At 43.8% G+C, this 144,179-nt stretch overlaps 1 protein-coding gene across 1 annotated transcript; it reads right to left on the reverse strand.

Moving 5' to 3' along the window:
• Positions 1-35,231: 35,231 nt before the first annotated feature.
• Positions 35,232-94,165, reverse strand: ZNF516 (zinc finger protein 516; the record flags this gene model as incomplete). Its single annotated transcript, XM_084280485.1, has 5 exons — positions 35,232-35,405; positions 42,009-42,076; positions 42,987-43,091; positions 48,383-49,864; positions 92,263-94,165. 5 exons carry the CDS (start codon positions 94,163-94,165, stop codon positions 35,346-35,348), a joined length of 3,618 nt encoding a protein of 1,205 aa, XP_084136611.1. The 3' UTR covers positions 35,232-35,345.
• Between the last annotated feature and the right edge of the window lie 50,014 nt (positions 94,166-144,179).

Genomic DNA, 144,179 nt, shown 5'->3' on the forward strand with positions numbered 1-144,179 from the left:
CAGAAGAGTGCCTCATCACAGATTTGTGTATCAAACCCACTTTTTTGGGTTGTTTGATTGGTTTTCCTGTGAGTTGGGAGAACTCTCAAGCAGCACCCACCCCTCTCCAGTGGAGACGTGTCAGCACAGCAACGTCACGGCGCAAGTCAACGCTCGGCGCTGTTTCTGTTCAGAAGAGACTCTCTGTGGTGGTGCTGTACCAGCTGGAGTGTACGCTGTTCTGCTGAGGGATTGATGATGATAAATAAGTAATTACAGTTGGGCAAGCATGTGGCTAGAGATGGAAAATTCGGTAAAGTGATACTATGGTGGTTCACTGTGATGGGCAGCTACATTTGCTTCTCTCACATCATGGGATAGAGACTTCATACTTCAGTGGATGAAGCTCAGCTGTGGCTAGCACAAGGCAGAGAAACTTTGTGACTGCAGTGAGAATGCTTATTACTGTCTACCAAAAAAACCCCAAAACCCAAACCCCCTAAATACGTTCTCCCTACATTTCCGAGTGAAAGAAATCTCTTTCACCAACATCTTATAATTAAACACTACTCACACTGTGTCAGTACCTTTTCTTAAACCTCCACCTGCTAGGATGTCTGGCAGTCACATTATTTTTTGAATGTAAATTTCTAATTGCTATGAGTGCAAGCTAAAGATTGAAAATGTGAACACTGAAGATTAAGGTGCCACTAGATAAGTAAAATAAACCCAAATCTTTTCAGGTTTTGAATAGTTTCTGTAATCTTTGCATGTCTTCCTCCTTATCACCTTCATCCAAATAATTCTTTTTAAAATATTCTTCTCAAACACACACCTACACAGCACGTGATTTTTTTTGTTCTTCTTCAGAAGCACCAGAGTTTGATAGTCAAAAAAAAAAAAAAAAAAAAAGAAAGTAGTAGGCTAGAAGGTAGATATTTCTGATTAAATTAGCCAAGTGCTTGGTGAATATTTCCCTTACGTACAGAAGTTTAAACCACAGGGGTCAGTAAAGGTGATTCTGTGAAATTTACGAAAAAAATCCTATTTAGTAGTTTTATTTTCTAGACATTTGGTGTGAGTGATTTATTTTGCCTCTTTAATCCATGCTTTGTAACAGAGAAGAAAAATCTGAAGCACAATTCCATACTACCTGTCACACCATCCCATACTTCCTCGTGCACTAAGCTGCCCAGGGTTGGTTCATGCCATGCTCAGCAAGGAGAAGAAAGTGGCTTAGAGAAAGAGCAGCTAGGTTTTGGTGCTACGCAAACTTCTGAGATACTCTTCAGGGCTATACTAACGTTGCAGGGGTAGGACAACTGTGGAGAAGACAGGGGCAGAAGAAAAGGCAGAGCATGGCAAATTGCTGGATTAGGGAGAATCACAGTTGTTGCCCATGGTTCCGCAGTTGTTACCCATGGTTCCACTCTGGTTACCTAGATTTAAGACGCAGAAACAGTTATGGCTGCCTCTATCTTGAGGTATTTCCTAGTATCCTAATTAAATAAACCTTGTGGCAGATAAAGGGCCTTTCTGTAGTGGTATGAGATTCTCAGCCCAAAGCAACGCACCTGCCTCCTCTTGAGATCAGTGAGGGTTGTTCTTAAGTTTGGGATGTGGGTTGTTTTTTTTTCAGTAGGCAGTAATAGGGACCTCATTAAACTCTAACCAAAGTTCATTGAAATTTAGATGGACTTTGGGTAAACCCTTCAGAGACAAAATGAAATACAGATAGGTAGACGGACAGATATAGACAAAGCATCAACGTTTTTGGCTGGGATTTGAACTTTCAGTACGGATAGTTACTTCTAGGTTAAACACATAAGCAAATGTTTCCCTCCCCCCTCCCTCCTCCTTCTGCACAGCCCTGTGGGAGAGGGCATAGCCTAACCTTACTCCAGTTTCTCTGTTTTCAACTGCTGAGGGATAGTGAACAGATCAGGAAGCCTGTTATTCCAAATCTGAAATTCCAAGTGCATTACTTGTTCAAATTAAGCCATGTGATACTGTTTTAGTTCATTGATTTGACAACTGTGACATTTAAAACAATGTTTCTGATACAGAAACTGCTGGAAAAGCAAATGAAAAATGTCCCAAAAGCAAACCATTGTGGAAAGTAAGCACAGCTGGACCCTAATTCTTTAATAAATTGCAATGAATATTCCCAGAACAGATTTTCAGTATTTAGCTGTGTTTTTAAATTGCCAGACTTCTGAACTTGCATGACTCCTGGAAAACATACCATCCTCACTCTCTGCCCAAACTGAGTATTTCAATAACTTTTCCTGTCTGTATGAAAGAAAAGCTTGTAAGTTCAAGCAGGATTTTCCCTATTTTTAGAGCATAAAGTTTAAACCCGTAATACCCAGAACTCTGAAATAATTTAGGCATCTAAATTTTAAGTATCTAAGTATTTGTTTACTGAGACTTTCAAGACTACCAAAACAGCTTAAAATGCCCCCATGGTGGCGTTTAAAATGTTCTTGACTACCTGCCTTTCCATCTCCTGCCTTCTCTTGTCCCACTGTCTCCGTTTCCAGCCTGTCTTCCTTTACTTTTTCCCCCAGATGCCAGACTAAACCCCATTTCTCCTTTCCCCATCTGTATCACAGCACGTTGCCCGTACCTTTGCCTGGATTATCCAAGACCCTTAAAATACACACAAAACAGTCGGTGAGAAATAATACTGTACGGCTTGATCATACAAGTAATAATGGTCTAGCGTACCTGTAAGATGCAAAGGCACCCTGAAAATAGAGAGAGAGAAAGAATTAACAACTGTGGTGTTTTCATTCTTCCTAGGTGAAGGAAAAACTTGGCATGGAGTCCCAGCTTTCACACTCTCTTCCTGCCCGATTTGTTGGCCAGTCTGCTCTTCCTTCCCCACTCATCCGCGAGGAGTTGAAAAGGGCAGAGACCAAGCAGCACGGAATGGGAGTGAGACTTGTAAAGACAATGAAGCAAAAATGAATAGACATAGGTAAAGCAATCCTAAACCACTGACAGTTCTCTTTATTGTAAAAACTGAGATGATAAAACGGATAGTAAAACTTTTAATCGCCTCTTTACCGCACTGTGCAAGGCTGCCAGGGGCCTGCAGTCAAGCCATGGTCAGGCTGAGCAGGTTTTCTCATTTTTTTTTTTAGAGTTTCATTCTTCATCTGCAGTTTTCAGGAAGGAAAGGATTGTTCCTAGGAGAGGAAGTTAAAATTTAAATTGCCCAATTTCTTCCTAGGGCTGGCATAAAGCAAAAGCATCAGTTGCGTTAGGCTGGTTGGAAAGAGTTGAAAATCTGGTGGGTAATCTTTAGAAGAAAATGTGTTTCTGTTGTACATGACTGCAGAATTATTTTTGGTTGCCTCCACTATAAGACCTTAGGAAGGGAAGAGAAAATGAAAATTTCAAAGTACTGTGTAAGGTCACGTGATGTCTTTTTGGAGCACAGTCAGTCATCTAAAATAAGGTCCTCCGAGGCTGCACAGGACTCCAGCTTTAAAGGAATCCCAGTACTGTGGCCAGAAGCCCAGAGTCCCACCAGCTGACCAGGAAAAAAGGGTGAACTTCCATCACAAACCTGTCAGACCAGAAGCGTTTCCATGAAGCATTTCAGGTGAAACTAATTGTCCATTTTTGAGTTTTGTCCTGGGTCTCTACTCAGCTGGTGTGTAACGGTGCCAGCAGATTTCTGTAAGTAAAGAATGGGAAAGCCTAAATCAACACCTTCCAATTTTGGATACAGATGATCCACGAAGCCCTGTCAGAGTCTGGCCTGAGGGGGGTTCCAGGTCTTCATTTGCCATTTGCAATCTTTTCCTCTACATTTATTTCAAAACCACAATCCTTCTCCTCTTTTAGTCCTGGATACATTTCATGAACCGAATGCTGGCTGCCACTCCTGCTGACTGACTGACGAAGCTTGCACCTATTTCTAAATTAAAGCTGAGAGTAGACTACAGCATGTCTGAGCCAGGCTGGGATGAGGGGGATGTTTGAGGTAGAGAAAGGACAAGCCAGAGATTTAGACTCTGTGCTTGTTCTTGGGCTGGTGATTTGGGTCTGACTGCTCTGCCCTTTACCAATAAAAGAGGAACAAAAGTACTCCTCTCCCTGCTGCGCTGCTGCTTCATGACACAAGAACGGGGTGAAGGAAAAGAAGGTATTTGTTTGGAGCATCCATCCACCCTACAGATGCTGAAGCCCCCACCCCACAGCATTGTGCCCAGGCCACGCTGCTACATCCCAGCAGGAGCTCTCCTGGGAGCACAGGGAGCTTGCTCCAGGCTGCTGCTGTGTGTCTGACAGAGCTGGTAGGCAAACCAAGATGGATTTGAAACTTCTCCTCCAAACACAGGAGGAAAAAAGATTAAAACAAATGGGCAACAGGATGGCTAATAGCACGGGTACAATCACTGGCAATAGCAACTGTAATAGAGTCAACCTTGGAGCAAGCTGCGGGGTGGTGATGTTACTTTATTCTTAGTAATGATCAGTGTTAACTAATATTCGTCTGCTGGATGCCTACAGGTCCTTGTCAAGAATCAGGCCCCCGCCATGGCAGGTTCTGAATGCAACCTAATAAAAAGTCGCCGTCCTCCACAGCTTGAAATTGAAGCACAAGTCAAAAGACAATAAGTGAATTCTGCAAAGAAACAGGTGGGCCTCCGGGGTAAGAATGAGACAAATGTGTGATGACATGGCCTGAAAGTGGCCAAACAGTTACACGCAAGAGGATGAGAAATGCGGCTATTTCTGTTAATTTGAAGAGTCCCTTGGACAGTCTATCCAAGTTAAAGTTGCCAGGTCTTTTGATGCTTTTTCAGAGTTGAAGTCGTCCCCCTCCTCCTGGTAAGGAGCTGTCAGGGAGGCAGGGAAGAGGTAGCCTCTCTTTCGAGGTGACATGAAGTGAACGTGGGAGCAGCAATGTTGATACCCAAGGCTAACTCTCTGCACATAGTCCATTTGAACTGCATCTTCCAGAAGCCAAACCAGGCTTTCCAGGCAGCTAATATAAGGGATTTGTCTTCCGTACAAACTGGCTGCTGCCAAATGGCCACTGCGGACTGACTGAGCAAGCGGCCCTTCCGCAGGCTCATGCTCTCCAGAAAATAAGGATGGCTCTGCTGTGTCTGCTGACCAGCTCTGTGCCGAAATGGGAAAGGCTGCATACATGTAATAGGAGCTCAGAGACCATGGTAATGAGTACGGTATAAAAAATGATAGATAGGTGAATGGATAGATATCTCTTTATCATTTCTCCGAGCCATCCAATTTCCCCAGGCACGGAGTACACCCTGGAGGTTTGGGTTTAAGGCAGAGAAAGCTTTACACGATGGATTGAGTGTTGTGTAAATATGTAAATAAAGAATAGCTCTTTAATTTTTTATGAGGAGTGCATTTTAAAGCCCTGCTTTGGCCTCCTCACTCAGGCAAAATTGCCACCTAACAAAATGGCAGTCATACCTGAACAAACATAACTATGATCTGCACATAAAGCATCTATATTAAAAATTAACTAATGAAAAAATATTTGGATAATATTAAGAAAAGGGGAAAACTTTTGCTGAACATCAGGCAAAAGATTCCCGGGGTATGAAGTGCACTGGGCTACGGAAGATTCTTTTCATAGGCCACATAATGCATGGTCACATGCTTGAACCCCAATTAAAGAGGCTTTGCACAAGGAAGCTATGGGGTTCAGGGGCAAGAGGAGTGTCAGAGCCACCCTATCACCATGCATGACACGTCTCAACACAGTCCGTGCCCAGCAGCGTGTCATGGTGGCACCATATAGGGATGAGCTTCTCAGCAGCAAGAATGGGACCGGAGCATCCCGAAGACACTGGCCCCTCCATATGCCCACCAGGCAGGACTATCAAGAACATCTGAAATGGGGGTTGTGCACACAGTCTCCCCAACTGGAAGCTGCCATCCCCCTCTGGCAGAGGGAAGTTGCAGGGGGGCGGGGGGGGGGGGGGGGGGGGGGGCTGTGTAATTGCCCTGCCCCAGCCCTGCCTGAGCTGGCCATAGGGTGCTGACTTACAGATGGGCATATCCACACCACGTGTCACCAACAGCCTGTGGTATGCTGCCCCTGGGATCTCTGATGTGGCTCAGGTTTTGTGGTTAAGTGTATCCCACACAACTGGTTTCCTCGGCTATGACAGTGTCCCCACACAATCCCTCTGCCAGCATTGTGGTGAGGGGACCTGCACGGCTCAGCTCCCAGCTGCACAGAGGAGACTGCATCCTCCTGCCTGCCCATCTCCCTGCATCCCGGTCTGCCCTTACACACTGAAACTGGGAAAGGGGAAGGGAGCCCAGCAGAGTAATAAAAGACACATAGCGAGTGATTTACATGAAGGGGGGTAAGGCAAAGCAATATATGTGACTGGGAACAATCCTGAGCTGGTAGGAACACAGGAAAGATCATCTGCTCATAGTTGCTCTATACCCCCTCCAGGATCTCCAGCAAGATGTGAAAAGTTTCAACTGATGGATCGATCACCATCATTCAAAGGAAAACCATAATCCTCTTTTTAAAAAAACACTATTTTTCCCAGAGCTCTGGTTCTGGTTGCATTTAAAACTAAAATCTCAGAGCTGTTTCCCTGCAAAAAGTCCAAGTGTAAATACCATCCACGAGGAGAGACTCCCTGCCATTAAAAACATCCTTGTTTTGTTCATACCACCAAAGACACAGTGTTCTGCCTAACTAAAGGTCACAAAACAGCAGAAATTTGAATGCTTCTACCAGCAATCCAAGAGATTTCACATAAAGCCTGTAGCCCATCCACCAAACATACGTGCATACATACACATACATATGTTGACATACACACACATAGACGTGATGAAGGAGGAAATGTTTCCTTTTGGAACATGACCTTGTTGTGTGGTAGCGCTGTTTAAGAGAGGGGTTATTAATGAAGTCAGCAGAGGAGACACCGGTGTTCGTTAAGGCAGCAAAAACACCCTTTCCTCCTTTTTTCAGCCGAACTGAAACCCTCCACGTTCTCTCTGCACTGTTTAGGTGTAAATAACACCCGGTGTGTACAAAGCTCCCCCTTTCATATTCATTACTGTCATAGCTTTGAAAGGAAAAAAGCAGAGGTCATTTATTAGAGGTTACTTTTCATGCAAAACACCCTGTGGTTGCTGTCATTCAGAACTACTTAGTCTACGCCCTCAGTCATCTATTAGCAGGGCTTCAGGTCATAACCTTTAGTGGCATTTGGAATCCCAGAACCTCTGATTAGTGCAGGATTTACATATCCTTCAGTAAAAAATGCTCTGCTATAGAAATGCATGAAGTGTTGTAAATTTGTTTGGCCTTTTGTCTGGAATACATATGAACTCTGCATTCAAAGTAGGGTGCATTAAACTATATTTGTTTGTCGTGTTATAGCTCCTTTATTAGCGTGGCATCAGTTAACCCATTAAAGACAAACTGCCCTTTCAAAATGGACTCATAATTGAGCACGAAGAAGAGGTGGAGGCTGATGCAATTAACAGGTTCACACTACACAAGCAACTCCTAGAGCTTCTTTAGGCCTGGCATATTTTTCTCAGAGAAGTAGCCATGCCTGTACCAAGTTTGACTTAATGGTCTGTGCTGGGATCCATACCATGAAGTTTTAGTGGAAGGTGTGAGAATGCTTCTGAGTCAGTGCCTCAGCAGATGGTAGCAAGGTGTAACCACTCAGGCACCTTCTGAGTTTCAGTAGCACAAAAACATCATTCATTTGCCATACAGGATCGACACAGGCTATTTTTTTTTTTTTTTTGGTTGCTGGAATTTGGAAATAAAGCCAAATTACACCGTTCATCTAACAGAAATGTCATTAACAAACATTAGCATGACTAATTGGTTGATTTAGCTCGGCAGGGAGGATTTGTCAAACAGTACTAAGCTGCTTTCCCAGATACTCAAGTACTTGGGGTGCTCTTCTACATTCTCATGAATTTCAAGGAAAACATTTTTAAAGGGTAAAACATTCACTGTAGATGACTGGAATCAGTCGTGTGTGCATTTGAGAGGACCTCAAGTGAACTGAGGCTCTTTAAGAAGTCATAGCTGTGAGAGATCATCTATGCTTTATTCAGGTTGGTTATGACTCTCTTACTTGGATGTGAATTCGAATAGTGGTAACAAAAGTGTTAGTCTGGTGTGGTGGCAGCTCCTCTGTACCATCACAGAGCTTCACCAGGATGTCCCGACCTTTGAGTCAAATGAAATTCCAGCTGGAAGATCATTTAGCCTGTGGTCTTCCTGCTGAGGTAGTTAATTCGGATGTCAGCGAGTGCCAGTGAGCACACAGCAACCAGAATTCTTGACAAGGGTATTTTCCACACACACATTTTGACTTTGGGTGATCATATGTCCCCTCTAGCTGAAGCCTGAGACATTTTCACCCTGTATTTTTCAAAGTAAATATTTAGGGTTCACTCCCTTACACTAAATGAGTACATGAGCATGAATATAAGCTGGTGGACAACATCTTTGGGACCCAGTTCCTTTCAGTTTACAATCCAAACAAGAGGTGACACGTTAAACTAATTAAAAACAGTGAGTGGAGATAAGGAGTCAAGAGACAGGCAAGCCAGACACACAGAAAACAGTGCTTAAAGGTTCTAAGTGGGATTTGCACCCAGACGTCAGCCTCAAAATCCTCTGTTCAAAGAGTGACCTCAGCCACCTCGCTGCAAAGTCCAGCATCATTTCTGGATGTTTCATAAACACAGATGTGAGAGGAACTCCTAGGTGTCCTGCAAATATTAGTGAGAGACGCAGTCTGGGGTGATACTCCCTGCGTGGACGGAGCTTCAGTAGACCAATTTCTGGGCAGCAAAGAGGACTTCATTTCTGGATCTCTGTGACATGTTTTAACATACAAACAATTGTCTAGTTCTGCAGGCACTCTCTCACCTGCCTGCAACAAGTTGAGCATGTCTGAACGGCCTGGCCTTCTCTTAGTTTAAAGTTGACTTTTGATGTCACAGCTGCGCATTGTTTCATCTGGGGGCTGCAGTTCCAGAGGAAAGAGGTCAAGCATTTAAATGTATCTCCTAGTCTAAATTAAACTCAGTCATAAAGGGCAGAGAGATCAAATCATTTGGGTGATTTGCTGCAATGGCTTGAAACCCACCTGCCCTGCAGGGGAGCAGGAGGACACAATCTCACCTTTAAATTGGCAGTGATGGGGAAAGGCTGCCAACACACCAACAGTATCTCAAGCGATAGTAAACTTGACTTCTTCAATTCCAGAAAGTATTTCAAGGAATTAGGGGCTGAAATTGAGAGCACAGATCTAGTCATACCCCAAGAAGGAAACCTGACCCTTTGGCTCTACCTTGCCACAGAGGAGCAATACCCTTTCAATCATCAGGCACATCAAAAAGCTTTTCTGTAGCAGGCAGAAGGCTGAAATACCTACCTAGAAAATGTCACTTTGCTGCAACATCAGGTCTGGCATGGGTATCTTCATTGATAAGCCCCCAGGGTTACCAAACTCAGCTGGTGGGATGGGATGGGGCTCCGTCTTATTTTACCTTTCACATATCCGAGTGCACGGCAGAAACAGAGGAAAGGCAGCCAGCAATTTTCTGTTCTGCAGGATCTCAAAAGGGTATGACACAGAGCCAACAATCACATCAGCTCAGGAGCAGAGCTGAGGACGTTTCCTGTGGGAATCTGAGGTGGAGAATGATCAACCACAGGACATACTGAAAATAGCATCAAGCATCTAGCCATGTCTTCCACGTGTTTTGAAAGCCTGAAATGCTACCACTTCTCCAGCATTGTACTCAGAAGTTGCTGGAGGTGCAAGGTGAACTTGGTATCTGGTGCACCTGACTCTCACAGGGAGAGCCTAAAATGCGCAAGGAAGGATCTCTGTTGTTCTCATGCAGATGTGGCACTGCCTCCACGCACATTAATACCTAGAGTAACCAGCACGCAAAAAACTTCATTGGTGGGTGGTAAGGTTGCTCTGCAGGGACGCAGATGAGAGCTGTTCTTCTGAACTTTCATAGGATTTCAGAAAAATAAAACCTCGTCAGTTATTCCCTGATGACAAAAGAAGCTTCATGCATGGGACAGCGCTCACCACCTGCAGAATAAGAGCCCTGGGGGACATATCAAGGGTAAGGAAGGATTAATAATGGAAACCAATGAAAAGTAATAGAGAATAGAAAGTAAGAAGCAGTAAAAGACATGGAGGAATGGGATCAGAGCAATAAAACTCCTTTGAAAGCAAACTTTCTCACATGGTTGGCTGAAAAGAACAGATGGCACACGGACGCCCCTTGACTGTTTGTCAGTGCTAGTAAGAAGGCTAGTCTACAGATACCTCTGAGCCTGACAACTTCTGGCTGCCCGTGGGATGCACATTTATTCAATGTCCAAATAGACAAAGGGAGCAGCACTCCAAAACAGAGATTTTTTTTTTTTTTTTGGTAGCATGAAGAAAGAGAACTGGACTGACACCACGAGCTAGTTCTACATGGGCCAGTAATGGAAAAGGTGGCTAGCTCCAACAATTTGTGAGAGAATTTGCTTTATTCCACTAGTTAAGCAGTTAATCCTCTTTCATCAAAGCTTTGGAGTGTTGGAAACCAATAGGTCTCCAGCCCACCTTTAGTTAAGCTGGAACACAAATGTTTTGCTAAAACAGGGAACAGTCTGTTTACAAAGAAGTCAGGAAATGCTTTGTCACTGGCTTCAGCAAAAGAAGACTGAGTCCCAGTTACAAATTTTAATAAAAATATTAATTTAATTTAGAAAAAAATTATTAATATATATACCACATTTGTTACCTCTTCTTTGAGTAAATCCTCTACTTTTAACTGTTTTCCTTGAAACCTAGTTATATAAAACTTCAATATCCAGGAGAATATTTGATATATTGTTCTTATTTAAACTGAAGATGATAAATATATTCAAGCACTGATTGGTTGAATGGAACAGAACAGGAGGAACCACTGTTGTGGTTCAAACCGAGAAGAGTCACCACCAGATCCCTACTGTCTCACCAGTTGCTACTGTCTCATGCAGTTCTGATGTACCAGACACCCTCTGTGATTCAGGCAGATGAGATGGTTTTAGCTTCTGTTGGAACTAGAACGTTAATCTGTGTTGGGTCTGGCTGGGATGGAGTTAATTTCCCCCACAGCAGCCCTCACAGCGCTGTGCTGTGTATTGGTAGCTCACAAGGTGCTGTGGACACACCAGTGTTTTGGCTGCTGCTGAGCAGTGCTGGCACAGCACCAGGGCTGTCTCTCTCCAGCATTGCCCCTCACCTGTAGGCTGGGGGTGGGCAGCATCTTGGGAGGGGACACAGCCAGGACAGCTCACCCAAATTAACCAAAGGGATATTTCAAACCATGTGATGTTGCTCAGCAATAAAAGAGAAAGGAGGTGGAAGGGGAGGGCCTATGTTATTTATAACACTTGTTTTCTGGAGGAACTACTACATGTACTGAAGCCCTGCTTCCCCAGAAGTGTCCGGACATCGCCTGCTGATGGGAAGTAGAGAATGCATTTTTTTTCTCCACTTTGCACCCCCACACAGCCTTTTGTTTTATTAAACTGCCTTTATCTTAACCCACAAGGTTTTTTCATATTCTCTCCCCTCCCCATCCAGCTGAGGACTGATAGACTGGCTTGGTGGGCACCTGGCATCCAGCCAAGGTCAACCCACCGCAGAAGCACGTATTCTCAACTAAATAAGGAACCAAAATTAAATACAGCTTTGGTCAACTTTCTACCTTAAGTGAAAGCTTTTTGTTTGTATATGCAGGCATATGCATATATCTCCATATATGCATCTGGGTTTTAGTGGATTATTCTGGTTGCCTCACAGCTGCAGTGCATTCACTGTGTTTAAGAACACTGCAACCTTCCCCTGTATAGGAGGCTGTGACTGCAAGAGCAGAAGACACATCCATATGTTCTCCCCTGCTGCAGTACTCCCCCACATCCTGACACTTGCTCAGACAAGAAGGACTGATATTTCTCCCACTTCACAGGTTAACTCAGTTTATTACACCACCATTCTTCAAAATTTGCCACCCCTGTCCATGTTCGCAGCGCCTGTGCACTGCAGCGCCTTCAAATATAGCTCTCTTCTGTCTTAGGTGCTTGTGCATTGACCTTATCAACTTCCCTTGGAATGATAATTATAAACAGCACTTTAAACACCAGATTTATTTAAAAATGAAGTGATCAAGTGAGCACAGCATGACCAGGGAGCCTGGTTGTTGTTTTTTTTATCCCTGGCTCTCCTGATGCCCGGCCATTAAGACTCTAGGCAAGTTACTGAGTTTCTCTGTGGTTATGTTTGGTGCTCAGACACATCCCTCTTGAAACTTCAGAGTCTCACAGACAACGACTGACTTTTACTCCAGATTTGTAAAATGAGGGGCACAGTAAGGCCTTGTTGGTAGCTGAGATCTGTAGCTATTATGGCAACACTGCAAACGCTGTTAACATTTTATAATTAAATACTGTACTGCAAATGTATTTAGCACCTGACAGCCAACGTAATAGGTCCCTGCCACATAATCAAGGTTAGATTTCACTTAAAACAATAACACTAAAGCAGGCATTTGAGTGTGGAAACTGGAGCAGACTGGAGATACAGCCTCTGGGATATTTTCCTGGCTTACACAAGCATTTTCTGCCTTCGCTCTGAGTTGCCATCACTTAACTTAGAGCAAAGAGGCCTTCTAGCAGCCTTCCAGCCCCTGAAGGCACCTACAGAAAAGCTGGAGAAGCACTATTCTATCTGGGACTGTTTAAATTGAAGGAGGGCAGATTTAGATTAGATATCAGGAAGAAATTCTTCCCTGTGAGGGTGGTGAGGCCCTGGCACAGGCTGCCCAGAGAAGCTGTGGCTGCCCCCTCCTTTGCAGTGTTCAAGGCCAGGTTGGATGGGGCTTTGCACAGCCCGGCCTAGTGAAGGGTGTCCCTGACCATGGCAGGAGTTTGGAACGAGGCAGAGGTCCCTTCCAACCCAAACAGTTCTTGTGGTTCAATGAGTTGCTTGCCCTCCCAACAGTCCAGCACACACATGGGTTTGTCAGACCAAGCAGCAGCTAACATGCCTTCCAGGGTAACAGGCTCATGGCAGCCACAGGACATCTGACAAGCCCGGAGCCTGGGCAGCATGGGTGCTTCTGCCTGAAAAAGGTGTTGTACTCAGCAGGCGGCTAAGAGTTGAAGCTGCTCAACAGAGCAGGCTCTAGCAAAGGTGAATGAATGGAGATAGGGGAGGGGAAATCACTGTCTCCTAGAGTACCTTCAGTACCTTGTCCAGCCAGGACTCTGTTGTCCCCTCCTGAAAAGAGCAGGTTGCAGTAGCTATGGAAACACCTACTGATGATACAATAAGTGACAAACACCAAAGGCATGATTCCTCAGATGTATCTATAATCTGTAGGTATGCCCATATATGGTAGTGCAGACCCAGGATCTAAACAATTTGTGTACATTGGTTTTTCCTCTTCACTCAAGCTGTTCAGCTCACCTCCGACCTATCTTAGGAGAACTTTTTTTAAACTATCAATGTGACACAAGGTGAAAAATCCCTGTTGAGCTGTCTCTTATCACGAGTGCCTCCACCTCTCTGAACTTGGCCAGGAAAACACCTATGAGGAACACAATAACAGTGCTTTTTGGTCATTGTCTCATTTTCCAGCTATTGATAGCGGACTCCCTGTGCCTTAGCTTGTAAGGATAAAACTGAAATCATGGTCTCTGTTTATAGGTCTTTGTCTTTCCAAGTGATGACATCTATCTCAAAGTAGGTCTTTTTGGCTACAGCTGGAAAAAATACAGCAATAAGATGTTTAGCAGAAATGTATTTTACCTCAAAGAGGTGAGAAATATTATTTTTTTAAAATCCCCTAAAAAGAATGGTCTCTTTTATGATTTTTAAATACTAAAGAAGCATTTGATTTATAAAGAAAAAAAAATTCTATACTGTGTTTGGTCTTTCTGTATCATAAAGCAAAAATTCCTTAAGTCTACTTTAGCTGTAGGTGCTGCTCAGTGAAATATCTTTTGAAGGGGGTTGTTTGGAGTTTATTTTTGGGCAGAAACAGATGAACCCCATAAATCCAGCCAGAACAACATATTTACATACTGTGTATGAGCCAGTCAGTGCTACTGGGACAGAGAGTCGATGGACTCCAGCAGCATGTAGCTGATGGGAGAACCCCTCAGGCTAGTGGGTTGCACGTGTGACCTGAATTATACCAGCAATGAACTCTCTCTCAGTGACCTAAGATTTGGGAGACCTTGAAAGATACAATGAAGTTGGTTTTGTTGTCCCACCCCCACCACCCCAAGCTGCATGCTGAATGGTCCTTTGGCCAGAAGTCCCCGATTAACCAGAGTCATTTTGAAGTCGTTTTGTTATCATCCCGTAAACACCATGCTATGTTTATGCCTCCATGTTTCACTACCCAGGAGAGCAAGCGCAAAGAAAAGCTTCCAACTCTTATTCAAAGGCAAACAATGATAATACCCAGGAATTACCCCTTTCATTTTCCCATTATTACACCCATCACAGTCTGGATGACCGGGAGGTAGGGATGGGAGAAGAGCAAGCAACAGATGTTTCCAAACCTCCCGGCCAAGCTGTCTGGAAGATGTTTCACATCTGGGAGGGAAACCATTCATGTATGAACTGCAGCAGTCACTTAATCCCTACACCCACAGAAAACTGGAGAAGAGCATAAAGGCTGAGGCACTTCTGTTTGTTCCCATTGAAAGCCCCTGTTTTGGCAAGGCAGCGCTGGTCCAAGTCTGGGGCGTACCCTTTCCTTCTGACCTTGCACCTCTCTCCACTCCCTCACCTCCAATTTAAACTGGATACCAGTCAAATGTTGTTCTTAGGCCTGGAAGTCTAATTCTTGGTAGGTTTAGGTTGTTGGGTTGGTTGGTTTTTTCAGATGAAAATGCCTGGCTACATGTAACATATGGATTTTATAAAGGTGGCTGTGTATTAAAGGTAAAACAGAAAAAGAAAGAATGAAGTTTATTATTTTACACAGTGGAGTGGACACCCTATACAACTAATTCTTGAGTGAAATGAGTTTTCCAAGAAAATGTTTAGTCTTTCATTGTACAATTATTTTAAATACTTTGCCACCAAGAAAGTAAGGTGGTGTAAGTTTTATGAACGTATGTTTTTTTCCTTTCACGGAAACATTTGCTTGACTGATCCCTTATAGTTCCAGAAACACATACGAGTACATTTGCTTAAAATAACAAAACCACACACAATACTTAACTCATTAGGATGATTTAGCAGTGGTTCAGTATTTCTTTTGGCTGACTGCTCTGGACGAAATCCCACGTATACAGTCTTGTATTTTACACCAATACTTTTCCTTCAGCTTATACAGTAATCTCTGTCAGATGCCGTGCCCCAAGTACAGCATAAAAAGATCTCTGCTGGTGGAATGTCCCTGCCAAAAGGGCTTGTGCAAAATGGGTTTTAAAAATTAAACTTGTTTAATGCGTTACACTTTATGGGTGTTAGAGCAGAGAATTAACTGAGATAGCAAACCCATACTCCCCACCGCTTAAAAGATAAACACAGTCACTGAGCAAAGGATATATTCGAAACTGTGAGGAAAAAAAATTCTAGAAAAATTCTCTCAGACTGTCCTCTTTCCTCTTCATGCCTAACACACGTAGAAATAAAATCTGTTAAACTGCAAATTTAATTAAAAGAAACCTCATAAAATATATTAATGCAATCTCTATGATTACTCCTTTGTACCGAACTTTTATTCGCTTCCCTTCTTATGTGCCAGAATAATCCTTTGTGAAATTTCTCCTTAAATATCTGTAATTTATCTCTCTCTGGCTGGTGACACTCACACCTAGCGTCCTTGCAGTAGGGGCTTTAGCCTCAGCGCTGTGTATCGAGAGTCGCAGCACAAGCTTTTCCCACTGAAGCTCGCTGAGTGCCCTGCTGCTACCCCACGCCCCACTGCCTGCTGCTCCTCACCATTTGGGTACCACAGCGCTACTTTGCCTGAGGAAGGGTGACAGCATCCTGCCCTAAAGAGGAGCATCTATTTACAGGTCCCATTCTGCCATTCTTCCACATATAGGTCTCCTACTCTCTTAATTAGAGCTGCAGGGAAGCTTCTAATTTTTCTGGTCACACTTTATTATCCTCTGATTACTAGTCATTTGTCTTCATCTTTCCATTGTTTTTTTGTTGGGTCTTTTGGTTGTTTGGGGTTTTTTTTTTTATTATTTTAAAAAATAACATTCAAAACCCGGCCAGGGCCTAGATATATGCTGAAAATCAATTTCTCCTTTTGTCAAAGTAATCCCTAGCCAGGGATGATAATTGCTTTGTTCGGAGCAGATACAGAACTGTTGTCTTGGCCTTCTAAATTGGTACGCTGTACCCCATGCTGTCTGCAAGTATCAGTATGGAGCCGTGCACGGTAGATGCTGAATATACTATGTAACGGAGGTGTCCCTGTCTAACAAAAACTAACTCCTTTTTTTTTTCCTTTTTTTTTTTTTTTTCCTAAATGGAAGAGAAATAATGAGACAACCGCACAGCATTTTAGCCCACGTTTCTCTATTTCCTTCCCATAAAAGGTCTCAAAGAAATGCAAAGCGCCATTGAAGAGTTCAAAGACATACCTCAGAATGTGACTGCACATTCAAGGCACACTGACATATTCAAGACTGGATAGCTCTATTGGAGGGGGGGAAAAAGAAAAAAAAAAAAAAGAAAGAAAAAGAGAGAGAGAAAAGAAAGAAAAAGGCTCCACATACAAAATACAATACACAATATCTACTTCTACTGTGTGAAACTCGCTGCATTCATTTTGCTCACTGAGCAAACTAGGTCCCGGAGTATTAACACATACAATAAATCTAGCCACTTTTTTCCATAGGAGCTGATTTCTAGAGAAGCTAAAAATTACTTGCTGTAAATGATGCAGAGGCTGATGCAGCTGAATTTATAAATTGGGTTGAAAAGTTTGACATGCTGAATTAGATTATACCGTATAATGCATCACTAAGTAATTGATATGTACATTACGTGCAAAGAAAGCCCCGCTAACTCAAGTGTAACTTTTTTCTTTTGCATTATTGTGCAACTTGGCCATCAGCTCATTGTCAGCTGAACAGATTTTCAAAAGGAGATTTAGTCCTTTATGAGCTGAATAAAAATACAATTTTTATTTTTTTTTTTACATTCCGATATCCTAAAAATAAAATACAGGATAAAGATATGTTTTAAAAAGTAGAAAATAAGTAGAAAGACATCAGAGCATTTAAAGCCCTTTTGGAGGGGGTCTATTTTAATTTTTAGGGAGGTTTTCTTTACATTTATTTGAGAAACGCCAAGGTCCAGATGAAAGATGCGCCATACCAGCACCAACTGGAGAGGTGATGGAGAATATACATTTTCTCCAGCTAAAAGTGAACACCATAACACAGATTTTTGTGTTTTGGGAGCAGAATAGAAACTTTAAAAATATCCTACCAGAAAGAAATCTCCGTTTCATACTAGCTGTTCAGTATATTTCCAGTCTTCCACTGATGATCTGCATTTATTTCAAGGAGACGAGAGCATTTCCCTCCACAATTACCAGCATATCTGCCCTGATCCAATGCTGATTACAGCACAGGGTCTTAAATCTCTGTAATCTGTCTGAAATGTTATTAAATATTAGATTTCAGAGTGATTTGTTTTCTTATCACTTTACTTGTAACTTTACTGCCATTCACCGCCAAGAGACCTTGAACCGGAGGCTGCGGCTTTAATCTCAATTTGTTACACTAAAATGCAAAATTAAAGAAAAAAAATGAAGAAAGTTGACTATTACCAAGGAATGTGATTGATAACATTGTGTCATTTTTGAGTTTTAATATTATAAACTGAATTTTATGATACTCTACCCTAATAGTGACATATTTAACATTTTAAGACCGGATATAATAATTTTATGGGACAAAATGGGTATTGTTAGAAGATTATACAGTAGTACTTTGTCAAATCCTTGTATATTAAATACCAAAACACTATGATAAAATAATGGCAAGAGTCTCACTTCTTCTCGGGGAAGAAAATCTGTTCATAAGGTCTCCTCTCTGGTTCAAGCCCTCCTGGAGGTCCCTGGTCAGTGAGAAGCGCAGCACGTGGCACCACACCTCTGTGCACGGGGGGGTAGTGGACAGCTGGCATTTACAGCCTACTGGCACTTTTAGTTTGAAAATGCAAAATAGGGGCTTTTTTCTTTTTTGTATCCCAGCAGCTTCTGCCTCACTTCCAGGCAATTCCAGTTTGGTAGATTCCCAAGGGAGGTCTACCGAAGGGAACAGGCACAAGGATGCTTCGAAACAGTACAGGAGCAGCCAGAAATGGATCACTTGAGTTTTTCTCCCATGTTTGACCATTTCCCCCAACCCCTCACCCCCTCCCCCCCAAAAAAAGAGATCCTCTCTTCCATATCACTGTCCAGGCTCAGACTTTCTTACATCCAAATCCCTTTAACGTGCTTCTGGCATGCTGCTGCTAATGTTGATTTGCATTGCATTTTCCTTCCAGTGTTCTCTTTCCCTGACCTCTATCTACCTCCCTCTCAGCTCATCCACAGACTGTGGAGAACTTGGGATACTGAGGAATTAAAACCTTGTAGAAATCTAAATGTTGAGGGAGTGTGGTGGGACATCACCAGTGACTATAATGTTGGTACACGTGTGTCGTGGTAAAGGATGATGACCTTCTGGACTGAGAAAATGGAGTCATTCCCTGCTGTCAGGAGTCTGGAACTCAGACAGCATCCAGACCCAAAAGAAACCCAGTGAAAAATAAAATATTGATAGCAACATTGGAAGTCATAACTGCAGTATGCAATACACAAATGGCAGCAACTCTGCAGATGAGACAGAATCAGATGTGCAGGGTACCGATGTGCAGAGGGGGAGGGTGGCACAGGACTTGCAGCTGTGGAAATCTGCAGCTGGGGACAGGAACCCAGCAATTCCAATCGTGCTTTGCCTGGATCGCTATTCACCACCACCCAAGCAATGTTCCTCCTTAACAGTCTAATCTTAAAGTGCATATAACAAAATGAGGCCACTGAGACTTGTACACGTCTCTCTCTCTCCACGGATTTTAATTCACTAAGTAGGAACGCTGCACAAGGTCAGTGTAAGTGGAGAAACAGGTATGAGCAGAGGCCCATGTTGACCCTCCTTTCAGGAGGAACTGATGGGATTTCAAATTGCATTTTCGGTACAGGTGAGTAGGGTCCTGCAATGAGAAAGGTGTCTACGGAAAAGAATGGCGACCGAGATTTTTATATGGATATATATATAAAGGCTTTGAATAGCTGTGCCATGGTTTTGTTAGGTATATAGGTCTCTCTGGGGATTTATAAAGACTGTGGATTCACAAAAAAAATAAACGTCAGAGCTGTCAAATGAAAAGTGTCAAATAAATGAGGTCTGGGGGAGTTTTCAAGTCCATTTTATCTGGGGGAAAGGAAAGAAAGAAAGAAAGAAAAGAAAGAAAAGAAAGAAAGAAAAGAAAGAAAAGAAAGAAAAGAAAGAAAGAAAGAAAGAAAGAAAGAAAGAAAGAAAGAAAGAAAGAAAGAAAGAAAGAAAGAAAGAAAGAAAGAAAGAAAGAAAGAAAGAAAGAAAGAAAGAAAGAAAGAAAGAAAGAAAGAAAGAAAGAAGGAAAGAAGGAAAGAAGGAAAGAAGGAAAGAAGGAAAGAAGGAAAGAAGGAAAGAAGGAAAGAAGGAAAGAAAGAAAGAAGGAAAGAAGGAAAGAAGGAAAGAAGGAAAGAAGGAAAGAAGGAAAGAAAGAAAGAAAGAAAGAAAGAAAGAAAGAAAGAAAGAAAGAAAGAAAGAAAGAAAGAAAGAAAGAAAGAAAGAAAGAAAGAAAGAAAGAAAGAAAGAAAGAAAGAAAGAAAGAAAGAAAGAAAGAAAGAAAGAAGGAAAGAAGGAAAGAAAGAAAGAAGGAAAGAAGGAAAGAAGGAAAGAAAGAAAGAAAGAAAGAAAGAAAGAAAGAAAGAAAGAAAGAAAGAAAGAAAGAAAGAAAGAAAGAAAGAAAGAAAGAAAGAAAGAAAGAAAGAAAGAAAGAAAGAAAGAAAGAAAGAAAGAAAGAAAGAAAGAAAGAAAGGGTGAAAAAAAGGAAGAAAAAATAAAAGCCTTCTACTTTGTATTAAAAAAAAGGTAATCTAGCTCCACTTGATGTTCACAGAGGGGTTAATATTGGAGTTGACTGCTCTAGAAAGTTCTGTCCAGCAAGCTCTGGTGCCCCAATGCAGAGTCCCAAGCTTGATATTTTATTGCTTAACTTTGTCATCTTTTACTGGTGAGATTTGGGGACAGAATTATTTCCTGAAACCCTCCCCACCAAACACAGGTCAACAAAGGTCTTACTAGCTGGTGCATTTTCCTGGCTTACTTTCAGATCCACATCCCAGATGAATACCCTAACACCTCCAGTCTTTGCCCTGTTCCCTCCCTGTTTTATGTGCACTTACAGACGAAGTGAAACACTCTTCATTTCAGTCTGCCAAGGATACAGATTATTTTTAATTGTAATTTTTTAATTCTAGACTGTCCTGGGATAGGAAACCTTTAGAGTAAAATTTAGGAAAGCCGATCCATAGCAATGGAAATAAACTAGAGATTACTACTTCTGTCATATTCAGCTTAAACCTACTAGAAACCTTCACAAATCTTAAGGACAAACTTAATCCAAACTAGAAGCCAAACACATTCTCCCTCCATCTGTAGACAGTGCTGGAAAGAAAGGTCATGATAGTCTTCCAAGGGGGAGACGATCACAAAATAATTTCTGAGAGGTCGGTTTCAAGTAAACTTCAATTACCCTGTCTGCAGTATTATCCCAGGGCTCAGTACAGAAGAGGAACGTTTATTTAAACATGCCAGCTTTGTTCAAAGTGAGGTAGAACTCCCCTAAAAATACATTCAAGCCAGAAATGAACATCAATTAAAAAATAAAAATCAGCCCACATTTATGGAACGAGAAGAGAAATAAAGCCTGTCTGATCACGCTGGAGAAGCATGTGCACACGTTGTAGTACAAAGCCAGGATGCAAGGCTGCCGAATTTTCCCTGAGTTTGGGGGTTTCCTCTTCTTCTCAAAAAACACAGACAGACACACACAGAAAAGGGGAAGAAACGAAACCAAGGGGTGGAAACGTGAAGGGGAAAGGAAACACTCACTCGCAAAAAGACTCCTCCTGATTCCACCTTTGGAGATGTCAGCAAGCATACAGAGCTGCACTGGCAGCCAGACAGATCATTGTAAATACGAGGAGCTGCGTATTTTGCATCAGGCTGAAGTCGCAGGGGAGACATAACGCCTACTGGGGAGCAGCACCACCAAGGCTTCACTGCCCTGGACCGGGAGGGCAGCTTGGGAAGGGGCCGGGGACGGCACCGGGCTGGGTTGGACACCTCAGTGTAGGGCTGCAGCAGGAGGACGAGCAGTCTCTGTGCTTGCAGGCTGCTGGGCGCTGCTCTAAAGGTGCCTCTTCCTGAGACACGATTGCTGTGACTTGGCTCGCTGCTCTATTGGAGTATAAAGAACCAGGAACCCAAACCCAGTCTTTGAGAAAAATTCTGGTCACATTCAACCTGGAGATGTAGAAGCCCAAGCCCCTAAGAGGTCCACCCCAGAGCCGCAGTACCCTGGCAATAATTAAAGGGAACATTTTGATATTATGGCACAAGACAGTGTTGGTGTTTGGACGTGTGGAAACAAACAAACCATATTCAGTGAAATCTGTGGCACAAAAGAGCTGAAAAAATTATGGGGTAGAGGCAAACATGGCCACACCATCAGCATTCAAGACCTGAAGAAAAGAGTGGAAACTTTCAGGGTCTGAATGCCGGAGTGGAAAAGCTAATTGAGCACAAATGAAAGGATCTATTACGGCTGAAAGAATAAGTGAGAGTACAGGCAGGACAATACTCTCATTTATGATTCAAATATCCATGGATAGTGGAGTACAGCTCTAAATACAATTTACAGCCTTGATTACAAATGACTATGTGCATCAACTTGGAAGGAATGCGGAGCCTGTGAGCGAGAGAAAGAGCCTGCCTTGTCAGAAAGGCGGGAGAAGGGGGTAAGTGAAGGCAGAGCTGGGCTGGACACTCAGAAGCAATCGGAATGCGCAGAATTATGAAATACCGCTTTTAAAAACCTGAAGATGAACTGATTAGTGGGCAAGAAGGCTCACATTTAAAATAACCGAATTGCCCAGTGATAAGATTATGAAGGGAGATTTATGCTAGATAATCACAGCGAGATCAGGGGGGGGAAGGGGAGTATCATTCTGTCCCTGTGTCTTCCAAAAGCAAAATATAAAAATATGAATGTGGTAAAAATAGTAAGTACTGGAAATGAAGAGCGAGGACAGGCTCCTACTTTTATGGAAAGCAGCAGCAGCATTTTTTCCTCAGCCTACAGGAGACCCAAAACTGGTGTGAAACTGCCCAAGTTATGAGTTATTTTCTACCCAGAAACTCTTTGTATCATAGCTGCTCTTTTTTTTTTTTGTCTTTCCCCCTCAAGCTGTGCTATGCTTTATAGACCAAACATTGTTTCAGTTAACCTGACAAATAGATTCTCCAAGAGTTTGAAAATTCTAAAAACCTTAAAAATATCTTAACCCAATTCAAGGCTGTGTAGCCAGAAAATTGTCACCAGCCTCATGGATGGACACCGGTACCAAAGCCAGTGCACAGGCTGTACCTTCTCACACTTTCCATCCCACCTCCATTCCCACCTCCTGAGCACATTACATACCATGGCAGCTAGCAATCATCAGCAAAAAGCCACAGCTCACAATTTCCCAGTTCTCCCAGAGCTGCCACGAAACCAGAAACTCACTGAAAAAGCAACTGGTGGGAGCTGCACCTCAGCAATGAGGAGACAGGCAGAAGCAGCAGCAAACATCTGGATGAAGTTGGGACCTTCAGAGCTTCAGGATGTCAGTACCTGAGAGCTACACTGTTTACTGGTTCTGGCTATACCATAAGGGTAAGGATGCATCTAACTCTTTCCCTAGACATTGTTTCTCCCAAGTGGAAATTGCTTACTCAAAGTGAGCTGTGTATCCATGACTGTCAGGCTTCATTCATTACTGGCAGTGCACCATGTGCTCAGGAGTGGAACCCAAATTTAAGAAGCCTCCCCATGCCTACCTCAATACAAGGCAGTCTATCAACTGAATAAAATCACTGTGACACCATCCTAAGCAAACGCTCCTCAGAATCGGTTTCCAAAATCTGCAGGCAGTCAGAACGCTCAAACGTCAGGCATTACCTCCCATCTCATAACCAAGAGCCCCAGTCTTCATGATAGTGGGTGTGGGAGCCTGTAACAGTGTAACAGGGAGGAAGTAATCAAGAGACTTCTTGAGGACTAATTCAAGATGATGGAGATCTCCTCTATGAGACCAAAAAGTACCATCATAAAGGACAAACCCAAAATCTCCTGTTTTCCTCATCGTGACCATCCATTGCAGAGCACAATAATGCTGAGGCAAGGGTGTGTATTTTTACTCCTTTTGTAAGGATTTTACTGGTCCCTTTCTTAAGCAGGGCAGTCAGCATAAGTAGCCCAACATAGTACCATTTCCCCACAACTATTCCTTTTTTAAAGACATCGTTTTGGAAAGGAAAAGAAACTGTGTGTGCTCCCAGTTTCAGACTGGGTGCGGAAGAAAATAATGGCCACACACTGCTGCACCATTAGGTCTGTCTTGGAAAGGAATTATACTGATGTTTTTCTAAGCAATGCCAGGTGGTTTATTCACCAAATAATGAGACACTAAATGGATCTAAAGGTTCTTGGCAACTGGTGAATGCTTACCTTGGACTCCCTAGGCCTGTCTTCAAGAAATGGTTTGCTTTACCCAAGAGTTTTCTTAAGCAGCTCCTCAGCTGTGATTAAAAGCAAATGACAGTGGACTGAAGGTTGGTTAACTTGCACTTGTTTAATGACACAGCTCAGGGAACTGTGAGTGCACCTCAGGTGTCTCTCATCGATTTAGTAAACAGCTTCAGCCATCAAAAAACCTTGCATGAGGCCATCATTCTCTTTTGAAAACAAAACCAAACAAACCAACCAGCCCAAACCCCAAAATGTGTTGTGGTTAACTTTGCTGTACCTGAGCTCTGCCCAGAATCCTATTAAGAAAAAAAAAAGTTACATTTTAGCTACATTTTTAGCAAGAGCAACAAACTCCAGACAGTGATTCCTTCCCAGATCCCCATGGCAGCAGAACACTCCTGGCCGTGCCTGTGCCCATGGGCAGCGGGTGCTGCTGGTGGCCACAGCCCAGCACAGAGGCTCCAGACTGCCTCCAAAGCCGAGGAAGAAAGGGAAAGGCTGTGTCTCAACAGGCTTATAGCAGCCTGCCTTCTCCACATCTACCAAGAAGCGTATCCGCTCCATGAGGCCCGCACAGGCCGGGGCGGACAAGGCCTCGTGGGCTGGGGTGGACGCCAAGATCGGGAGAAGCAGCAGCACCCGGCAGGTCACAGCGGCTGGATGCCACCTGGGAAAGGCTTTGCAGAAGGGTGCCGTTTCCTGGCTATCTGCAGATAGCAAATCCATCAGCTGATGGATTTCGCTCCCCTTGGCAATTTAGGGAGCAAAGCACAATATATATATATATATATATATATATGTATATATATAAAAGTTTTAAAATAATGCCAGTGACTAATTCTCTGCTTATGGTTTCTCCTCCAAATACTGGGTGTTTAGAATTAGTATCACTTCAGCTGTCTCTGTCCAAAGATTGCTCCCATTTCAAGACAGGACTATTCAGAGACAGCGACTGAAAATTTCATTTCTGTGACTACAGAGTGGTATCTATGTAAAATCCTACATCTCAAGTACATCTGCTTAAGAGTCCTTTTCTGGAATATTCCACAAAACTCTAAACATACCAAACATTGCAACGCTTACCAAGAAAAAACTAATTACAATGCCCAAATTAATATTTGAAGAAAATTTCGAAGCAATGGCTCTGTTCTCATTTGAATATGTGACTACTGTCTTTATAATGTGCAAAGCATTATAACCATTTATGTATGTTCCAAGTGATATATTACTGAGTTGAACCTAGTTTCCCCTTCTTTTGTTCTGGGTTCATAACCTTGCTGTATTATCTTCCATAACTCTATAGCTTGCTAATGCATAATTCAAGCCTCTCTTATTGACAAAAGGCGGCAGAAAGAAAGAATATTTCAATGCCACTTTCCCACGTAGATAGTATTGCTTTCACTTCAACTGGTATCATTTCCATACTAAAGCCAAATCTTTTAAAGTATATTAAGTATCATTTTCATTGCTTCTTTGCAGCTGATTCACTGGGACAACTACATCTGTTTACCTCCATCTTCTGAGACTACTTTATTGCAAGCTTTTTGTTGTTTTTTATTTAAAAAAAAGGGGGGGGGGGGAAGAGAAAGAAAGAAAAAAAAAAAAAGGAGGTGTTTCTTGCCAGAAGAAGAAACTTCAGTTAAAACATTATGAGCTAATGCTTCATATTAATCTCTTGATTTAACTAGAGCTTGGCCTTAGGACTGGTGCCACAGATTCCCCAGATGTGCGTGGGGACCAGGACCACTTTGGGATCATCCTGCAATCCCTGTTCTAATCCCTTCCTTTCACAAAATAACTATACAAATAGGCATATATCGAGTTTCCATCCATTACTGACTGGAGGTCAAATTCGTCCTCAGCCAGCCAGGCAACTATGCAGAAATCCCACTGATGTTAATGCCACTGCTTCAAATACAGGCAGTTGGGGAGGAGAAGAGAGTTTGCCTCTTGTGCACGTTGAAGGATGGGGAGAGCTCTAAAGGCTTCTCAGAAACAGCTTGCATCCTTCCAACAGTACAAAAGCGACATAGACTCACGATGGACAGAATAATTAAAACCAGGTAAAGGCTTTACAGGAACAGCAAAATATCAGGCTTTTCACATCATTAACTGGGCATTGAATCACAGAATACCCTGAGCTACAAGAGGCTCATAAGAACCATCAAGTTCAACTCCTGGCTCCACACAGGCCAGCCAAGTCAGAGCATGGGATTGAGTGCAGCATCCAGGTGCTTCTTGAACTCAGTCAGGCTCAGAGCTGTGACCATTTCCCTGGGGAGCCTGTTCCAGTGCCCAACCACCCTCTCAGTAAAGAACCTCTTCCTAATATCCAGCCTAAACCTCCTCTGTTGCAGCTTCATGCCATTCCCTTGGGTTCTATCGCTGGTCACCAAGAAGAGGAGATCAGTGCCTGTCCGTTTGCTCCCCCTCATCAGGAAGCCATAGACTGCAGACTCCTCCAGGCTGAACAAACCAAGGGAGGGCAGGTTAACACTGTCAAGTTCTTGTGCCTCTACAGACCCTCAGCTCAACATCCTCCAGTTAAAGCATCTTTTGGAAGCATAAAAAAGGGCACATCTCTCTTTACAGCTGGCTGTAAAGAGACCAAGCAGCTACTCTTCCTTTGTATAGGCCCAATGGAGATTGTGACCACCTCCCCTTCCATGTTCCCTGCCCTCCATGGCTCAATACTACACAAGAGGCTATGGGGTGAGGCTCCTCCATCACCTTCCTACATGTGTGAGCGTTTACTGGAGCTGTGACATCCCACTCTCTCACATCCGACTTGCCCTCACAGGCAGCCTGGGCTCAGTCTGAAGCCAGACCACCTACGAATCCTACCTGCCTCATGCCAAGCAGTGTCCACTGCCCAGCCAGCCTTATTTGTTTCACATCTTGGTTGCAGTAAGAGCAGAACTTCAGGGCATGTGGACTGAAACCAAGAGTGCCAGAACCCATTCCCATGGCAGGTAATGCCTTTTGGAGTGCTGTGGGTGTCCCCTGCGTATTGCACCTCGCTTCTCAAGGTGACAACCAGTTTGCATCACAGGCAGCTTAAAGGCACTCAGGCAGGTAAGTGAGATGGGCAGGGGGTGAATTTGCCTCCAAGCCCAGCTCAGGGTCACCTCTGCACGGGGACCCACACATGGCTTTCACGTCAGGAAACATCTCTTGCCACACAGCGCCCAGCACAGACAGACACCCACCTAAGAGGACCTTCAGATAATAAAGGGAACATCAGTCTTATAAAGAGAATGTTTCTGCCAAAAGCAGTGTGACAGATGATAGAGGAGGCCCTACAAGGCACCGGTCCTCCCTGGAGTCATATTTACCAAACCAGACAGTAATGACCCGTGTGAGTCAGTATCTAGCTAGGTTTGCAGCCTTGGTGCGTCTTCCCGTGCCACCTCAGTGCTCACCTGTTCCTTGCAAGTTCCAATGCCTGAAGCACTCCGGTTCTGGCTACCACCAAAATAACATCTCTAAACTCAGGAGCTTGTTTCACTTTCTCTAAAAGCTCAGGAGGTCTTTATTAAGCCTCATTTTCTGCAAAATATTCAAAAACACAACCCAAGAGGCAAAATTCAGGTGGGTTTAATGGTGCCTCCACTTGTGCCTCATTTTAAAATCACTGGGGTTTTTTTAAACTAAATGGACGCAAAGGAGAACTAACTGTTACCAAAATTTAATGTCATGCTCTGAAAAAGCAGTGGTTTAGGACAGCAGCCCTGCTGCAGCTTGGACTCTTTCCCTTCTACTTACCTCACCCTACAAGCCATGTAATTTCTCACATCTTGTGTTGTTGGAGGAGGCAAAATAGAAGTGACTTAAATAACTTTGCAGGGAATTCCTTGGATGTTTCTAACCCTGAAAGCACTAAAAATTCCAGGGGCAGTGTAGGAAATTGAGTAGCCCATAAACAGCGTCCTGTGAAGTAAATCATGAGCCTCTCCAGTAGCAAGTGAAAAGCCTATGTCATTTTTGACACTTGCTCACTACCTGTCCTTCCCCCTACCCTCAGTTCTGTAACAGGCAAATTGCTTTGTCAAACATCACACACAACGTTGAGCAAAGAACCAGATCTATAAAATCACCCATCAGATTATCTTCAGCAATAACAAATGGTGAATTCCCTAGAATTTCCCTTGGGTCTGCTTGGATTTAACCCTAGTGCTGCAGGCAGCCGAGCTAAGGAGGTTCCTGCAGGCTTCTCACAGGTCACTTCTGTCCATAAATGGCCTCTGGCCAAATGCCAGGGAGCCTTTACTCGTGAAGGGTGAACAGAGAGTTGCAATGAGCCTTCCCAGAAATCATCCCCCAGAGCCTCAGAGGCACTCATCATGTGCAGGGTCCTCCCCAGCTGCCAGCTCCTGGGCTACTCCCACTGCAAAGCAAACCCCAAAATACAGCTGTGCCCATGCAGAGGTGTCCAGGCTCAGGCTAGTCCAGATTCCCTTCCAGGGATGGAGGCTCATGGGACGGAGCTTCCCCCCAGCTTGCTGGCTGTAAGCTGGGGAAGGTAGCCCAAGGAAGCACCACACACGTGTCACCGCTGGGCAAGTGTGTGTCCCAGTCACTACACCAGGACCAGTGGCAGCAAGCAGCCTTGTCCCCTGGTGAGCAACCAGGGATGGAGCACCTGAGCAAATTCCCTCACAATTCCACCTTCTGGTTAGTGGATTTCCACAGATCCACCACTGCAAGGAGCTCCTGGAGTCTGCCAGTAGACTTACCACTCCTGCAGCTACTAAATACACTTAATACCGCATCTGCACCAGGCTTCCCCAGCCTGGCTTCCTACCAACGCGGTGCCAGGATGCTCCCTAGTCTGTCCATGTTTGAAAAGATCAAAAAACCAGCTTGGAAAAAGCCATTGTTCTCATTTCCACAGCAAGGTTTTGCATGTTATTGTGAGTGCAGCCACCCACCATTAGAGGTCTGGGAGCAGGCAACCCTGGCAGAGGAGACAGGACCTTCAGCAATCCCCAAGAATGAATCGCCTGCAAACAGGAACTTTTCCCAGCTGCCTGTTCCCACCATTTCTCTGCAGATGTCACCTCCTCCACAGCACAATCTACCACCTCTATCTATGCTGAGGCAGGAGAGGAATACATGGAAGGAGAAAAGTTTGGGAAGGCAGCAGCCAGCAGACCAGTTACCAGTTAAGTCCATGGTCCTGTGTGGGTGAGCTGACCGCTGTGACCTCCTGCCATTGGCTCCCATCTGGAAGAACAGACCCCAGGGTCCCTGCAGCACCAGCACGACACTTGTGAAAACTTGTGGTAAATACGAGATGCTGTTCAGTTCGTGACTGACCTACACCAGTGTCTGTACTGGAGCACTCCTCAGTGACAAGCCCCATATCTCAGAAGCCACCAGTGGCTCAATAATTATCCCAGCAAGGCACACCACCGCCCTATCCCAGGGAAGTTGAGTTCTAGGAGGAAGATGAACTGGAGGGTCAGTGTCTCTTTTATTTTATGTCATCCCAGAATGAAGAATATTTAGAAGATAAAAAAAAAAAAAATCCCTTTGCTTAGAAAAATCTTCTAAGATTCCTGTGGTGGTTGAGTTGATGATGATGAAATACGACATGCAGAGGTTTTCACTTACAGAGAGGGAACGTGGGTACCTCACATTTTCTAAACTCTTGACAAGTAACTCACCTTTGTAGATAACACTGATGACACTGGAAGAAAACAAATCAAGCCATCTGTACCCATCTTACATGAACCACAACTTCCATTTAAGATACAAAGGATTTCACAAAGGAGACAGCCAAGGATCTGAAGCCATTTTAATATCGGGTATTTTTTCTTAACAGCTTTGAGCATCCCCAGCTCTTTCATCCAACATAGTATGAGGCATCTTAAAATATTCTGTTAGAGTGCTATCTGGATGTACCCTCTAGCATCCTCAAAGGATTGCTCCAGTTCAGCATCTGCTTAAAACACTATGCCTTCTTGCCTGCCTTAGTTTTTTTTTCATTCCTCTCCTGCTTGGGGCTGATCAGTCTACTTGTTTTTCGAAAAGAGCAATATGCTTTTCAAAACCCCTTGGGTATTGGAGAGACCCTTCAGTCCAGCCTCAACCACAGATAATTATGGTCCTACATCTAGTTCACCCATCAGTCAAGAGAATCAAGATCCAACAAGGCATTCCCCTACTTTCTGTCAGAACATCATTCAGGCTCATGCCACAAAGGAACATTTTTGCAGAGTAAGATGATTCACTGAGTTTAAATTATGATCTTCTCAAGCTTCCAATCTGTCTCCCCCAGAAGGTGCCTTCACAACCCTCCTCCCTCTCATCCCAATGGACGTCCTTTGCAGTGGGGTCTGCCACGGGCACAGACCTCCTCTTGTTAGGTTTTAGAGCTTCTGCTCCACCTCCAAATCCCTTTGCTCTCTGCTGACTTTGCCCTTTTAATCAACTTTTCCAGCCTTTGGTGATTCTGCTACAAACCTCTCACTCCACTCCTGGCTTCACAGAGTCCTGCCCTCAGCTTTAGCCATTCTCATACATTGTCTTCCATCTACGTACTTGAATTTCAGAGGGTCACAACTTAATCCCTTACTGATCCTTCACCTTTTCTCGGTCTCTTTTCCTTATGACTCTGTGGGCAACATCCATCTCAGTACTGAAACCCTTAAGAGCTAGGACACATCAGTGCTCTTGATCCCTTTATTGAAGCCACAACCATACAACCCTATTCTGTGCCCAGGCAACATCCTTTTCTCTCTTTCCATAGCAAATGTCCCTCATTTCCACTAAGAGGTGATCAATTTGGAAAGAACACTTGTTTATATCCAGCACACTTGGGATCTTTTTCTCATCCGTGCTTTTTCCACCAGCTTTGAATGACAGGAAACTTTTTCTGGGGTTTAGGGTTGTGTTGTGTTCATTGGTTTATTCTCCTCAAAGCAGTATTAATGAGTCTGAAGAAAAAATAATATTAGCATCGCTAGAAATAAATTTGTAATAGCTACCATCTACCTTGTGACAACAAAGGATGCCACCAGTTACAGTGCTTCTCATGAATGCCAGCGTGGACACAGCCCCACAGAACACAAGTGTGGAGTACATCTATGCTCCCACTGGTCCTCGATTGTTGGACTCCCCTAGCTGAAACAATTGCTTCCTGATTCATAATGAAAACCTGCAATAGAAGGAATTATTATATGCCTTAATGTAACTCGTTTCATTTCCTCTCCAAATATTGGGAATGCCCATGCACAACTTGCACTATAAGCTTCCAGTGAATCCACACAAGCTTTGCCTCCAACCACTGGACTGCCCTCAAGTAGGGGTTGTCAAACACAGCAGGAAAGGCAGAGAGCACGAGGGAGGAGGACTCTGACCAACTCAGTCCTTTGTAGGTTACTGCTGGCTTGCAGGATGCATGGGAAATGCAACATAAAATGCAATCTTTCCTACCTTTTACCCATCACATTTTATGTAGCAGGGACCTAATGAAGAAGTTACCTCTTGCTTCCTGCCAGGTCTTCTCACCACACATTGGTTCTCCAAGGAGAAATCCCTAAATGTGCCAAGGAGCCCTAGCAACCCCACTGGAGCTGCCCAGATCTGCTTCAAGTAGCTCAGCAGAGGAATACAGCAGGGAAGGAGAATCAAACCAAGCACAGGGCTGCTCACGGACCCTTGGAGCATGAAAATGAGCAAATGGGAGGACGCACTCCCTCTGGAATGATGTGGTATCGTGACACGATTGCAAACGCCACGCGCGGCCTGACATGTCGAGCGTGGCTAACGTAGGCCTGCGCCCCGCAAAGCACAGCACCGCCCTGCACTGGGTGGCCACATGTTTACAGGGATCGCACCGTGTCGATGTCAAAATCCCTCCGGTGACAGACAAAATTTTAACTGACAGCCAGGCAATAGCAGGAGGCTTGTTTTGCACCAACAGAAAACGCTGTTTTTAAAAAGCATCATTTCCTGAACTAGCTGCTTTCCCGCAAGCAGCGTCTTCCATGGGACGGGGCGGGCCGCAGTTTACAGAAAGGCTTTCCGCTAAGGACTTCAAGTGGGTTGGAAATACACGACTAAAAACTGTTTTGGCTTTCTAATTTACTTCTCCTCTTGCAGTAGGGACTGATTTATTCATAGTGTTCCTGACAGAAGGAATTTTGAGAATGCAAACGGCACGATGGCAGAGCGGTAGCTGGTGAGCTCTGAGCAGAAAGTTCCTCCAAGTTCGGCTTTCGGTCAGCGCACAACGTCCAGGATACAAAAACACTCTGGCAAGGAAGGGCTGTCTTTAACTATAATAATAATAATAATAAAGATCTTCTACACTTGAGCTATAACAAACTGCACAGAAACCAGAGAGAGGGAGAGAAAGAGAAGAGAGAGAGATGGCAGATACACCCAGAACCTGCAGCGTAGATAATCAAACCCTTTATTGTCTAAGTTACATTAGACTTGCAACACCATAAAAACCTGTTAAGAAGAAGAAACAGTAGATTGGTAGAGGTAGTAGAAAGTCCCTGTAACAGTCATAAAGGGGCTTTACAGGAGTGTGTCATGCCAAAAAAAAAAAAAAAGAAGTTACCACGTTGCTTAAAAGAGCTGATCAAAGCCCACTGACTAAATAAATAAAGAGCACGACTCATTTTAAATACTATGGGCTAACTAAAGTAACAAATCAATACAACACAATGATAAAGAAGAAAATAGAAATCGTGGAATTTGCTTCCGAAAACAGATGGTTTTTAAGGTTGGTTTTCCCCCACCCACTCTTATTTCTTGTTTAATTAAGTGAAAATCTCATTTCTGTGCTATACACAGCATATAATTATTTAAACTGATTTCCCCTACTGTTGTTCTTCATGGAGCTAAATTATGATTGTAAACTTTGCTGATTAGTACCCTGGTAATGGCAGTGACAGCACTAGCTTCTCTGTCAGAGATTCTGGAAGAAAAGCTCCAGAAAGAAGCTTTTGGCTGTAAATATTAACTCAGATTTTCTAGATTGCTTGCCAAAAAAAATTTTAAAAAAAAAGAGAAGTTACAAATGTACACTACACTTTCATGCCATTTTGGGTACAAAAGAGTTTTTAATAGCTAAAACACAAACAAATAGGCTAAGCAACTAGATTTTGTGCATTCCTGAACTGTCACCGTTACTTTCACTCATGGAAAATATGACTCAGAAAAGCAACAAAACAAAAGCAAACAAACAAACAAACAAAAAATACCCCAAAAGGAAACAAACCGAGAAAGCTAGTGCAAACCCAAAATGATAATCATTAAGCAACACAGCAAAATATTCTTTTTTTTTTCTTTTCTCCTCTTTTTTTTTTTTTTGGGGGGGGTGTACAGTGGAATGTGTCTATGCAACCTCCCTCAAAATAACTTCACAGAACGGTTAATTACAGTCACTTATAAGTATCTGCACAGACATTCCTAACTACACCGAGACTTACAGAGAATTCTGGTATACATCTGGTGTAATAGCATAAGGAAAAACTAGGTTGTTTTTTTTAAAAAAAAAAAAATTACATAAGAAAGTCAATTTGCATTGTTGCAACTGTTGCGAAGTAATAAAAATTGTCAAGTAATTTAAAATAAGTAACAAGTAGTATCCAGAATTAATTACTGACTAGATTTTTTTTTAAAACATAAAAGCAACAACCCCCCACCCACCACAATTGTTAGAACAGAAAGATCACGCTTTAAGGTTTTTCCTTTTTGTTGTTTTTTTCTTTTTTTTTTAAAGAAATCTTTGTGTCAGAAGCCGGTTTCTACAAAAACAGCACTATTCCATTATTGTATTAAGTAAACTGTTGCTCTCACCTGTATTAAAGGTTAGCATCATTTCTGTACATGTAAAATTATTGCTTTTTTGAAAAATATATTTAGCATGCTAGGGTTTTTTTTTTTTTTATCCATTTCCTGCCTTTACAAAATGTTACAATTTTAAAAAAAAACTAGTAAAGCTTTTGCAAAAATTTTCACAGAACATTTTCTTTCAAGGCAGCAGTAACTTTTGATAATGCATAAAATTATATGTGCAAAATCTGAAACTCTCAGAAATATTACCATCACACATAGTGTCACAGCAATAAGAAAAGAAAATATTTATATCTGTGGAATACATTTTTAATTGCTTACACTGCATGGTTTAACAACCTGTTATGTGCCACAACCCCACCTTGAAAACTTGCAGTTAAAGAGTTACTGTAGAAGAGGTATATAAAGCTTTTTTTTTTTTTCTTTTTTTTTCCTAACACCACCAGTGATCACCAAGTACAAACATGACACATTTATATGAACATTAACCTGCCACCACAAAAGAAGTTCCTCGTCTTTCCAAAGCGTCATGGGGCCCAAGGAGGAGTGGTAGCTGGCCTGCTGAACTGAAAACGCAGGAGCAGAGTACCTCACCGGCCCAGGGCTGCCTGAACTTGTTCAGTGACACCTTTTCTCTTCTAATGGTACAGATCAGTGGCGTTAGACAGCTGAGTGTTTTATTTTATTCTTTTTTTTTTTTAAAACGTGAAGACTTCCTTTGTGATCAGGTCGAAGAAAGTAGCCCTGTTACAAAAAAAAAAAAGGTCCTGAGAGTAAAACACAGAAGCCTGGGGGTTTTTTTGTTGTTTTTCTTTTTCCTCTTAGTGTTCGACTACCTTTTCTTTTCCAAAGCAGAACAGAAGCTTTTTCTCTGGAAGTGTTTCAATTTCCATATTCACATACTATTAATGGTGCGCAGTCAAGAGCAAGAGCACTAGAAATGCAAGTGGTCCCCAAACTGTAATGAAACAAACCATTGCAGAATGACGGTCTTTCTCTTTAGTCCCTTTAATCCTTCATCAAGCATTGCTTTCTCAGCACCGAATGCCACCTTTTCCCCGCACCCCTCCTTCTTCCTCTCTCTCTCTCTTTTTTTTTTGTTTCTTAATTTGCTTTTCAGCATGACAGGCAGTGGCAGTTTCATTAATTAATACTTCTCCAGCCCTCGAATCCACTGCTGTTTTTCAAATGTATCAAATAGTCATTGTGAGCATCAGGGAGGTTTTTGTTACAGTGCTTAACTTCTTCATGCTGTCCAAATCACATAAAGTTTAATTTTTCCAGTGTCTCAAACTTCTCTTGATTAATATAGATGCCTTGTGCTGCCACAGTGCTTGCCAACTCCACTGTTTATTATAAAGGAAATAAGGAACCATGGGACTGATTAGTACGTCAATTTATATATATCTTGTGTAGCATCTTCATTTATTTTAAAATGATTAACAGCGCAGAGGCACCCCCCTTCCTCACAGAGCGCTGGTTTCAGTCTCGCACAGCGGCTCCCGGCGAGGCGATGGCTGGCAGGGAGGCTGCTCTGCAGCAGGGTTGCGGGGGGGCTGCCGGCACTGCCCCTCGGGCTGGGGGCCGCTGGCATGGGGGGGCTCCTCCGCCGGGGCTCTAGGTTCCCTTCCGGAGAGGCAGCATGTGGGCCACCTCCACACCGCCGTGGTCTCTCCCCTGCAAGAAGGAAGAGACAGGGAAAGAAAAGCTCATTCTCGCCTCCGCTCCCACGCGCAACCCTCCAGCAAGCCCTGCTGGCGTTCCTTACCCTTCATTAGCATCACGCACATTCGGTTTTGGGTTTTGGCCCACCACATCAGAAGGGGGGGTTGGGTTGGGTTGGGGTTTATTTTAAATCATCTCCAGCATGACAAAGTGTGTCAAGCCCGTAATAAAGTCCCTGACGGACCACAAGAGCAAGTTAACAGCATCTGACGAACAGCATCAGCGAAGGCTGAGGACAAGAAGGGGAAGGAGAGGCCTCCGAAGTGCAGGATTTTGAGCTAGCCAAAAAGGGGTTCGTAACTGGATCACTGTTTTAAAAAGGCTGAAGTTTCAGGTCACAGAGACAGCTAAAAGAAGAAAAACTGAATTCTTGGCAGGTCTGTCAAATGCTAAGGCAGCTTTTTTTTCTCCCCCCACCCTTGTCATCTTCCTTTTATTTTTTTAGCCAATTTTCATGAATAATTACTGTGTTGAAAAAACTAGCAGGGATATTCTAAAATCAAGTGAAATTAAAGATAACATCATGAATAAGTGGGAGCCTGCAGCTCCCAAGGAAAGCTTTAAAATGACATTTAGAACATCACTGTCGGAACAATGCAGTTTACAATCCTGATCCTAAAACAACATGGCAAGATTAATCTTACATAAATGCATTATCCTTAAGCTAAAGTCTTGATGAAGTGAAACAGACCATTTTAAATTAATGCAACATAAAATACGGCACCCATGTAAAATCCAAGCAAGTTTCAAGCTGTGCCTATGGCAGCCCTCGAAATAGCTAAAGAAAGCCCAGCTCTGGTTGACATAATGTATTAAGTGCATCTCTTTTGTTAATAGATTTAGAAAATTCCTAATTAAACCTGGCCCGAGATTCATGACATTTACCAGTCAAAGTTTGGTTTAAGTCGGAAAGATTTGCAACAAAATTAAAGAAAAAAAAAGCTGCTGTACAGACGGCAGTATATTTGAAATGTAGGAAACAGTAACTGAATGAGAGATGTGATAAAACTTCCTTAGTTGGATGCTGAATTTCCTGCAGTAAACCAAGAAAGATGCTTTACATTTTTGCGCGGCTGCATCATGCCTGAGAGACAGAGCCACAATTCCAGGAGGAGGCATTCATCATTAAAACATCTCCTATCGAACTGCCTCTACGGACACAGGGGAGGGCAGCAGGGTTTCGCCAAGCCAGGGGGAGGAGGGAAGGAGAGAGGGGAGGGGATGGCAGGCGCCTTGTCCCACTTTCCCGGAGTCAGAACCGAATAAAGGGGGTGTGATTAAGGGTGCTTTTTGGGGACAGATAGCTTGTGGGGTGCTGGGTCTGGGCACCTCTCACCCATGGACCATGCAGCACTGGGGACCAGTGTACAGGCTAGTCTGCCCTCCTCCTGCCTGGCAGGGAGGCGGAGGGGGCCAGGGCAGTGGGAGGGTGGCTGGACCTCTCTGATGCATGGCTGTGCTCCCACTTTCACCAGGATGCAGCACCCCAGCTTCACATCCACCAAAGCCCATCCAGTGGCTCAGCCCCTTGCACTCCCACTGGCCCCAGGGGACAGTTACATTTTGAACCAGCTGATACCAAGTTGGGCTGAATTCTTCTTGAAGTGAAACGGTTACTGTTTTTAAAAAGTAGGCTTCCTTCCCTTTCAGCACGGGAAAGGGGAAAACCAGCAGACTGAAGAGAAACCCACAGCTCCCACGCCAAAAGCTGCTTTTGTAGAAACTTCTAGGGCTTTTCACTCCGGTTTGCTGTCAAGGAGAAAGTGCTGGGGCAAGAACTACAGCTGCTGATCCCGTCTAAAAATGCTCACAAACTAACGGACATACAGCACACGCACATTACTCAGATGCCGGTGCCGCAGCCTCCATGATTCCTTGATTGTTTGCATTATAATCTCCATATGTATGAACGAGACAAATTAGGTTGCCATTTATTTGTTCATTATCTATTATTTTGATTAATGGAATTCTTGTTCTCAGAATAACTATTTAAAAATAACATTTGCAATAATGAGGACTGAACTATTAATCATGATCTTTAGAAGAAACTCTGTGAGGAACTGGGGCAAGACATTTCATACGAACAAATGTCATAAACAGGACTTCTAACAGACAGTGCTAAAATTTCAAATACAAAAAAAACCAACCCCAAACCAACCAGAAAACAATGGTTTAAATAACTTTTAAATTTGTTTGGTTTCTTTTTTTCTCCTTCCCTTCTCTCCCAAGTTGCTTTAGGACAAGCAGGGCTCTAGTGTTGCTGGGCTGTAAAAGCATTAGAGGGAACAGATGCCCACAGCCTTTTCCCAAGCTCCTTTGCAATATGCACTCTCCACATATACATACATATTTTTATATATATATTTTTCCTTGATAGTTCTTTCCAATCTATCCCCCCAATTCTGACTACTCACAGTTATGCCGTCTCAAGCATTCAACACCACAAGAAATATTTTTGATTCCTTACAGTGGAGAATATTAAGGCTTACAGACTACAGTTCATGAAGGTGGTTTACCCCTATGACCTACTAATGATTCAGTGATGTAACCTGAGGCAATTAATCCCCTCTTTTCAGGTAACGAGGCCCAAGGACTGCGGTGGCCACAGCTCTTGCACAGAAAAGGACTACCACTGCCTTCTGGCATGGGGAAGCCTTCAGCCAGAGATACCCGTAACACGAAGAGGCCGGTTCATTTCTGGGCTGTAGCTTTTAACTGATTTTTCTCTGAATAAACCCCTGTGAATCTTGCCACACAAAACTACAAGAAAGGGTGCTTTTCTGGAGAGGGCTAAAGTTGGGAGTTCTGGGGGTTTTGCTGGTTTCACTCATGCAACAGGCACAGAGCTTCATGTCCCTAGCTCCAGCACTGCCAATATCCTTCACGTACACATACTCTCCATCAGACAGGACTCTTCCTTGTCCCCATCCAGTAAACCACACCTTTTAAACACCCAATTACCACTCCCTTGCAATTTTTTAGAGCATAATGTTTGATGCAGCATAGATAGAGGATAAAGTATATTTTTAAAGAGCATGAATTTTATCAATTTTTTTTAAGAACACAGCAGCAGAGGTTAGACACGAGGTGTGTGCATTAGAAACTGTCACCACTAGAGACTGACTCCTGTGCTACTGAACACACTTGGGATTTGGGCTTCGGGCTGCAATGCTGCAGCGTCAGGCAGCGTCTCTGAAATGACCCCCTTGCTTCAGGAGAGCTTTGCTTTGAGAGCTGCAGCAGCTTCAAGATTCACATGGACCCTTCAGAAGTGGAGCCAGCTTTTGTCTTGCCATCTATAAGCAATTGGGAGTATGCTCCCCGAACTCCTGCCTACTAAATCAGGTCTTTGGATGCTGCTTAGTGTATTGCAAATTAAGATACATATTCATTGTGGATAAGCAAGCTTAATTATGGATATATTGGGATATTAAGCATTTATAAAAATATTCAGAATATTCAGTATGTTGAATATGGCACCATTTCAAGTGAATCTACACGACTTTTCACAGATTGTATTGACTTGGGGTTCATAATGAGCATTTTTTGTCCTTTAGACAAAGAAGAGTAGGAAATATTCCAGAGCTGATAGAAATTCATTTGAAAGAAAATTGGGGGAGGGTTGTGTTTGGGGGTTTTTTTTGTTTGTTTGTTTTCTGTGTTTGTTTTTTGGGTTTTTTTTAAAGCATTCATGTAGAAGTACTAAAAGACAGAAAATAAAGTTATGAAGGAGATGAGTAATTTATTTCCTAGCTTTTGGTTACATTTCATTGGTGCCAATGACAAAGCATGAAACACAGCCCAATGATAATGTTATCCAAACTGGGTGTGTATGGTCATTCTTCTTTACACACCCCAATAGGTGACCTACTTTTCAGTGATGCTGAACACCTGCATCTCCGGTTGGTGGTTCATTACCCTGAAGTAGGTTCTTATTTAAAGACCTAAATATAGATTTAGCTGGCTCATTTTTAAAAAAGGCTGGCTTTAGACCCTGTTTCTAACATGTGGAATTAAAATTACTCTGTGAGAAAACTGCTATATAATGTAGCAGTGCGGTGAGCTATTATGCTGGGGGATTTTAAAAGCCATATCTAACGTTCCTTCATAAAGGAAACCTTTAGAGATGATCTTCTGGTTGACTACTGAAGGGAATGGGAGAACTGTGAAATACTAATGTTAATATTTTTACTCTTTAGCAGACTACTCAGGGGAAGATATTTTACCTGTAAGGAGGAAACATTATGTAAAGTAAGTAATTTTCACTTAACATTAAAAAAAAAAACCCCTCAAACAAACCACCTTTCATTCTCAAGCTAACCTGAAGTGTGGTAACTATTGTTTCTTGCTTGGAACATGTGCATGGCACTTCTGTAACTTGAACTGACTTTACACAGTAAACTGTAATGAACAGCTCTGTCCCCAATTAAGAAATGAAATGAAGACACGGAGTGACAATGCTTAAAGTGGGATATCACAATGTTTCCAATAATGCTGCAGGCATCGTTCTCGGTGCAAGCTCGTTCCTGTGCTTTTAAAAGGCCCCTCCAGCTGCAGGTAGAAATGAGCACATTCCCTCCCTAATGCCCAGGGACTGCGCAGGTGGAGTCTTCTGGGGAAGCTCACAGCCTGCTCACCACGCCAGCCAGCAAAGCGCCAGACAACTGAGTAATCCTAACCGACACAGATGCTGACAAACTGAGACAAAGGCTGATGCTGAGGAGGAAACAAGACAAAAGAAAGGGAACTATCTCCTGGAGAAGTGATTGTACTGCAGCTACTGTGGAAAAAATACTGACTGGCAAGAGACGAAGTGACTCATGCAGCTCACCCCTACCCAGTATTCTGCTGCATGAAGAGATGCTGTAATTTGATCAAACACTTTGAAGACAGATCGACACGGACTGACACTGCAAGAGCAAACTACATTTGCTGGGGAAGAAGTTAGTCAATAAATTCTGGCATGGCAGTAGTTTACAAAGACAAGATTATGAGTAAATTTATTGTGCAGTAATATAACCCGAATTACAAAGAGTCCAGATGTGGACTGAGCTGCCACATCTCTGTTTGGATAGATATGGCCATTTCAGAATTTTTTGTCAGTGTACTTCCAACGTTAACCTTAGATTGCCTTTCAGAGGAAAAAAGGCCCAGACTCCTTCAGAATCCAATCTCAACTACACATGACATGAAACCGTAGGCATGGAATAAGTAAAGAGCATTTTAATAGGTTTACTAAATCAACATTACTAAACCAACGAGAACCAAAGACTAGTTGAGCTAGCTTGTGGAGCTGCAGTGATTCACTCTGTTACATCCTTCTACTGGAGGGATGTCCTTGAATCATTTTATTAGGTAAGCATCACAAGGAAAGAACTTTCATCCAGTTCTCCAACTACAGCATAACTTTGCTGCTATTGCCCCACAAAGGAAAAGCAAACGCTGCCCACAACACTAACTACTCATGTGCTATGCCATCTTGGAAACATTACAAGGAGAACTGTTGGCCACTCCTACAGCCTGATGGCAACTCGAGATACTCCAGTGGCAGTGGCTGGGTTCCCCACGTAGCTTTTCAGCCAGAAAGACTCAAGTGCAACAGAGAAGGTGCTAAGAGTTTCCATGAAGGGTGCAGCATATAGACTACGTGATAGGGTGGTGCCTGGTGAGGATGTTTATTGAGCAAGTATAAACCAAATCCTAATGTTAACCAAGGCAAAACTAGGATGGAGATGCATTCTCTAAGCAAGGCCCAAACCATCTCGAAACTGTTCAGTGAGAGACTATAGCACTTTTCCTTTCCTCCTGGCAAAATTAAACTAAAAGTGTGGGTGAAAGGAAGACTGAGTGACACTGGAGGCAGTTCCACAACGAAAGAAAACTGCCCATGAGAAGGTGTGCCCTGAAACCCACCTGCCAAGCTGAAAGATGGAGTGGGAAGGTCCAGGCTATGACACTGGTTGCCAAAGACATAAGATACATGAAACAAACTCAGTTTAATCGTTTTCAGTGTAAAAACTTTGTCACGTGTAATTCAGAGCGCTGAGAAGTGTTTGTCAAGACAGCAAATGCTGTATACTAGAAATGGGAAAGCATGCCACTAGACAGAGTCCACAGAAACTGTGAGAACAGAGCCTTTCAAAGGCCAGGCCCTGGGTACAAATACTCTTCAGAAAAATACAGACTATGCGCTAATTGCACTGTTGCAGCAGAAAATGTGTCAGTTGTAAAAGCAAATTATTTCTAGTAATTCTTTATGTACTACCTCACTGTTACATATCATTGCACATTACAGAGTTACCTATCCCACCCACTCCCCAGTAAGCTGGTAACATGTTTATTTAAACACCAACTACCTGCTCTACAATTAAGTGACTCTCTGTGTAACAGAATTTGATAAAACGCTTAAAAAATTTAAGAGCTAAAAATCAAGCAACACCGTTATTATTTATACATGTTATAAAATACTCAGCGCTTTAGTGATGAGTATCACTGCACAACTTTTTCCCAGCTACCACATTAAAAACCAAACATCCAATTAATTGTAAAACATACTTGTTTTGGGGCATCTGCGGAGGTGGTGTGAACTTCAGTACCTCGGAGTCCATTAGACTCAAATACCACTGTGGGAACAAGGGGGCTTGTTAACAGATGAACATTCAAGCTTCGTTAGTGTGTGTACATTATTTGAGACCATTACAGATTAACCACGTTCAAAAAAAGACACCAGCTAGTAGCCTGTGGCCGGAAAATACCAATTTACCGTAACACTTACTGTAAGAGAGTGTGCTAATGGCAGCCTAGGGCCACTGCCCTTTTTAATTCAGACTTCGGCGCTGAAGAAAGCAATCACTGACAACATTAATTATCAGTATATGTGTAAAGGGACCCTCTTCTTGCATTACTTACCATTTGGCCTCTGTCATTTTGCATCAGACTGGCTTATGTATGCATCATTCACACTTTTCAGAAGGAGCCCGCTAGTCTCACTGTCTCCTGCAATGCTCAGGAGGTCTCCTGACACCGGTGGCTTTAGTATCCCTACAGCCCCAAACCGCAGCCTGTGCCAGGTTAAAGAACGGCTGGCAGGGCCTTCCCACTGTAGGGCTGGACCGGTCTGCGGGAAAAGCTCCTTTTCCCGCAAAAAACGCTCCTGTCAACAGCAACGCTGAGGCAAAACAAAGCCTTATGTTGTGCTGAAAGGGGTACTTTGATTTCAATTTGTGCTGGTGGCAACAGAATTCATTAGCATATTCATTTCTGAGTAGCCTATTCTCTAATTAAAATAAAACATTTGCAAACAGGCTTATCTTAAATGCATTGCGATTTTATGGAGTTCGGGCGGGGATCAGGTAAGCAATATCCGTAGAACAAGAGCCATAGTCATAAACCCCCCCCTGTCTATTAGATTTAGGTACCAGAATTACTCAGGTTAACACGGTATGTGAAACACAATTCCTGGCATTTTGTTAGCTGGATGCAAAAGCAGGCAGGCGGGAAAGGGACAAAGCAAGAGCGAGCGTGAAAAGGTACCTGCGTGGGACCTCTGGTGAGTCCTGAGGTGACTGGGTTGGGTAAAGCATTTTCCACATTCTCTGCAGACACAGTCTCCTTGGCGTGTTTGCGTCCTGAGCATCCCTGTAGTCAGGAGGGAGGGAGGGAGAGGAGAGGGTAGGGGGGGAGAGGAGAGAGGAAAGTTGAGAAGAAAACATTATGCCAGAAGAAAACATCATTAGTATGTCTAATGTGTCATTATGTGAGGCTACCTTCAGGCCCTGGATGACAACTGTCAGCCTTCATCTAGGCACTGGCTGACAGGCCAGGCACACACAGGACTGCAAGAATGCATAAATTACATTGAATTAAAAAATGCTCCCCATGATGTGCCCGCACCAGGACTGGCATGTCAGGTGTGCGCTTTTCAGAGCAGCTGGATCCACTTCTCAGCCATCACCCAGCTTTGTCAAGCAGTACATCAGGCAAATCAAAGTGACTCCAGCGTGGCGGAGACAAGTCACATGGATAATAGGAAGTGAGTAGGACCAGAGCCCGACTGTCCCCCCCGGGCGGCAATACCTCAGAGACAAATGCAGAGCGAGCGGAGCCATCACAGACTGATCAAACCTTTCGCCCCTGCCTACCTGCCTGCCGGTGCTGCTTTGACCCCAGACCTCTGAGGCACAGACGAAAGACATCTGTGAATGAAAGTGTCATTCCGGACATTTTGAGCTGGTAGCAGCACAGCAGCCTTCCCCCAGCCCTGGGTAAACATGTTTTCTAGGCCATTAGCATTTGTGGAAAACCGCTCAAACCTCTCCTTTTTCTCCAAAGGTCAGTTTACAGCATCTGACTTAAAGGGCTGGTCTTTGTCTTTTTGCTGCTGATCAAAAAAGACACATTTGACTTTTATTGGGCTTTTTTATTATTAAATAAAAAAAAATATGTTTGAACATCATCTTTTCTATTTTGGTAGAACACCCTCCTCGCAAAGGAAGAGTTGATTTTTCCATTTGCCACTGGAATACTCTGGCTTTTACAAAAATTCAGGGGTTTGTCAGCGGAGGCAAACTTTCTGCTTTTCTTTCACACACACATACACACACACCCTGCCCCGTTACAGCATTTAAAAAGAATAAAATTATGAATAAAAAAGTAGCAACAGCCCCCCACCCGACTGAAAAATCAACTGCAGGATACCCGAGGGCTCAGGTGAAATACAGATACAGTCCTCAGAACTGAATGGGAAAGACGACAGGCTGCCGCTTACTCTGCTAGCACAGCACCAGGGGTACCGCGATGGCTTTTACCACAGCACAGACCGGAGAGCCGTGTCTGGCTAAGAAGAAGAAACGGGGGAACAGCCGACCCTGCTCCCAGGCTGCATCCCCAACAGCACCTGCTGCAGATGGCGGCACAGCCTGCGCAACGCCGCCCCTGCTGCGCGCCCGCTCCCAGCAGTCACACGCCAGACCGCAGTTCAGGGGCAAACCCCCATCACAGATACCCACGCACTCAAAAGGAGAAGACAAAACAAAAAGGGGAGGGGCGGGGAGAGAGATATCACATAGATTCCAATCAGAGCTTCACCATACTACAATGAGGTGGCAGCTGGAATTAACACAGGTCTTTTGGTCCGTTGCTAGCATTTCCCCTCTCACCGGCGGGAGCTGGAGCTGCAAGCTTGAAAGCAAAGCTGAGGGAAGTGTGTGGAGGGACCAGACGTGGCCCTTGCCGGACTGCTATACCAGGTGCAGGACAGGCCAAGGACAGGCAAAGCAGGGCTCTCTGCTACTGGCAGAGCGGCTCCCGCGGAGCCCAGGCGAACTGGGCTACCCAAGTGGTTTTCTGCCACCCCTGGGAAAACATTTAATCTCTCCATAGCCCATGTCTCCTGAGAAAAGTGAACAGGCCTGTCTCAGCAGTCATTGGGGGCCCAGGGTGACAGCCTTCCTGGCAGCACTTCTCCCAACTGAGCTATGCATGAGAGAAGGCTGAGGGCGCTGTTGTAAACCGACCCACCCTGTACAAACACTGAGGGTAGGCAGGTTAGGACTTTCATCTAACCCCTCCCTGGCACTCACTCTTTGGTGGCTATTTAAAAAGCAGGTGGAAAAAATGGTTTGCTTCCAGGTACATTTGCCATTGTTGCATTTCCCAAGGAGCACCATAAGGCTTTTGATAGTTCAGAGCTTTGAGTGATGGATGGGCATCATCTCCACAAGGCCATGTCCCTGTGAGTCATCACCCAGGTTATCCTTTATGTGAACAAAAGAGGGTGGATTGGCTACAGGTGTTAGCAAATTCAGGTAAACAAAAGTGACTATCTGAATGGGAGCTCCTGCAAACCGATGCGGGGAAGCTCAGCCCCAGGGAAAGAGTGCATCTGCTGCCACAACCTATCCTTTCCTAATATGGAGACTTATGTAAATACCATGAAGGAAATAAATAAACACTACTAAACATAACAATCGGATTCTCTCTGTAAGTGTTTGGGAGAATTGGGCAGTGTGAAACAAACCTTGCCTACCTCCAGGAAGCTTTGTGTTTGCAGCTGTATCACAACAGTAGGTATAACTCTTTCCCAAGGACACACTGGAATAAACACAAATGTAAAAGAAAGGAGCCCAGAAATAAATCCAGACACTCTAAAGGAACTTGAACATTGCACTACCACACACTAAAATATGCTACTGTGATCCAAGATTAAGGCCATATACCAAACACCCAAGTAAAGTCTACTGGGAATATTCAATTGGGGGGGGGGAGGGAGGAAGTGTCAAACAGAACACCTAAGTGGGGTTTTTTAGTTGCCCTTTATGTCATGATTGCCATATTCACATTGCCATATTAGGACTAAATGATATGATGCACACTGACTCAGAGGGCTCAGTCTACGGCCATGCGTTATTTCAGACAAGGTTCATTTACTCTCCTCGCAGTTCGTAGGATCTCGTTCCTTTTGCCTGCAGCAGCTTTTTACTTCAGTGCTATGAAAAACAGCCATCGTGCCAATTGGTTTGGAGAACCATCAACAACCTGGAAGTTGTATATAAAATGAAGACAAGCGACATAAAATAAAAGGTTTCGAATTCTGAAAACCTGATTGCTGTAAAACACTTGGAATGAAAGAAGAGATTTCAAAACAGAGATGGGCACTAAATAACTTCCAGTTAAAGTGTCTCTGGAAATCACTGCCCAGCAAAACCATTTTGGCAGTAAAATCCCTCTTTTAAAAAAGAAGTAAACAGAGACCTCCTTGGAAACCCTGCCCCTATTTCACTTTGCCCCAACAGTCCTCGTGGTTTTTTTCTGGTGCCTGCATTCACTAAGCCAGCTTCTTGTTACTGGCATTTAGTGTTTCTCCCAATCTTTCTCACCATGGATGGGAGCTCAAAGGATCAGTAAGATTTCTCCAAGCAGGCTTGCCACAATCAAGACAGCACCCACCTGAAGGAGCCCCAAGTTGATGGTGGAACAATTACCTGGTATTTAGAGCAGAAAGCAGGCAGGGAGAAGCTTTAGATTACATTCCTAGGCATTGGGATGGCAAAATCAGAGTCAACTGACAAAGTAACACTGACCCTGCAGTTTTAGAAACTGAGCACGTCATTCTCTACTTCCTTAGCAAAATCTAGGAGCCAGATATTAATTACAATCGGCCATGCTACCTCTAACCACCTGTGAAACCACCTAACTCAACGGCAATAAGTAACCGTTGGCTCCTATGCAGCATTACTTCTCAAATGATAGAGCAAACCTGACAACAGAGTGACTGAAAGGTGTATCTCATGGACTATTTTAGATAGATCTTTGCCTTCCTGTCTTCCTCCACATGACCTGACCAAACACTATGGCTCCTTCCTTGCCTCACAGCTGTGAAGCAGGCAACATGATAACTATTAGTTGGTCAAAAACTTCGCAAAGGATGTGCAAAGTTCTGCCTAAAGGACTACAATGTTATCTCAGAGAAGGGAGTGATGAAGAGGGAAAAAGAAGAACAGGAGGGGCCTCAAGTCAGCAGAACCAGCTATGTGCCTCTGTTAGCAAGACAAAAGCCAAAGCTCTCCAAAAGGGCGTGTAATGAAGAGGAGTAAATGAAGGACCATGAAATATCTTTGAAACCCACTGTAATGTGCATGTGGGAATGGGTGCTAATGGGTTCTCATGCTGGCAAAACCTAACCATTTCTTGGAAACACTATGAATATGCATATGTCTTGTATAAAAGCTGTGTAACTGACCCTTCACAGATTAGGAGGAGCAATCCCCTATGCCACCCAGAGCTGCAATAAAGAATGCCTGTATAATAGTCACCAAGGCTATTAAATTTTGAGTTCTGCTTTTCACGGCATCAGCTGCCAGAGCAGTGAACTTGCACACACCTTCCCCGCGCTAGACCAGTTGTCCTTAGGCTACCAGCTTCCAAATGTCCTGGGTTTCATCCCACTTGTAAAATGGGCTCACAAGCTCCACTTTACACAAAAAGAGAGAGCATTATTTAAGGTGAGGACGTCACAAGACCAGTCTGGAAAATGTACTCCCTTCCATGAGAGGTGCACAAATAGTGACAGCTGTGACTCTAGCTCCCCTCTATATACACCCCTCCATCTCAAAAGTAAAAAATATCCAGAGATGAAGTAATTCTGGCAGATCATCGGCAGAGTATGGTATTCAAATGCAAATACAAGGCTTACTCTTTTTTTCACCTTTTTACGTGGCAGTTAAATGGCAAGAGACAGAAGCAGTGCTCTGATTCTTTGTCCCTGAACTTTTAAACTGGCTATTTGCACAACTGCCCTTCCTGCTTACCTCAATTAACAGGCACATATTCAGCCCTACCTCTTTTTAATTATAAACAGAGTAACAGATCAAAAGAATCATTTGAAATATAGCACAGCAATCTTTGATACGGACAAGGAAGATCTTAAGACTTTAGTCAAGAAAGACAAAGGACACTGACAAGTGATTATGTCTCTCTGTTGTTGGAAGACTTGTTTGCAGACAAAACGGAACAAAACCTCCCAAATAACATCACAGATAAGCCCCAGAGAATGTTTATTTTGCCCGAAGCAAAAAGATGATGATGAGTGCTAGCTAGCACCAGCATATCAGGGGGATCTTCTGTGTGACAGCACATCTGCGTAACTTTAGCCTGCTTGAAGCGAGGGGACAAAGGAACAATAATACTCCAGGTGGAACCAGATACATTTAACCTGCAACAGAAATGTCACACGGTGCAAAAGGAGGGGGGGATGCTGCAATGTTAGAGATCGGTAAACAGACCTGGCCAAGCCTCTCCAGAAATGGTAAAAACAATGAACTTGTAACCTGAACTGTTGGAGGGAGAGCAGGAAGGAACTGTGGAACAGCGTGCTGCGGGAACAAGGCAAGCCACGTTCTGAGCTATGGGAGGGCTCGTGAACATCTTACCTGCGTGATCCAGGACAGGGCTGTTGGCACCGCAGGTTTGGTACAACGTAGCAAGGTCCTTTGGAATGTATGTTTTAAAGATATTTAAAACGTCCAAACGTTTCTCATGCCCGTCAGATCCCAGGTCCTGTTTGCTAGAGTGTAAAGCTGGAGAAGCTCCCGCGGCGCTAAGCTGGGGCTGCAGCAGTGGACTCGCTCGTGCTACCGCTGTGCAGTTTGCCAATGTCCTCATCTCGTTCCCAGCCTTCATGTGAGGCTCCCTCTGAGGCACGGACGGCTCTTCGTGTTTAGTGTACTGCTCGCTTTTACACAGAGGATGATACTGTGGCGGTGGTGGGTTGAATTTGGGCTTCATGGAGTCGGACACACAGTGCTTACCTGTAGGGGCAAAACTAGAACTTCCTTGGGGAACCATGTACTTCTCCACTTGCTTACTGTTGGTGGGCTGTGTGCTAGGCCTGGATATGACCGTCTGAGTAGGCGTTACGCTTCTGCTGTAGGCTCCCATTTGCAAAAGTTTGGAATTTGCTTCATATTTACTTTTTTGCTGTGCTGCTGTGCTGTATTGCTCCTGGGAATGGTTTAACTTGGGCTGCCTGTACCCATCCAGACCTGATAAGCGCGGCCCACAGTGGCCAAAGGCATGACCGTCTTTCGACTGATGCACACTCCCAGACTTTGCAGTCATCCCAGCGGAGAGAGAGCTGCTTTTGGACCCTGGCAATGCACTTGGCACTTGAGTGCGCGTAAATCTGGCAACAGGCAAAGGCTGACACTCCTTACCCCCAAGGACAGGAGGGGGGCCAGTACGCCCACTCCTCGCCAGAAAGACCAGGTTGTTCTTAACACTCTTGAATCCGTTCTGTTGAACCCAAGGGGGGAGCATCGAGTTACAGCTGATTTTGTGCAAAATTCTTTTGTGCATCCACAGGACTTCAGGGTAGTAGGTCTTGTGACTGCAGAAAGGACACGGGTAGACAATTAAAGCAGCCTGCACTGATGGATGCAGATTTTTATTGCATGAATTATCCCTTGTTGATTTTTCACTCAAATCGAGTGGAGCTACCTCTTGAACTTCAGCACCTTTTTCGAGGGCAGGATGCTCCCTGTTTAAGTCTAGCAAGTCTTCTCTAGCGTGACTAGCGGGCACTTCAAGTGATGTTTTCAAGTCCATGACCATGTTTGTAGATGTCTGGGCCACACCTGAAGCAAAGCTAGAGACACGACTGGAGCAAGGAAGCCCTTGGCTGTGGTGAAATGCTGGCATCTTCATGTCTACAGAACCTTTTAGATCTTGGTATTTTGAAAAGGGCTCCTTGATGACACTCTCCAGTGCTGACACCAGAACAGGAATCTCTGGTTTCGATTCCCTGGTCTCATTTTCTCTGGTGCTGCGACTTCCCAGCTTTGGAAGTTCATCCAACTGAGATGCTACCATCGGGATTTTCTCTTCAGAGAAGTTGCAGTGGTATGGCTTTTCATCTGAATGGGACAAACAAAAGAACATTGCTGTCATTTTATGCAGAAAGAAGCCCAAAAGACAGAGCAAAATTCAAGATTAGAGTAAGACAGCAGGACAAAAAGCAAATTTCTGTATTAGCATCGTGATGATATGCTACAGACTAAATCTACTGTACAAGCAAGACAATCTTGAAATAAGACACAATAGCTCCATTTACTTTCAAAGATCACTGCCAAGTCTGGCTAAACTCTCTAATGTTGCATGTTTGTGACATTTGGAAGCTAAACCAGATCAACAATACACCCATGTTAAAATTTTGGGGCTGTGAGAAAAATAAACAAATAAAGCACCCATTTAATGCTCTAACAAAAGCCAAGATAGTGGAGCCAGATAAGACTGACCTAGTTAAAGGTCTGTCAGCGCTTCCATTTACAAACCCCTATTTCCAAAGGGTTTATAACTCGGCAATAAAAATTGGCTCCAGGTGGAGACGGAGCGTATAAGCAGGTACAGCACACAGAATAAATTGCTCGCTTAAGAGGGACTTCTGCAGTGGCCAAGTATAAAAGATGAGTTACGGAGGATGTAAATTCTGAATTTTCCATCCGCTAGTTCAAAGCAGATCTATTTTTAACATACTTTTACATTTGAGTCAAACTTTCGGAAAATTTTATGACTCCTTGATCCACTGAGAGATATGGAATTCAACATTTTCAGCCATTTAGATTACAGAATCCAAACGAGGCTTTTGATTCTTCCCCTTTTCTTCTCAGGTCTCCAGAGTAAATTTATCTACCTAACACATGTCCTGGAAAGGGAACATACTGGCCAGTAATTAAAGCCATTTAGGGGGAAAGAGAAGAAGAGTAGGGTTTGCTTCACTGGGAGCATGGCTACCTCTGCCCACTCTCCTGATGCCGATCTCTCAAGAGCCACTGATGAAGCCATTGAATCCCTCCAAATCAGTTCACAAATCAATTCCGCAGAGATTTTCATCACAGCAGTAATGCTTACTGCACTGAATCCACTTAACATGTAACTCAATTGAATCATCTGACAAACTTTCAGTTTCAATTAACATGCAGTTAATTAGCCACTGCCAGGCAAAGTGTAAGGAGACCACGCTCCATCTAAAATGTCACTAGACCAAAGCGATCGCTGCATCCGTAGGAGGGGTGAGAAACAGGAAAGGAGCGCGCTGCTCTGGAGCTGCATATCCTCTCGCATCAACTCATAAAAGCCAGCGCCTCAGACAACCGAGCGCTGTTCGTTAGCGCGGCGCGATGCCACGGGCGTTATTCGGCACGGCGCAAGGGAAGGAGCATGGCTTCGGCTGGGGTTTCACTGCAAATGAAATCTCCTTCAGCCTCGCCTGCAATTCAAGCAAAAAAATTCTTAAAGCTTCTGTCTAATTCGAGGTAATTAGGTTAAAAATAACCCACAGATCTGCAGCCTTGCAGGGCTGAGCGCCCACTGCTAGGATCATTCTCCTTTCAAACACTCTAAGCAGGTAAATTCAGGGGGGAAACCCCCCCAAATCCAGAAACTTGTTTTTCCTGTGTTGCTGGGAGCAAGGCTTTGGGAAAACACATGCCCAGCACTACTCTCCAAATTTACAGTTTGAAACAAAGACACTGCATGCAGCGGTGAAATCTGACACTGCACATCTGTGTTATTTTCAAAGCACATCTGTCAAAGCCCAAAATGTTTGTGCTCTTAAATAAGATTTTAAAGCTTCTCTTTACGATCACAAGGAGTGGCTCCTTTGATCATCGCAGTAAATAATAAAGCAAAGCAAAACCAAATCATTCAGTCGCTGCAGTACTCAGCAGAGACTGAAGCTGCTAGGCTGTGCAGAGGGAGACCCCCATCAGCCCTGCTCTGCTCTCGCTCTAGGGGCACACTGAGCACACAGAGGCTCCAGCCACTCCTTGGTCCACCTGCGCAGCCGTGATGAAGGAGCACATTGGCAGATGTCCTGAGTCCCAAGTTGCTCTGTGTCCCTCAAACACTCCTTTGATGCTGTCTGACTTGGTCGAAATCTACCTACTGTGCTGTTTCAGCAAAGAGCACAAAGTCAAACAGACTGTGAGGTGGCACGGTCCTGGTTTTACGCCTGGACTGTTCAGGTTAGATCTGTATTTGGGATGGGGGAGAGGAGGAGGAAGCATAGACACAGACCACATTCCTGTGCACCCCAATAACCACAGGTATAAAGCCTGGGACTGCAAACTGAGAGCTGGATACAGACTTCTTAGCTCCATTGCTTTAGTGCAGCCATCAAATAAGAAGGTATTTTCCAGGTGGAAAACACAGCACAGAGTAGGAGAACGATGAAGGTGTTCCTGAGGTGTACCCAGGCCTGCAACTGCCACAGTGCTGAAGGCATATGCTGTCAGTACAATGTATGAAAATTTGTAAGGTTATTACAAAACACTGCTTCTAACAGCATTTCATAGCATCTTGCTGGGCTCGATTCCTCTCATGTCTCACACAAACAGTACTGAACATGCTGGGAATAATTTAGTATCGCAGATCAGGAACCTCAATAGCAGTATTTGCATTAATTGCTCAAGCCGCACTTCTGCCCCCCCAAAAAACCCCAAAACAAAGAACCCCAACTAAAATCACACCTTTAAGCCCCCTTTCCCAAGACTCGGACGGACATGCTTTTCACCTGCAGGACAACTCACACTTCTTCACCGGCACAAACCACGGCCTAAGCTTTTACCCAGCCCCATGCTGCTCTCCACCATGGACCTGACACTCCAGAGACCAACACCCCGGCTGAAACACTGCCAGCTGCCATCTTCCCCATCATGGGTGGTGGTCCATGCTGGGCTGCGAGCAGGCATCAAAAGCCAGGGGAAGAAGGAAGGATGCAGGTAAGAGCAAGAAGATACAGTATGTGACCCAATATTATAGACAGAGCCTTTTTAGAAAAGTAGATTAAATTTATTTCTGCCTGCTCCCAGCCGCTTGCCCCAGCTGAAAATGGGTACTAACAATCCTTTTAAATCACTGGTATAAAATACTGCTCTAACCAGCGCAGTGCAGGCATTACTGTCACCAGAAACTTTCGAGATTTTATTATGGCCAGGTCAAAGCAAAAAGCCATGAATGGGATGCCTTCTGCATGGTCTCTAGGGACTATAACTCATATTCCCCATTGAAAGAGTTCTGAGCTAAGCATGCTCTCACTTTTTATCCTCCAGACCCTGTCATCTCCTCATTTTTGTCTCAGTTCCTTTGTTTCTTACCCAAAACAACTGTTTACTGGTTGCACTTAGGAGTGAGAAAGGTCCTTTTAGGACTTTCACTGAAGCATCAGGGATGTTCAACCAGCAGTTGAAGCAGGCAAATTTTACAAGGTGCCCAGCTAGAGGATGCTTCCTGATGTCATCTTGAGCGTTCAGTTTGGCCACAGCTTCTATCATCGATGGCATCACAAACAACAGGAGAACAGAGCAGGCCAGCGTGGCACAGAGCAGCTGGGCGCGGCACACCCCACTACATGGGAAGCTGCGGTCTAGAAACACAGGGAGGTTCAGGGATCTGGCCAGTTCTGCAGAAATACAGCTAATTGCCATGGCTTGGTTGTACATCTTACACAGGCAGACCGAAGTGACTCCCCTTCTCCCCACAGTCCCTCTTCTCTCTTTCTGACCCTCGCGTGCATAAACTCCTCTTGTTTCCTCCCCAGCTCTGTTCCTCCACAAAAAACGAATCTCAGAATGGGCCGCCCAGCTGTTTTAACTCCTGACGCCTCCTATAAAGTGGAAACCAGGCTACAAGCCTGAGGACAATGAAACCCTGATTTCTGTTCAGAAGACCAGGACTGGCTGGAGCTTGGCCCCTTCTCTGGCTAGCGTTACAGCACCAGGAGTCAAAGGAAAAAGAGCAGACGTGAATTGTTTGATTTTTAGTAAACATTTGATAGTGATTTGCACTTTGAGATGAATGCTGTGGCTCAATGTGAAAACTGGCTGCAAATAAATCACGCTACAAGCAAAGGGCAACATTGGAAGAAGGTGCAACATTGCAAAGATCTGCATTAGGTCCTATTTCATTTGGTATTTTCTTTAATGATCCAGAGGAGACTCTAGACGGCATGCTAACTTAAATCTCCAGGAAATATCGTATTCGGAGGAGCTGCAAAAATAACAGGGACAAGGAAATAATGCACAGGGACTTAGAGAGAATAAAAATGCAGTCTGAAAAAAATCAAATTATATTCATTCCTGAAAAAAAACAGGCTAAGACAAGTCAATGGAAACAATCCAAAAACCCCCATGCAGTGGGAGAGTGAAATCTGGGAAGCAGCAATGTCGAAAATAACAGATGTTAAAATAGACGGCAAGTTAAATATGTGTACCAGGTAAGGTTCTCCAGCTTAGCTTTCACAAAGAAAAGCACACATTATAAAAATGAAACTTCTCCTCTAAAGAAGACATGATGGCCATGCTGGTCACATTATTTTATACACACAGACACACACACACGTGTGTGTGTATATATAACAATATATATATATATACACTATAGCAATGGGCAATATGTAAAATTTTGCCCATAGTAAGCACAATACAATGGGACATGGCAAGGGAAAAGATAAAAAACAGATATGCAGCAGAAAAGCAAGGTCTTTTATCCTGCAAGAGGGAGGTCCAACAAAAATACTCCATGCCTCCAGAATATCTGTGCAGATCTGCAAATGCAGACAAGTCAGAAGGAGTTCAGAGAACTGCAACAGAGAGCAGCCAGCCAGAAAATAAAGATGAAGAGTTAAGTGTCCCTCACATGGCTGAAGGAAGATGGGAGTGTGACAGGCCAAAGCCTGCAGCCTCCCCAGGAGCACCAAGCTCCAAAAGAGAATTATGTCATCCTGAGCACTGGAGTCTATCACAATCATCAGATAATTTCATGCAGGAAAACTCAGGACGAACAGGAAAAAAAAATCCCAATTATGTGTATTTGCAGCTTGCAGAATAAATGTCAGGGGAAGAGGTGGAACACTGTTTGGACTGTACAAGTTAGACAGACAAAACACAGATTATCAACAAATGGCCTTCTACACCGGGGTTGCAGTGTTGGTGGATAAGGGAAGAGCAACTGATGTATTCTACCTGGACTGGCACAAAGCATCTGACACTGTCCCACAGAACACCCTTGCCTCTAAATTGGACATGGATTTGAGGGATGGACCACTTGGTGGAAAAGGAACTGGCTGCACTCAAAAGGCTGCAGTCAACAGCTCAGTGTCCAAATGGAGACCAGCAATGAGTGGCATTCCTCAGGGGTTGGTACTGGGTCCGACGCTGTTTAACACCTTTGTTGGTGACACTGACAGGGGGACTCACTGCTGTCTCAGCAAGTTTGCTGACAACACCAAGCTGCGTAGTGCAGTCACCAGACTGGAGGGAAGGGATGCTGTCGACAGGGACCTCTGCAGGCTTGAAAGGTGCGCCTATACAAACTTCATGAAGTTCAGTAAGGCCAAGTGCAACATCCTGAACCTGAGTCGGCACAATCCCAAGCACAACTACAAGCTGGGCAGAGAATGGATTGAGAGCTGCCCTGAGGCAAAGGTCTTTAGGGGTGCTGGTGTATGAGAAGCTCAACATGAGCCAGCAATGTGTGTGCATTTGTGGCTCAGAAAGCCAACCGCATCTTAGGCTGCAACAAAAGAAGCATGACCAGCACGTCAAGGGAGGTGATTCTGCCTCTCTGCTCTTGCAAGATCCCACCTGGAGTACTACATCCAGCTTCAGAGTCTCCAATATTGGGGGACATGGACCTGCTTGAGCATGGACCTGCTTGAGTGAGTCCAGAAGAGGGCAACAAAGATGATCAGAGGGCTGGAGCACCTCTCCTGTGAAGCCAAGTTGAGAGTTGGAGGTCTTTCAGACTGAAAAAGGGAAGGCCCTTGCGGAGAGGGACTTTTTACAGAGGCATCTCGTGATAGGACAAGGGGCAATGACTTTAAACTGAAGGAGGGCAGATTTAGATTAGATATTAGGAAGAAATTCTTCCCTGTGAGGGTGGTGAGGCCCTGACACAGGCTGCCCAGAGAAGCTGTGGCTGCCCCCTCCCTGGCAGTGTTCAAGGCCAGGTTGGATGGGGCTTTGGGCAACCTGGTCTAGTGGAGGTGTCCCTGCCCATGGCAGGGGTTTAGAACTACATGGTCTTTGAGGTCCCTTCCAACTCAAGCCATTAAGTGATTCTATGATAAACACCCATCTTTCCTTAGAGGAAGGCAGAAAGCATGACTTACTCCTTCCCTTTGGTCTACCACACAGCAAACCAAAACCCCTCATAAGCTAATATCCACACACTACAACTGCATTGTAGACGTGTCAAAACCAACTTTCCTTTCATACTAATTCCCTATATGGCTATGTAAGCAAAGAACTCCTATAGAGCATTCAACAGCGAGTCCATGACACCCCTCAGCAGCAAGTTTATCTCTGAGCGTAGGTCAGGCTGTTCAAAGACACCCGGTATCTGTTTTGCATGTCTTACACCAGCCATGCCCCCTGTTCTAGCTGCTTGCACGTCTAGCTTTTATACTCCACAAGCTATCTGCCACCTCCTCTGCTTTCTGCTCTGTGTCACTGAGGAGATCGCCAATGTGGTTGCAAAGAAGATGCAAAGTGAGAGACAACTACTACAAACCTTCTTAGGTTTTCTCACAGCACGAAGCCACATGCTGCAATGATGTACTGGAAAGAAAATGTTACTCTGTTCTGATAAGAGATCCAGCTCTGCAAAGCTCATCTTGCTTTATGTGTTGTTAGACAGTTTAGATGCAACCACAGTAGCTCCCCAGTAATTCAGAAAGATGACCAAAGATTAGGCTGGAGCATTCAGCACTGTGGGACAGGGCAGACTAGTCAGAAAGAGGGTGATGCTGAAGGGTAGAAAGCACAGGATCAAATAATATCCCTGCTTCCTCTCAGACTAGAATTGATGGTGAGTGGTTTTGGCTGAGGTTTGAGTTTTTTAACAGGTCAGGAATCCAACACAGTTCTTGTGATTGAGATGCGGGCTCATACAGAGAGTTTATCAGTCACCCAGCTCCCCCCACCCCACAGTGGTTTCACTGTGGCTGTGGAAGGTGGAAAGGGGAGTTGCGCTGTCCTGTGCCAGAGCTTTGGAGCGCCAGGAAAAGGAGCCCCCAGGTGCCCTAAGAAGTCCTGCCTTCATCTGATCATGAGCAAGGTGTTTCTCATTTATATAGCACTGCTTTTCCTTAGTATTTTTCAACAATAATTTTTGTTCTTTCCCCCCATCTTTTTTGTGGCTACGTGTTGGGGACTTATCTTTTCACTTCCAGATCATCAGCTGTACGTTTCTAACACCACTGTACTTCCATCCTTAGCAAAGAGATCACGGTTTCCCCATCAGAACTAGCAGCCCTTTGGTATTCCTGGCCTCCATTCTCCTTTTCTACATCTAAACCTTACAGACCCTAAAATGCCTTCTTGTTTGCTTTCTGATCTCACAGCCAACAATTTCAGGACACGGCTGCATGATTGCCCACTGCCAAACTGCAACCTAGTATTTCTTGGGAAAGGATGCCAACTACAGGAAAGCATCTCAAAGTAGAGAGGCAACTGCAGTTCTGTATCCCTGGGTTTTGGGAGTGGGCCTGGGGACAAGAAATTATTACCCAGCCAAAGCAACTTTAAGGTTTTTTAGGACCCTCAGAGTAATGAAATTTAGCTTTTTGCCTTCCACTCTTTTCTTTCCTAACAGTACTAACACTGTTGCCATGATGATTAAATGACTAACACTTGGAGCCCTAAATTCAACTTTTATTATGACCATGCTACTTCTCAGGCTTCCCTCTGTTCCCAGAACTACAACATATGGATTTATTCCCAAGTCCTGTTTGCGTCACTTCACTAACTTCACCCTCCACAATTCCCAACTTTACCCGCACATTACTTTTCACCCTCACTGTCAAACGCTTAAAACATGGCACCACCACGTCCCCAACAGCTGAAGGGTCCCACTACAGTGTTTGTCTCCTTCACTCCAGAGACGTGGGGGATACTGCAAGGGATAAAAGCAGGACAGCCCAGCCGAGCCCACTCCTCCTAATGCTCCCGGGTCCCCATTACTAATCTCTCCAGCACTGTTTAGGAGGGCACCTGCTGCTTATGGAAACAAAACCCACTGAGCCCTTACAATCCAGGCAGCAAGAAACAGGAATAGGCAATCATCAAACTAATCCAATAAAGTTTGTTCAAGTTCTGGACTGCACATGTTGAGGTTTCTGAATTATTTTAGATTGTTATCGTTATTATCATCAGAGATACTGACTGCATTTGTTTTGTGTTTTGGAAAGAATCTGGAAGGTCACTATAAGGGATCAGAAAAAAAACCCACAAAAATTTAGTTGAAACTTGAAATTTAACCTCTTGAATAAAACCTGAGTCTGTGAACAGTTATGGTATAGCACACAGAAGACCCCTTTCTAACAAGGTACTCCCCAGTTCAGTAAAATTATAAATTCCTTTCTTTGCAGAGCAGAAATGCTGTAGAGTTCTCTCACACTTCAAGGATCACTTAAAAAAAAAGAAAGAAAAAGTCTGAAACCATCCTACTTCCACAGAGCCACAGATGCAAAGGCCAGGAGGGTTATTGGAATTTCAAGCACAATCAGTGAATAGGCACCAATAAAGTTATTGATGAACTAGGTGGCGAACGGTATCCGGTCCAAAATCTTTCAGGCTCAAGCACATGCTGTTAATTAGCAGATGCATGATGAAAAACAAGCCTGAAAGCTCACAGTAAACTTTTTCTTTCAAACCAGCTATATAACTTTTCCTTAAAGAATATCTGGCTTTGTTGTTATCTAGGGTATTGATGCTATGAGCATCCCCAAGGTCAACTGGCTGCCAGTGCAGCTCCATGTGCAAATTACTCCACTCTCTCCTCACGTAGTACCTTTTCATCACCCTCAGCTTCGCACAGGTGCACGTCAAGTGCGAAAGGCTTTGTGCTGAAGCCCAAACACAAACTCTCTTCTAGTGCTAGGTGCTTTGGGATCTGTCTCTCAGGTATCAGCCCTTCCAGAGTCAACACAGGCTTTATTTGAAGACAAGGGAAGGAGAGCATCTGCAGCAGAGCATGGAGTGAAGTGAAAGTGCATGTGTAGGTAAAATGGCTGCTGCTGGCAGGGTGCCACAGACAGATTTCCAGTGTTCATCAGGTCTCTCTCAACCTCCTCAGTGGGATCTTTTTGTAAGTCATCACATACAAGGTGCACAGGAATCCTGGGCAGCGGCAGAGCTAACGGTGACTTACCAATCCTTTCACGTCCGTATTTCTCACCGAGGTCCGTGAGGGTAATCTCTGCCCAGCAGCAGGGAAAAAGCCCCAGATAATAACGTGTATTTATCTGCAGGCAAAGCTGTAGCTCCTGTTACTAGAGTATTTCCAAGTACCTTTTTCACCCTTCATCCACACTAGCCTGACCCAGGAGCAGGTAAGGCTTCAGTGGGGTTTTGACAGCTAAGAATCAGGCTTGTCCTAAATAAAGAACTGAGGAGAGGTGACACTGGCTGCAACTAACAGTGCAAGGCTGCAACTAATGAATCCAATCCCCATGCTGTTGCCACATCCTGCTCGCCTTCCCAGCACAGCCCCTTCTGGGACCAGGGACTGGACTTCCCAGTCGTGCCCCGCAGCCCCTCCTTTGCCCTGTAGGCTTCAAGAGCATCCTGACGAATTCCCATCTCAGCAGGGCTGCTGCAGGTGAAGCACAGCACCAAGAAACCAAAGCGAGTTGCCCACATTATGTGTGGCTTTTGGGAGCCTGTCCCCAGCTCACAGGAGTTCCAACCTGCTTTTCTTGCTTTAGGAAACGTAGTGCCAGAGCTCGTACGTGGACGCAGGAGAAAGGGCCCATCATTCCCACTCACCCACTGATGCAAAGGCACTACTACATCGGCTTAAGACACAGGCACCTTCACAGTCCCACATCACTGTCTGGCTCCTGGGGAGTGGTGAGGGAACAGTAAATACTTATCTGTAAACCACGGGTGGAACACAGGGAGAGATTAATACGTACGCAGGACCAATGCAAAAACACTTGCAGGGACTGCTTGCCAAAATGAAAACTCTACGATTTGGCATTGCCTTAAATGCTGCTGCTCATAATATACTTAAAGAAAATTATGGGATATAAAACCCCTGGAATGCTCTGCCAAATTAGGAAGTGATTAGGCCAGATGATACCAATTTGACTCTAACACAGTTTTGTCGTAATTCCAGAGTTAATAGCAAGACAGTATGAACTGGTCCAAAACCTAAGCAGCGTACTTCCAGTTCGTTCTGTAGCCTCCAGGCACTTCTGCATGTGTGGCCCTGCCTGGGAAGTTTGGTGCAGGTAGAAGGAGCAAAAAGAAAAAGCCTAAGACCATTAACACAGCAGGATAGATAATTAAATCTGAAAGGGTTGGATATGGGTAGGGACTGTCATGTTTTTTGGGTTTGGGTTTTTTTTTTTAAAGTTTAAGGCACAGAAAGAGAAGTGCAACTGGTTTTGATGTGTCAAAACTACTTGCAGAGGAAATGGAAATCTATGACTCAGATTATTTTTTTTTTAAGCAAGTGGCAGCCTGCCTGCACAGTCACTCCAAATACAGACTCACATAATTGTAAATCTTCCTGGAGATTTCCCCTTTTGTTCCAAGAGTTAGACTTGCCACAACGTCTGCTCCAGAGCACCTTCTTGACCACTACCTGTTCTCCTTCCTTCAACTGCATAAATGAGAAAGACTTTCCAGGCCAGGACTGTGGACTGGCAGCCACCCCATACAGCTTAATATTCCTCATCCAATATTTCTTTTCTCCTCTCATGTCTTAAGTATGGGTAGTGCACTGCCATACATCATAAAGGCTTCTACTGGAGCTGCTCTGTCTAAAAAGAGGATACAGCTGTGCTGTAGGCTAGCGTTCTGCAGAAATACCTTAAGCTACAGCCAGCAAGCCCAGCATGGTAACAGAAGTAGCACAGTTACAGAAATAAGGAGCTCTACATGACCTAATTTACCTTGCGCCTCCTGCCGAAGGCCATGCTACCATGGCTGGTGGCTCTGTTCACAGACTTCAGGCAGTCAAGGATCTCTACTGTGCATGCCAGTCACATCAAATACAGTGGCACATCACTGCAAGGTGAACTCAGATTTTAACTATTGCAAGTATTTAAATATGTGCTAGTTATACAGGACTCAAAAAGAAAATCTGCTTCCTTGTGTTACATTTTTCTCCAGGCTATCAGAGGAAAGACGACTTTGGAAAAAGAATGGAAGAAAATAAGGCTGCAATAGGAAAACAAGCAAGTTAGACCAAACCCAAGACACAGGCTAGACAGACTTAACTGTCATCACTGGATACTGGACACCCTCGGTGAGGGGTGGTGCTGCCAGGATGCAGCAGGACAGGTGAGGGACTGGTGCCCAAGAGGGGGTGCCAGAGGACTGGAGCCCAGAGGCAAAGGCCTCAAGAAAAGAGGCTCGAGGTCCTGCCTGCCATTCCCAGCTCCCTTCCACCCAGCCCCTGGATCACCATCACCTGCGTTGGCTCCTACTGACAATGCAGGGCAGTGGCACTGGCAGGCTGGCTCACTGCTAGGTAAGTAGCCCTTCCTCTCCCCCTCCCTTTCTTTCCAGAGTCCTCCCTGCCTCTTTGTGAAGGAACAGAGGAAACGGTAACAATAACTGTGGGAGGCACTTCCAGCAAAGTAAATGGCCTTTCAGACCTGGCTTGACACAACTCTGTGACAGCCTTACACAGATCACTAAAGACATCAGCCATTTACTGGCAACTTCCATAATCCCCTTGAAAAGCTAATAGACAAAGCAGGCTGGAACCTACCGCCACCAGCACGGCAGCAGAAAGGGCAGCTGCCTGCAGGCGAAACTGCGCTCCAAAAGGGATTTGGAGTTTTAGCATTTTTCCTGACACTTCTCCTTTCATACCAGAAGGTAAATTTGAGAGCTCACAAGAGCACCAAAGTTCTGGGATCGCTTGAATTCTTCCTTTTTAAAATCTTATTAATCTGGAAAACGAGTAAGGGGCGAAAACCCCCTAATATTTAGTATGTAAGTTAAAAGATAAATAACTTCCAGCATCTATTCATCTCTGCTGTATAGGCTTCCCATTTCAAAAAAGAGGAAGCCTTCTGTTTGGGAAGTCAGTCAGATGAGAATCATCCCACGGTGCATGATGTAGCTCAGAAAGGTCAGGAGACAAGGGAATGTCTCAAGTAAGTATCAAAAAAGAGAACCAGATGTAAATGCAGTTTAACGAATCTTTCGAATAATAGAAACATTTGTTATGCTAAAGGAGGGTGGGAGGGAAAAGTCAAATCTATCTGGAAAAAATGGCAACAGCACCACATCACTTAAAATAAGCTCCATAGACAACAAAATAGTAGTTCTGCACCTCTGAGTCATGATTATTTATATCAGACACATTTTAATAAGTAAAGAGCTGTGTTAAAATGCAAAACCGTTATTAAATACTGAGGCTAACGACTGCGTACAGCACAGCGGAATCTTCCCAACTTTTCCAATTAGCACCAAGGCTTAAGCTTTCAATGCATCAGAAGCAAAAGAAACGCTGAAAAACACTGCCACAGGCTGGCTTAATTTGGAATTTCTTCTTTTCAAAGGACTTTAAAAAAAAAAAGAAAAAAACCCGAGCCACACATCTAGAAGAGCTGGAAAGTACTTCAGATTCTTTTTCCCCAGCCCTTATTCTGTTGTGTACCTTACAAGCAAGTAAGAAAGTATGTTTAACGACAGCTTACAAATGTGGCTTTGACAGAAAAGCACTTCTGCATGCGGACCTGCAGCTGCCTGGAAACACCATCTTGGGCAAGAGGCTCAGCTAACTTCACTGACGTCTCTTGCCTCCATATTGCGAGCAAACCCCCCCTAGAACGCAGCATGAAGAATCCCTGCGCCTGCAGCGGGATTAACAAAGCAAGATGGTAAAACATCCACAATCAGATAGCGATCCCTATGAGATGCCCTTAAACAGAAAGGTGTCTGACACTCCGGCACAAAGCTTTTCTCATCAGACATGGAAACCTGGCAGGATGCTGCATCAGCTCTTGGGAGAGGGCTGTGGCCTGTGTTTTTGCAAGAAGCAGTACTGACACCTCTCCTACTGAGCAGCTTAAGTGTTAATTATTCCCAGAAGTCAGTTCTTATGGGGACCTGATTTTTTTGAATATCAGGAAGGCCATCTGCTTTCCCAGCAGCACACAATGAGTCTGGTCAGAGCTACTCCAGGAGGGTTAAACAACGCTCTGGGAAGGGACAAGGGGAACTGAGGTAACCAAACTACCTCCTCATCCCACCATCTAAGGCCTGTATCAGTTGCAGGCTCTGTTGTTATTCACATAAAACTCCACCAAAATAAAATAAAAGAAAAAAAATAAAAATTGAAGATTAAGTTACCAATAAAAACAAGAGTTGCTCAGACCACCTACACCCCCTGCTTGCCATTTATCCGTGCCCTCCTGTTACAAAAGGCAGGACAACCCCCATCCCAACCACAGCTGCCTCCTTCAGACTGCTTCCAGAGAAGGGAAACTTGCCTAAGTAAGAACGGGCTTGAGAAATCAATCTGGTTAATTCAGATCATACAGAAACACGTATGTTTGCCCAGATACTTCCAAAAAGAGAGAGGTAAATGAGTGCATGGCACGTGTGTGGGGGTTCCCAGTAGCATCACACAAAGAAGTACTTTGGCAAGGATACAGATTAGGCACATGTCAGGAAAACAGAGTGTTTTGAAAATCCTCCTCGAAGTCAGAATCATTTAAAATCTATTCACTAAGACACATTTAATCCACGACTTAATCCACCCGCACACCGGACTACACACAAGGCCCGGGTGACAACTGGCCTAACGGCACAGACATTGTATCCGGCCCGTTCGGTTCTAGGTGTCGAATCAGAAGAAACACACCGCTCCTGAAGTGACCCACAGCAGTTGGGAGAGAGGCTGTGGATGAATTAAGTAATACCCTCTCCGCACAACTACGCTCTGGTTCACCTCGGCACCCTCACCTGTGACCAGGTGATGCGCCCACTTATAACCCCACCCGCTACAGACGCCTGGCCAGTGCTGCTCGCCTGACCTCTCCCGCGTCCCAACCAGCGCGGCTAAACCGGTATTTACAGCGCGCTGCCCACAAGACAACACCGCTATCTTCACTGTCACTAAAGGCGCTGTTACTCGCCCTGCACGACGCCGTCAGCCCCGGGCTCAGCAGCACGCAGGCAGCGGGGCAGCTGCGGATGGCAGCGCTGGCGAGCAGGCCGGCAGCGGGAGGAGGAGCGGGGGGAAAGGACGCGGAGCCGGACGCCGCTCCGCTCCGTTCCGCCAGGTGGCGCCGCCGCCCAGCGGATGAGCCCCCGCCCCGCCGCCCGCGTACCCCTGTGCAGCCGCTGCTGCGGGGGCCGGGCCGGCGCGGCATGGAGCCGGTTTCCACCGCCACCGCCATCCCTTGCACTACTGCCTCGTCGTCCGGGTGGCTCCCTGAGCCTCCTGCTCCAAAACCCACTGCGCAAAGGACTCCCCAGAGAAACAAAAGCCCAACCCAACGAAAGCCCAACCAGGTGACAGTGCTCCCCACCAGCCCTAAGCACGGCTGAGGCAGCACGGGCAGAACCCTCCCCTCCCTGTGCACACACCCCTCCGGTCCCCAGCAGCGCCCATGGCATCAGCTGGGTCCTCTGCGCCGGGGGAATGCCAACACGTTGATGGGGGAAACAAAATAAACCGAAATGTAAAAACAACAGCAATGATTTAAAAAATACAAAGCAAAAAGCCACCGAACAAGCCAACCCAAAAACAGGGGGCTTACCCTGCAGAAGCATCCCCTGGAGAGAGCAGTGCCACACAGGACAGGCCTCCCAGGAGAGGCAGTCCTCAGTGGGACTCCTCCTGCCTCACCACAGCTCCAGGCAGCCCCATACCTGCACTGATTACACGGATCAAGCTGGTCAAGTCACTGGGGTCATGTGTGAGCACCTACCACCGCCCTTGTCAAGGACAGGCACACCTTCCAGAGCCACAGCAGAACTAGCTGCACGGCCAAGGTAGGGGCAACCACCACCCCACAGACCCCCCCCCGTCACACCTTGCACCAGCTGTGAACTTGGGGGAAACCTGGTCCCCAACTCTGGGCAAGTCTCTGAGCTGCCACCCATAACCAAAACCACATGCACCGTTATGCCTCTGTGGTACAGGGACTCAAGTTGTACGGTGACCAAAGCGTGGGGTGCTTGCCCAAGCTGTGGGATGGAGGGGGTGATCCATCCTCTCAAATGACACTTTCCCACAGGAGTGAGGTGTGCCAATGTGTTTGATGACAACAAGCAACTCACCCTAGGTCAGTGTTAGCGACCACCAAGAAAATAAAAGAGTATAAAAGTCTTTTCACAGCTGAAGCTGTGTCTGGTTCAGTGATTTGGGGTGTAATTACAGAAACAACAGGAACAGAGACAGAAAGTAGAGTATTTTTATGAGGTCTTCTACATAATGTGATATATTATGCCTTTTTTTTCTTTTCTTTTTTTTCAACCCAAAACTCACTTGAAATATATAGCCCCCAACAGGCTAATAGAGGTTACTTTACAGGAAGCACCATGTTCGCAGATGGTAGAAAAGCATCCATTTTAGGAGAAACAAAACCTCCGACACAGAAGTTTTGACTTTTATTCACTGCTCCTGCTATGTAGAAAGATCTCCATCAAAACAGGCTAGACTCTGGGCAGTCAGCAGTAGGATGAGGCAATGCCAACCTCTATCTTTTCAGAGAGTCCTTGAGGCACTGCCATCAGTTAAGCCCACACGCAGGAACGGATCCCCTTGAACCACCGGGGAAAAATACAGAAACGTGGGAGAAGGAAATACAAAGACCTCACAAATTACAAAAAAGCCTTTGCCTGCCGAGTGCTAATTGAGAGAACATTTTTGGAAGATTAAAAAAGCGCTGCAGGAGTGGGAGAAGCTTCACATACATACAAACAAATGGGAAAGTAAACCTAAGAGCAGTAATGTGCGTGAGGAAACAGGTGTCTTTGGACATGGTATCCAACATTTGCAACCAAGTCAGTTTTAAACTACTCTGGACTGCTGGTTTACGATCAGAGAAGGACAAACTAAGATGCTGGAGCAACACAGTATTAAATTTAAAATATCTGGAAAGGGTGCATGAATAAAAAACTTCAGATTTTACCAAATGTAGTGAGGGAAAGAAGAAAGTATGTTTTTATGTTCTGAATTCAACTTCACGCCCAAGACCTGAAGCAGGATAAATGGAGGCAATTCTATTCTCAGCATTAAAAAAGAAAGAAAATCCAGGATTTAGGGGGAGGAGTCTCTAATACAAAGGCCTCAGCTTGATAAAACAATAACAGAATTTAAGTACTCCTGGTTTTTTAGCATTAAAACATACTTCAAAGGCTTTCCTTTGTAGGGCATACCTTTCAGAAGACAAGTCTATTTCATCATGTTCTGAAAAACGTGGAATCGCTACCTGTCACTTGGTAATTTCATTGGCATCTATTTTCCATTTCAGCCTATGGAGGAAGGACAGCAAACCATGGACTCCCTCCCATTCCACTCTCCCATTTGACTAATTGGGAACAAAGAACAACAGTATAGCAAAGTCAGCGCACGCAGGTTAAGGATGTTTTCGGAATGTTCACCGGGAGGCCCTACTTTCAAAGTAAATTATAAAAAAACCCTGCCCTGTTTAAAGATTTTGTTTTAATTGACATAATAATTCTTTCATTATTTCAGAATGGAAGTTCCCTGCAAAAAATCAGGTCTTAAATGAACAGAGCTTACCAGGGACTTTCCAAGGCTCTGTCTTAATTTTGTATGTTTGTTGATGAAATACTGTCTTTCCCAAGCTCACTGCTGACAATTTCCCCCCCCCCCCCCTTTTTTTTTGAGTCTTTAGAGTTTCCTTTTGTCTACAATTAAGATATTCTACATTATGAGGTACCTCTTCTCATCTTGTTTGGGGTTTACAAGCAGGCTTCCCATGAGCAGGGAATCCTTAGCACGGTTTCTAGTATTTAAGGTCACAGGTGTGAAAGCCACCCTCCACTGCATCAGCAGCCAGTGCCTTCCGCCAGCTACGAAGCCCAGCCAACATTTCGATCTCCACAGAATGCCCACAAAAGGACTTTACCCTAACGCCTTACTCCTTTGCCCTTCCTGTTTGCATCTTCCCATCTATCTCTGTATACACAGACTGTTGGAAAAGCTCATTACACCTAGTTTTGCCTTAAGTCAAAACCATGAAGATGTGTTCTTTCCCCCACACCCTCCCACTGTCTGGAGAACTCATCCTTCTTGCTACTCACCAGTACTCCTTTTCTCTGTCCCTTTGTCTTGCTTTGTTCTCTGCTTTCACTAGAAACTCATGTATCTCAGAGAGCGAGTGGATGGTTTTGTAGTTAAAGAAATCCAAAGACATTCCAAGTTACAGTTTTCAGTTTTACCACATACTTTGGTCCCATAAACGACCATGAGAAAGTTATCCAATCCCTCAGAGATTAAAGAAGTCTCTTCTCTGGAAGAAGAGCACTGTTACTCAGTACTGAGTGTGCCTCTCAGCTCCAACTATCTGGGAAGATTTATCCTCTACCCAACTTAACTCTCCATGTAAAAGCCACTGTCTTAAGCTCAGTTGTGGTGCCTTCACCACTTGCCCTGGCCAGGACAGGGAACTTAATAAAATGGTGCATCATCTGTTTTTTGAAGATACAATGCACTGAGAACAGCCATACCATCTTTAACTCTTTGCCACATCCAATCATTGTGTCACTTACTACAACTGTCTATTCACATCAGTCTATAGCCTGGTTATTCCTTCTTTACACTCAAGTTAACTAGCTGCAGTGAACGTCTAAGTAATTAAGTAAAGGAAAGAATCTCAGTTGTTATGAAGAAAACAATGTACTTTTAAAATAAACAGCACTTTACATTCACTTCGCCCTTTTCCTTCCCCCAACATCTCTGCACCTTTGAGTGCATTTTATTAGTGCTTATGGAAAGTAAAAAAAAGTCCTTTAGGCAGTACCTCTTGCCCAAGAAATTCACACTCCCTCAAACTAAACAAAAAGTTCAGACTTCAATTAAACTACGAGGAATTTCATACAGCTGAGTATTACTGGCACTTGCATTGTGCTACATGTTTCTTGCTGTTTAGTGTTGGATTTCAAAGTGAAGTAGAGGTTTACTCTGGAAATCTTTTTAACAGAAACAAAACATTTCAAACTATGGAGCACTTTCAATATGAATTAAAATACATTCCTTGTTTTCAAACAAATAAGTGCAAGTATCATAGCAGCTCTTATAAAAATCTCTTCACACTGTTTACCTAAAAAAAATAAATAAATGCACTGTTACTGCAGTGTTGTACTCCTGTATTTACAATTAGAAGTGCCTTTAAAATGGAGCTCAAATTTTTATGTATACCCTGTTTTGGTTCAAAATTGATCCACTACTACTGGTAGCAAATTTATGTTGTAATGTTAAGAATAAAACAAAAAAAAATTAGTAGACATTTTTTTCTATGTAACCTAATTATCCAGGTTACTATCTGAGTCATCTCATTACTAGACTGGAAAAGAACAAAGCAATACTTTGTCTAACAACATTACTGAATCACAAGAAATTAATTATTTTCTGTGGAAAGCAGTGATTTAAACATTGTAATATCACCCTGCTACAAACAGTACTTTCAAAACATGTGTACTTGGATTTTAGACTCATTTTAAGTAGCTTTCATGAGTTTTTTTCTAGCCTTCATTTTACAATCAAGCATAAGAAATTTAATGTGTCAGCTATAAGCTCAGTTATAAGGTTGCTTCCAAATTCCAGGCCGACGGTTTTATAATCCAAGTAGAAAGGTGCCAGGAGGGGCCGTGAAGAGCGTCTCTACCCCTCTGCCAGTCTTCTCAACCCCAAATACTTGCCCACAGAGTGTTCTCCAACCTACAGACTCTCTCTGCAAGAGATGGCTGCACTCTCAAAATGGAGATCCACCACTGCACAAGTCTCATATCTCTGAAAGAGCCTCTGAGGCTTTCCAGTCCCCCAGATCCAGAAACGCACTACCTACAGCCCCTTTTACTGTGTCTGTCGTGTTGAAGGTGCACGCCAACCCACCTCTTCCACCAGGCTCCTTCCTGCACCTAAGAGGATCTAAGAAATCCCTTATTTGGTGTGGCCTGTCCTCTAAGGCATGAAGACTCAGGGCGATAATGGGTCAATACACTCTAAAGACAGATCAGCCTGCCCTAACAGCTTAATAGCTTGTTGCAGGGAGCTGTACCGCGTAATAAGGCAAAGAACAAGTACTCAGCTCTTGTGAGGTGCTCCTCCCAACTCCTGGGAGTGGCACTTCCCAGAGTGGCCAAAAAATACATTTTACTACTCATCACTAAGTCAGTGTCAGAGTTGATGACACTACCTTCACATCCTGGGTGCAAAGTCCATGTCTACTCGGTGATGCTGGCTAAAGATCGAATGGATAAATCACCTCTGCCTGCTCACTCACGCAACTGGTACCAGGAAAATTGCTGGAAATGGATGCCATCTCTACCACATTTCCTGATCATCAGTTTTTGGACTAGCAGTTCTTCTCCTTTCCCATGCTGAACTCCAGCACTGGAACACCAGTTTGGCAGACGGTTACAGGTCTTCACCCAGTCTTAACCTACATGTCTGTCAAGCATTGCCAAGGAAGAGCCCTGACGCCACACTGCACCCTGGGGATACACAGTTTGGAAGAATGCAGAAGCTCAACCTTCTTAATTAGTTAATTCCCCAGAAGGAGTTCATTCCATGAACATCTGCTCTTCCAGGGAATGTCAAAGTTTTGTCGGAAGGAGCAAAACCAGTAACAAATCCACAGTATCCACAGGACCAACATTTTAAAATAAAACTTGCATGACAGATACAGTAAGGGCCTGTTTCTTTAAGCGACTTTGTCACAGCCTGTCAGCATGAGGCCCCAGAGGCGGCCTACCTCTCCCATTCAAGGTTGCTAAATCGGCAGGATTGATTTGAAAAATCTGCAGGATTGTATTTTCAGGGAAAAAGTGGTAAAGGACAGGTTATTGCAGGCATATCTTAAAAAGGCCCAACCAAGCAAACAAAACAGAAAGAAAAATGGTAGCATGCTACATCAGTGCAGAGCTTGGGTTCCAGATTCTTTCTACATTAAAAAATACAACGGTGTTTTGGACCTGATAGGAAATCACCAAAAACTACAGCACTTCCCCTGTGAGCAAAAGAAGTCAGGAATAGAAATGTAAGAGCCACTGCCCCAAGTGCTCCAGTGGTACTTTGAGGCGCATCAGACTGTGCCGAGCAGCGAAGCGTCCCTGAAGCGCCGTAACTTCAGAAGGAACTTGTAATTCAGAAATGTCCCAGTGACCCCATTACCAGCGTAGCATAGAGAAAACAGAGCTGGTCTCGGCATATGAAGGCAATGACTATTCAGGGAGCTTTAATCAGAAGGAATTTAACTGAACAAACAGCCGTGGCTCCCAGAGAAGGGCCGAGTACTTTCAAAAATTGAAAGTAGCTGACCGTATGCTTTAGAACAATAAGATAAAATTATTATACTAAACCCCTTTAATTAATGCATGCGACAGAAGCTGTGATTTTTAAACCCTAATCTCCCTGTCATTTCAGTTTTTAAGAAATAGTAAGAAGCACCCATCTGCTCAAGCTGCCGCATGAGGCCCAAAGTTCTGTTCTCACACCAGTTTTATGCCGGATGTCTTAATAAATTTACTGCTTATTTACATCAGCCAAAATGGAGAAGAAAGCTGCTGATCTCTTAAGTTTGCCTTCCTGCAAAAAACGGCCAAAATACATTTTGCTGTTACACACACCGCTCTTCCCTCTAAGAGCAGGGGCTTGTTCCCCCTACCCACCCCCCACCCCCGAAAGAAAACCATAGGGCATTGTGAAACACTGACAGATGTTTAATTACAGAGGCACTAGCAGGCATTATTTTGAGAAGGTCAAACACAGAACGACTGTAGCTAACGACCAAATGGCTAAAGTGTCTGCTGTACCATTAGCAAAGCAAAAACTTTGCTAATCCACATATTGCTAATTCAAACACCTAATAATTCACATGCAAGCAAAAAGCTGCTGGTAGTGCAACACGTCTGAATAACCATTTAATAGCAGGAATCTGCGGTGTGATCTCATGTTACTAGGGGTGTATTATGAAATACAGCAAACAGCAGTCAGTGCTATGTTATGAAATATCAAACCAAACTCTTACTCTCAACATCTAAGAACAAAGTACCTTTTGTAATGTAGGTTTCTTCCCCTCCTCCCCCCCCCCCCCCACCTTATTAATTCATGAAGTTCATTCATTTAAACAGGTCCTTTAGTCAGTGATGTAAATGAACAGGGATCTACAGTATGTCTGTGGGCTGTGTGGCAGGAAGAGAATAGAGATGGCACTGCCTTCTCCACTGTTAAATCCAGCTGTTTCTTACAAACTTCTCACTGATGCCCTGGGAAGGTCTCACACTAGGTCAACTAAAAAACTTTCTTTTATTCAGAAAATTGGAAAATCCTATTCTGACCTGTTAAAATAACCCCCAAAACAACCAAGACCTAAAAATACAGACACTGGGACCTGTGATGAAAATTCCTTGTATGTGCCTCTGAATGGAGCGGGACCTGCCCCTTCTTTGCTCAGCAGCCATTAGTCTTCATCCCTTACCCACCCTCACTGCGCACAGTGCTGTTGCACTGTGCACTGAGCATGCACCAACAGGAAATACTGTCCTAACAGATTTAAGCATGCCTGAAAGCACATTGTTCTGACAGCGCCTGGGTCTCCATCATCAGTCGCCTAACTATCAATGATTCTGGTTAATTTTACAATCACAAGAGGTACGAGCCTCCATCTGGTTAGTCTACATATTACTGCAGAGTTGGAACCACACTGATCAACAAAATATGTTGGCCAGTAACGCTCTGTTAAGGTGGACTGGTAAGTGGGGAACAGCCCGATTTTCAGCTGCAGGAAAGACCCACTTGAACACAAGGGAACACAGCATGAGGACTGGCGATCCCTGGGGCGCGGCGCCTGGCGCTCCAGGGCTGCCAAGGGGAGGCAGAGATCGGGATTCAGGTGTGCCCCCAGGACTGATTGGTAACCGAACACATCCCTTCAATCTCCTGCAGCACATACAGCAAAAGCTTGCCACAGCTCTTTACCTGGAGCGGAGCTGAAGAGAAGCGGTTTCCTGGCTGAATGCCTGGGACTGAAGCACAGGTGAGCACAGGCGGCAGGGTTTCCAAACACTTTTTGTTCCCTGCTTGCACAAATGCCACACAGAATAGCACTCTTGTCCACAGGGGAGTAGTGACATAGCTGTTACTACAGCGTGAGCCATCACCATGCCATCCCCATCATCCCACCCCAAGAAGCCCTACATCACAGGTCTGATGGGGAGAGCAGCCGTGGTATTACTGCAAGGATCCTCACGCCAGAAGTCCCTCAGATACATCTGTGCCAGGAGCCAAAACAGGACACCCACAGGACTGTCAGCTTGGATGCAGATACCCCAGCAAGGCTGCTCTCTGTGCTGTTACCACCAAAATCCCCTTTCCCTACACAAAACCCAGTTAAAAGTGCCACCTGGCTGACATCATTGCATCTGCACTAGGGGTCCCCTCCACCAGACCCGCACCGTCTGGTTCTGGTGGTGACATCACCGTAAAGCCTAACACGGGCAATTCTGCTGGCACAGACTGCAACGCAGAGTGCACATAGGTCTCCTGAAAAAGAGGTGTTTCTTGCTCATCTTCTGATTGTGGGTTACTTTTGGCTATTGTCAGGGACTAGGCCTCCCTAGTTCTTTCTGTCTTCCAGTACAGCAGCCAGCGCTGATTTCTCACAAGTCTGGCTAAATCTTCTTCTGATCTTCTAAATATGTGAACCCCTGGTAAGCAGTATATTCAAATGCACAAGTCTGTAGATCTCTACCTACAGCACATTCTCAAACAAGTCAGAACCGCCCCCCCACAAATTACTGTGCTTATAAGCAATGTACTCTGTAAGCAGAACAAGTGCAAAATTAAAGAGCCTTTTCTGATTTTGGACTTTAGAAAACACCAAGTAAATAGATTCAAATGCTCTTCAGCTTATTCCAAAATGCTAAATTTGCAGCTAAGGGTCTTGGTGACACAGTATACATAAGGTATGATCATACAATGCAACTCCCTCACACATAGAGGTAGGAAGTCCAACGCCTCAACGCTCATGTTGTTTCAATCTGTTTCTCTGTATTAACCTTCCACACAAACAGAAGGCCATGAGCAAAGGGCAAACATCCCTTCTTTTCTCTGCTTCTGTTGAAGAAATCCTGTAACTCTACTTGCTTCTACTCACTGTAAGGCACAATACACAATCCCCATACCACGTTTTATTTTATACACCTATTATTATTCTAAATACGTACAAGCCTGTTATAATCCCACTGAAGTCACTGATGATACAACTATTAACCTCAAGGGAAGAACTGGTCCAAAGAATAGAAACAGATAATAAACAGTAAATTCAGAGCCTCTCCCAGCTCTGGACAGCTGGAGTTTTAAAAACCCACTGACTGCATGGCATAAGCAATGAAAAACAGGTTACAGAACTCAGCAACAGGAATTAATAAAAATGACCAAAGGTCACCTGTAGTCTATCAATCATTATATCGTTTACAGTTTGTATTACAGTAGAAAGGTATGAATGTTGTCAGTGTTGAGCACTGGCTACTCCAAGATCTATCATGAATAATTGATAGAGGTTATCCATTTGAGTCCCAGCCTATTATTCAAAACTCTAAACCTGCTGTTCACCAACAGCAAAGAGCACTGCAGATGAAGGATGGAAAGGCACTATAGGGAACTATTTTCAATGATGCAAGCAGTGATAACAGAATGCAGATTATCTGAAAACAAAAGCTGATTTTTTCTGAGACCAAAGGCACTATCCTTTGTGAAGCAGCAAAACAGCATTTCATATCTACCTATTTTGCACAACTTACTGTCAAGAATAAAATACACCAGTGAAATCTGAACTTGAGGTTTTAGCCTTAAATCTCCTAAAAGCTTGGTTGTTGGAAGCTGAAGGCTGAGAGAAGTGCATTTGCCTCACATTCCCTTACATACTTTGCATTGAGCATCTAGTATGTGTCTTCCTGATAAAGTGACTTTGACTTGCAATCAAAGAATAAAGAGCCTTACCATTACAGACTAAGGTTTTGACATTACTTTTACAATAAATAAATGATAAGCCAGGAAGAGCTATATTTACAAACTACCCTGGGCACCTGAGGAACTAAGATTTGCAACACGACCTACGCTGCATTAATCCCAACATAGCTGTTACCCAAGTAACACTCCTCTGACAGCATTAAGAGCCACAGCAGCAAATGCCAGCACACCTTTGAAACACAGAGCAAGACCAGTAAAGCAAGTTAAGAATCTGTTAACTACTAACAGTCCTACTAACTACTGCCGTGCTAAACTAGGGCAATTTACCTACAGTTCACTATGCATGAGGAGTTGCCATCAGTGCAAAACAAATCATAATTTCATCTTAGATTTAAGAAGGTCAAGCTCACTGAGCCTTCTTTGTATGGTTTATAGTGCCAGAATAATCCTTTACTACAATGACAGCCTGAGACATTGAATGGGATTGTCTAAGAACAGCAGCCCCACTGTTTACTCCTTACAGCAGCAGCTCATCAGCAGCATTCGAAGCAGCCACGATACAGCACAACCTTTGACGTGCAACCCTTGAAACACCTTCCTCATCTTCACACATCCCAGGACACAACAGACCTAACTTTTCTTATAATTATTATTATTAAACAGGAGAGACGGGTGGTAGAAAGAAAGATCTATCTGCAAATTTAGGGACATCAGAGACTGGATTTAATTCTCATTGCTGAAACACAAGGCCCTGTCTAGACATCAGCCTCAGGGCGCTCGCTCTCTTTGCATATAAGGCAGGCCAGGGTATACTGGAAGGAAGGATTGTCAAAAAACCTGTTTGGGCTTTGGCAAATGAGTATTATATATTCTGTAGAGAGCACAATTCTTAGGCTTATGTCTGACAAAAGCAAAAATTGCTACAGTCTCTTTGGTAAACTCAATCCTTCCTTGCCAAAAGCTGCCCTGTCTCCACCTCAGCCAGTTAGGAAACCGGCCTGCAGAAGGCTTTGTTCAAACCTCCACTTTTTCCCCAACAGGAGATAAATTTTGTTTATTTTGACTGTGCTTTGGAGCCTGCATACTTTGGTCTTGTAGACTCAAAGATCGGTAATACTGGTTTTGTACTTGACTTCTTAGAACTTCCCACTCATCATTTCACCAACTCTGTGGTGCCACTTCATGACCAGAAAGTAATTAACATCCTGCCCGAACAGAACGGCAGCACCCCTTCTCTCACGTGTCCTGTAAATAGCAAAACCTGATCCTGCTCCCATCTTGACTTTCAGATACTTTTCTCACACCAGGCTCTTTTATGGAGGGCTTGCATGTAGCATTCTGGCTGTAGACACCATAACGCAATTACAGCTGGTGGCTGCTTTTGATGATGGGGTAGATTCTCCAGGTATGCCGCTCCTGTGGCTTACGGGTTCAGACTTCCAAGCAAGTGGATGAACCCAGACTGAAACCCCATTTTTGTGACAGGATATTTGAAGAAACTGAACAGTTTTCACTAAGAAAGTTACAGCTGAATTGGCTGAACCCTTGGTAGGGTGCAGGGTGAGGAGAAGGAAAGACAGAAAGGAAAAAAGATTTGGTTGCATACAAATAATTTATCACTAACTTAACTTTGTTGCTTCCACACAATTCCCCAGCTAGTTACAAAGTCAAAAGGCTCGTTCAGTATTTGACACTGATAGGCAAATACAAACAGCAGCATATAGTAAATCAACTACGAAGATCAGTTTTGCCTTACATCATCCGAGCAAAATACAAGATCCAAAGCCCAAATTAACTTCACAGTGTAGGAAAAAAATAACTGAACTTTAAAGAAAGACTAGTAAAATTACTGCATAACCCGAAGTCAGCCATTTATTAATATGTGATGATCATATATTTCTGTTCTTTTTAGTTAGGCTTAGATCTGAAACATGAGCCTCATATGGAAAGCAGCTTTGATGACAGTCATTTATTTGGGAAAGCTTTTCCAGCCTTTTTGTTTCACACAACTGATTTGAATGTTTAAAGCATTTAAACAACTTCATATCTAAGAATTAATAAAAAGATGTTGTCTTTTCCATCTTTTATATTTTTATTAAGCTTTTAGCAAAAATGCAGCTGCTTACTTGTAAGTAATTCAAAATAATATATATATATATAAGCAGGCACCAATTTTCACAGTCTGGCAAGTAACACATTTCCATAAATAACAAAGAATAAGGGGTCATGATATCAGCTGTTCAGAAATTTAAAAAAAAAAACAACACACAATGCCTCTAATTTTGCAGTAACCATTTGCTGGATCGTTTGTGTTTATGGCTCAAAACTGAATTTAGAAATGCCTCCCCTGAAAACTTTAAACACCATGCTCCCAACTGACTGGCTGTCTCTTTGCTGTTCTCTCTCACCAGACTGCCACGTTTCTGTGCCCACAAGCTGGGCTTGCAAAGGTCTGTGAACACCTGAATCTGCTCCTTGTGTGTTTGCATACATGCACTGCACACACACTGTGTTATTTGTTCTCATCTATGGTCAGCCGCCCTGCTACCTGGCTCCTATGATGCGTAACTTTAATTGCATTGTACAGCAGCTTTCGGTAATTAGGCACAGATGTACATTTGAAAATAGTACCACGCAGTGGGAAATCCTGCTGGAAGATTTTGGTCATAAACACTTCCATAGTTCTCAGATATCTCATTATCTAATCCTTAACTCTCTGTTTTGATCCCTGTTTAAAGTTTTCTTTTATTTTTCCCTTGGGGACTTTGTGAAGCATTCCATTTGGAAAATGATTCTGCGACACTGTCACTCAGCTTCTTTCTAATAGAAAAAATAATATATAATTCTGTGAAAATTCAAACTGTTTCCTTAAAAAACAAAAAAAAAAAATCAACAAAAAAGGAAAAAAAATGGTATTTTTAACCAACAGAGCTCACAGACAAGATGGGGTTGTTGATTTAGTTTTTTTTTTTTTAAATGTCACGTGAAATAATTCATTTCACATATTTCTCACCGTCCAAAAGAAAAAGCTGACCAGTTTCCCAAATAGAGACAGGAAGCTCCACTTCTGGGAAAAAAACAACAACAAACAAAACCAACATCCCCCCCCACCCCCTCCCGGTTGTCTCAGATCTGCTCCATTAATCTCCTTCCACAAATATAAGCTACAAACCATGTTAGTTTAGAAGCTGATTTATACAAATCCCAACACCCCGTGATTCAGGTGACTTAAAAAAAAATAATTACATATTGCTTTTGTTCATAAAAATTATGAGTCTGTGCTTGTTATTTTTCATCTGGAAATACGAATAAGTCTTCCATGATTCTAAGTCACGTCTCAGACATCTTGGAAGAATGGCCTGTTTCATTTTGGTACACTGGAGGGGGTGTTTATAAAATAAAGGGGAAAGACTTGCAACTGTGAAAGCAAGAGAAGTGGACGGCCAGAAAGGCACACCTAGAAATAAATACATCAACATAAAAATAAATGTGCTTATCCAATCTGCGTGCATATCTGGCACGCTGGAACACTACTAGTTAACCCCCAAAATCAGAGCAGAGAATATCCCTTTCAATTTTGATACACAGCTAAGAATTTTTTTTTACTTCCCTCCCCCCCCGCCTTCCCCCTTCCTTTCTTCTAACTGCCACTAACTGTATTTCTCTTCTTCTGCTTCAAGTGAACACCAAGCTAGTAGGGGATTTCCTCAGTGGGATTACCCATGTTTCTTCAGTTCCTGCTAGCTGCTTACAGTTGCACCTGTGACAATTTAACCGAACTGCCTGTCAACCATCAGCAGCCAAACGTGAGGAAATAGCAGAAAGATTTAAGCCCTCTCAGAAGCAAAGTGTGGGGATGAAACATAACCTCGGGGTGGGATTTTGTCTTTTGGCTGAAATTGCTAAGGACTTCCAATTCCTAAAAAAAGAACGGAAAAATCTAAGGTAGCTAAAAAACTTCTGCCTTTTTGTCAAAAGAGTCTTGTTTTTTCCATTCAGCTTTTGCTGAGGTACAGTCACAGTGCAGAATATAATTAACCCCTGAGTAAGGGAAGAATGGGAAAATTATTTCCCTTCTCAGCCTTTTTCTTCTTTTCTTTTCTTTTTCTTGGGGAGGGGGTCAGAGCAGAACAGCACCACAGCTTGAAGCAGAGAGCGCTGTAATTAAGCTTTCATACAACATCTGTGTGACATTTGCACATACACTCACTTCCAGGGAAGAGACAGACATCAAAACTAATGGAGAACATCCCGACCCTCTGAATGCAGGAAGAATGCTGTAGCCTTCCCAGCTGCACTGTCAGGACTGTAAAACGAGATCGGCAAAGGAGCCTTTTCTTCTCCCATACTTTTAACTGTTGGTTTTGGCCAGGTAGCATTACAAAGTTCTTAAAAACTGATTTATTTTCCTGCTTCATGTACTTAGATACACCAAGACTACTGGAAATCCATGGCCACAGAATAAGCCTCATCATCTTCTGGCTGTTACGCAGAGTAATTGGTTCCAGGGTCAACACCAGGATGCTGCAACAAAGGGCCATAGCTTAGGGGTAAAGAATAAACAGCAGGAGTTAATGGAAGTTCGGTTACTATATAAATGCCCCCAAAATGAAAGAAAGGCAGAGAAGAAAATACTCCATATACGCAAAACTGATTACAAATCCAACGTGCAACCTTAGTTCTCAGCAAGCTGTTTGTTTCTTTAAAGGAAATAAATGTAGCAAGTACTTTCAAGTATCCCTAACAAGAAAACACATTAAGAATTTGGAGCTGGACTGACACATGAAATGCTTGCCACAGGTGCCAGTTTATTTGTGTGAAAATACAGGCAGAGAAAGGTGTCTGGAAGTACAGTATTATTCATAAAATGCCCATTACTGGGGTATAGGCAACTTTGTTCCAAACACCATGTGTGACTGCTCCACTAAATCTAAACATCTGAGGCAAGTTATGTATCTGGCTGTAGTGCCTTTGAAATGACACGCTACATTTAAGCCAAGAGGTCCAGGCACAGCAGTTTTTAGAGTCATGTTTTCAAAGCTTAGCACTTTATCATTTTTAATCTTCCTATTCAATGACACTTTTGATAAAAATATATTTATTCCATTTCCCTGCACACCAGGAAAGTAAAACAGATGTAGAAGACTTGCAAATGTCTTCTTTCAAAGTACTTCTCCAAACACAATGATTATCTCCCAATACTCAAGCACTCAGATGAAAAGGCACAGCCAAATACAGTCATCTCTATGATTCACCAGGTGAAACATTAAGACAGGCAACCTATCAAATCAGAATCCCTCATTTGTACACTTCGCTGTTATCACTTCTCCTTCCCCTTTCAGTTTCCCATTGTCAGGACCTGAAAGAAACTTTTAACCTGTTTTTCTTCCAGCTGCTGAGCTGCTGTGCACAGGCAGCTTAGAGTGCTGGGACTGCCTGCGCAGGGCTCCGGCAGAGGCATCGTGTAACCTCCTGCCTGGATGCACTCCCACACCCCGACATGACCAGGATGACGCTCAGCTAACAGCACCTCCTTCCTTGGTGTTCCACTTTCTCTCCACAGGCAGGCTGTGGTCGCTCATTCCCTTGCTTTGAACAACACTCACCGTTTTGAGTGCCAACTGCGCCTGCACAGACTGACTCCCCGCGGCATGCCAGCCTTCCTGGCACCTGCTGCTCCAGGCTGCAGCCCTCCTCGTGGCCCTTCTCCCATGGGTATGCCAACACCATGACACCGTTTATGCAAACCTCACACACTCACCTCCAGCTTACTTCCTTATGCCACTGATTCAGCTTTTTCCCAAGGCTGCTCCTCAGGCTCCCTTTCGCTACCATTCCTACAAAACCCACCTATACTTTGCAGCTGGCAAGACCCTGAATCCAGACCAACCCCTTCAATACCTCTTCCCTGCTTCCTGCATCACAGCCAGCTGGATCAGAGGGAAATGCCCCCAGCCAGGTCCCATCCACCCCCCCCAGCTCTTGGCAGCACCAGGCCAAGTGCCTGGCTGGCCCCACAGCATGGTTGAGATACACTGGGAAATGGCACTTTGTCTCACTTTAAATCCAGGCCTTCAACAACAGAAATGCAGACTGGCTATCTTACAAGGTGTATGCTGCGTGACACTTCCCACACACTGCATCAGAACAGATGTATTCACGTTAGAAAGGAAATTCAGAGGTCACAGAAAATCCCGAGCTGGAAGTTACCACAGAAGACCACATTTCTGGCTTGCATTTTCACATGTCCTCCACTTCCCAAGTATGACATGGATCTTTGGAGGGTTGTCAGCATCAGAGGTCTGCTTGGAATTATTATGAGCATCCAGGAAAACTTGTTTATATCGTGGGGATGCATCTCTAACAGTAACACACCAGCCCTTTCCCCTTGATATATAATAATCTTTATTTGTTACACACTTTCTGAATTCTTGCCTTGCCCCTCTCAAACCTTTTTCAGCTCCACAAAGTTTTTAATTACATTATGCTTTTGGCCCATTCCAACCTTTACCTCCCTAGGTATCATGTTTCTTTCCTTTTGGCTTCTGAAGGCCTCAAAGAAAGTTGCAAAACTGGAATTTGAGTAAACAGTGTATGAAGAGTACTTTCCATGATGTCTTGGTTGAGTGAACTCAGTATTTCAACTTACTGAATATATCCTAAGAGATTTAAAAAAAAAATAAAATTCTTGCTCTAATATAACTGACCAAGAAAGGTCAGTCTAGCAGAAAATTTTACTAGCACATAAAAATTTCATTATGCATTAATAACACTTCATTTCCATTACAAGCCTTAATACTAGGCACATGGCACACTGATATTGCCAGAGATAAAAAAACTTCACTTGCAAAATAAAGTGATAATGTTTGAATTATAACTAATATGTCTGTGTGCATAAACTAATGAAAGAACAACACTCCATTACGTATTTCCACACAAACAGCAGCATTGAAGCTTCCTCATCAACCGTTTTTAGCACTACAATACCAAGTAAGTGATCCCCACTCGCCCACACCCATTTTGTTGTCCCAGAACAATCCAAGTAAAGATTTAATTTTTTCCTGTTACAGCTTTACTTGCCACTCTGTGTTTGAGTGTTTTTTTTTTTTTTTAAGGCTTCTCCAGGCTTCAACAGTACTTAAGGTTAAGACATTTATGGGAAAATTGCTGTGCATGTGGATACAGGCATGTGCAAGGACAAGAAACTTCTGCAAGATATTATGAGGGGTTTAGGATTAATGTGTTCCATGTGCAGCTTAAGCTGTACTTCCTGAATTCTCTTTTAAGGGAAGAGAAAGATCTATTTGCTTCATTATCTAGTAGAAAAGGCTTTACTACCTACTGAACTGAAGTTAAATGCAGAAAATTAAACGCACCTTTGGTTCACTGGCGCGACACCCCTAGAAAGACCAAATGCAGCATCTGCTCCACCACCCAGCGGTACAGTGGGGATGGGAAAAGATGAAGTCTTTTACACCCCATTATCACCCCGATTCATTGCAGTCTTTCACCGCTGGGACACTGGCACGCAACCTCTACTGGTAAAACACCTAGAAAATGTTTCATGGAGGAGGGGGGGAAAAACCCCTCTGTTTAGACCTGAGGTTCACATTTCTGAAAGAACCCATGCATTTCCCTTGTGGTTGTGCTTTTTTTTTTTCCTCCAAAACATTTAGTTTTTGCTGACAGCAGCTTGCCTCAAATAGTATTTAAGCAGTAAGACATCAGAAGACATATGCTATCCGGAGATAACACACACCTCTGAAGTGCTGGTAGGTGTAGCTGATGCCTTCAACTGCCTGATGAATTTGTTATCTCAAAGAAACACAAGGTTTGGGAGTGTCTTATATTACAAACTAACCCCAAATTTAGTCTTAAAAAAGGAAATAGAATCAGTGACTTTGTATCCTTTCAGGGAAAAAAACCCCAAACAACCACAAACAACACAGATCTAACTTGAACTACCCCTAACTTATGCCTCTCAAATAAAACTAAAATTACAGCTGTGATAGGACAAAAACCAAAAGCAAAAAAAAACATTTACCAGCTATATATTTTGAAGTAACGGACAGAATGAAGTCATATCTGAGGTCTGAGATTACCAACCTGGAAAACAAAGTTCTAAAAAGTAGGAGGGCAAATCTTCCCTCATGGGTCCTGTTCAAGGAGAAGTATCTCGTGCTCCAAATCCATGTTAAATAAGCACCCATATACATGATACAGTAAGCATCAGTTGAGAGGCTACTTTTGTCTTTCCCATGGACACCTTCACAACAGATTCTGCACTTTAAAAGGGAGAAGTGTTGGATTTTTGCCCTCAGCATCACTGAAGTGTAACCCAATCCTTTAACAGAGTTTCCACAAAAGACAATTCTGAGACTTGCTCCTCCCCTAGTCTTATCCCCTGTAAAGTTTGTATGCTACAGTACATTTCAGGATATGCAATTTACACTGGCATCGATTACAGAAAAGAAAGATTTCTCTATTCTTCTCTAACCTCAAGCCATTTGACGCCAAGTGGTTCAACAAAGCAGTTAAGGACAATTCCAACCCGACTGTTCACATGCTTAAAATCAAGCCAGCAGTTACGAGGTCTGCTGGATCAAGGCCAAAGCATTCAGCGATTTGCCAGTTCAAACCCATGTGGCCTATAAACAAGGAAAAGAAATTCATCATGAAGGTAAGTTCCCTACACCTTTACAAATCCATTCTGAGCACTGAAAATAATGCCCATGTATCGGCCTCAAAACACGGCACAGTAGCAGTAACACACAAGCGCAACGAGGATCCAAAAGTGCCATTCAAGAACTAGGCCACTGAAAATCACAGTGAAAAACACAAAAGTTTTCCTCCACAGTTGCCATAAAATTCACTATGTGCTTTTCATCTCCCTAAAAGTCCAGGTTTGCTGCTGATAAATCTTGTAGGCAACTGAAAGAAAACTGAGAATAAAGAAGTTATTAATGCTCCCACAGTAAAGGGTTCCCTTGACTGAAGCAAAGTTGCTTTTGGCTTTCACTAGTATGATTGGTATCACGTTAAAGCAACCCAGTGCCTGAACTACAGTACTGGGTAAAAAAGCAGTAAGATGAAGTCAAGCAAGTGCTACTGAAACTGGTATTTGTAAAATGCAGAAAACAAATTTCCTACCAACACTAGGTCCAACCGCGCATTACTGTTACACCCTGGCAGCCCTGGGACTCCCCCAGGTTTCAGCTCCCCCAGAATTTAGCCCACCATATCCCCTGAGAGCACCTACTGCCAAATCTAAGGTGTTAACAAAGAAAATCTGACTCCCTGTTTTAAGATGGATGAAGGGCAAACTGTGAACTGCAATGTTAGGAGCAGCAAAATATTTAACATCAAAGACATCTACACAGGTCCCTCATTAGCAGTCTTTTACAGATCAGTAGAATCCCACTAAATACAGCCTCGGACCTATGGAAATATTTGGAAATCAGATTAAAAACACTACCACTGGAATTTTCATTGCCTGAATCTTGTTTTACTATCTGGGGGAAGGGAGTCCTCGCTTACTAATCAGAAACCGGTAGAAAATAAAAGCACTACACAATGTCATCCTATGACTATAAATGTCACAAAGCAGTATTTCACATGCTATAGCTTGATGTACTAGAAACATCTAGTACTAAGAAATACCAGAATTGCTAAACTGGCTTTTACAAGGCAGCAAGGGCAGGGGAGGTGTCAAGAAGTGAGGGTTTTGAAAAAGTGGAGTTACTGGGCAGCTGAATTCTCAAGTGCATATCCCTATCAGATGTTTATACTAACCTGCTGAAGAAGAGCTGAAATCCTACTATGAAAACTGGGAGAAACCCCTGTGCAACTGACTTGAAGGGGTATTTTTGAACACAAACTAAACCCAAGATGGCTAACAGCTTTCCATGCCCTTGGAAATGTTGTGACAGGGCTTTTTGGTAGGTTTTTTATGCTGGTGTTTGGTAAGTGTGGAATGGAGATTGGCAATTAAGGAAGGACTAAATACAGACACAAACCATTCTCAGAAGCAGCTCTTGTGCCAACCTTTCCAAAAGCTGTGGAAGAAGTATGAAGAAGTAATCTTGGTCTGGGCATCTTACATCTTACATCTTACATAAGTCTCAGGGCAGAGTTTATCCTACTATGACCTACCTTTAAGAAACCACACTCACTTCCTCGCTTGCTAACAGATAAAAAAAAGGCTCGGTAAACCTATCTGTCCTTTAGCATCTTGGTACAAATTTTCTTTCAAGCTGAGCTATGCTTTGGTTGCTCAGCTGCAATAAGCTGTCTGAACAGTACTCCTGTCTAATTTTATCTCGTTACTGTATGTGGTAACCTGAAAAAAAAAAGAACACTAACAATTAAAGCTAAATACAGAAGAAGTATCTTTGACATGCTCTATTGAAACAGCCCGCACAAAATTCTCTGGTACTTAAACAAGACCCCCACTGAAATGTTTGCAAGGAATAAAAGCAGTGCAACAATTGTCAAATTGCTGCAAAATAAGTTCTCTGTAAGGAACAACAAAGGCAATCTCCATCATGAGAAGTTACTCATCTCAAGTCCACCATCAAGCCTTAGTTCTGACTTGAATTGACTGTGTGTTATCTGTTCCTCATCACCCTGCCCCAGTTCGAGAGGAACTTCAATTGCTATTTAACACTCTTGCTGGCCACCCACATTATATGAGACAGAGTAAAACAGGACCTACTAACACAGAGCTTGGTAATCAGGAACAGAGAGAAAATTACCCAAGATGCCTACAGGGCAACTGTTAAATGTTCCTTAGCTGGTATGACGTCAGGGAAACGTATAGCATCAAAGGGTGCAGACTGTATTATCCCAAAGCATTCCTACCTTGTGCCTGTCAAACACACTTAAGTTTCTGGAAGCACAGCTCCCATCATCACACTGAAGTAACGATGGGCCAGGCAACTTCACACGTGAGGTAAGGGAGGTTTTAATGACACCTCCACATGTTCTATGGGTCTTCTCTCTTCCTATCCCCTATGGCCGATGGCAGCACCACAGGAACATACTCAGATATGGGAGATAACCCTGTAGACCCCGAGAAGCACACAAGAGTCCAACAGGGAGGGAAGAGTGCTGCTGTGGAGATACACACAGGCCTGTACTGGTGAAAAACTACGTTCCAACCTGCAGTGCTTTGTAGAGAAACTTCAGATCATGAGAAAATACCACACCACATGTGGCTTTGCTACGTGCATCAGGATTAGACTATGCACAGTACAGCAAGGTAGACCTAAGAGGAATTTCTGACTGGTATTACTAGCCACGTCCAAGCTAAGCAACTGACCTAGTCCTAATCCACCTAACTTGTTTCAAAGCCCAAACCAACATCTAACGGATCCCACTTCTGCGAGCACAGGGTCCTTACCTCTGCACAACTTCCCCTATGATTTGAATCATGAACATGTTGCATTCAAAAGTCCTGATGTTAAGGCCACAGCAGTAACAACCAAAATGATTAGTTGGGGCTGAAAAGTTTTATATTAGTTTCATCTTCCAACTTCCACGCCTCAGAAATACTAAAATTAACCAGTGAACTGTGTAATCACAGTGTAACATTTTCATCTTTCTGGTAGTGACCTAATGGAAGCCACCAAAACACTCTTCCTCCTTGAACCAAAATAGTTTCTTGGAAACTTGGGGCAGTAGTTACTGACTGTCCAGCATTGAGACATTGTCCAGCACACTGTATGCTTATCTTGCAAAATAAATATGCTAAATAACTTCAACATACTGAAGACTGTACATACTGAACAAGATTTTCATTTGGTATAAAATGTCCCAACAACAGTGCCTTCAGTGGAATTTATAGTAAGTGACACTCCAGCATGAGAAGTATCTGAAGAGCAATTATTTGGTTAAGATATATAGTAAAAATGTTTGATTTTTAAATAGTGGAGAGGACTTCCTTTGCACAAAGAACACTTTTGCATATAAGAAGACTGTGTTTCTTGCACTCCTTTCCAAAATTCACTCACTTTTTTCCAAACAGAAAATTTACTAGCATTATATTACTGTTCTTTGGAGTTACTATACGTTTATATTTTTCTACTTCCACTTACTTGGCTGTTCTATTCCTGATTTTTTTTTCCCCCAAATTACAGCCTCTCCTTTTCACTGGAAAATTAAAGCAACTCTGGGCAATTTTTACTTCTGATTTCTTTTAAATTAAAAGCCTTATGAGATTAGGCACTTCTAAAGTTCCAGCTCTTGGATTTCATTTCTATCAGAGCAAAACAAAGGACAAATTTATGCTTCATATAGCTCTCCTCCTATTCTTCTTTCAACTTACTAATGTTGCTCTGTTTCTATTCAGGCATTCCAAATTACAAATAAGGTTTTCTTGTAACATGTCTGGGATATGTGCTATGTGTTACACCCCCCAGTCTATATAACCTGTATGCAATTCACAGGTAGCTCTATCCTTCAGTTTACTAATAAAGACATGAAATCAGTGGCCATGGATTTCTAAGTGTTTTTAAAATTGAACAAACACACAGAGCTCTGAAACAAAGCACCACTCTTTTTTTTTTCCTCTTTTTTTTTCTTTTCCTCTTTTTTTCTTGCACTAAAACCAAGGAGGTGAGAGTTCAGACTTTTTAGCAGATCACTAACGACAGTGGGCTCACTGGCAAGTGGGGACAATGCAATCTCCTGCCTCCTGTCTCATGGAAACATAGAAATCCTCTTTGAGTTACTCACTTCAGTTTAGGGCATCATGATCCCCCACGGCTTCAGTGCAAGAAACCCATCACTCTGTGGCACTGCCCTGGAGGGTCTGAACCCCAGAGCCATTCGCCTCTCATCCTCTTCAAGCCCATCCTCTTCAAGCCCTTATCATACAGCAGAACTCCCTTCACTAAGGTCTCCTCAACCACCCAGCAGTGACTCTCCAGCTCCTCTCCGCCTTCCTCCATTCCCTTTCCTCTGCACCCTACTCCTATCTCTTGCCTTACGATTTCAAGGAGTCATATTTTCCTCAGCAAGAGCCACCACACCACTGGTAATTCCCAACACAAGCCAAATGTGACCACATATAACAGAATCACAGGTCAACAAGGGTTGGAAGGGACCTCTGAAGATCACCTAGTCCAACACCCCTGCTAAAGCAGGGTCAACTAGAGCAGGTTGCACAGGATCGTTTCCACGCAGGCACTTAATATCTGCAGAGAAAACTCCACAACCTCTCTGAGCAGCCTGTGGCAGTCTCTCACCCTCATGGTGAAGAACTTCCTATGTTCCTGTTTCTGCCCATTGTCCTGTAATTGAGCACCACTGTGAAGAGTCTGGCCCCTTTCTCTTGACATCCATCCTGTATAAATAGGTATTTCTACACATTGATCAGATCCCCTCTCAGTCTTCTCTTCTGCAGACTGAACAGTCCCAGCCTTCTCAGCCTTTCCTCATAAAGGAGATGCTCCAGTCTCCTCACCATCTTTGTAGTGCTCCACTGGACTCTCTCCAGTAGTTCCCTTTCTTCAACTGGGGAGTCCGCAACTGGATACAGTACTCCAGATGCAGCCTTAAAACAATTTTGGTTTTTGTTTGGGTTTTTTTTTTTTTTTTTTAATATTCTGTGCTGTTCAGGAACTTGTGCCCACCTCATCTATTCAGACCATCAACTCCTTGGGCCAAAAGCGATGTTCGTAGAGGGCCTAGCACAACAGTTTTCACTCAGCATTAGCCCCTTCCTTCATTAGCCAGCATAATAAAAACCAGCGTGTCCTGAGTCAGTCTCTCCTTAAAGAATTTCCAAAAAATCAGAGGAATCTGGCAGGAGGAAAAAAAAAAAAAAAGGAAAAAAAAACAGAGAAGAGGCAGGAAAGGAAGATAAGAGACAGAGGAGATGGCTTTCACCAGAAGCAGCATTCCCTCTGAGGTGCAACACCCCTTCCTGTCACTGACATCCTCCCCTGACAGGGTGAGCCTAGAAGCAGCACTCCTCTCCTTTATTCATATTAACACTCCTTTTCTTTTCCCTTTCCCCCCCCTTCCTTCTAACATTCACTTCATGCCCAGTCTGGCGCTTACACACACAAAGTACCACCTTTACGGCGCTCCCTTACTGACTATCACAGCCTCTTACTCTTACTATGTGTTTGCCGAGTGCCAAGTGGTATTTAAATTGTTTTCACTTCTTTTCTTCATCTTCCCACCTGCCAGCATCAGTCACAGCCTCAAAAATTGTAGTTCCTTCTTCATTTCAGGACCAGAAGAGTTCACAGCGCCTAATATAAGAAACTGTAACACCCTCCTGGCTAAATACACCATGACAACGAGGGGGCCCATGTTCACCCTTAAAAATACTAACCACCAGAAGCACACAGGCTGGATTATTTATTTGGCACCCCTAACACTGCACTTCTGTTCAGAAGCTGAAAGATGTAAAAAATAAGAGTATTTTCCGTTCTACTTTTATCAGCGCACGAATAATCCACCTTGACTCCCAGTCATAGCTCTGGGTTGGTTTGGGGTTTTTTTTAGTTTAAAATTAGAACAAAAATACCCTGCCTGAAGTTGAGGAAGTGCTGAGGAACAACTCACAGGTGATTCAAACAGCTTTGGATGCAACTCTGGAAATTCAGGTACAGTATGGTAATTGCTCGAATGTCGAAGACTCATCTGGGGCAGGAAAATCTCAAAAATATCTGAAGGCTGCCCTTAACGAAGCTCATGTGCTCTGGACCACCTCTTCCCACGTGGCTGTCACACAAAGGACGTATGCCTCATGTACATGTCTTTGTACAACAAGTATCATAGGGTACACCGTGTGTAGCACTAGAAAAGTGACTTTTACCCTCCTTCCAACAAGATGGCAGGCACTTTGTAACCAGCTAGCTTACCCCCTGGCAGCTGATAAGCTAGGTTTGCAAAGGCTACCCTCTGTTCCTAAGAAATCATTATGTTACTCTAGGAAGACAGCAGAGACAAATGACCCCTGTGTTAAGAGCACAGGAGTGCCTACCCTGGAGGCTCTCAACCCCATTTCACATGCAAGGTGCAATTCTTGCTCTTCTCCCAATAAGCCCTATCAATACTTCTCAGCCCCTGTCACCCTCAGCCCCAACATCTGTTGGCCCTAAGTGACTACAGAGGTACACTGCCAGCTTCCCTGCTGCAAGACACCATGTGTCAACAGGACTGGTCAGATTATTAAGAATTGAAGGCACAAAGAAATACTCTGGGCTGAGTCAAAGCCACAACATCCAATAATTGGCGGTCTCAAGTCCCTTTTCTGACTCTGGATAACACAGTAATGTGTCAAAGATGAGAAAAAAAAGAGATGATAGTAAAAAAAAAAAACCAAACAAATTAGATTCTATACAAAAATAACCTTATGAGTAGCAGAAGATTTTTCCTGACCACAGCCTGAGTAAAGTAATACTGTGGAAGGCACGTCAGGGACAGGACCCAAGGGCGCTGCTTGCCTTCATCCACTGGAGAGGGATGCTGTCCGTGGGGCTGGAGCACGGCTCTTCACAGAAAAGCTTCCACAGCAAGAACTACAAAAATCCACAGCAGGGGATAGCAAACGGCAGTGCTTCTAGGACAAAACATGCTTCAAGGCCACACCAGAACACCTGATTTATCAGGAGTGTACATGAGGGCAGAATTTGGCCTATATTCTGTACACCTTAAATTTCTGTTCACGAATGAGGGAAATAAAGCCTCTTGGGTTAAAGCAACAATATGCCAGAAGAGTAAAACTAATCCTGCAGTCTGCTGGAAAACAGGGACCCCAGTGCCTCAGAAAACAATATATGTAACTCAACATACCATAAACAGAAAATTGAGAAACTTGTCTTGAACACTAACATATGAAAACTCCTTAAAAAGAAAAAAAAATAAGCCCAGAAACATAAAACAAATTCCTTTTGAATCAAGAAATCTTTTCCACTTGTAAAAAACGTTCACTTCATTGACACAGTGATTTTATCTAAATAAACTCTATTAAGAGGCAAAAGTAGCTTTTCTCTTGGTCGTAAGATTAGCCAATTAACTAATTGATTAGCTCTTCAGGTGACATTAGCAAATAGAAAAAAGCATCAGCCACCCCCCCCCCCCATCCATCAGTGCTAACACGTGCCTTTTCCAAGACGCACCTTTATTTAGGCCCATCCATTTGCTGCTGCTTTAACTGTAAAGAGGACAAATTTGACACCCAAAGAAAAGAGCTTACAGGTGTTGGCTAGTGCCATCGGTTAAACCAGTCAACCTTAATTCCTGCCAGAGAAACTGCTGCGTGACTGCAACTCTTGCCTTTCACTCCTGCAACAAGGGCTCAGAGCTTTGGCTGAGGCGAAGAAGCGGGACAGGCAAGTGAGATGAGACGGCTCCCCTCGTTAAAAATGAAGTGCTTAATATGGAGAGCGTCCTAAGAACAGCTTTCCTATTCGGACACCATGTGAAGAAGTGTTTTGGTGTTTTGAGCACGTCTCCAGAGAGATGGTTTCCCATCACAGCAGTTTCCACAAAGGCAGTGCACGTTACAGGGGCCAAAGATGGCCGCCCCGTTGAACTCCAGACAAAGCTGCGGTTTTATCACTGCATCTTGTGTCAACTGCATGGAGGTGTTTCAGGCGGCAGCTGATGGGTTTTCACACAAAAGTAGTACGTATGCTCCCATAAGGAACTTTTCCTAAGTGTCCAAAATCCAACAGCAGATGGGAAAGCCAAATTTTGAGTCTTTTAAACAGGCGAGTAATCACAGTGAAAATATTTAAGTCAGCTTGTCACTAAGACTTTCTGGAGTTGTGGTTTATGGAAAGGGCAAGAAAGCATTAAAAAAGTGGAGTTCTTGGTTTAATTTACATTTCTGTTCTAGTGTGCACCCAATTTGTCCATCAGGACTTGATCCAAGCTGTAGCAAAATCAAATTTAGGACCGCTTTTCTAAAGTTTTAAGGACAAACAGATGGGTTTAATTTTTTACATTTTTAATCCTTTGGAGCTGTCTTCCCTCTGCGCCTTACATTCTAAAAGTTATATTGCCAAGCAGCGTCAACCTAAACCTCAGTCATCTTAAAATCATGAGACTTTCATGAGTGTTTAAAAAAAAAAATAGAAAAAAAAAATCCCACATTGCTTCAAAACTTTATGAAAAGCATGTAACTGTTAACACCCAACTCTGGAAAAGGTTGCTTTGCTGCTGCAGGGTGTGCAGCCAGTGGAGAAGGCACGGCATTATATAAAATCCTGAAGGAGCACAGCTAATTGAATAAACCCACCCTCTTCCACAATGGCGCAGATTACTTCTTCCGCGATGGTCTTGAAAATGAGTTTAACTCTACAGATAACTGTGTTCTTCACAACAGAAGGAATGAAAACGAGAGGAAAACGTTATTGTTAGCCACAGAAAAACAAAAATCCAGTGCAAGGCTAGTAAGGGAAGAATGCCTAATCTCACATTTCTAAGAGGGTATTATGAACGAAGAATGGCAAACAACAAAAATACAATATATAAAAAAAAATACAGAAGTGCTTAATGGTGTTCTTTTAAATATTTACTTTGCTGCTATTTGGAGCATAATTTGTTCCATTTAGTACTGTTGGGCTCAAAGGACTGCTTTAATCCAGAGAGATTAATTATAGCCTTTGGAGTTATAAACACAATTTGGGAAGCGAAGCAGAGAAGAGGAGAGAAACGCCTCTTGTGCTGGTGATTAACAAGTTTATGCACTTTGGGGCTGCACCGCGCAAGCTGTGCTCTTGCTACACCTGTACACTGCAGGCAGAATGGTGAACTGGGGAAAAAAAACAGCCCCCCGAGATGTTGAAGGAAGACACTACCCTACAACAGTGCCCTAGGACACTAAGATACTTCCCAGGTGCCCCTCACCGAAATTGAAGTTCGCAGGCACCTTACAAAGATGTTGTCAGACCTTGCTTTTACCACCTGTGCCAGAAACAACCAGTTGCCAGGCCAAGACAAGCAGCAGCACTCAGCAGGCGCTGGACCCATCCACACTGCCTTGAAACCTCTCACATGCTTTCACGCATCTCTCCCTCTGCTTGTCACCATGCCCCACACCAGGAAATGCAGGGATTAGCAGCAGCGAGCAAGGTGAAGTTGGGAACCATCTTACCTAGTGAGGGGTTGGCTGTTCCCTCCTCCGAGCTCTCCTCAGCCCCCTCCTCCCCCAGGCCAGAAGTGGCCGAGTCTTCTGGGGCAGACGCGGAGCCAGGAGTGCTGGGCCCGCTGACGGACCCCGAGTCCCCTTCCTCACTGCTGGAGCCGTAGCGGTCAGGCTGGGTGGACGTCCTGCCCTCACCGCAGCTCCTCCGCTCCTTGCGGTGCACCCGGGAGTGCAGCACCATTTGGTGGTAGGTGCGGAAGATCTTCCCACACTCGAAGCACTCGGTGGACTTGTTCTGGGTGGCCCGTCGGCTCTGCCGGGAGGCAGGGCGGTAGTCCAGGTCCCCCTGGGTGAGTGGGCAGCTTTCCCCCGGCGGGGCCGCGGCCGCTTTCTCCAGGCGTCCACTGGTGCAGCTCTTCTTCTTGGGGTTGCTGGAAGCGCCGGGCGAGTCCTGGTCTCGCTTGCGCTTCTCCTGGTTGACGAGGATATACTCTCTCTTATCCCTATCGTACGTCACATCTGCATCCGCCAGGGCCTCGTCCCATCCCACATACTTCACATACTCAGAAGGCTCGACTACTTTTCCTTTGGTGGCCAGCTGCCAAGCTTGGTAGCTACTGACCGGATCCAGCTCAGCTACTCTTTTCCCAGGCTGTCCTCTTGTAACTCTATCCGGCCCTACAGACGGCCTTAGATTGAGACACTGCAAGAAGAACTGCTTCGTTACCGCGGAGTTCAGGCTCCCATCAATTAAGCCCTCGGTTTTATCCCCGGCGCTGCCCCGCTGTGCTTGGTAGTGAACAGCGTTATGGGCTTTCAGGCTTTCCATATTTGTAAACAGATTTCCACACTTGGTGCAGACTTCGTACAGAGACAGGCCCGTCACAATCGTCTCCTCCTGTATCACGTCATTGATAGTGGCTATAAGATCTGAATCATTTTTTGGTTTGTTTTTGCTCCCGGTCTTGGGGCCATGAGATTTCATGTGGTTTTTGAGAAACCAAGGCTCTTTGAATCTCCTGCCACAAATGTGGCAGCCGTGATCAAATGACCCCCTGTGCTTTTTCATATGAGCTTTCAGGAACCAGGTTTGACTAAAGGCCTGACCACAGACTTCACATGGAAACTCACCCGCGCTCAGCTCACTCTTGCAGTTCTCAGTGTAGGCCTCCCCGTTTGGGACCTGAGCAGTTATATGGTCCTTCTCTATGTGGTTTAACAGCGTCTCCTCCCTCAGGGTCATGTAGCTACATAACCTGCACTTGAACGGTTTGTGGACCTGGTGCAGATGCTGCTCTAGGTCCTTCTTCCTTTCAAATTTGTTTTTGCAGAAGGTGCACTGGTGAGAGGTCGTCTTGCCATCCTCCTCAGCCGGCGCCACCTCCATGACTTCCTTCTTGCTGCTTCTCAACAAGATCTTGCTATCTACCTGAGCAGCACCATTCAAGATCTTGTTGCAGGCAGACGTACTTTTAGTGGGGCTGGTGCACCCACCCAGGCCCTCTGCAACACCCATCTCTCCAAGCTGCGCCTCTCCCATCTCCGTCTCGTGCCCCTGACTTAAAGTGCCTGTTCTGTGACTACGGATGTGGATTTTCAGGTTGCCCTTTTGGGAAGCTCTGTGATCACAGTAAGGGCATTTGTAGGGCTTCTCGCCTGTGTGCTTCCTCATGTGCTGCGACAAGGAGCTCTGGAAAGGGAAACTTTTACCGCAGATGCAGCAGCTGTGGCACATGGTCTTGTCAGCATCCATGTCGTTCTTGCTCAGCTTGCCTGGGCTGGAGGATCTCCGTAACTCCATTTCTGCCTCTCTGCTACGATCCATCTGTATTACTGCAACATTGGGTGAGCGGGGCAGGAGGACAAAAGCATGTCCGGCAGCAGAGGAGGGCTGGACCGCGTTTTCAATCATACGGTTCTGCAGAGAGATGTTTTATTGCTTCATTCTCAGGGTAATGTTTCTCCTTTCAGCTTCTCGACAGAGTCCGAAGCACCGATTTATTTCCGTGTGCTCTGTAGGCAGATGGCATAGATCACCTGAAACAAAAACAAAAATCACACAAATGTACAGAAATTGCTTTAAGTAGATTTTGTAAGATATTTAAACCTATTCATATTTTTCCTTCAACAGCTTCCATCCCTCACCCTGCATTCAAAAGCTTACTACACTACAATGTATCGCACCGAAAAGCAGCAGCTTCTCCTTTCGCTGATATTCTAGACTTCAATGGCAAGCATTCAAAGCATCATCAATAAACAAGTAAAATCCCCAAACGAGCAACCATTCATTTCCATACACTGACAGCACAGTGTATTTTAAAAAGTGCAAACTTTAAAAATTATTTTTGTTTTAAAACCAGGCAGAGGTGGCTAAAAATACACCTTAAATGAGGAAAACATTTCTTGAGGGGGTTATTACACTTTAAATCTGTGGCTTTACCATCATGTGTAATTTCATGTAAAATACTTACTTGCCAAAGATAAAAGGCTTTCCTAGAGACTTTAGCAAGTATCATATTCCTGCTGGCAACTGCATTACTTTGCATCTCAGACAGCTCTGCTGTGCTTGATGTGGCATGCACAGAGCAGGCGCAGAGGCTGAGGACGCTGAGTCTTTGATTAGAGAGAAAACACGAATCCAGAGCCTGACAAAGCATTCAGGAAAACTAAAAGTTGTTTTGTGAGGGACAGTGAAGGGGAGGGGGGAAACAACCACCCCAACCCACAAGCCATGAGTGCAGTATTTAGCCTCAATCTAACAAAATAAACTGATAATGTGTGTAGATATCAAATGATCTAAAAAGTGAGTGATTTATGTCAGCAAGGCATACAGGAAACCACAGCACCACCCACCTCAATGAAACAGAATCCCTAATCATAAACAAACAAAACAAGAAACAACTTCAATTAACAAAACAGATTAATAAAAGTTTAAAAGCTCTTCTGTCTTTTTATGATGAAATGCAAGGGTCACTATTTGCCTCAGCAATGCAAGACGTGACATCAGCAATTCTCCACCATACATACAGCATACATCAATGGTTAAGATTTCCAGATTGTCTCTTTTCCAATTAGTGCAACTGTAAAATAAAAATTCCTATCCTCATTAAGTACTACAAACACCACATAACTAAGATCAAAGAATACTGTATTCTCTAATAAAGAGAGCCAATCTATTACTACATTAAGAAAACGTCAGCTTCTTAAAACACAGCTAAATATATGCAGAACAACAAGACTGTATATTCACACATCCATCACTTGACATCTATGACTCAATAAATGCAGAGCTACAGATCTAGAGTTGCAAATTTTAAGGTTTCCCATTGTATTCACCTCTGAGTGAATACACCTCTTCAATATGTAAATAAATAGTCTAACCACATCACCAGTATGAGCGTAACAAAAAGCAAGGTAAAACTGATGCAATGCTCATCTCGGTTACTTCATTACCTTAAGTTAATCTAGCCTTCTAATTTGCTCCAAGATCATCAAGATCATTCATTTCTGGGTTTGATTTTCTGCACATCTAATATCCGTCCAGCACGTTAAGAGTGACAGCACCAGCTACCCAAACTACCTTCTCCTCAGAGATACAATAATACTATCTAAGGGATGTGCTACAAATACAATTTCGTTTCTTGGATCAAGCATTTTTATATTATGAAACTATAAATTAAAAAGCATAATTCTATTGGGAATTTGTATCACAAATTCAGAAGTCCATATGGGTAGGAAGTTTACAAACAGGAGTATCAAAAATTAATCTCTAAAACTAGCCATTAAGACCAACTTGAAGGGCAGACCCAGAAAAAACTCCCTGGGTATACAAAGGATAGTGGCCACTGCAAGCTGTGGCTCTGTCAGAAGGTACAAACACGCCTAACAGAAAACACAATGCAGTTTACACTGCATATTGATGGGTGGAAAAATTCTACATAACATCACTTATTTGACCTGTCATCAAGGTCTGCCAAGCAACAACCCATATTGTCTTATAATCAAAGACTTAACCTAAAACTCACTGGATGATAAAAAGAAAGTACAAGGTAATCTCTTGCATTTAACATGTTAGTATACTTCAACAAACGTCAGCTCTTCTGAAAGAGTCTGCAACACTGGAGGAAAAGAGATAGCAAGCTTTGGGCACAGCTTTTTCCCAGGTATTTTAGATGATGTTTCCTACATTCTGCATTTTCTAGTTTCCACCATCAGGAACACTGCTTATTGGCAGGCTGACTTATGGACTAGCAATGTTTTTGTGGTTTTTTTTTTATAAATATAGGTCCTATTTTAACTCAACTTTCTTTCTACAGCATTTCCTGTCTGAAAGTTCAAAAGAGCTTTAAGGGCCAAACACAGACAAGAATGCTGCATCCAGCAGTTCAGGCACTTACGAACTCAAAGCTTCAGAGTCCCTTTGTTTACTTGGCCACAGCTTCACCATACTTAGCCTTGATATATTTCACTTTAATTATTTATAGCCTTTTCATTAACGAATCTTAGTTATGAAAATGAGGATACGAAGAAAGCATTGCTTTTAAGAGGGATATTAGCCACTCACAGGATGCCCCTCTAGCCCTCTATTAAGTTAGGTTTGAGGGGTGAGAAAGTCAGAGTTAAAAAATTACCAAATTATTTTATTAGTCCAAAGTACTTAATGGAAGCATTATCATCTTCATCAAAATATTGTGGAAAAATTGTTTCATCTTTATTACTTTAGCTTGGCCAATGTGCTGCAATTCGTAACTTTAAAAGCTGAAATTAAATTATTCCTAGGTTTGAATTATGTGAATTAATACACATTCCAGACTCACAAAATTTCAAGTCTGGCCTTCCACAGACAGAAATTATGGGGGGTTAAGGGCATCCACCCAACCTGAGTTTGCCTTACACAGTGTGTGGAGGCCTGCTTCAGGCTTTGGTAAATTGACTGACGCAAACACATATGAACAGCTTACAGCTCCCTCCTCACATCATTTGAGTGCCACTTCAGAGTAATTCTTTCAGGGTGTTTTCATTGCAGGATAGCAAAACTAGCATCCAGCGGGAAGGAAAGAAGCCACAAATGCAAAATAAAAATGACAACTTTGAAAAATGCTTCAATTCAGAAGACTGAACGTACAAAATGAGGAACACAGCGCTTATAAAGAATCACAGTAATAGAAAATAACATTTTGCCTTAATAATTTGTTTCATTACTAAACAATTATTTTAACATCAAAGATGGCACAAGGGATGGAAGGTGTCAACTGATAAATCTAACCACACTGATTCCTCTTCCACTGCGAATAAAATTTTACCACAGCTATTTCTTTATTTCTTTCTGGGTGTGATGATAAAAAAAAACCCTGTATTTTGAAATAATGATGAATTTTAAAAGTATTCCAAAATTAATTCTCTTTCAGCTCACATGGAGCACAGAAACCTCTAGTTACCCCAAGGCTACTAAAAATGTTTCAACTCTCAGCAATTTCAGGTGGTAACCAGTAACCTTTCATCACTTGGGTCCAAGTTCAGCCTGCAGTTCCAGCACTGGCTTGTCACACAGAATCCGCAGCAGAGCAGCATCCAGCCTGCAGACCTCTCCTAGGCTGTCACAGCACAGTGAGCCTCACTAGCACATGGGTAAACCATCAGGAAATGCAAGTGAATGCAAGTGCTGAATTAATATGTGGTCTTGAAAAATATTTTGTGTGTTCTAATGGTAGTGCAGCCTGTGTCAAACGCCATACAACTCCTCAGAGGGGGTGTGGGTGTGAATACGCTGTTGTAAGAGGCGTATGAACCTAGCTGCACTTTGTTTTGTTGAAGCAGGGATCAGCAGTTCACCTAAGAAACTGCTGGATAGTGTCCGGGAGGACAGCCCCTCTAAAACACAGAAGCACTTAACACCATCACTCTTTACAGGCAGCTTTGGTATATAAAGCAAGGTGGAAAAGAAATACGAACAAAGACCCAAAAAACAGGAGGGGTGGCATGCCAAGAAACGTCTTGGCTCAGCCAAATATTTTATTTACAAGGGTTGTTCCTGAACCCACTGCCTCACAGAGTCTCTGCCTTGACCAATGTGGAAACAAATAAAACCAAACTTATTTTATTAGTTTAGAAGGCAAAACAAGCTTTCCTACAAACTTAAACCAGTTATTTGTCAGAATCAACCCTGTTTCAAGCATTTAGGTGTCAAAGCTTGTTTTAAAAAATAAACTTGGACAGAGTTCTTGACTTGAGAGAAAAACACACCTGGCCAAAGTGACCTGCCCTTACATAGAGCCCCACTGCACTGCCAACATCAGCGTCATCTCCCCCAGCCAGGCCAGGGTAGCCAGTCCCTGCGGCACTGCTGCAGGTACACCGGTGTATGGCTGCATCATCCTCACACCTTCCGCAAGACTCTCACATCGTCCTGAAGTGAAGCAGGTAGAGAAGTACAGGGGAACAGCGCTGTAGGTAAACCAGGTGCACTCTGAAGTATCTACTGCTTTTATCTTTATGCCCCACGCATGTTCTGGAAGAGGACCAGGATCTTTTGTGCCTCTTGGAAACCAATTAATTAAAAAAAAAAAAAAAGAAGAAATTGAAATTAAAAAAAAAGAACAGAATAAAATTGAAAAACAGAGTGCAAGAGTCCACACTGGAAAAGTAATGGCAAATTCACTTCTTACATACAAATATCCTGCACAGCACAGACTGAGGGAAACATACAAGAACATTATTCCTGTCCCAACATACAGAAGACTATACATTCTTTTCTCATTTACCTACAATTAAACTGGACTTTAAAAATTGTATTGCATGGGCTGTAGTGGCAAGAAGGGACAACTCTTCAGTAGGTAATAAATGAGAACGTACAATCTGGGAAGCTACACAGACCTATTCAAATAGCATAGCATATATTTTGAAACAAACTGCTTTCAGTTTGAGTGTATTTCAAGTCCCATTTGAAAGATAAATGCGCTGGAGAAATAACTCTCTTCTAATCTCCAAGAGGTTTCAATATACACTGCAATCACTCCACTACACTCCTCTGCCAAGAGCAACAATGACTCAAAAAAAAAAAAAAAACAAACCCAACACAAAAAACAAAAACCAACAAAACAAAACAAAAACCAAAAACCCCAACAAAACACTATGAGGTGTATCTTGTGGAAAAATATCTTAGCGAAATTCCTTCTAGATGATGAAATGACAGGACATAGCATGTAAACGTTTAGGTAAATTTGAGAAAGTTGTACCTCTCAAAGAACAGCAACCTGGAGTGCATATCTCCCTGAGAGCAGGAAAGCTCCAGTTGCCCCCGAGCCAGACAGACTTTGCCATTCCGAGCACATAGGCCAGAAGAACATTCAGGCACCAGCCCTACCAAAATGCCTCTTATGGACCACATCCCTAGCCTATACACCCTTCACTGCCTCCAGCTCACAGCATCCTCCAGGCTACACCAGAGGGTAGAAGAGCAACCCTATCTTAAGTAGTATGCCTGTAATTAAATTCACAGGATATCCTGGCACTCTGCAACCTATAGATTAAACTTGGCATTAGCTAAACGCAGAATAGCTGTGAACTGATTTTCTGAGAGTAATCCAAACTCACCCACTAAAAACCATGCAAAAACAGTTGTAGAAGACTGTCAAATTTTCAAATGTGTTCAGTTATTAAAAGCAGCAATCTTGACAACAGACCTCCTGAAGTTTGTTTAAGCCTGCCAAAACTGACACAGGACTGGAAAGGAAAAATAAAATGCTTCTGGAAAAACAAACAAGGAATTTCTATTAGTTGATTTCCGCTGAGGCTTTATAAAATCCTTCAGCAGCATTTTGCAATACTTTTTTGTTTAATTATTTTAAACCAGCCTTCCCCTGCAGCTGGGGAAGCTCTTCCCACTTGAAAAGTTTGCCGTCTGAACCCTGAGATATTATTTTGAGCTTCTCCAAATACATCATGTGTTTTTGCGTCTTTGTCCCTCCATGAGCTAATGACATTTTGCAGCAGGCTTCAGAGCAGCAGCCTGGGCTGCAAAAGCAGAGTTGGGCCTTAAGCTAGGCCACACCCTTAGCAGGGGACAAAACACACCAAAATAAAACTAAAAACACTAAGGCTGAAAAATCAGGAGGCAGGCATTTGCAGCGAGGTTCTCGCTCTCAAAACAAAGTCAGCAAAACCCCTGTAACGCAGATTTTTGTCTGTGGCTCCTCAAGAAGCAGTTTGGGCCCAAGCTGGGGGGGAAGGCAGGAGTGTGAGGCAGGGGGTGCTTTTGCACTGCTAAGGAGTATGCTGAGAAACACAGAGCTGTCACCCGCTCAGTACATATTTTGTGTTTTAGTATACTGTGCGTGCTTGTCTTCCAGGAGACAAAGAAATGTACTTTATTAGTTACACTCTAGTATTCTAAGCAATGAATTGAAATATATCATTAACATCCAGGACAAGCTTTATCTTGCTACCAAAACAAAGGGACTATTCTTTGAACAAATTGAGGGGGAAAATCCCATAATGACAATGAAGAGTTCCTCTCCCTAAAAACTGTGCTGCACGAGAGTAACAATTACAGGCTTATATTCTACAGACTGGGCTTGCGAAGAGCTGCATGAAGCGATGCATTCACTATTGGGAGAGTAAGTACCATTGATGACAAGGCCTTGGGGCTTCTGCTGTTCGCAGACCAATCAATAATCCATTATGAACAAACTACGTTTCCCTCTCTAATATGAAGAAATGAATAAAAGGGAACCAGTATCACTAGTACTTTCATGGAAAAAAACAACAATGCAGAAATCACAAAATGCCACCATCACAAGACTTAAACTAGTGGTGATGTCTAACACTGGCAGAACTACCCACAATAACCCTTTATTTTACAGCAGTTGCTGGAGACTGCTATGTTATAGTGCAAATTTTATTATTTTTTTTTTTAAAAGCTTATTTTAAAGGGATGATTCTTTCAAGGCTACTAGTTCTCGCTGCAGGACAAAACAACAACAACAACAAAAAAGCAACATTAATCTTTCAAGGCAAGGAAGAGAAAATGAACTAACTTCATTCAAGTATCTACTAGTTTGCTTCAAACTATTTTCTAATGCAACATAAATAAGAACTTCTAATTAGAAATCACTGTCCAAACGTGACTGGTCAACCATAACAAGAGTTTATTGCAGCAGCTGTGTTACTATCCAGGCACGAGGCCCTGAAATTGCTGTTCTCCCATTGTCACTGTCACATGCTACAATACAATCAAGAGAGGATCCATTTAAATAGCACAACCATAGCAAACCTCAGCATCCTTGGTCCAGTTCCTACCTAGACCTCTCAACACAGCACCAGAAGGCAGAAGAAAAAAAGGTCTCATGAAAAATGACAAAGTGTTTTAGAAAAAAAAAAAAAAAGAAATAAAGAAATAGTTACTGACTTTTAGACGGCTAACAGTAAATTAGATCCAAAGGAAACACCGAGACCAGTATTATTAATGCATAAGGAAGCCTATGTCCTTTTTCTGAAATATAAAGACTAGTAGTTAAAGTTGACCTCACGGGGTGGGGGGCTAGCGGGAATGAATACACAATGTGATTATTGATCAGCCCTAGAAAAGCCAAGAACTGCAATAGTGCAGATGTGTCTTTTTTTTTCCAAGGGTCATTAATGACATACATTGGAAAGTCAAAAGCTCCTATTCTGACATGCTGTAATAGTATCACTAATTCTCAATGTAAGCATCATCTTAGGTTAAAAAAAAAAAAAATCTTCAAAAACTAAACAAGAGCGCCCGACATTTGAATTCAATGTAAGAACAATGTTTTCCTATTTGGCCACACCAACCAAGTGAGTTATTTTAGTGTCTCAGCATTGCCACGTACTAAAAATTAAAAACTGAAGAAACCTCCACAATTCTGATAGTATCAAACCCCAAAAAACCTCAGTTGCACACACAAAGCAAAGTCACCTAGATACTGTGTATCACCTCCTTATTCAAATCAATGGCATTGATGCTGTCTATTCATGCATGTCTATGGAGATGCACATATACATGGGCAGCACGGTGTTTTCCCAGCATCCAACGGTGCTTTTATATTTAATGATCTTATTAGGGTTTCCACTGCCAACCAATTTACACAGAGTTGTAACATGGCCATTTTAAATCTGCCGTGTGAGGGCTGATTTTAGGGTATTTTCCTGCCAACGTGCTCTGCTATGTGCTCAGTTTGTATCTTAAAATGGGGTGGGGAGTATGGTTTTATTTACAGTGTCATGACAAGGAAGTTCTTAGCTCTAGTCTTTTTATATTATCTGCAGAAGAACAAGGACTGGATCAACAGCTGGCAGAGAATGCAGGAGCGCAGTGTATCTCACGCACATGCACGCACCCACTCAACCCTTCTCGCTGCCTCTTTCACCTGCCCCATCCATGCAAGCTACACGCAAACCACATCCTCAGCTGCTGTAAGTGCACAGTGCCATGAGATCAATTTATGTCAAATGAGAAGCTACACCACTAGCTAAAACCAGAATGCCTTTGTGCTGTGTAAATCCAGACCTGAATGCAAGAAAAACATGAGCATAATTAAAAGTAAACATTTTTTGAGTTGCTGATTTCCTACCCCAGCAAAAGTTACATGAAGCAATGTTGTCCTAAGTGCCCAAATTCCTCCCTGTCACAACTAACAATTACACCAGTGAGGAGCAAACTTCAGTGCTTTAGTACGACCATGCAGCACCATAATAACTTGCCCACAGCAGACCTCAAATGCAAAAAGCTGTATGTGTAATGCCAAGCAAATTTACTAGCTACAGCTATGTGTTCAGCAGGTCAATGGAAGGTAAAGATTATTTCTACAGTACACTGCTATGAAATAAGCTGTGTGGAGAATTAAGAAATTCAAGGTAATAAATTTGTTTCTCTTATACCTAATATATCCTACTGCTCAAATTGCTACAGTAAAATCATTACCTTATAAATGTAAGTGTTGCCAAGCGTTAACCTGTTAACAGATTTAGAATTACAGCACTGTTATGTGATTAACTATTAAAGCCTTACCGCAATAAAAAAATATTTTTTGAGGTAACACCAGCAAGTTGTTTGCTTACTTTCCCCCCTCCTCCCCTCCCGATATTACAAGGGAACTGTAAAGTGCTGAAACAAGCTTTTGGGCTGTATCACCTTATCTCTTTTCAAAATCCTATTCTAGAAGAGTAAAAAGATTGTTTATTTGTTGTTTTTTTTTTTTAAAAGGAGGGGGGGGAGAGAGAGAGAGAGAGCAGGGGGGAAAGGGAAAGGAACTGTGCCCTGAAATACAAGGAGGGATAATCATCTGCAATAAGCCATAAAAGCATTCTGTTAAACATTACCCTCTGAGATAGTACTGTTTAGTGTTGAGGAGCAGCACAAAATACTCACGGAAGACACGCCACCAAAACTTTTCAGTTGTTGGGTTACTTTTTTTAAATTTATTTATGTGTATATATATATAGTATTTCACTGTAAGCTCTTACAACGTACGAAACAGCATGGCTGAGCTCTATTTTAGGAAGCTTTCTTAAACGTTTAAGAACTTAAGCAGGTAATTAAGACTTTCAATCACAGTTTTTTCCATTCTCTGCAACATTTCTGAATGTCAAGCATGCAGACTATGCCCAGGCCCAAGCACAGACGCTCTGTGCTTCGGAGATCCCAAACCAGCCAGGCTAAAGCTCCCTTTGCACCAGCTGAGACCTAAGGACCTGCTGCACTGATTCAACTGTGCGCAGCTTTGGCTCAAGTGACACCAGCCCTAAACCAGCAGAGGACAGCCAGCATGTCTCAGCAATACCTTCATTTCACCTTCTTTTCCCTAAGGTGCACAGTACCCCTGAAGATCACTTCATCCACAAGCGTCATTAGTGACGATGAGCTTATCTTACGCTTATTACTAAAACAGACGACTACTAGTAGTTTAAAAGCCGATCACAAGTTACTAAGTTCACCAGCAGCCTGAAAGATGAGATGTCTGCTGTTGCTTTAGTACTCCACTATTTTATTGTAGAGATTTCTGTAGCTGCCATCATTAAAAGCTACTTCCAGTCTGTAAGTGATAAATCCAACTTCGAAATATATTGAATCTTGTACTGGCTCATGACTGTCATCATAGAAAAGAAAACAGGTATAGCCAGTACAACAAAAGTGACGTCACTGTAAAGCATGAGTTGCCTTAGACAGTAGGGCAACTGCTTTTCTCCTCTTCTTATTTATTTACTTGTTTTTAAACTCATAGGGAAGAGAGCAACAGTCTTGTAGATTGAAGGAATGCAAAGTAATTTTTCTGGATTTCAAAGTTCCCAGACAAGAGAAATTAAATCCAAATCCAAGTATTTCAGCTGTCAGTTGGTCTGGCTTATTTTGGTATGAAGTGCTGAACTATCTCTGTGGAACATCACTGCAGTGTATCATCCAAAGAGATAAACAGATTCCATCTGCTGCTTATAAATACAATTCAAGGTACTTTTTACCAACCCTGTTAACTTTGCTCTCATTACAGCACAATGTATGGCACGCCTCAGATTTAGGCAGGTCAGGACATCATGGATACTCACAAGATAAACCCTGAGAACCCTGCTCAGAACTACTCCAACCTTCCTTACATAAACAAGTACATGTACTTCCCCTTCCCGGCTTTGATTAATTAATGTACAAGTTAGTTCCCCAGAAATCTAAAGACAAACAGATTTACCCAAGAGCAGAAAATTACTCTGTGTTACATCCTCCATGGAACAGAACAGCCTGGGTGGATATCCATCCCCAAGCCCACTTCTGAGCTCACTGCCGGCCTCGGGAACAGGAAGAAGAAGAAAAAAGAAGAAAAAGAGTAAAGGGAAGAAACCCTACTTAGAAACTCTCGTTCAGCCTCAGCACCCAGATGCTGAACAACTACTTCAAAACAAAACTAAACCCCTGAAATTATCACTCACAGGATAGCAAGCAAACAAGCCCGCAAGGAAGAAAGGTCTGCTGCACAGGCTGTTGTCAGTTTATTTTTCCATACACTACAACTTGCAAGACAAATCTATCAACTGGTAAGACAAACATGAACTACGCACACCGAGAACATAAATCTGTTCACATCACCAAGTACTATAGTTAGATTTTATTTCTCCTTTCAAAGAAATGTGTCTATGTACTACATACACACAGCAACCCCCTCTCCTCTCACAGCTCATTGCGACAGAGAACTCTACACACCATCATTACTGTATACACATCACTATCTTCCGCCGCAGCCCACATCCCTCTCCATCCCACTCCTGCCCACACCATGTCTGCGGCGCTGACCTCCTTCCTTCCAGTCCCCTTCCCAGCTCCATCACCACCATGCCTGGAAGCCCCAAGTATCCACGCACACTGCCTGCCTGTCAGATCCCTTCTGGATCACCTGCAGGCAGCTGCCAGGCGCAGGCCCTTTCCCTGGCCACTGCTATCCCACAGACACAGTTTAAAGGCCAATTCTTTTCCTCACTCCTCCCTTCCTGTCTGCTTGATCTTCACCCCTGCTTTCTCAGTTCTCCCCCACACCTCTGCCTCTTCCTGAAGCACGTTCACCTCCCTCTCAAACCTGTTTGGGCCCTTCATGACTAATTCTTCCATTTGGGCGCTCTTTCATTGCCTGGCTTTGGTCCCTCTTCACTGGCTCCTTGTTTGCCAGGGGATTTCACCATGAGCTCAAGTGCATCCTCCTTGTCCTTTCTGTTATCTTCTTGAAAAGATGCCCATTCTTCAGGCTTTTCTATCTTCATTTACTGCAGAGTTGTCACCATCTCTAAGCTCGTAATTTCTTCCCCTCCAGTCTATTCAAGTAACTGCTGCTAACAGCAGTTAGCAGCTCTCTCCCAAAAATCAAAGGATGCCAACACCCAGGTCAAATGCCTGGCATGTTAGGCCCATTCTTCTCCTTCAAGGACCTCCACAGTTCCACCTCTCTTTGTATGGGCAGTGATTCACACTCCCTAATGTGTCTTCTCTATCACTTTCTCACAACTTCGTTTTCAAGTCTGCATTTATAATTGGTTTTTCTTTTTTTCTTTTTTTTTTTACTTCATTCTTACATGCGTATTTTCCACAAATTATCCACAATTGTTTTCCAAAATGAAATACATCACTTGGATTTGTTGGGTTTTTCCCCCCTAATGCACAATATATCTAGTACATATTGCTATGTTCTAATTGGTATGTATATTCCTCAAGGCAGGGACTTGAGACCTTTTATACAAACTCTTTTATATACTTTAATACACTGCCAAATGTTCCAACTTCAAATAATTTCTAAGAGCAAATTATCATTATAAAGTCATGCTTCACCTTTACAAAGAACCAAAAGCCCTCTTTTCATCAGAGGCACAGCCAGAAGTTGAGAAACTGAGATTCCTTCCTGTGAGCCCCAAAAATAAACTAATCCCTCCTTCTGCCTACTCAGAGTTCACCTCTTAGTTCACCTCTCTGTGAACCAAAACGACCATCAGATAGCAAAGAAATGAACAAAGCATAAATCACATGCCACTAACCTCTCCTCTCTTGGCCTTTCTGAAACACAGGTTTCCAGCCAATCTGTTCTACAGGTATTAACAATATGCAAGAAGCACAGGAACAAATACATTTCAATTGCCACATGGCTCTCCTATGAAGACAGGCTGAGAGAGTCGGGCTTCTTCAGCCTGGAGAACAGAAGGCTCCGGGGGCATCTTATAGCGGCCTTCCAGTACCTGAAGGGGCCTATAAGAAAGCTGGGGAAGAGCTCTTCCCAAGGGCACAGAGTGATAGGACAAGGGTTTCAAACTAGAAAAAGGTAGATTTAGGTTAGATATTAGGAAAAAATTCTTCAATATGAGGGTGGTAGATCACTGGAACAGGTTGCCTGGAGACATAGTGCAGGCCCCATCCCTGGAGGCATTCAAGGTCAGGCTTGATGGGGCTCTGAGAAGCCTGATCTAGTGAAGATGTCCCTGTTTACGGCAGGGGGGTTGGACTAGATGACCTTTAAAGGTTCCTTCCAACCTAACACATTCTATGATTCTAGGACACTAAAGGAAACATTTCTCTCTCTCTGTTTCTTCAATTTACAACCAACTGCAAAAAAAAGAACATAAAAATTGGGTATACAATCCCTAGTGGTGAGTCTCAGGGAAGTGAGGGCCTCTTCTGATAAGGGTACTCTTTCTACACCCAGGACTATAGTTGTGATTCCAACATTCAAATCGCTCAACCCAAACTCACTCTCCTCCAGCATGTGCATTCTGGTTTATACCACACATTTTACCACTCTGCAAATACAAATACACTCCTTCCCTCTTCTGGGTGATGCTGAAGCGAGTAGATTTTCCACCACAGAAGCACAATGTAACTGTGATTCTTTAACTCCAGGAGCAGAACTGAAGCCACACTGCTAAGTCCTTAAACCTGTTACACAACAAATAAGCATGGATTACAGAATGGCTGGTTCATTATGGGATGTTTTGTGATGCTATTCCTAACACACAAATACAGTCTGCCTTGGGCCCATACATAAAGATCATACTCCTGGTTTTTTTTACACAACTTTATCATCTTCACTTTTCTCCATCTCACCCATTTATTACTCACCTACTCCCTATTTAATATACTTTTACATTGTACAAAGTGCTAAATAGCCATGATGTAACAGTACAGTATTGTACTTGCTCTGTATATAAACAACTGCTCACACTAGTTGCTTGACACTTCTTACTATCAAAACAAACCATTTATAACTATATATTATCTTTAGCAACCCACAACTACTCTGCTCACAGCACTAAACGCACAGCTTACAAATAAAAAGCAGCAGTCTAAACAGGGTTTTTCATTTCAGTAGAAATATCAAACAAAACTTAATTCAAAATGCCCAACTAAAATAAGATTTTTAGGCAGGTATAATCTAATTTTGGCAGGTTTACAACAGTCAGCTACAATGTCTACTAACACTTTAGAGGATTTGGGAATTTTTTTTTTAAACAGGTTTAGATAAGCGGACCTGTATTTACTTCTTTAGGTAACTGGAACATTGATAAAAGTCACTCTTTATAATCTGAAGAGAAATTTCCTCACCAGAAGAAAACTTCCCATTAAAAAAGAAAAAAGACTCAAATAAAACCCAGCCTCACAACTCAATTAAGAATAAAAACCACACACTTGAAAGAAAAACACACATAGCATTATACTATCGTGTATGGGGGTCACAAGTACAGCTACCTTATCTATAATCATATATTTTCTAAACATACGGAAACTTTTTTCTTAAGACCCATGTATCAGGCTTGTAATTAAGTAGGAAAACTCAACATGACAACTCAGAATACAGCTTTACTACTGAATGCTAAGTATCATTCCTCATTCTACTGCACTTCTCTACTGATAGGCTTTCAAGTACCTCCTGAATTTCCCATGTGTGATTAATTCAATTAACATGTAAAATCAAGGTGGTACTTAAAAACATTATCCAAAACCAGGGATGCTAAAACCTGCTGAAAAAGCACAATAAAAATTATGATTAGAGTTCTGCTAACAGAGTGCTAAACCTCATGGGTCAAGCATTCAAATGTCATGATGTATCCAAAGACTTACGGGAGATTTTTAAACCTAACTTAGCTGTGGATTTTCTTATTTGCCTTTTTGAGCTTTTACAGTACATTCGGTTACATCTCAAGCTTCTTCCAACAACTGCAAAGCAGAGGAACCTTTTGTTTTCAGAGGCTCATACCTTCTGTCTTGCAACTACCAGACTGCAGAAAAAGAGACTTTGGGAAATGATCCCTATCTTCTCCTCTGACAAAACTATAAGAAGTGGAACACCATAGCTGAAGAAAACACACGTGGTATTCTTTTCCTCCTCCGCTTCACCCATAAAATGCTCCTCAGAGGGCTATGGCAGCTTACTTATACACATCTAATGCAGGGCGACAGAATAATCCTTCCACGTACTCATTCGGTAGACAGTCAGATGTACAGGGCATATGTAGCCTCCATTTACTCTATGGGATTTATATGTAATAACTAAAAATATCGTCAGGGAAAAGAAAACAATTTTATTTGGTTTGGGAAAAACAAAATAATTTAGATATATAATGTTTGAGATCTAGGTTCATAAATGTTTTCCTTTAATGCTTTCGACTAGACCTAACAAAATTAAGAAAGCTAAAGATAAAATACAGTATTAAAAAACTTCTAAATTGACGAGCCCTCATAACCATAAAAAAGAAAATCAAGGTACCCACTGACGTGCATCCAGTGCCCTATACTACTTGGCCCAGATACTTCTCCTGCAGGACACAAGTCCTTTGTTATTATCTGCCAGGTGTCTTGTGGTGTAAATGTGGCACCAACATTGCAAAACCTTGGATGGTACTAAAAATACTTCGATCTTCAGCCAGAATGTTTCTAGCAAACCATGGCCCTCCCATTGTAGGGGATGTGGTGATAATATTACTGTAAGACAAGACAACTCTGAGGGAGAAGACAAACCCCACTGTGTCTCACTGGGTTTGTAGTTTGCAAAACTGGGTCTGTCTTGGGTACAACTGAAGGTGGCTGCAGCATCTGCTAACACTGAAACTAATGAAGAGGAAAGGATTGGGTTGTTATGACGCAAATTATTAGGTACCTTGTAAGAGAGAAGCCAACAGGCCAACCCCCTGAGACACACCAATAATGCTGGGAAAAAAAGGTCCAGATTAGCATCTATTTCACGATCTTATTCTCTAACGTATTATAACCTTCAAGCTTGTGAGGACGATGTTTCTCTGCATGCTGCAGGTTACAAACCAATGGGACAAAGGGTGGTCTCATGCTGCCCTCAGGATGACTGCAGCCAACACCTGCCTCATCATGGAGAATCTTGTATGAGGCAGCTGCTCATTGGGAACCCCATTAGAGCAGTTCTATATTGCTCTTTTATTCCACGAGGATCTCTCACCTCAGGGCTAGCAGAGAGATCGATGGTTCACAGGAGGTTTAGGCCCACTTTTTTGGTTACAACGCATGTTGAAACCATGGTGGGGAGTCCCTTTTATGTGACCGCAGAATTTCTGGACAAGCCTTATTTTACAATGTGTTGCCAAAGAGCCGGCACTGCAAGCGCCCAGCACACAGCCAGCATCTCCAACAGAGCAGTGGGAACACACCTCGCCAAGGTAAAGCTGACTCCCTTCCCTACCTTTTTATGAACACATGCAGGAGGTCAACAGTTTCCAAAAAAGCTGAGAGCACAACGTTCAAGCTGGAAAGGCAAATAGTGCTGATTCCCTGGGACATTATAGGAAAAAAAACCCCTCGAAACACACACCATCTCCTCCCAGTCTACTACCTGCTCTGTTCTTATGTCACACCTTCCCGCTGCACAGGCTGTCAGGAGCACAGACGCCTTCCTTACTTCAAACCAAACACTGCCTACAGCGAGCTTCAGAGACATCCATGTTGTGCCTCCGACAAGGAGACTTCAGTGATCAACCCAACCCAAGTGTCTTGCACCCAAAGGGGAGGAATAGAAATCAAGGAAAACGCATACATAACTAATCACAGGGATTGTTTCTTAAGTGATGGCATTTAAAATGGTATCATAAGATTCAAAAGGGCCTCCAGTACCCGAACACCGTTAGATTTCTGGAGTGAATGGCATTCTACTGGGAGGAGAGAGGGAGGGCATTATCAGTCTGTTCGCACCAGTCTTCACAGCTTTCACTGTGCGGCCAATAGTTTCTCTGTTTGAAACAGTGAAACTCATCTGTAGAGATTTTGCGGCTTACACGCATTTGATTTCACTTTCCAGCAACAATACAGCTATCGTATTACAAATGCCACCAAATGAAATTTTAATTATTTTCTAAGAGTCACTTGGTAGCTGTTAATGAAGGCAAACTGTTAGGGAAATCCTGCCAAAGGCAAGCAATGACCAGATGTGTATCAGTGCAGCAAGGTCTAATTTAAATGAATAACAACTTTGAATCATTAAAAAGAGTTGTATCCATCTATTGTCAACACTCACCCCAACAGGAGATATACTCTGAAATTACTAACACAGGATCTATGTAATCCTCAAAAAAGTAGTTCGGAGACCAGGAAATACATGTAAACACCCAAGAAAGAAAAACAGCAACAATTTTAAAGGCCATACCATTGAGATCTTCAATGATTTTCAGTAACTTTCATTAACCTCTCTCCACTGCTTTTTCAGAGTTGGTAACGCTTCCTGCAAACTAAAACTGCAGATGTCAGAAAGTTATAGACCTGCACTTTAATTACCCGACCTTAATCACGTTTGTCACCTACACTGACACAGTAAATGAAAACAACACATGCAAATTCGGGGACTTGCTTGCAGTAGTTTGTACCGGGTGCCGCCACGCCTGTGCAGTAGCAGCTAACGAAGGCAGCGAGCTACGCCGATACAGAGCTGTGTCTGAGGTGCGACAGACACACCTCGCTGTGACTCCCTGGGACTGCAAAAACTCTGAGTTATAGTCCAGTGAGGTTTTACCAGCAGAGCGCAGGGGTTTGAGTAAAGACCCACGCCTCAAACTGGTGCAGTGAGATCGGCGGTGTTCACAAAGCTGACGTGAACCCTGTTTCCATATACATTAAATAAATGGAAACCGCAACTGAACAAACAGCTTCTATCACCTCGCATTTCCTTATACAGGATTTGCAACCCAAAAACCTTCAGCCTGCTCTAACAGCCCTCTGACACAAACATACAGAACTCCAAGGTATAAAACCACAACACATCTTTCAGCATGGTGCAGAAATACTGCACCTAAAAGCCACTTCATTTGTAAATGGTTCTCTATTAGAAGAATGCTTATTGCTTCACTGGGTCATATTCCCATGTCTCAAGCCTATTGTGCAAGTGAGTGAAACAACATCTATGCATTTTATAATTAAGTTATCTCCACTTTATTGTTCATGTTCTCCACTGGTGAAAGCCCTAAAGGAAGAAATGCAGCTGCCCAGCACTGAAGGCACTCCTTATTTAAAGTACCTTACAGAACAAAGGCTGAAGCCAAAAGTTGGTCTCATTCATTCAGCAGAATAAAATATTCCCAGGGAAGAGTCTCCACAATGATCAAGTATCTGTCATCAGATCTGCACAAAATCAGTTCTTCATCCATCAATTCTAGCACCCACAAGATTTCCCAGGAATGTTGTAATTATTTTTATTTATAATTACGTGAATCACTTATCTAAAGGAATGCAACCACCAACTGATGAACTATATACAAGGTTTCAATTATTCTGTTGGTGTCTTGCCATAAAGTTTGTTCTAACATTTTTTCAGCTGGCCAAGAGAAGCAAACATGCGTCAAGGTCAGCAACAGTTGGTTCTTCATCTGAATTCCAGTTCTGGGCAACAGAAAACACAGCAATTTGAACAGGAAAACTGGTTCAATAGTTCTGAAGTCACCTTTTCCATGACTGGAGAAGCAACATCCAGTGAGTCTGCCTGTTTCTGCCAGTTTCATCACTGAGGGAAAGGGGGAAAAAAAAAAAGCCTCTGATTTGGTCTTGCTGGAGAACTGCAAGCAGTGGCTGGTTTAGCAAAGCTATTCTTCAACGAAGCACGTGAGAGGTAAATTGCAGAGCGAAGCAGTGTGTTGCTTTCCTAATACTACACTGTTTGTTTCTAATATGAACTGTAGTCTCCTGTACACAAGATTTATGTAGATAATCAAGTACAAGTGCCAGGAGGTCACCACTCCTTGTCATACAAGCTCGTGTAGTTTCAGTAACATTGCAAGCACTCTGTGGATTTACTCTGGCTGATCTAGAGCTTAACTGCTGCACCACTTTTCTTAAAAATCAATTTTATCGGAATAAAAAGCCATTTTAAAATGCACACTGTTCATATTTAGTACCAAGAAAACAGATCATAAGGACATTTCCTTAACATGAGGAGATTTCCTTAAAATCTGAGCTCCTATAGCAAGTGAATTGGGGATGGGACGGGACAGGGAACACCTAATTTTTTTTCTAAAACCAGTGCCATCACTTCATGGTAAGAACTGCCGTAAGAGACGAGACCAACGACCCAACTTCAGAAGGCAAAAAGTAATTCAGAAGTCAGCAACAGCATCCTTGTTTAAAAAGGTGTTGTTTTGACTTGGTGCTTTGAAGCACAAGCCCTACATCACAACCTCTTCATCAGTTAGCCTGAGCTGACTCTGTTTTGTCAGTTTTGCTCTGATAATACATTGGTACCATGAGGTCCAGAGACAAAATGTCTTTGAGAAGTCAGGTCCTTGCACCCAGCCACACAAAGACTTATCTTCACTCTGGCATCGCTCCAACTCCATGATTAGATGCAATATTGGTTTTATACATGAGTTCAGTGCAGAACACAGTGCCTACATTTAACTTGAAAGAAATGTTAAGCCAGTTTTACAATACCATAGATTTTATATATTTGCATATGCACAGACACACAGCAGTTATATGAAGACAAAGAAAGAGGTGTAAATTGAAATTTTCTAAGTAGCCAGAAAGGCACCTTATTCTGGAAGTTCCTCTGAAAGCTTCCACTGTGATTTTTGCAAGTCTCATCATTTGCTTTTTTTGTATAGGGATTAATCACATAATTTAGTGATAAGTACTCAAGAACGTGTATCTCTTGTCGAAAAGGGGGAGGAGGGGAAGGCAAAAAAGAAAGGAGAGACAGAGAGGGAAGGTTAGAGTGAGTTTCTGAAGGAAGTATGGTTTTGTCTACCCTTGAGTGCACGCTGGTTCAGTACACCTTAATTGCTAGCTTGAAAATGCCCTATTTTGTCTGCAGAGCAAGCCAAAAAGTGTCTGAAGCCATTAAACTTCTAAGTTTACCCAGAATGGCTATTTAAAAGGACACACACTGAATCCTGTTTAAAATTTAATAACAAGAAGTATTCTGTATTGGCTGAGGAAATCTACGAAGCTCTGAACCTCACCCTTTGCCCATACTGTATGGCACTAGTACAGGATGTACTCAGAACTCCTTTCTTTATGAATACAGCAGTCCTGGCATTTCCACAAACTTTGTAATGCCTGAATAAAAATATCTGATGCACATAAATTACAGCGTCCTAAAGTGGCCTGCATTAGAGAAAGCCTCACCCACCTCCTGATTCCACATAAAACAAACTGCTCTGAATGGTCAAGTCAGCATTTCGTAATTATAACTCTAAGTTCAGGCTTTTGTCTCGCGATTCTACAGGAAAACTTGTACCTACGCTTTACAATGAGAGGAAAAATATCAAAATACATCTTACTAAAGATTTATGAATGAATCCATTGTAACACTGACCAAACATGCAAAGCCAAAAATCTGTTCTATTTCCACATTACTTTATTTCCTTCTACAGGAACAAAAGCTGACCTAAAATCATTTTCCTCTCTGAAACCAAATGCAGAGGGTGGGCTGTGCTGTAAATACAATCTTTTCAGACATCTTAAATGAAGAAGTTATTAAGAACAGAACAAAAAGAAACTTAAGTCATTAACTGAAATTTTACACAAGCCCCAATTCTGCAAACGCTTACGCAACCAAGTAACTTAAGACACATAAATAATCTGATGAAGTCCAGTGGGGCTACTCCTATTTTCAAAGATACTCATACCTATTAAGTGTTAGTGGAATCACATCACAGTAGATTTAACAAAAAGTGAAATCAGAGATTTCAGGGTGAAACTTCAAAACTTCTTCCAAAAAGGCAGTCCCTAAAACACTTGATCAAATTCTACTATACTGCTCTAACCAAAAAAAAAACAAAACCAAAACAACCCAAAACACAACCCTTAAAAATTATTTTAAATTAAATCTGAAATTTCCCACATGATGTGCAAATATTTTTCAAACAGTTAATTGGCTCTGGAGATATTAACTAGGTTACTAATTTAGGCAAACACTTTTTCAAGTCTCAGGTATCTCCACAAACCATCATGTTTAAGTGCATAACAAGGACAGCTAGCTTTTCAAAGTGCTTATTACTGCAATTTCCGTTGACTGCAATGGGATTTCTATGTACTCAGCTCTTCTGAGTAAGGGAATACTTAATACCAGGACACAGGAGTGCAAATTTAGAAATCTATAATTAGGTCATCCAGATTTCACAGGTTTTGTCTGAGTGACTAATTTGTGCATTGTTCTAGAGATGATAAACTATCACACGCACACACAAAGAAACAAACCACCAAAAAAAAAAAAAAAACCCCAAAAAAACCCCAACCCCACCCTAGAAATTATGACATAGTAAAATAAAAAGCACACTCCCTTTCAAAGAATTGTATGAGAGGATGCCAAGAGAAGACTGGAGCCTTGATCTTCTTTTTAACAATCACTCATACAACAGGAACAGAAACATCCTTAACCCTCCAAAACATATTCCACCAACACTAAAAGATGCTACTGCTTTCTCAGCAAGCATTACACATGAGAACTTCACCGGATAAGTCCTTTAATCCTTCCTGTATTACTTTTATTGCCCAAGAACACAGTGAAAACCTCCCTGTCGTACCTCTCCCTGTACCTGCAAATAGCGTTCTCTACAACTTGGATGCAATAAGCTGCAGTTCGTTTTTCAAATGTAGAATCAATACTGTTAAGTGGGAATCTGGTGGGTCTTTTCACCTTGTCTGAATGCTTGTAACCATTATTGAATCATTTCTCAACTGCTATCTTGCATAAGATCAGCGTTTGCTTTCAACTTCTGCCTTTGTTTCTGCTGCATCTCCACTTTCAAAACCTGCTCCCAAACTCATTTTGGAGGCATTTAGTCATAGCAGGGTTGTAAAATCACTTCCTTGGGATGCTCACTTTGTGACCTGTTAAACAAGCTCAAAAGGTACACTAAACATATCTTTAAAAAAAAAAAAAAGTAAATAACCTTCCTCATATCTATTTTTTTTCCCTTCCCCTCAATTTTAGGGTCTTAGTGAGTCAGCTCCCGACTGAAACTGATGTCGGAAAGCTGTCAGGAAACTATTTACATCTTGTAAGTTATTAACTGTTGCGAATGTTTATGTTTTAATTTGGAAAAATTATCTGTTACCAATACCCCAACCCTCTCAATCAGCGATTTCCTAACGTAACACACCCATAACCGCAGGAGGGATCGATACACCTCTGATAATCACCAAACATAAACTGCCCATTTATAGTATTGATCAGCAGCTTTCTTTTTTTTTTTTAAAAACACGTGCGATAGTTCGAGGGAATAACAGGCACTTGGCAGTATCAACACCACGCTGACAGAAAGAGAAGCCGGCTGGCGCTCGTGCAGCATCATGTCAGTAGATACCGCGTCCATCAAACGCTGACAGTTTGGCAGATCAGGCGCTCCCTGCCATAATGTCATAATGACTTCAATTTACTTCTCCGCAGCACCCAAGGGCTGCGATTCCATCAGCCAACCAAGTCTCTTCACTTCAAGAACAAGACTCTCCTGCTTTTACATCCCTGACAGCTCCATGTATTTCCTTGAAGGTTCCTAGCAGGTGTAACCAGAATGCTAAGAAACACGAAGCTGTTACTGCTTCCTTCATAAATTATAGGAATAACTCAAGTTTTATTTAGCAACTAAAATTTCACGCTCAAAATTCAAACAGCGGCATGCTTCACGTGCTGAAGAATTAACAGAAACAGGAGTAAAAAACCTTGTAAAACCCACTGGGGTAGCGAATTTTACATGCCCAAGGTGGGCAGGGCTGCCTGCACCTCTGCGCTGAAGACTAAGAAGCTATCACCTGACGTCTGGAGATGTACTCCCAGCCTCTGCAAGGAAGCAGTAACTTAACTGAGGCACAGAGATGATGGAGGTAAGAGGCACCTGAGGATGGAGGAAAGCACAGGCAGCTGCATGCATTCGGGCCCCAACAAAAGAAAACAGGTACATCACTGCATGAGGTCACAAAAATGTCGTGAGTAAACAGGATATACTCAGGTGTTTCCTCACAGTTAGTCAGATGCTGCAACAGGGGCAAGGACAATGTCAATCAACACCTGAAATGAAACTCCTGTCTTGAGTTTTGGCATAAAAACATTAAAGAAGTCCATAACTCCACCACACCACTATTTTTAACTGGACATGTGGCCTTGACTCCACTTCCTTTCCACCTCCCAATTCCCTCGAATATTCTCTGCTGGCCAAGATGATTAGTTAAATATTTCATATGGCCTTGAACAGTACAATCTGAACCTTTTCCTTTATCACTTAACAAGCAAAACAAAAATAAGTGCATCAAACCTTTTCTTCTGAAAGAACAGAGAGACTCAGAATTGAGAAATCAAACTCAAGTTTCTGTATGCAATTTCTGTTTGCCACAGGAAAACATTTTCTTCTTGTAAAGCATGGCAACTAAATCTCCACTTCTGGTAAAGTGTAGGTAGAAAAACCAACCCACCTGAAAGTGAAGATGGGGCAAGCAGGCAGCCTTTCCACCAGAGAGCTTCAAAGCACTCCCCAAATCAAAAAAGTCTCAACAATTCCAGTGGAGGTGAGCCACCACCACCCAGCTACAGCACCTTCTCCTCTGCCCAGGCTCTGCCTTTCCCTGCAAGACCACTGCAACAAACCCAGACCCCACACCAGAAGGGACTGGCTTTGTAGTTTCTTTTGGGGTTTTTTTAAAAGATTTAGGTTGTTCAAGAAACCTGACCTATTGGGCTTGGATGGATAAGAGATCCACACAGCATGAGGCACTCTAGGCAACCGGCACAACTATGATGTTGGGAAAATGTAGCAAACGATGTTCCCATTTCAGATTGTACCACTGCAACGGTCACATCCCACGCACACAGCAAAAAAAAATAAAAATCTTGAGCTTATCTTCAAATTTTATCTAAAAAACCCTCACCCAACACCTTCTCAGCCACCTAATACCTTACAAAAATGAAGTAACAAGAAATGATCCTAAAGAAAAATTTATACAAGCTACCTAGAGTACACCACTACAAACGATTGCTAGATAAATACAGAATAATTACATCTTAATCCCCTGCTTTAAACGACAGATCTCGTTAATCTGACAAAGCATGCAAACTCTTCTTTCTTACGCTGTAAAACCTCTCCAGGTTATTAAACCAGTGAAATCAGGTACTGTGTGACCTAGCTCAAACGCTACAGGATGCCTCACCTATCAGTAACCACAGGAAGAGTAACTAAGCACAGGACAACCTACTCTGACTGCACCCTGGTGATGGCATCAACTTGGCCTTATCGCATCTTAGCATACATGCCAATTGCTACATCCCACCCAAATCCCTTCCTCTTCACCCTTGAAAAAGTTGCACAGGACATCCACAGAGTGTTGTTGATGTCTTTCAAAAGACCTGGTCTTCACAGGTATCAGTGTCACAATCACAAAAGCAGCAATGCGCATGGATTAGAACAGAACAAAACAAAAACCACACCTCTCTTAACATCCACTCAGCCACTTCATCGCAACCTTTCCTGAAAGATGGGGCTCAGCAGGCTGAAGGACCGTCTGGGCCTAGAACCTCTGTTAAGGTTATCTCTCCACCAACAGTCGCTGTGAAGTGCCACCTCCAATGCCCAAGTGTATATATTGTGCTTTAAAAAAAAATGACAAGAAAAAAACCCAACAATAAACCCCACTTCTCTACTTTTGGGTAGGCAAGGGGGTGTGTTTTTTGCTCTCTGAAGATGCCCTTGAAGTATGAACTTCGCTTTTTAAGTATGGAAGTTTCTCTCCTTTCACACAACAGAGACACGTCCACACAAGCCTCCAGATAGTGACAACAGGATCTGGTGAATACATTAATCTTACTCGTGATACTTGTTCATTCTTACCAAGACCACACACCTCAGTAAAACTGCTCACCTGCAGAAAAGGAGCAAGTTTGGGGTAAAACAGGTGTACCTGGCACTGCAGCGAGCAATTCTTTGAAAATGTTAAAATACCATTTTGGACTAGCCTATACCTTTTTAAACTTGCAGTGCGACATCCTTCACCTGGAACTTCCTAAAATCAACGTCTCTCATTAAAACTAATTGCCCTCCTCCCCCCAATGCTGATTGATAATTTTGTAACATTTATGATGCTTTCACTGGGAGAGCTCGTTGGGGTTTTTTTAGAAGAGTAAGTAATTCTCACTGACTCCTCTGCCTTGGAGTTTTCCAACCACACCAGAGAGGAGTCTTCGTTGCAGTGACACCTGCAGTGACTCCCTCTGAGCACATATGCAAGCAGGCAATGTCAAAACATTCTCCCTAAAGAGATGCCAGAGAGAAATTTTTTGGCCAAAAGACATACACATAGGGGCTGCAGCACGAAAACTTGGGGACGGGAACGGTGATGCACTTCCCTGTTCAACTACTCCTGCTGTCACAACAGGGCACATGGCGCAGCAGGGCAAAAAGATCTCACCTATGCTACGCTAGATCACATTTATTGAATTGTTTCATTTACTCAAGTCGATATTGTAGCTTTCCTGAACCTTCTTTAACCTTCTCCTCATTGCTTCTACAAAAGTCCACACCAATGAACGCTACCACCTTGCTGCTGCAGTTCCCAGCTCTGCCCTTGCACACCGACATCACATTGCACAGCCAACTAGGCTTTCTGGCTGGACAGGACATCTGCCACCTTGAAGACGACAGCATCCCTTCGGATAATTACAACTGGGCTGCCTGAGACCCCTCAGAGAGAATAAATTACAGATGACGTGGGAAGGGTACCGAGCACCTGAGGATCTTGAAAAACACAGCGAGAGAGGAACTGTAAGGATCCAGACACCTTATATATCTGAAAACTACATCAAGTGCTAAATCTAGCACTCAGGGGCACTGCAGATTTGTGACACTTCCAGGAGGGCTCCAAAGCCATGAACTAATGGATGGATTACGCTGATACATACATGAAGTGGGTTTGTGCAGTGGACAAACTTTCACCTGTTATTTAATCTGAATTAACTGGTTTTACACCCTATGTAAGAATGTTTCAAAGAGAAGCAGTATTTCTTCTCTTGAATAAGCAAGGCAATTATTTGAGCTCTAAAATTAGGCAACGATGGATCATTAATTGCCTCTGAAACTAAACCCTGGCTGTACAGACTGACCCACATGAGCAAATCTTTGCAGTCAGTTCAATAGGTTTCCAAGTGGCCACGAGCATCTGCCTACACGGATCAGCCTGCCAGACCAAGGACAAGTGTTGAATTACAAGCTCTGTACTCATGGCAAGTATGCTGATAAATAAATAAATAAAGTTACATCCACTTTATTACTGGCAGCATAGCAACCCCATGCAAAAACTTCAAAACCTATTTAATTCGGAGCTCGCTCTAATATTAGTTTAAAAATATCAAATCAATAACATCCTTTAATGTTTAACCAAACAGCTACATTTGTCCCTGGTTAAACTCTGCCAACACTGGAAATGAACCAGAGATTAATTTGGTTCAATGAATTTGGCTTTTAACCTAGACAATAAAATTTACTTGTATAAAAGCTCAGATCCCAACTGGCAAAGTAAGGATGCCTTAGGGTACGCTCTGGTTCTTGCCAGCACCACATAACCACCTTTACTGCTTTAAAATAAATCTGTGACTTTTTTTTTTTCTGCACATGTGTAGGCATATACCATATGGTTACATTAAAAAAATGAACACGGGCTTGCAAGGGTTAATGATATGATGCTTCCTATAGTCTAACCTCAAAACTACAGAGGGAGAGGGAGAGGGAGAGGGAGAGGGAGAGGGAGAGGGAGAGGGAGAGGGAGAGGGAGAGGGAGAGGGAGAGGGAGAGGGAGAGGGAGAGGGAGAGGGAGAGGGAGAGGGAGAGGGAGAGGGAGAGGGAGAGGGAGAGGGAGAGGGAGAGGGAGAGGGAGAGGGAGAGGGAGAGGGTGAGGGTGAGGGTGAGGGTGAGGGTGAGGGTGAGGGTGAGGGAGGAATCTTTTTCTCCTTGACAACATAAAAGAAGCAGAAATACTGAATGACTACAGGATTCCAAAGTCTCTTAATCAAATTGCACTCTCACCTTTGGCATTAACTGTATCATACGCTTGCTGCTATTCTAGCAAACAAGTCTGGTTTTTAACAATACTTAGCTAATCACCTTCTGTCATACTCAAAGAACCAAAGAATACAACCACTATTTCCAAAGCCATCACAACACTACTGCCTTTGTTTTCCCACTACCTAACCAGTCATGTACCGTTTTCTCTTAACAACAGACCTGTACTTTAAACAAATACATTCGCAGAGCATGCAGGTGTATGTCCTGTGTACACAGAGGACCAGCTTGGCCAGACCTGCACCCCCAATCTCTACATCGGGAAGCAGCGATGCCAAAGAGTTGAGGAGAATCCAGTCCACAAGGATGAAGAGGAGGCAAGGAGAAGGAAGCACATCACAGCACACCATCAACACACAGTGTTCTACGCCATCACATGCGGCCTGGCCAAGGAGGCACTTGTACCTACAAGGCTGTAGGCCCACTTTTAAGAGATGGCTATCATCAATAAAGTAACTGAAACCAAAAGTTTTCACCTTTTTGAAATCCTGGTCTGGTGATACCAACACTTTTTGTGTCTGTGCACACCCAAGCAATGGCAAGCTTGAGATGACTGAGTCATAACACCACCCTGTGGGGCCAAGATGGGGAACCACGGCTAGCACCGGCCAACTCTTACTCACGAGGAAAGTGCCTCCCAAGTCTGCAAGCCTCCTCAGATGAGTAACAAGTGCTCACCGATGTCAGTACAGATTATTCAGTGAGGGTTTTCTTTTGTGGCAGCGCATGTGCACACGCACGGGAGCAGACATGACTACATAAAAGCGATGAAATCATCGCCAACCTACAAGGCTGTACGGGTTACGGAGAAAAGCAGTCAGAAAGCGAGATAAATGACCCTGTGCTGTGGCCCTGAGGTGGGAATAACCTCAGCACAGGCTGTGCCTACCTGCACCAGGACTAAGCATGAGTCAAGGGAGTACAGGGTTGAAGTAAAATACACAGAGGCACAAGATATAGGCCATTAGTATCCCTCCTTCTGCCAGCTCAATCTTCTTCCATCCTGCTATGCTTCCTATGCGCTGGAGTGTATTTAGCACACTGAATGCTAACCTCTGGTCTCACGTATGCTGATCTAAGTTTAAATTTACACAGCTGAGGTCAGTGGAGAAAGACCAATGAAGTTCTGAGTATCTAAGCAAGGCATCGTCTCAGGGCTCAACTTGTATGATACAAGGTGCTAAGTGATGGAATTTGTATCATTTTCTGATCAGCATCTAGAAGAAATTACAAAGCTGTTTACACATCCATGGGATACAGCACCGCTTTACTCCCAGCTGCACTGCTCAGAAAATACATAAAAGTGAGCTTTGTATCTATCTGTGCATCTTTACTACGCCACACAGCTCCTACTGATCAGCTGAACTACCAAACCCAAAAAGTTGTCACAGCTGTTAGCAAAAGCCGTGGAGAAAAACTGCATCAACGAAACTTCACCCCAGAGGCGAGCGCTGTACTCAAGCGAACACACCCACGCTACGTGGCATTCCAAACCTCTTCCTCCTTGGCTTATCTCTCCTCTTGTGTGACTTTTCGCTACTACCCATCTGTACAAGATGCAAAGAGGGCTAACATACCAGTGAACCACCCTTATCTTTCCAGGCGGTCGGCAGGTTAATTTCTGTGACAACGCAGATGAGTTGTCATTGACCACATTTCTAGGTACCCACAAAGCAACGTGGAACCAGAGCCCCAACGTGGTTTTTTTTCCTCTAAACCTTGGGCATGAGCAGTCCCAGCATGGACACCACTTCAAGCATGGAGGGTAGCAGAAAGCACTTCCACCGCATCAACACACAGGCAGCCTTCAGTACCAGAAAGGCAGCTGCCAAATTTTTGCCTCGTATTGTAGATATGCATACAAACCCCAGCTGAGGATCAAAAGCTGAAGTTGGCTTCCCCCCCCCTTCTCTAGTGAAATGCACAGTAAATTCAATTCTAATAACATTATTGTGAAGAGGGCTGCAATAATTAACAGGCATTTATTAGCATTTAATTTGACAGCAGATACGCTTTGAAGAATTTTAATGACCCATTAATGGCTCCATACAACCACATGTACACAGAGAAGATACAATCGAGTCCAAGGACCGATTCTTGCTCTATGTTTGTACACATCCCGGAACAACAGCAACAGATCATCACTGCTACTGGGTGCCACCGTATGACAACAGCTATAATTATACTGTCCTGATAAATCATCATCTTTTGTAAGCCTAAACCGCTGACTTTGTGTCAGATCAAAACAGATGCCCGGCATGCTCCCACACACCTTTACCTGCTCATCATGTTGTGGTTTGACTTAAAGGACAACTGTTGGCGAAAGGAACTGAAGACACATACAGAACCTTGGAAAAAGGAACTGCCATGTATCCTCATCTTCATCTCCCCTTTCATAAACCTTAAAACATTAAAATGCTACTTCTTTTTAAGAGATCACAAATATCCAGAATATTCTTTGTAAGATTAGTCAAGAGTTAAGGTCATAGACATAAAAGTCATGTCTAGAAAATGTGCTTTCAGGACAGATTCATGAGTAGTCACAGAAAAGACGGGGGATGAACAGACTTCCTAAGTGCTTTTTTTTTTTTTTTTTTGAAAAGTCTGGTTTTGCTGACATGCATCTTTCACAAACCCAGCCAGTCCTAACAAATTCTGTTCATTCACAGCAATTTCTTTGTTTCCTTTTTTAAGAAAGTTTGCTGCCACTGCTAAAAATTAATCAGCCTTAGGTGGCTCTGGGCATCCCGCCCGCCATCCTCCCATGCCAACAGCCCAGTTTCTCGGCACGGCCCCATCCTTCTCACGGGCCCCTTGCAACACCTGTATCATTCCCATTTCCATCCTGAATGTAAACCTGCTCCGCTTCATATTCCTCCTCCAAAAACTCTCATACTCAACATGCCACACCCACCCACTCATCCCAAATCTCCTCCACCTTCAGGTTTTCAATGTTGACGCCAGCTGAGGTTCAGAAACACACAGCAGCACAGCAGGGAAACGAGGACTGCAAAGTGGATCTTCAGGGACAAGAGGCAGGAGAAAGGTCTACAGTAAACTGTGATTTGTGCCACAGGACCAAGCCTAAAGTCTTTTGAAGTAACTACATGAAAGCAAAACTTCATGCACATGCACACATGTCCTTGGCCAAACTCCTGCTTAAAGTCTCCTATCCATAACACCCCCCACCCTCCAGTGTTATTTGCACTGTGATTTTTTTGCAGGACCTCTGGTGATAGAGCAGGACCACACATGCTGGGTATCAATCCGATCAACACCAGGTATCCCCATATCCTGCTCCTACACAGCTCTGCAGGCTCCCTGTCTCCTCCTTGCGCTGCTGTGGGATGGCAGAGACCACCCAGCAGGTGGGAAATCAAACATGTAAGATCTCTGTTAGACCATGTTAACCCATTTCAGACCGTGAAACCCAGCAAACTGTAAAGGGACACGATGACTGAGGGAGCTCCAGCCACCACCTCACCACTTACAAAGAAAAGCATCAACAAGGGGCAACAATCCTTTTACTACTTTAACACAGAAAGCTGCAGATTTCTGATGAAGAACAAAGACCCACACACACCTACAGAAACCCAGTGTCCTGAGCTACATGGGAAACTGGACATTGATGACTCCTTCAAACACCCATTTTCTTCTCCCTTAATTTCTGTATGGTCTTATTACATCTTCCCTTCCTTTAAGGCTGTGTTCAGCTCCTCACACCCTGGCTTTTCCAGCTTTCGACACACCTTTCTGTATCAGAAATAGTGTGGCCAATTTGTCTAGGGAGGTGAGGACAAACCTTGAGTACTGTGTCCAGTTCTGGGCCGCTCACCATAAGAAGGACATTGAGGTCCTCGAGAGAGTCCAGAGAAGGGCAACCAGGCTGGTAAAGGGGCTGGAGGGCAAATCTTATGAGGAACGGCTGAGGGAGCTGGGGATGTTTAGCCTGGAGAAAAGGAGGCTGAGGGGAGACCTTATCACTGCCTACAATTATCTGAAAGGAGGTTGCAGAGAGGTGGGTGATGGTCTCTTCAGCTAGGTGACAGAAGATAGGGCAAGGGGAAATGGCACAAAGCTGCACCAGGGCAGGTTCAGATTAGATGTTAGGAAAGAATTTTTTACTGAAAGAGTTGTCAGGGCCTGGAACAGGCTGCCCAGGGAGGTGGTTGAGTCACCATCCCTGGTTGTGTTTTAAAAAAGGGCAGATGAGGTACTCAGGGATATGGTTTAGCACAGGACAAGAATGGTTGGACTCGATGATCTTAAAGGTCTTCTCCAACCTAGTCATTCTGTAATGCCCACACCGGCTTTGCTCTGCACTGCCTCTGCAGAGGCCGATACCAAGGCCAGCCGTGAAAAAGCCGCGATGTCTTTACAAGTCAACCAGCTCATCTTGGCACAGCTCCGTTACCCCAAGCACAAGGTGTAACCTTGTGGGTGGAATTACACAAAGGGTAATTCTGTGTATCTCGTCTTCAATAAACTTCACAGAGCTGCTGTAAGACTCCATGAGAAAAGTCTGAGTTATGCTAGTCAAAATCCGCTAGAACCTAGCAGCATGAAAGTAAAGGAGGGATGACTTTGTGAAGAGTTCTATTGCTCCTCCACAGAATTATTTTTCATACATTTTTCCGTGCTCACATATGACCATACCTACTATTTTATTTAAAAAAGACTAATGAGAAAAAACTCACACTGAAAATGTCATTTTGCATATTAGAATGAGAAACTGGGATTCCAGCCCTTCAAATACTGTTCTCTTCTCCAAAGCGTAAAATACACTCAACAAACCAGGATAAATTGGGTTTGTAAGAACAACAAAAATCTGTTTCACGTCTAGCATCTTTTTAGCTGTCAGACTCACACTTCTGATCATCTCAGCCTTTTTCAAAAATGCTGAAGAGAGTTTAGTTTAGGAGAGAGTGCATCCTCTTCCATAGAGACAAGAGAGGGCAAAGACTCTCCAGAGTGATAGATGGGTTAGTGTTTTTTCCTGTGCATGGGAAGTACCTACTCTGACAGCAGTGTTCCTGGAACCGGCTGAGCCAGCAGGACCACCAAAGGGTCCCTACATGATGCAGAGTAACCTGCGCTGGTCTATGAAACAATCTGGAACAGAGAGGACTCCAAACAAATCACAAACTTTTGGATCCTGCCACTGCCCTGGGCTTCTCCCCCTTTTACCACAGCTATTAAACTCTCTCTCCCATCTACCAATCCTTTGGGAGCACAAATCTCACACACAGAAGAGCTAAGTTCAGGGGATAACCATTTGTCTTCCTCTCCAATCTGGTGATACAAGGCTTGACCTCTGGACACCAGCAGTCCCCAGAGCCTGCAGGAGGATTGGACAAGCTTTCTGCAAGGGGGGAAGAGAATGGTAAGGAATTACATCTCGAGAACCCCATTTCCTTCCCTTTCCTCAGCCTGACAGACAGGCCAGTCTGCAGGGTATTCCTCTTCTGCTTGTACCTTCCATTCCTCTTTCAAACCAGTTCAGCCTTTCTCTTCCTTTTTGTTCTCCCCCTTATTTTCTGTCAGAGCCAAGGAAGCGAAAACACTAATGAGTCTACCCACCAATCCTCTCCAGTGCTCCAGATGTAGCCAAGAAGTTGCAGAAATCTTTTTCACTTGCCATTTCATTGCATTTCACTCAGCAAGTATCAAAAAGCTGATAAATGTCACTAAGGTTATCTCAAGCTGCGCACCAGGACATGGTAGCAAAGGGTGTGAAAGCCACAGCGTCTCCTAAGCTAGATAGCAGAAGATAAGACCAATATCTGAAGGACTCCATCGTGGCTCTCATCTTTGATGTAGACTCACAGGGGACATCCTGGTTCACAACCCCATGCCCAGCTCAGAGATGAACAACATAGAGATACCAGCAATACACAGGTGGCAGCTACGAGATTCTGTTACAGAGGGGTATACGTGAAGATGTCTTGATTGCAGGTTAGAACAGGACATGCAGAAGTCATGGGTCTATTGCATATACTGCAAATCACATACATTATTGTGACAAAAAATGCAATAGGTTCTGCACTGAAACAGTAGACAGATTCAACAACAGGCATTTAAAATCTTGTGTTTAGTGGCCTGCATGAACTTCACAGATTACCTCGCTGCTTTCGCTCTGTTTTTCAGACTTTTAACAAGCCAAGCCACCCCTTTACAATACCCAGGTACCTCAGACATCCACGTCAAAGCATCAGTATCTGGGGAGGAAATGATGCCCACACTCTAGAAGACAATTTTGAGCTCCAGACACTTTTAAGTGCGTGAGACTCTGAGGCGAAACATTAGCAATCCTCGCCTTTTGTGCTGCTTACTTTTGTGATACAAATACATGGCAACCTATAATCCCTAATCAACCTAGAAAATAAATGACTGATAAACCAATCTGCTTGTAACCCCATTAACAGATTCTGGCTTCAGTATCAACAGGGTAATTTGCTGAAGCTATTTTTAATCCCAACTGCTAAACCACTAATCCCGCAATTTCCACAAAGTATAACCCCCCCACCATCACATCCAAAAAAAAAAAATAATCTACCCAAGGTTACCAACAATTTTGCAACTCACTGAAAACCAGATAAATAAATAACATTTGCAAATATACACCTCCTGGCACCAGAGAACTAAGAGACTCCAATTACTCGGCTGATCCGGTTAAAGCCATTACTTTCTAATTGGAAGGAGTCATTCAGAAGCAAAGCTGTGTGTCTGGCACGTCACTTGACACCTAGTATGTACCGTTCACGATAAGGTGAACCCTCCAATATGCTTGCCGCAATGAGAAGTGGGTTGTTTCATCAAACCACCAATAGTCACAGCCCTCTGTACTGAAATCTGTTCGAATTTAATGGGACCGGGGTTATCGACATAAACGGTCGTGTTTTCTCAAACTGGCATTATAAAACAGTCTCCAAGTATCATTATTAATGTCAGTATAAATTATGCATCGGAGATCACAGCATTCATTACAGAGGTAAAATTTATCTGGGGGAGGGAGACAAACAGACCAAATCTAATTTAAGTATTTATAGATTTCACGCAGCTTTTCTCAGTAGCAATGAGAGCACTTCTCTAAAAATGGTCTAAAATAAGCATTCACAGAGTCATTACAAACAGTACCAAGAAAGCACCACGTTCATCAGCTACAGGTACAGTTATACCCAGGATGTTGCAAAGGGGCTGACGTGATGATACATGAGACCGGTAGTTTATCCAAGGATGTATCAGCGAGCTAGCACAACAGTCTGGAAGACAAACCCTCAGTCTCATGTAAGCAGCTACACACAGGAGGAAAAGCTGTACTTACTGTTGGAAGGGTGGTGTTTAATGTTCCTTTCAACTTCTATAAATTACAACGTTAGCCATTCCTAATTGGCATACATTAGCATTCAAACGCCACATCGAAATTAGAAGCTTAGCAGTTTTTCGGCACCCTTATAGACACTCCATGCGAACACGTGAACAACCTTGTTCAAGTATTTCTCTATTCCAAGGTTAAAAGAAACGGTTTTTAAGAGACAGATGGTGAGCAACCAGTATCTCACCAAGGAGTGCCACTGACTCCTGGAAGTTCTCACACAACACACCGTATGAGACCAGCTCCTATTTACCCAGCGCCCGGGGAGTCCTGAGCAGAGTCCCATCTCCCAAAACCCTGAAGAGCTGCACAGCCAGGATGGCGCAGGGAAAATAAGAGACTGTATTTCCCTGATTAAGTCAATCCTTAAACTGCCTGATTCGTGGCTTTATCATACTTGTGGCTGCCAACACGGGTACCAGTTCACCAATGCAGGTGCCTCACAGTCTACTGCAAGGGAAGCCAGAATGCATCCATTAAAATACACAACTAAGCAACCTCTGTGCAAAGGCTGGAGCAGGAAGGACAAGGCGGGGGGGAGAGAAAGTCTTTCCAAGCACATCTCTAACCATCAAAGGAGCAGCTCTAGTTTCAGCCAGCAGAGACCGTAACACCTCGCCCCATCATCTTTTTACAACACACTGTGTCACTGGCTATTGTTCATAACTCTTCTCGCAAATCATTTCAACATTCAGAGCCCGACTGTTTCTTAAGGAAATTATTGCGGAAGGAGGGGGGGGAAATAAAAATAAACTGCTTACTCATGAACCTGGTATCACTGTAACAATAAGGCAAAACAGCTAAAGACACAGTTGCATTGCACAACCCCAAATGCATCATTTATTGTACTCGGTTTCAGAAAAAGAACATTCTGAAACACTAAAATAAATCAGAGCATAAATGTGACTTGTTGTCAGCTCATACAATATGGGTTAAATGCTACCATATGGTGAGTGCATACACGTTACCCTTTCGAAAACAAAGAACATGGCTAATTTCTTTCCCAAATCTATTTTTAAATAAATAAATAAATTCAACTATTTTAAAACAAGGCTACAATTGTGACTAAAACACCTCATTTTCCACCAGCCAGTCTCTCTCTCTCTTTCCCGAGAACTAACGCCACTCCACTGCTCACCACCTTTTTAGAAAAAGACAAGGAAAAATGACTATTAAGTCAGCTTTATCCCTGTGATAAGCCAACATGAGCGTTTCCATGCAGTGTAAAAACAGTGACGAGCCAACTCACCGTTCTTCCTTTATTTTACCTGCGGAAAAAGCAAAGCCATGCGTCTCTGTGTGTGTATGTGTGTGTGTGCATGCAATACGTTAAAACTCACTGACATATGATCCGATTTTCAGCGAACACTCCCAACAGGACCTGCCCGACAGACCGAGCTCTGGTTTTCTCTGCACTCCCCCAAGTCATGTACTGAAACACACGGTTTCGGTACACTCCCAAACCAAAAAAAAAAAAAGAACAACAACAACAGAAAAAAAAAAGGACCAAAGCAAACATATATGCAGTATTTGCAGGGTCGCTGGAGCGGATGCTGTTGGTTTGAAAATTGTCTGCCTAGGCTCTGCGCTGAGTATTTGTTTTTATCATTACAGTATAAATGAAACATGTCAGGAGTCTAAAAATAGCTACAAATTGTAATTACATATGCTTTGTAGTTTCTGTTTTACTTTGGAAAGAAGATTAAAAGCTAGATCGTTTTAGAAACTGGCCTTAAAGATTTGGGGAGCCACAGAATTATCCTACTTTGCAATTTGGAGGAGTACACTGCTGGAAAGCATTTCCTTTGGGACGTAAGCACGAAGGCCCCAACGCGGAGCAGCAGGCTCCCGACGCCACACAGCAAGATGGCCAGGAAGGGGGAAGAGCAGACAAAGAAAAAAGTAATTTCTTAGAGATTCTAAGAGCACCCTGATTACGGATGTAATACTATAAGCTTTAATTAGGAGCTAAGTGCTGTGTGCTAAATTCATCCCCACACACGGCCCTGTAAAATCACTCTGCTAAAGTTACCGTGGGTTTATGATGACCGCCCAAGCAGCAGCAGCAGCAGCGCGTGGCCTTGGCCTCCTGTAACAGCCCCTAACGAAACGTGGATTTCGTGGAAGGAGCGTTAAGCTACGCAACATCCTGCTGATGCAAACTGAATTCTCTTCCGTAAGCAATCGCTTCGATAAAAGGTTAGCGAAGGTGGATTGTAAGGAGCCATCTGAACACAAGCGGGTTCGCATTCAGAGTAGAAATCCTCTGTTCCTCTGTGACGTTAAGACTTAGAACAGTTAAGACCGGTGTCCTCACTAACGGTGTAAACGGTCACCGTCCTAGTGTCCCTGCAGCAAGCATGATGCGCAGTGCCAGCTTGCGACTCGGGAGCAGTCCACAGACGAATTACCTGACAGCAGCTGCGCGCTGCTGCCTCAGAATACCTGCTAGGACTTATTAGGCAATAAACAGTTTAGCAGGAACTCAAGAGATGCAAAGTATTGTCCATCCATGCACCAATTTAATCTCAGAACACAGGCTTAATGCCCAGAGCCTGTTTGCATAAGCGCTGTTGCTGTAATACGGTTTCAGGAACGCGAGAAGTGTGTAACAACGCTGATGGGCCTCTACAGATAAGCGAGGTGTAAACAACATCAAAAAAGAAAAAAGAATAACTGACATTGAGTAATCGCCGCATCAGAAAAAGGGACCTCGTTGGCTTCAAATAGCAAAGCAGGTTCAGCAGATCCTTGATCTGAACATTTGCTGACTAACAGTTAGGCAATGCAAGTAAACATTTGCAATGAAGTCATCCTCCTAATGAAAGCCATGGCAATGTTAACTACCTGGACCATAATCCACTAGCATGTTTTAATGCAGGCTCGCCGACAATGTATTTGTTAGAACCACTCCTGTTGGAAAAGGAAAGGAAGTCTCGTTTACTCTGTGACAATTGAGAAACCCTGCTATATTCGTGAGGCCTGTCCAACTCCCCAGTACTGTACTGATGACGTCCAGAGCGAGTTCCTATGCAGTTACAGCGGGTAACTGAACAGCAGCACTGTGCCTTCAGTGACTGAACAGTTTCACCCTAGCGCTGGGATGTATAAACATTTGTAGCATGTAAGATGTTTGCTATGAAAAAGCAATGTTGCTCCAAGGTCCAAACATTTATATTGCAGATATCTAATCACATCAGTGTGACTTCCCCCCCCCCCATTTTTTTTTTTGGTTTTTTTTGGGTTTTTTTGCCATGTTTAAGTTTATGGCTACAGAAAAAAAGAAGAAAGGAAGGAGGGAAAAGGAATGGAAGGTGGAAAAAGGAATGGAAGGAGGAAAGGAAAAAGGACCCAACACCACAATAAGTTTCAGACGATTAACTTTCCGACACTGTTAAGGATTTCAGACTCAGGCACACAAACTGTAATGCCACCCAGAGACACCTTCACGCAACTCCCAGCAGCGGGTGGAAGCGGCAAGCACACTGCTTAGGGGACAGCACTGGGCTCACAAGCAACAAGTCCATTTCTGAGATGGTCGTGAACACTCTTGCGCAACTGAGGAACGTCAGGCAGCTGTGAAAAACAGCGGCTGCCCATTTCCCCTTTCTCTGCAGAAATCCAATGCCCGCTCAGGCTCAGAAGGTACGCACCGACAAATACGTACCTATGTCTCAGAAACCCCAACAGGCGCCTGTTACTTGTAAGATTCGCAAGCTCGGACAAGTTGCTTCATGTGAAATGCAATCACTTTGTATTTCAGCTTTCCATTTTGATGACTTTTAAGAATATAGCCAAACCCAGCTTTCCAGTTTGAGTACACATATGCAGACTTCATCACAGGTCTCTCTCAAGCTTACTCGCTGGCTCATTCTGCGTACTGTATATAATCCCGAAGTAGTCCTGGAAGTACTTGGCATGATTTTAAGTCTTCACAGAAGTGAGGTCTTTCAAAATTGACAGGTTTGGGATCATACTGAATATAGATCCACCCCCACAGGTGGGATCTCAGTGTAAAACTTTCCAGTTAAGATAGCAGGTAGCTACAGATAACTCTGTTGAAGTCACCTGCATGTAAGACCTTGAAAAGAAAACCAGAACAAAAAGACTGCCCGAAGTTTGCAAGAGTTGTCAACCACATCATTCATCCGGTGACTCCTGCAGGCTGTCCCCTCTGGTACCAGCTACAGAAGCACCCGCAGTAAGGTGCATTTTAAAGGGTACTTATTTTTGAGTCAACCCATGCAAATGTCCCTGCAGATCTGTAAAGTGTTAAGACATAAATATCTTTGTTTGCTAAGGTGAGGGATGGCTGAATTACGGGCAGTTGAGCAGGCAGAGATTCACAAAGAAGGCATAATCATTTTCACCCCTTCAACAAGCACTTCTGTACTGATAATTGCTATTATTACATCTTGGTGACAGCACAATACTATGACCAACTATAAAAACGTATGATGAACCTAATTTTTAAAGCAAAGACATCAGTCACTGTCACAGGAAAAATTTAACCCGCAGAAGTTGACTGCTGCTGCTGTTGCTCCATGCCACAGCTATACTGCTACCCAGGTCACTCACAAGTAACAATTGGCAGCTTTCACCATAGTGATGTAAACTGTTTTCTTGTCTATGATGCAGAGAAGCCATTGCTCACATTCACAGAGGGATGGTACCCAGCTCTCGATCATACATTGTTTCCGTCCCGTACAGCAATTCAGAGGGTTGCGCTGAGTTTAGGTAGGAGCCCTGCTAACAAACAGCACTCCACTCTCTACATCTGGTGTGGATACCCTTCTGTCAGACCGCTCCTCAAGACAACCCCCCTGTTCTCACCCATGTTTTTATCTTTTCTTTTTTTTCCCCCCTATCACAAGCATTATCTTTGCATATTAAACTAACAGCTTGGAGGGGGGTTATAATGCCCTATTGTTCACAGAGGCCACAGGATACTTATCACTAACTAGATGCCACTTCAACATCACTATGTTTTACAGAAACAAAAGGCTTGAAAACAAACCCAGAGCAACTTCTAGATAGCTGAAAAATATTTTACGCCAGGGGCTAGTGAAGGTGCACTCCGTGCCAGTAACACACATCACTTGATTGTGCAGATCAAGACGGCTACAGCATCTACCCTCATGTATCTAAAGATGTCTCCCAGAATAACTGCATCATAACACTAATTACAGCACAGCTGCTCCTACACAACTTCAGTTTCCTGTTTTACCAGAGGAAAAAAAATCTCCAAAGCCGGCCTCCTCCTCGCCATGCGGAGGAACACGATGGGGTGCGCAGAGGAGCGCGCAACCAGGCCGTCCGGACACGGTTTTGCTGTGACAGAGCCGAAGGGGACACTGTCAGGAAACAAAGCGGCAGTACTGCCCGAAAGATGACTGGTCCCAGCCAGCTACCACGGGCAAAACTACAGGAGCAAAACTCACAAAATACTCCTGCCTTGATGAAACCTTTGCTCCCATCACTGCCACCCCTCTCCGGCGCTGCCCTACTTGCCCTCCCCAAAAACATCCAACACCTCTTGCAATTTTGGCCTGCCAGCAGCAGCCAGCCTGGGGGTCAGAAGCAGGGGTCCTCACTGGAGGAACAGGCATGCCACTGCACCCACTGCTACCCACACTTGTCTGTGGGGCACAGCCCGAGCACCACACACACATGCAAGTACACATATGCACCTGCCTCAGTGCAGCAGCCCCTCCGACCTTTGCATGAGCGCACACACACACCTGTGTCCATGCGATTCCCAACCTGGAGTGCACACACGTGCCCAGTCCCCCATATCCAGCAGGACCCACAGGCACACACATCTGACCCACATGCAATGATGCCACCTACCCATCCCTGGCCCTGCATGCATACACAAAACACATCCCACTTACAACTCCCCTCCAGCCCCAAGCGCACCTGCCCCGCATGCAACAGCTTGCCCCCCAGAATGTACATACACACATACCTTGGTCCCATCCACACCCCTAGTGCAGGGTTGAGGGGGAGATGAAGGAGAAACAGGAAGATGAAGGTTCCCCCCCCAGACACGTGGGGCCTTAACGCACCACAGAAAAGCAATGGCCAAAAGTCAAGACATGTGCACCCCACAAAATAAAGCTCTCGGCTATCAACCCACTTGCATGCTATATGCACAAGGGGAGGGGGACGGGACACACAAAGGAAATCTGTCAGAAAACCTTGAAAAACAGGAACACACCCCCCCCCCCCCCCCCCAAAAAAAAAAACACCCCATTTTATGCCATTCAGCGTCTGCTTTAAATTATGTAGGGTTTGTCAGGGTTGGGGTTGGGTTTTTTTTTTTTTGGGGGGGGGGGAAGAGCAGCCAACCAAATACATGGTTGCCAAGTCGAGTTAATGAAAAACCCTTTGGCTGTTAACTCATTTAGTGCAGCAAGCATGAAATAAAGTCCGTGGCACGGGGCCAAAGCGCAGTGGCCCTTTGCCGGGCAGGCTTCTGGGACCTCTCCCCAAACCGCCGAGGAGCCGGCCGAGAGCAGGGCAGCCAGCCCACAGCTTTGAAGATCTGTGATCCTCCTTTGGAACTCCGGGAACCCGCCTCCAATAAATAACTTAAATATATATATATATATAAAAAAAGAGTCGAGACTTTTTGTTAAGGGCACTTTTGCATCCACTTCCAAAAATGAGCCCGACCCATCCAGCCCTCCACGCCGCCACCCCCGCCTCCGAGAGGGGAACCGCGAGGGGCTGCGACCACCGAGGCGAGGCTGAGGCCGGGACAGGGTGCAGGCAGCATCCCGGCCTCGGGGCTCCTCTCGTCCCACCTCGCCGCGCCCCGACACCCCGGGGCCGAGCGGAGCGGAGCGGGGCCGGGCGGTGGCGGCGGGGCGGGCCAGCGGGCTGGGACCGCCCCAGCGGGGCGGGGACAGGCAGCGGGCGTGGGCTTCACGGCGAGTCCGGCCGGCCCCGGCCTCCCCCCACCCGCGGCAGTACCCCCCACCCCCCCGCCGTGCCCCTCCCCGCCAAGGAAACTTCTTTCGCAGGGAAGAGTTCGGCTCCCCGGGCAGGGAGAGGCTGCCGGCGGCCTGGGTGCGAGGAGGGGGGGGGCGGCGATGGCGAAGGGAGGCGGAGGGAGGAGGAAGAAGCGAGAGAGTTGCGGCTCTCCCCAAAAAGGGACTTTGACCTCGCACCGCTCTCCGGCGCGCACACCGAATTACGTATTTTTGTCACAAGTCGGATCCTACCGCACGTCGGCACAGCGTCTAATTTATGGACTCATCAGCCTAATTTCATTATTTAATCATGCGCCCAGCAATCGTGTTTCCTTAAGAAAGGACTGACCTATTTTTGGCTGGAGATAAACGATCATGTTAACAGATGTTAATCTTGTAATCTGTTTTTCCTGTAAGCACTTCGCATACCCACGTTTCAGACATTAAAAAAAAAAAATTTAAAAAAAAAAAAGAAATCTCTCCCGAACGACTTGACGTCACGATCCAGTTCTTACCCAAAAAAAAAAAAAAAAAAATCTCGCAATGCTTTCAAAGACATTAAATCTTTTTTCACTTTATAAATGCTGATTTGTTCTGCCTCAACTCCCACAGGCTTTTATTTGCATTTCAAATTCCACAGGTTACACCAGTCGCCTTTTCAGAAAATGTAAACCAACAATAAGGCAGCAAAGAAGGGGGGGGGGGGGAGGAGGGGAGGGGAACCCTGCATCTGGATTAAATAAAGGCCAGAATTAATGTTTAGAAAGTAGTCCGAGCAAAATTATATTCGCACGCCCAGCGCCCGAGCGCCTCCGTGTACCCATCTATCTATCCATGGGGGCAACGTAAAGGGTGAGCTGTGGGCACACACACACACACACACAATGCGCATTCCCCACAAGATCCTTGTCTGCTGCTGGGAGCTTATTAACGCTCCTAATAAATGGTGCTGACTCCAAACCGACACTTTTCGGCTTAAAACACAGGGTTCGTCTCCAGCAGTTAATTGCAGAGGTTAGCTGGTTTGAGGGGAAGGAACAACGGCCGGCTGTCATGCTCCACACGCCTCCCCACACGTACCGCCCGCTGTAACACCCCACCTTGTTCCCTTTACAGCAAAGTTTACCCATCCAAACTTTTCCTCAACTTGCCGAAGTGCTCGATCCGCGTTGCGATCGCGACCAGGCGCTATGCTAATTATCCCCGAAGATAGCAGCGAGGGGAGGGAAGGAGGGACGAGGAGGAGGAAAGCTTTTAAAGCACAAAATGTCTGGAACTGCATTATTTCTATTCTTTTCTCTCTCTCTCCTCTCCCTTTCCTTCCCCCTCCCTCCAGTCGATCTCTTCCTCCCCCCCCCCCCCTTTTTTTTTCCCTTTAACATATACATTAAACTCCCGGCCTCTCTCCCCACCCCACCCGCATCAAACGGGCTATTTTCCTCTTCTGGAAATAATCGCTACGGAGACATTGTCCTTCTCGCTGTCTATATTGTGAATAATCGGTTTCTCTCCGCCCGCCCACCCCCAACTTCCTTTGATAAACTGTGTACTTCTGTAACGGGGATCACGCAGTATCGACTCGCAGCGGAGCCCAGAGTAGCTAAAAAACAAGGCGGGGGGGGGTGAGGGGGGGGGGGTAGAGGGAACACAACCACACATCGGGCATTTCACACACAGGCTGAATCAATACTAACAGGGGGAGGAGGGAAAAGAAAGAAAGAAAAGAAAAAAAAATAAAAAAGCCCACACCAAAACAATCCACTTAATAATTTAAGTGGCTACTCGGGGCTCGAGGACCCATCACCCACCTTCATTAGCCGAACCATTTTACTTTAAAGTGAGGCAATTTGTTCTTTGTTTCTTAATGGATTAATATCGCAGTCCGCTCCCTCTACACCCCCCCGCCCCTGACGGAGCGTACAAAGCCAAAAGGCTCCCGGAGCTGGCACGCCGCCCCCCCCCCACCAACCTCTTCCCCCCCCCCGTTTCGGCACCACCACTGCAGTAAAACTGACCTCCTCCTCCTCGCGAAGCAGCGCAAAGTTACCATTTTGGAGTATCTCCGATGACCGGGGACACACACACATAAGTCCCCGTTCCCGGTGAGAAGGAACACGGAAAGGAAGGGGGGGGGTGAGTGGGGGGGGGGGGGTGGGGGGGGGGGCGTGAAGTTGTTTGGGGTTTTTTTTGCCAACCCCCCAGGGGCGCAGCCCGAGAACCCCCGCCCCCCTTGGGCCAGCCCCCCGCCCCGCCGTCCCTCACCTCCTCCGCTGCCGGCGGCAACGTTTGGGGAAGGGCGCGCCGAGCCACCCGCCGCCCTGAAGGTGAAACCATGCGCCGCATGCGAGCGGCAGCGAGCTGCACATGATCCGCCGAGCGGCTCCACTGGCGCGGGCGGGGGCGGCCCGCCGGCCCCCGCCGCGCCCCGCGCCCGCGCGCCGCCCCCGCCCGCCGCGCCCGCGCGCCGCGCCCGCGCCCGCCGCGCCCCGCCCGCCGCCCCGCCGCCGCCGCCGCTGCCGCTGCCGCTGCCGCCGCCGCGCGTCCCCCGGCGGCCGCAATGGTCTGGCCGGTGCGGATCCCGCACGCCGGCGACTATTGTCTCCCAGGTGCAAAGTTGGGGCGCGGGGTGCAGCCGGTCCCGGTACCCCGCCCGCCGGCCGGGCGAACCGGGGCGGGAGGCGGCCGGGAGCCGCGTTGTCAGGGCGAGGAGCCGCGCTTCTGCCCACCGCTGCCCAGGTTCCCACGTACCCCCGGTGCGAAAGGTGCGGGCCGGAGTTGCCCCAAATGCATTGCTATCGGAAACTTTTATTTTGGGGGGCGCTATGGGGTGTGTGGGGGGGTGGGGGGTGTGGGGGAGAGTGCGCGGATTCCACTGGTAAAATATTTATGGATCTATTGAAATGCGCAGAAACAACAACATTAAAGTCCTCAATCAAGATCAAAGAGGAATACTGTTCAACAGCCACGCTGGGGGAAGTTGAAAGACCTCCGAACAAATCAATCTGCCATATGGCTTTAAAAAAAAAACACACACACACAAAAAGAGAGAGAGAGGGAGACACAGCCACCGCTCTCCTACGGCCGAAAAAAGTTCAATTCTTGTTTTCCTGCGTGTTTGCGAAGCTCGGTTTAATCACGCCAAATATGTATGCCATAGGCGAGGGGAGTATGTTTAGTCTATGGCTGGAAAGCCTAATTTAATCTGCTCAGGCTTGGTACGAGACATCAAGGGTGTGGAGGCTTTTTTTTTTTTCCCCTTCTTCTTCTTCTTTCTCTCTTTGTCTCGTAATGTGCGATGACGTAGAATTGACACGGAGGACTTCTGACGGAGGGTCGGTGTTATCTCGACGCCCCGGAGCGCCCTGGGCCGGCGGAGAGCACCCCCACTCCAATCCCCCAAACACACAAACCCCCCCGCCGAGCACCCCGGCTTCCGAGCCCCCCGCCGGGGCTGCCCCCGGTGCCGGTCCCTGCCCTGCCCGAGCGCACCGGCCCCGCACCTCCCTTTCTCTCTCCCTCCATCCCTTCCTCCCTCCCTCCGGCTCCGTCTTGCACTTGGGACGCAAACCGCTCCAGCACCTCTGGCAAACAGAAGAAAACAGAATTGGGGCGGGGGGGGGCGGGGGGGGAGGGGGGAGGAGGGTGTTGTGCGTGTGTTTGGGGGGAGAAGCTTTAAATCCTGCCTTTCCCAGTGCTTATTACCAAAACCCTCGGAATAAAAGGAAAGGGGCGGGGGTGGGGGGCAGCGAGCAAGAGGGAAAGTTGGTAATGAAGGATACACGAATCATAAAATGTAAGCTATGTGTGATTAATGATCTGCACTAATTTGAATAGCAGGCGTGTTAAAGGTCATTGACAATTGTTGCTGCTTTCAGCATGAATGCCCGAGTGGGATGTATTTGGGACAATCAAATTTAATTCTAATTCACAGGAAAAAAAAGAAAGAAAGAAAGAAAAAGAAAAAATAAAAGGGAAAAGAAAATGGGACGTGCGTAGCAGCTGGTCAAAATACAGAGGGGACGCACTGTAAAAGAATGCACGTCGCCCCTCTCTCAAAGGCAGCTTCGTTACATTAGGGTAGTGCTTTTAAATGCCTCGGCAGTAAATAACGTATTTGGAATGTCTGGATTTTGTTCCTTGTGCATCGGCATCTTTCCCGCACGCTCTTCCCATCAAGGGCCAAACAGCATTCCCAGTTCCTCCAGGCTTGTGGTGTTTTGGGGGGACTCCCGAGTTCGCTGGTGCCAGATTTACCTGCGAGCAGACCAGGGCGGATATCACCTCTCTAAGCTTGAGGAATTCACCCCTGGCACACGCTTATAGCACCGGAGTGTAGATTCTCTCATCACAGTTTATATAGCCGTTTAGCGTTTCTTTACACAAAGAGTAAGAAATCCCTTATAAATCAGCGTTCCGGGGCAGTATTTAGAGCTACAGTATTAAGCTAATAATTTCCATATGGCGAAAATTGACAAGTCAGAGCAGTGAAAGGTGCGTGAGACTTCCCAACTCCTCTACGTAAAAACGTGGGGTTTACGACCTGCTCCTTTGCTCTCTCAGTCTGTATAGATTCTCTTTGTTGGACAGTAAAACATGAGAATACGCAACACGGCGCTTTGCTGTATTACTCGAAGGAGTAATGCTTAATATTTTCCATATTTGCTTCCATAGGCCCCAGTCTTAGCTCCTTGTTCCCATTAAAAAAAAAAGGATACTCGAGGCTACGGGGGGGGGGGGTGAAGGGGCCAGAGAACCCATCTCAAGCCCAGTAAGTGAGGGGTATTCCGCTTTAATGGAAAGGCAATTAAAAATTCAGAAGATGCAGAGACTTTAAAAACAATCAAGCGGTATATTAATTTCACGGGAAGTCACTAGCAGCGTTCCTCTGTCCATGTAATTTTAAATAGGAGATTTTTCTCACATTTCTTCTGCTGACTCCAGCACTTCCAGGTTTTGAAAGCAAAAACTGGAACAGAGCAAGAATGTGTATACCTAACAGATATGCAAAATGTATTTGCATAGCACTCTCGGTGTTGGTAGAAATTTCAGGTAGAGAAGGGTATTCTTAATTTTCAAATCGTTAGCGACGTACCATTTCCATGGGTGATTAATCTGTTTGCAGACACTGTTTACTCATTTTATCTTCGCCAGAAATCTTCCAGGAGATGTCCTCCCATTTCAAATTCTTTAAATTACAGTATTTTGTATGAGAATGTCAGCGATATTAATGGCTCAATACGTGTTTTGCTATTTATAGACTCGCATGTATAATAATTCTGGCTAATGAAATACTCGGAGCAGGAAAACATTTATTTACTTTTGCTACGGCCTAATAAATTATTTGTTCAGCATTTGGGACCGGGCTTTCTCAAGTTAGGGAAAATGGCATTTTGATGAAAATCTGTGCAATGGCTTGTCTGCATAACTTAGCCTTAGGAATGATTGGTGGAAGTTTAGATAAGAAAAGGTTCTCGAGAAACACCAGCTTAGAAAAGCAAGGAAAGGAGGCCGTCCTTCTCTAAAAGCAAACCTGAAAGCGTATATAAATACTTCAGGGCAGGCAAAGAAGCCAAGTTTGGATTGCATTTTATGTACGTGTGTGTGTGTGTGCGTGCACGCACGTGTGTGTGTGTGTGTGTACGCATCACATACACAGATCTATGCAGTGAAATGCAACCGGAGGAGCCGGTTGCTTTAGCTTTCTCTGCATGCTTGCTCCCTCCAAGTTACCAGGGTTCTGTGCTGGTGAATATCTCTTGTTGTTACATATCTATCTGGAATGTAGAGAGTGTACCTAAACAACGCTAATCCAGGGTGGCTTGAAGCTCTAGGTCTTTTTAAGAAATCTGTGTCTCCGTCTCAGGACTCAGACTAGTATTTTCCTTGCTGTCTCCTGTCAAATTTGCCCTTCAACCACCCCTCCCAAACACAGCCCTTAGCTCTAGTTAATTCTCGAGTCCCACCATTAAAACAATATATAGCTATTTTAATATAAACCAGAGATTTCGCTTTCAAAGTGCACTCAGGTCAGAGAGAAAGAACACATGAGTAGTCTTCTTAGTATATTTGGAAATACAAAGGGGATGCACAGAGGTTGCAAACTGGAAGGTGCAGGTGGATGTAGTACATCTGGCAGGTCACTGCACAGAAACGGTCCCAGTGATGCTTTTTAACAAGAAACCAACATTTCTGCCCCCAGTGAAAACCTGCACCACACTAACACTGGTGGGCTTTCAGATTTTACTTGGGTGGTGCAAGTTTCACGTTGAAACAAAATGTTTTGAATCAGTAAGAAGCGTGTACTCCTGGATAAAAATGCATCGACATCTCGAGTGCACCACCAAAGCCTTTCTAACCCTTCTTTAATCGTGCCTCAGTAGCTGTGTGGCGTCAGGCTGCACCGCCACCGAGCAAAGTTTTGCGCACCAGTGTGCTCTGGGTCTTGCATGGAGGTCAAGCACTTGCACCCTGATAATTTAGTCAAGCACAAACCTGGAAAATGGATTGGAAAATATTTTTCCTATTGGAAAGCTGTGTGTATTTCGGGATCTGAAGAAATCTGTTAACTTGCAACCACAAAAAGAGGCTTGGACGTATCTGATGACGAATTGCACAGGGTGTCAGGATGTGGTCATATCGTCTTTACCTTCTACTCATATGTGTAGTCCCCTTGCTATTACTGGAATCGCTTTTGCGATAAAAGATGATTGGTGTTTGTCTTCATCTTCTTATTTATGGCATGACATGAGCTTTTTCCTTACAGCAGAAAGAATCCGGAGACTTTTCTTGAAAAATCAACATTTTTAACTCCAATATCTTTCATATTTGCCCCTACTTTCAGCATAGTTGCTAGGATATAGCCTGATTTTGATTCTTGTGCTTTGATCCTCTCAAACCCACTTTTTTTTTTAACCTTGCATTATCCAACATCACTTTTACAAAGACACTGAGGAAGACAGCAGAAAAAGTTAATATTGTGAGGCAAGTACAGCCCCAGTGTACATGGCTATTTTAGGTTCATGCCAAATGCTGTATATAGTACCAACTTTTCCAGCCCTGGCAGTCAGATTTTCTCACCCATATGTAATTTTATAAACTACATCATGGCTTCACAGCAGGTAGGGAGCCCACAAACCTGTTCTTAATTTCAGCTTAACTGAAAGAATCTCAGCAGCAGCTGGTTTCAGAATAGCTGATACAGACTTCTACAGATGTGGCCCATAATAGGTTCAGGAATAAAAAAGAACTAGGCCACAATGTAGAATTAATTTCAAGGAAGACAAATTCAATAAGGATGCCGCTTTTAAGAGTCAATTTTTTTAATTTTTTTTTTTTTTTAAGATATCTTTGGGAGGGCGTATTTCTGTGGCCTGTGTGGTTTTCTTTTCTGTGCCGCCTACCGATGGTAATACTGCAGCAGGCTGATTTTTCTGGCAGGCTGGGCTTGGCTGTTAGCGGGCCGCGCTCTCTCAAAGCAAAGAAACGGGCTATTTCTGAGTTTGTGTCGCCTCCCCTCCCCCTCCCCCTTCTTATGTTCCTCCAAGCATAACTGATAGTACTGGAGTGCTCGTGCGCTTTTTCTAACTGGACCAGACAAAGAGGTACAATGGCTAAAAATGACCTCTGATGAGAGAGAGCGAGCAGGCAAGAGCACCGCGCGGTACAAACTGGGGAAACTGGTTGCTGGCTCTGAAACAGGACCTTGTTTGGTGGCACTTCACAGGCTTGGGATAAAGAAATGCAGAGAAAACAGCTCCAGTAATGTTCGTTTCTGGAGGTTAGGTTTGAACCCTTCCTGCACCAGCATGGCGAATGCATCGATGTGCCATCATCTGCCAAGTAAAAAATACCTCAAAAGTAAAAGTGGAACAAAACAGTCACTTGTTCTCACTCACAAAATTTCCTTTGACATTCTGTGCCGTGGCCTAAGTGTTTGAATAATCTTGGTTTGTATGGTCTTTCAGCTCAGGCATGCGAGGAAAAAGGAACTTCAGAAAGAGAATATTTTACCTGACGTGTACTATTTTAAGGTTTCAGTAATTAGAGAACTGCCGAGGTCGGAATAGCCATCAATATCATGAGCAACAGAGTAGAAGTAACATGTTTAAGAGGAAGTTAGTTGGTTGGTTGTAACGTAATACGCTGTAAGCACTAGGATGTAGATCTGCAATGGCAAGCAGCAGAAGAAACAGAAAAGGCTTAACCGGCGTCAGATATTTATCTCATGCTTTTGCATGAAAGCACATGATAACTTGCAAATAAGAAAGAGAGATGCTTTTGAATCTAAATCCCAGATTTTATTACCACACTGCAGAGATGTCGCAACCTATGCTGAGGTCCGTCCGCACAGATCTGTTCACAGCCCGGAGACAAAGTTTGCCAGCGCTTTTTAACCTTTCAGCGAGCCAGATGAAAACTCAGGATTTAGAAGCTCCCAAACCTTTTTTTTTTTCCACCTTCTGGATCTCATTTGAATCAGAAATGAGTGACATTAGCTGCTGCTTCCCAGCTCTTAAAGCCCAGCATAGGAAGTTGCCGTGTATCTGCCA

This window comes from Gallinula chloropus, assembly GCF_964237585.1.
Source record: "Gallinula chloropus genome assembly, chromosome: 2".
Taxonomy (NCBI): domain Eukaryota; kingdom Metazoa; phylum Chordata; class Aves; order Gruiformes; family Rallidae; genus Gallinula; species Gallinula chloropus.